Here is a 143,325-nt window from a genome sequence, read left to right as displayed (position 1 = left end):
TATCCCAGGCTTTACCTCTCACTCCCCCCACAGCTAAGGATCCTCTGTGCTTATCCCAGGCTTTACCTCTCACTCCCCCCACAGCTAAGGATCCTCTGTGCTTATCCCAGGCTTTACCTCTCACTCCCCCCCACAGCTAAGGATCCTCTGTGCTTATCCCAGGCTTTACCTCTCACTCCCCCCACAGCTAAGGATCCTCTGTGCTTATCCCAGGCTTTACCTCTCACTCCCTCCCACAGCTAAGGATCCTCTGTGCTTATCCCAGGCTTTACCTCTCACTCCCCCCACAGCTAAGGATCCTCTGTGCTTATCCCAGGCTTTACCTCTCACTCCCCCCACAGCTAAGGATCCTCTGTGCTTATCCCAGGCTTTCTTAAACACGATCGTCATTTGCCTCCCCTGTGAGATCATTTCATGTGCTCAGCATTCTTTCCAGGAAGAAATATTTACCAATGTTGCCCCCTTGGAATCTCATATCATGAGCTCTTGTTCTAGAACATTCTTTCTTCTGAAAGAAGCTTGTTTTCTGAGCCTTTTAGATACCTTTGAGGTATTTGAAGGCCAGTACTGTATCCCGCACTGTCCTATGGGGTAAACTTATTTAGTTCTTTGATCAGTGCATAGGTCCATTCTCTGGCCCAACTCAAGCTATTAATTTGGAGTATGGTCCCCAGAACTGGGCACGATATTCTGGGTGAACTTTTACCAGCACTCTGAGCAGAGGGTTTATTGTGTTTTTCTGCTCATTTCACTTCATGCCTCTGCACCCAGACACCCGCTGGCTCTGGCCATTGTTTTGCTACCATGAGTTCCTCAGACACTTTCTCCCAGTTGGTGCCCATCCGTATCTCCTCCTCCATCGTGGACCAGCCCCTCAGATTTCTGCACTGAAATTTGAGCATCCTTACATCAGCCTTTGTTCTGCACACCATCATCTTCAAAAAGGCCAACATTTCTTCCAATCTGCAGCAATAGCGTGCGCAACAGTGAAGAGCATGAGGCAGCACTCTCTCCTCACAGTGACTTCCATTGTCCTCCACCTCAGGACTGGCTCCCAGGCTGCTCAGTTTACGTATGAACCTCCTCGCAATTAACACAATCTCCCCCTGCTAAAACTAGATCACACATCCCGCTGGAACGCCTCTGTGCCAGACGCATCCCATCCAGTCACATAACTCTGCCCATTTTCAGCTGTAGTTGCTCCATGCAAATGCTTCGTTGTCAGGAGCTGCACATGATGGGGGGTGAGAGACTGATGTGCACGGAGAGAGACCTCGGGGTGATAGCGTCTGATAATCTGAAGGTGCTGAAGCAATGCAACAAGGCACTAACCAGGGCCAGAGCAATGCTGATTTGTATAGAGAGAGGCATCACCAGCAGGAAAAGGGAAGTGATGATCCCCTTGTACAGGTCCTTGTGAGGCCTCACCAGGAGGATTGTGTTCAGTCCTGGAGCCCGTATCTCCGAAGGGCCAGAGCCAGGATGGAAGCAGCCAGAAAAGGGCGACCAAAATGGTGTGGGGTCTACATGAAAAGCCTTATGAGATGAGGCTGAAGGATCTGACTCTGTGCACCCTGGAGGAAAGGAGGAGCAGGGGGGATAGGATACAGACCTTCAGATACCTTGAAAGTATTAATGACGCACAGAAATCAAACCTTTTCTAGTGGAAAAGAAGCTGTAGCACTAGAGGTCATGATACAAAGCTCCAAGCTGGCAGAGTCGGGACGTGGACTGCCCTCCTGGAAGAGGTGATAACAGGAACAGAATCGTACGAGGCATGGGATAAGCACAGAGGACGTTTAGTGAAACTTTTCTTTGTAGTAGTAACACATTCAAGGGATCTTACAGTAAACGTATGAGGCAGGGTAGGAGCAGACTGATTGCGGCCTCTGAACAATGCATGAAGGCAGAGAGAGAGAGAGGTCTGGCCTTCGTACCCTTAGGGTAACCTTCTCCAGTGACCACTGCACAAACAGATTTGTTTAGCACATTCCCACTTCCTCCTGAAAAAGCAGTCACCTCACTTTACCACTGCTGCTTCAGCTGTTTCAGACAATATTCTTTCTGCAATCCCTTCTACTGTTTAAATGTTAATCTTTTGGCCTTTACTATTTCAGCCACCTGCTCTGAAAACCTCTTACTTTTACTTACTTTCTTAACAAAGATTTGTATAATTTATTATAACTTTTGTTCTTTCTGCTACATACACTACGTGCGGAAGGCCACACAGTGAGAGATGGTGGCAGAGATGGGATTGGAAGCTGATTCTGCAGGTGTAAACCCTGACCTATCCCTCAGCATCTCCATATGAGGTCACAGCTGCACCCACAGTGAGAGATGGTGGCAGAGATGGGATTGAAAACTGATTCCGCAGGTGTAAACCCTGCCCTCTCCCTCAGCATATGTCATGACTGCACACACAGTGAGAGATGGTGGCAGTGATGGGATTGGAAGCTGATTCTGCAGGTGTAAACCCTGCCCTCTCCCTCAGCATCTCCATATTAAATCATGATTGCACTCAGTGGTCACCTCACCTCACTCTCAATCTGTTGGTTGATACTCAGCTGCTGCTCTTTCTGCTGATTAGCTCGACCGATCTGTTCCTCAATTCCAGAAAGCATTGCTTCACAACCCAAGCACCTGCCCGAAGGAGGGGGAGAGAGAGAGAAAATCAAAAACAAGACAGGGAGAGACTGACAACAAATAGACAGCCAGCAAGCATTGCTTCACAGCCCCTGGAAGGAGATGCAGAAGCTAAGGAGAAAAGAGAAAGAAAGAACAGAGTGAGACAGAGAGTGTACACCTTCACTAATACATTAAATACCCCTCATCCCTCTACCAATGAATGAGACAGATCAGGTAACGTTAGACTCGGTCTCATCCGACAGTCTGTGTACTAACAAGGCAGCCAATACTCTTAGAAACAGCAAGACTACCTGACGGAAAAATCATGCTGAACCCGTCTTACTGTGAAGATGGTGCTCTGTGGCAGCGGCGGCTGCAAGGGACGTTATTACTCTAAGTTTATCGAGTTTGCAATAAAGAACACCACGAAGTGGAAGCACATGGGAGGATTTCAGCACATCCAGCGTCCAATAAACGATATTCAGAAAAGACAAGAAACAAATAAACCCTGCGTCCTTCTGCAGATCATCCTTTCAAGTCCATGAAAGGCGAGTTTATTCTCTTGTAACATAACCAGTTCAGTGTATTTAAATCAGTCCTATAGGATCCTTCTGAGCCTTCTTCAGAAGAGATGACAGGGTAGGTGCATGTCAGCAGGTCCCCATCGCTACCATTTATATACATAACGTCCTCAAAAACACACAGCTTTACATTTAGAAAAAGCTTCTTTCTGAGCTCTCTAAGAGTGGCTATGGGGTGCCCTGGGAAAAGGATGTACAATGTACATGGGAAGAGCGTGAACTGCCAAGTCATCCCTCTCTGTGCAATTACCGGGACATTTCTTTAAAGTATATTCCTGATGCTACTACACCCCCTGTGGGGAATGCCAGGGAAGGAGGGTGGCATTGCTACAAAATTGTCCCGTTCTGGGATAAAGTGGCTTGATTCATTCTGGATATGAGAAATTTCCAATCGAGAAGGATCTGAAGGTCCCGTACAGGAGCCACTCAGCATGACGATAGGATTCGCATACAGAACTTATCAGCTGCGAAATGAGAAACAGCAGCACACGGGAAACATCAGAGCCAGAGACTGTGGGGAAGAGTTGGCTGCACTAAGACATCAAGTTATTCCTTCTTTATTTCAAACCTGCGAGAAGGATTCAAGCTCGAACTTCTTCAATTCTAAATTCATTAATTACTTTGGAGAGGGGATGGGGAGGGAACTCACTCCTGGGTGGGGATTAGATGATTGTATAGGATCGGTCTTTAAATTTGAAATACTTCAATAAAAAGTAAATTATTTTTTAAAAAAAAAGTAAAAGCCTTTCCGGTCAAACTCATGATGTCCTGCGTACGCTGCTTTCCGTCTCCGTCGTGTCCTGCGTACGCTGCTTTCCGTCTCTCGTCGTGTCCGGCCTACACTGCTTTCCGTCTCTCGTCGTGTCCTGCATACGCTGCTTTCCGTCTCTCGTCGTGTCCTGCATACGCTGCTTTCCGTCTCTCGTCTTGTCCTGCATACGCTGCTTTCCGTCTCTCATCTTGTCCTGCGTACGCTGCTTTCCGCTTCTCATGAGCACAGTGTAAGGGTCTCACTCACTTCTACTTAAGAACATAAGAAGCTGCCATACTGGGTCAGACCAAGGGTCCATTAAGCCCAGCATCCTGTTTCCAACAGTGGCCAATCCAGGCCACAAGAACCTGGCAAGTACCCAAAAACTAAGTCTATTCCACACAGTCCATATGTATTCCATGCATTAAGAAAAGTGGAAGGAAGGCAAAACGATTACCGTCATGGTTAAAAGGTGAGGTGAAAGAGGCTATTTTAGCCAAAAAAAACATCCTTCAAAAATTGGAAGAAGGATCCATCTGAAGAAAATAGGATAAAACATAAGCATTGTCAAGTTAAGTATAAAACATTGATAAGGCAGGCGAAGAGAGAATTTGAAATGAAGTTGGCCATAGAGGCAAAAACTCATAATAAAAACTTTTTAAAATATATCTGAAGCAAGAAACCTGTGAGGGAGTCGGTTGGACCATTAGATGACAGAGGGGTTAAAGGGGCTCTTAGGGAAGATAAGGCCATTGCAGAAAAACTAAATTAATTCGTTGCATCTGTGTTTGCTACTGAGGATGTTGTGGAGATACCATTTCCTGAGATGGGTTTCAGGGGTGATGAGTCAGAAGAATTGAACCAAATCTCTGTGAACCTGGAAGATGTAGTAGGCCAGATTGACAAACTAAAGAATAGCAAATCACCTGGACCAGATGGTATGCATCCTAGGGTACTGAAGGAACTCAAAAATGAAATTTCTGATCTATTACTTAAAATTTGTAACCTATCATTAAAATCATCCATTGTACCTGAAGACTGGAGGGTGGCTAATGTAACCCCAATATTTAAAAAAGGCTCGAGGGGTGATCGGGGTAACTATAGACCAGTGAGCCTGACTTCAGTGCCAGGAAAAATAGTGGAAACTATTCTCAAGATCAAAATCGTAGAGCGTATAGAAAGACATGATTTAATGGAACACAGTCAACATGGATTTACCCAGGGCAAGTCTTGCCTAACAAACCTTCTTCATTTTTTTGAAGGGGTTAATAAACATGTGGATAAAGTCAGAGAAAGATGGGGCTGGAAGGATCCTGTAGATGTAGTGTATTTGGATTTTCAGATGGCGTTTGACAAAGTCCCTCATTTATTTATTTAACATTTTTTGTATACCATTGCTCAGAGTCCATCGAAACTGTTCACAACAAATAAATAAATAAATACAATAAAAAAATTAAAAATATAATAAAAGCCTAGAGCTAACCTACATTACTAAAATACATTGTAAAATCTAAGGCTAGCATACATTACATCCATAACAAAATCATTAAACTAACATTATTCCCCTACTTTAAAACTCCTAATAACTAGATTCCTTCAGGCCTCATGAGAGGCTTCTAAGGAAATTAAAAGTCATGGGATAGGAGGTGATGTCCTTTCGTGGATTACAAACTGGCTAAAAAACAGGAAACAGAGAGTAGGATTAAATGGACAATTTTCTCAGTGGAAAAGGGTAAACAGTGGAGTGCCTCAGGGATCTGTACTTGGACCGGTGCTTTTCAATATATTTATAAATGATCTGGAAAGGAATACGACAAGTGAGGTTATCAAATTTGCGGTTGATACAAAGTTATTCAGAGTAGTTAAATCACAAGCAGATTGTGATATATTACAGGAGGACCTTGCAAGACTGGAAGATTGGGCATCCAAATGGCAGATGAAATTTAATGTGGACAAATGCAAGGTGATGCATATAAGGAAAAATAACCCTTGCTGTAGTTACACGATGTTAGGTTCCATATTAGGAGCTACCACCCAGGAAAGAGATCTAGGCGTCAAGGTGGATAATACTTTAAAATCGTCAGCTAAGTGTGCTGTGGCAGTCAAAAAAGCAAACAATGTTAGAAATTATTATGAAGGAAATAGTAATTAAAATGGAAAAGGTCATAATGCCTCTGTATCACTCCATGGTGAGACCGCACCTTGAATACTGTGTACAATTCTGGTCGTCGCATCTCAAAAAAGATATAATTGCGATGGAGAAGGTACAGAGAAGGGCAAGCAAAATGATAAGGGGAATGGAACAACTCCCCTATGAGGAAAGGCTGAAGAGGTTAGGGCTGTTCAGCTTGGAGAAGACACAGCTGAGGGGGGATATGATAGAGGTGTTTAAAATCATGAGAGGTCTTGAACGAGCAGGTGTGACTCGGTTATTTACACTTTCGAATAATAGAAGGACTAGGGGGCACTCCAAGAAGTTAAAAAGTAGCACATTTAAGACTAATCGGAGACAATTCTTTTTCACTCAATGCACAATAAAGTTCTGGAATTTGTTGCCAGAGGTGTGGTTAGTGCAGCTAGTGTAGCTGGGTTCAAAAAAGGTTTGGATAAGTTCTTGGAGGAGAAGTCCACTACCTGCTATTAATCAAGTTTACTTAGGGAATAGCCACTGCTATTAATTGCATCAGTAGCATGGGATTTTCTTGGTGTTTGGGTAATTGCCAGGTTCTGATGGCCTGGATTGGCCTCTGTTGGAAACAGGATGCTGGGCTTGATGGACCCTTGATCTGACCCAGCATGGCAATTTCTTATGTTCTTATGGTCTTAGCCACAGCTATTACTAGCAACAGTATTTTCTAAGTCAACTTAATAAATAGCAGGCAATGGACTTCTCCTCCAAGAACTTATCCAATCTTTTTTAAACGCAGCTACACTTGATTTCTCATTTGCTTCAGCGCCTGCCTTCAACGCTCTAACTGGATGAGAGTATCCTCTGTGCAATATCCTGTCTTGCATGTCCCCGATGGTCCTCTGATAGGTTGAGACCTACCTAGTAGATTTCCTTGGTAATATTTATCACTTCCTGAGCTTGCCATTTCAACATGTAATTTAAATATCCATCAATTGTTTGCATGCTATTGAAAAAGTGGAAAAAAACTGAAATGAAAAGCTCTCCTTCCAGAACGTCCCAGCCCCATCTTTCTCTGACTCTACATGACCTCCCCAGGTCTCTCCCAGCCCCATCTTTCTCTGACTCTAGATGACCTCCCCAGGTCCCTCCCAGCCCCATCTTTCTCTGACTCTAGATGACCTCCCCAGGTCCCTCCCAGCCCCATCTTTCTCTGACTCTAGATGGCCTCCCGAGGATCCTTCCAGCCCCATCTTTCTCTGACTCTAGATGACCTCCCAAGGTCCCTTCCAGCCCCATCTTTCTCTGACTCTAGATGACCTCCCAAGGTCCCTTCCAGCCCCATCTTTCTCTGACTCTAGATGACCTCCCGAGGTCCCTTCCAGCCCTATCTTTCTCTGACTCTAGATGATCTGCCCAGGGCCCCCTTCCAGCCCCATCTTTCCCCGACTCTACATGACCTCCAGAGGTCCCATCCAACCCCATCTTTCTCTGACTCTAGGTGACCTCATGAAGTCCCTCCCAGCCCCATCTTTCTTCAATTCTAGCTGATCTACTGAAAATCTTGTTCAGGCCCATCCTTTTCTGGTTCCACGTGATCTCCTTAAGACCCTTTCAGGCCTCTTCCTACGGTTCTACCCAACCCTATCTTTTCCTGATTCTGTAACACTCAATATCAGCACAGAGCCCAGCAATGCTCACCACTCCTGCAACGTGTGCACGATTGCACCCAGATCTGTACGGCGGATGTCCCGCCCAATGCTGTGATCCACCTCCAGTCTCTGGTTTCGCTGGTCCAAAGTGCCACGTACCACATCCGCATAGATGGCTTCAATGATGAGATCCTCCAGCTGGCGAACGTTTTTCAGCCGTAGTTCCTCCAAAAGGACAGCATACGGAATACACTATGAGCAGAGGGAATGAGAAGGGACGCAAGACAGGAACACGGAGAGCGAATACAGTTATGAACCCAGAGTGAGTAAGAGAAAAAAAAAAAAAAAAAAGAGAGACAGAGAGGTGAGACTGTTTACCTTGATCTTGGCTGCCAATGAGACTATGGAGAGATGCCTGAGCTTGTTCTTCTGTGCCTGGCTGAGGGAGGGAAGGCTGGAGGAGCCTGCTGCAGATCAGAGAAAATAGACAATATTTGTGAAAGCACAAGAGCTTAACCAGGTGGAGCAGGGAGAGGAGGAGATGTAGCAGATACCCAGGTAATCAGCCAGGAAGAGTGGGAGAGAGCGTACATGGACAACTGAAAGATCAAATGTTTGCCTATCTATCCACCCAACTAATTCCGCTTTACAGTCCCTTCCACTCCCTCAGAGATCCCAGGCTTTCTTGAATTCAGATACCATTTTTGTCTCTACCACCTTCATGGAAGACTGTTGCATCCATCCTCCACTCTCTCTGTAAAGAGCTATTTCCTAGGATTACTCCTGAGTCTGCCCCCTTTCACCCTCATCCCATGAGCCCTCGTTGTAGAGCCTCCTTTCCATTGATAGAGGCTCAGCTCCTGTGCCGGGAAACCTCTGAGATATCTGAATGTCTCTATCATCTCTCCCCTAAGTCTCTCCCCATGTGCTTTAGGATGAAGACCACTGACCATGTTAGTAGCCCCCTCTGGAGCGACTCCATCCTGTTTCTATCCTTTTGGAGGTGGGGTCTCCAGAACTGTACTCAGTATTCCCAGTGAGGTCTCACCAGGGTCCTTATACAGGGGCAATATCACCTCCCTATTCTGCTGACCAGTCCTCTCCCTATGCAGCCGAGCAGCTTTCTGGCTCTTACCATCGGTTCATCCACCTGTTTGGCCATCTTGAGATCATCAGATACGATTACTCCCCAGATCCCGCGCTTCTTTCATGCACATCAGAATTTCATCCCCTATACTGTACCACTCCCTTGGGTTTTCGCAGGCTAAATGCAGGGCAGGAGAACGAAGTGGAGCACATACCCAGGTAATCAGCGTAGGTTCCATAAGCAAAAACATTGAGCAGACGGTAGGTAGACGCGTGATCACCATTCGCCAACTGGGCAAAATCAAGAGAGAAATCGAGTTTAATTAAACACTAGATGGCAAGACAGAGAGAGAATACGCAACATCTTAAGAATCCTGGTATTCTCTCTCTTGTTCATCCATACTTCCTAATTTTATCATTACTACTACTGTTATGTACTTTACACCTTCATTTTTTTCACCACTTTATGTATTACACAGGCAACACGTGGACCAAACCGGCAAGTCAAGAAAGTTTCTTGAATCTGAGACAGAGAGCCAGTGAAACAGACACCCTGTAACTGTGCAAAACCAAGAGAGAGAACCTGTTCTTTATCGCCCTGCCAGATCAGTCCAGATGGACCGGCAGATGGAGACAGAAAAAGCTTTAAGCACTGACATAATCTGCACTATATAGCAAAACTCGTCAGTGTGGCTCTGGTGCAGCAGATGAAGAGGCAACTGCCTTGGACCAGGAAGAATCACGAGGAGGCCCAGAGCAGAGGGACAAATTTCAGGATGAGTGGATTCGGCTGTTCTTCACTTCCTTAGAAGAACTGGCACGTGAGCCAGTGGTGACAGCAACCTGAGCAGGCGGGACTGGTTCACGCCTCCCTTTCTTTCTGGCCTGAACACCTGCAGAACGTTCATATAAAATTAAAGGAGAATCCTCCCACGTTTAAGAGGCCTCAGACTGCAATGGGTTTTCCTCTGGCCCCACAGACACGAATCCGTTTTCTTCTATGGTAAATGGCGAAGGCAGGTTTCAGGGAGAGCAGAAGTCACAGCTGCTGTGGGAGCAGGCAGAAGGTGTTGAGCCCTTGGGACAAGCAGAGACTTTAGTGAGAATGGCAGCCAGGCCTTCTGTGCTATACATTGTGGCGCTTGCAGCCCCAGGCCATTCTTCCACGGAAGAGAATACTGAGGGGCTGAGGTCACTGCAGGGCTGTATCTAGGGTGAGATCAGATTTGAAACCTGACTCTGTCTCCATCTGCTGGCAGGGGAGCATAACTCATTGGTCCTGAGTCCATCTGTCTACACTAAGGAAAACAAAATTATCAGGTAAGTAATTTCTCTATTTCAGAAGACATTTGACAAAGTCCCTCATGAGACGCATCTAAGAAAACTAAAAAGTCATGGGATAGGAGGTGATGTCCTTTCGTGGGATTACAAATATATATAATATTGAAAAGCACCGGTCCAAGTATAGATCCCTGAGGCACTCCACTGTTTACCCTTTTCCACTGAGAAAATTGCCCATTTAATCTTACTCTCTGTTTCCTGTCTTTTAACCAGTTTGTAATCCACGAAAGGACATCGCCTCCTATCCCATGACTTTTTAGTTTTCTTAGAAGCCTCTCATGAGGAACTTTTTCAGAGTAGTTAAATCACAAGCAGATTGTGATAAATTGCAGGAAGACCTTGTGAGACTGGAAGATTGGGCATCCAAATGGCAGATGAAATTTAATGTGGATAAGTGCAAGGTGTTGCATATAGGGAAAAATATCCCTTGCTGTAGTTACACAATGTTAGGTTCCATATTAGGAGCTACCACCCAGGAAAAAGATCTAGGCATCATAGTGGATAATACATTGAAATCGTCAGCTCAGTGTGCTCCAGCAGTTTAAAATCACCCCAAACCACAAAATTCCTAGTATCTGTCTTAACAGAAAGAAATCAGAGTAGAAGGAGATATTCCAACACCCCGAGTATCTGTCCCAACAAGGGCTCAGCACAGGGCATAAGCTGTCCCGGTATCCATGAGAGATTCCTACACCCCGAGTATCTGTCCCAACAAGGGCTCAGCACATGGCGTAAGCTGTCCCGGTATCCATGAGAGATTCCTACACCCCGAGTATCTGTCCCAACAAGGGCTCAGCACATGGCGTAAGCTGTCCCGGTATCCATGAGAGATTCCTACACCCCGAGTATCTGTCCCAACAAGGGCTCAGCACATGGCGTAAGCTGTCCCGGTATCCATGAGAGATTCCTACACCCCGAGTATCTGTCCCAACAAGGGCTCAGCACAGGGCATAAGCTGTCCCGGTATCCATGAGAGATTCCTACACCCCGAGTATCTGTCCCAACAAGGGGTCAGCACAGGGCATAAGCTGTACCGGTATCCATGAGAGATTCCTACACCCCGAGTATCTGTCCCAACAAGGGGTCAGCACAGGGCATAAGCTGTACCGGTATCCATGAGAGATTCCTACACCCCGAGTATCTGTCCCAACAAGGGCTCAGCACACGGCGTAAGCTGTACCGGTATCCATGAGAGATTCCTACACCCCGAGTATCTGTCCCAACAAGGGCTCAGCACAGGGCATAAGCTGTACCGGTATCCATGAGAGATTCCTACACCCCGAGTATCTGTCCCAACAAGGGCTCAGCACATGGCGTAAGCTGTACCGGTATCCATGAGAGATTCCTACACCCCGAGTATCTGTCCCAACAAGGGCTCAGCACATGGCGTAAGCTGTACCGGTATCCATGAGAGATTCCTACACCCCGAGTATCTGTCCCAACAAGGGCTCAGCACAGGGCGTAAGCTGTACCGGTATCCATGAGAGATTCCTACACCCCGAGTATCTGTCCCAACAAGGGGTCAGCACATGGCGTAAGCTGTACCGGTATTCATGAGAGATTCCTACACCCCGAGTATCTGTCCCAACAAGGGCTCAGCACATGGCATAAGCTGTACCGGTATCCATGAGAGATTCCTACACCCCGAGTATCTGTCCCAACAAGGGCTCAGCACAGGGCATAAGCTGTACCGGTATCCATGAGAGATTCCTACACCCCGAGTATCTGTCCCAACAAGGGGTCAGCACACGGCGTAAGCTGTCCCGGTATCCATGAGAGATTCCTACACCCCGAGTATCTGTCCCAACAAGGGCTCAGCACACGGCGTAAGCTGTCCCGGTATCCATGAGAGATTCCTACACCCCGAGTATCTGTCCCAACAAGGGGTCAGCACACGGCGTAAGCTGTCCCGGTATCCATGAGAGATTCCTACACCCCGAGTATCTGTCCCAACAAGGGGTCAGCACATGGCGTAAGCTGTCCCGGTATCCATGAGAGATTCCTACACCCCAAGTATCTGTCCCAACAAGGGCTCAGCACAGGGCATAAGCTGTCCCGGTATCCATGAGAGATTCCTACACCCCGAGTATCTGTCCCAACAAGGGCTCAGCACAGGGCATAAGCTGTACCGGTATCCATGAGAGATTCCTACACCCCGAGTATCTGTCCCAACAAGGGCTCAGCACAGGGCATAAGCTGTACCGGTATCCATGAGAGATTCCTACACCCCGAGTATCTGTCCCAACAAGGGCTCAGCACATGGCATAAGCTGTACCGGTATCCATGAGAGATTCCTACACCCCGAGTATCTGTCCCAACAAGGGCTCAGCACACGGCATAAGCTGTCCCAGTATCCATGGGAGATTCAAAGAATTCTCAGTGACAATTACCCTCCCACCAACCCTTTGATTAGGTCTAAAATAAGAAAACAAACAAACAATAATAAGAAATCAATAGTTGGTTCAATAATACTGGGTAAATTTCTAAATGCCAAGACTCCCTTCTACATAAACCCATCAGGCTGCTCCTCTCTTAATCAATAATTGAAACAGTAATTTTTTTTTAATTGATTAGCTCTTAATAAGCAAAATATTGAGAAACAAATGATTCACACTTGCATCTGCATGTCCAGCTTGTAGGTAAACAAAGCAATGTGAAGAAAAACACTGAGAATCTCCCCCAGCCCAGAGATCACAAGAATAAAAAAAACCCAACTCAATGAAATCTCTAGCAAAAAAACAAAATGTAAAAACAAACTAAAGCCTTTGTCTTCAAATAAAGCTAAAGAAAATTACTGCGCACAAATCACACACAAAAATTAGACACCAGTCAGATATTCAGCGGTGCTGAATTCCACAATTCCGGACCCATCCCCAATGTTCTATACATCTCCATCCTCATAGGTATCTGTAACCAAGCCCCTCTGCTGCATGGAAGGGGCATCTTGGAAAATATCTAGTCCATAAACGCCCTGGTCCCTCGCCCTTGTAACGTCTGCCAGACTTGGCTAAGGATGTATTAAGAAGCTGGGCCTTTACTGGACTGAGGGTTCTCACACTGACACACATCACATGACTGTAACAACTTAAGTACAGAAGAAACAAACAACAGAGGTAGATTAGCTCAGGGACAGAGCTTTCTGTGTTGCTCTGTGATCAGTGCTTTCCCTCCCTCCAGTCACTCAGAGGCTTCAAAGAAAAGATAAGAAACACAGCAGTCTGTAATAGCAAGAGAGAGAGAGCCTGGTCTGAGTGTTGGGAAAATGCATATGTTCTCAAAACACGGTTTCAGAAGCACAGACAAAAAGGGTGCAAGTAACCGAGACAGGGAAGGGAGATGGCAGAGGGACACACAGCAAGAGAGAATCCTCACCGACAGAAACAACTCTGCTAGGCGCCTAATGATAAGAAATGTGTTTGCACTACATTACCATCATTGCAACTATTGCCTTTGCTATATCTGTGCTTTCTGCCTTGCCTTCTGGAACCCAACTTAGCATTAATGATAAACGCTGCTTATCCCGGTATTTACTATGCGCTGACTCAGAGTGTGAGACAAGTCCAGAACCTCCCCAGGAGCTAGTTAAGCTTTCAGGGACCTGCTGTTTGGTGTGCTGGGCAGAATGCTTGGAAGAAGTTTCAGTACTGTAACGCAGTTGTTTTTATTGTTGGTGCCCTGTGTTGTTCTTATTGGCCTATGAGGAATAGCAGACATCCCATGATCAGAGAAGAGGTTATGTTTTAAATTGTTAAGATTATTAGAATGTTTGAAAGCTCAGTTAGTTTTGACAGTAGCACACTAAAAGTTATTCTGCTGCACCAGACTATACAGTGAATATAATCAGCATGAAAGCTTTTTCTCTGTCTCCATCTGCTGGTAGGAGGACATAACCTTTTGACTGGTCTGGCAGAAGTCAAGGGAAAGAAACAAACAGGTAAGTTTAAAATTCATCCTTCACTAAAACACCGAATGAGAAGAGAGGCAGAAGCAGAGACAGATACATACACACACATGCTCACCTCTTTGACACTGGGCATATCCAGTAACTCTCCGAAGACATAGACCCCAGGGGCCTCTAGAACCTGGGATATGAGAGCTGCCAGTGCTGCTCCCTTTGCAGCCTTAGCCAGAAGTAGGAACTGCTCTTGATTCTGATTAGTCACCTTCAGCTCCATTGCCATGACATGGGGCCACGTATCCGAGGCCAGTCCTCAGCTAAGAAAAATAGCAATGGATGTTGTTATATATTTTTAATCACTTTGGCAAAACATGTACCAATTGTCAAGCCAATAAAGTTATTTGACTTTGTTACAAACACATTTTCAGCACGTATAGGGCAAATCTGTCACACCAAAAAGGCACTGCCAGGACCACACAGCGACAACCCTACCTATGAAAAGTCAGTCCCCTAGGGAACTCAAGCTTCCTGACACCATCTTAGCCCCCTGTCATTCCAATCCAGAGTAAAGATATTGCAGTCCCAATCCCTGAAGGCCTTAAACCCGCTCCGATGCCTTACTGGCAACCAATGGAGAGAAATTTTACCAGTAGGATATTTAAAAAATAACCCTGCACCTTATAAATCACCTTCTTTTGATGCACCAAAAACAAACCATTACAATACTCAAATCTGACTAATAGCCAAGGCATTAACAGCTTATTAAACAAAAGTAATGAGAGGTAAGGTCGCAAATGGCAGACTAGCCATAGCTTCCAGAAAGCTCTTTTCACCACCGCGACACTTGAAATTAAAAACAGAATTCATGATGACCCCCAAGTTTTTAAACTGATGCCTGGGGATGACTAGGACACCAGTCTGCGGCAGGAATCATTTTGGTGTGCCAAGCCATTAAACTTCAGTCTTGCTAGAGTTCAACTTTAGATTACTCTGCCACTTCCATCTGACTGTACCAGATAATTATCTAGTTTTAAAATTACTGAGACATGACCACATCCAAAAAGACAGAGATATTGTCCACATAAATGTAAAACACCACCAAATTTCTCATCACCACAAAGACAACACAAACATATTTTATATGATGGGAGAAAGAATAACCTTGGGGAACACACCAGTTTTCAAGGATTGGACAATTTTTCTCCATTCCTTATCCTTTACAACCCGATAGAAAAGACAATAATCACTTCTTGGGAATACCCTTAATCTCCAAGATTTCAGCTCATTCCAAAACAATCTTGGAATCTACCAAAGTCAATACAAATGAGATCCAACATAATCAAGAAAGCAATACACCTGCTACTGGGAAAAGAAAACACAGTAAAGATAACTACACGCTAGCAGAATACTGCACCTCAGTCATACACGAGGAACATGGCCAGATTCTCACTGATACAGAATATGGGACTACAAATTGGAGCTAGAAGCATGCAGACAAAAAATAAACTAGAAATCCAAAAAGGCCAGAACCAGCCATGCATTTCCCCTGCACTGTGCAAAATGCAAAGAGAGAAGAGGAAAATCACAGACTTCCCACAAAAGGAGCAGGAAAAACTGCCTCTAATCCTGGGGGGAAGAGGAGAAACAGCAGTGAGAGCAGCAAAGTCTGTGGGATCCTGCCCACCCCAGCCAGAACCGAGATCTGATCAGAGACAATCTGGATCAGCACTAGACCTAGGATCCGAGTAGAAATAATCTAAACCAGCACCAGAATCCCCGCAGAGACTGTGCAAGCTCCCACCATACCTGTATTTTTATAGCTGAATTAAAAAGACAGTCCTGACGCCACCGAGGTCAGGGGACGAACACAGCACAGCTACACATTTACTTTCTCCAGCCATGTACACAAACAACAGACAAGGCTCCTTTAACTGCCCCCAAGTGCACATGGACAAATGCCCATGGACAAATGCCCAGAAGTGCACATGGACAATCTGTCCATGTGCACTTCGGTGGCACATGGACAGATTGTCAGGCCCAGGCTTCAACAAAGCCCTGCAACTCCCGCCATAGGAGGGGCGACTGTCTTTACATAAGAGAGGGATAAACGATACAGCAAACAGGACATATAAGAGCGCTTGTATCGTGTGGCTGCGCGGATAGCACTCATCCCCTCGCCCGGCAGGACAATCTGTGCGCCTTCTGCCAAGTAATTCATGAAGTCGTTACATAATAACAAGGTACAGGCACAAAAGAAACAGCTACAATCGGAATAACAGTAACAAAGTCGCCTTTTCTCTTCCAGGGATGCTAACTCATGAAAACGATTTTACTGCCACTCTCTCACTACCAGGCCTATGGGTCCTGGACAGAGGGGCCACACTTTACCCCCACGTCCTCAGGCACAGGTGGCCCGTGCTCCACCCCCTCCACGAAGCCTGGCTACAGGGAGCTCCATGAATACAGAGGGAACCGAGACCTATCCTACAGGCCCACTCCTTTATGACATTTCGTTTCAATCCGAAATTCTTCGGGACCTGCCGCTTCTCGTTAAGTTTATTCACTGACAGAAGGCAAGGACACTGCCCCTGCCTCCACCCCCGACGGTGGATCCTGCAGGACACCTTGCAGGGGAGGAGTAATCACCTGCGCGCACCGCTTCCGCTCTGCTGTTCGTGCGCGGGACACTTCCGGGTCCTGACGTCACCACGGCGGCCACTTCCGTCTCGGCTGCGCAGCTACAGGCCACGCCTTTTGCTCGCTACCTCTGCTCGCTTTGTAGAGCACGGAGATGTTTCCGTTTCTTCAGTGTCACCAACGAGGCGACGATTAGCAGTTACTGCGACCTAAGCTTTGTAGGTGTAACTCAGGAAGTGGATTCGGATTCCTTAAGGCTAATGCTTGAATAAACCTGTTCGTCTGTGCCCTGATCCGGATAGGGCAAGGGCGCAGTCCCAGCAGCCGACGGCCATCTTTAAGAGGGGCAAGCCAGCGACCTCTAGCAGCCACGCCCGCTCCTGTCGGCCATTTTGTGAGGACTAGCGCAAATTTTTCTGTGACCTCACAGGTCACATGATAGGACCAAGCCTTCCGACCCTTCCCTTAGTTACCAGGAGCTGCCTTGGCAACCTCTGGGTGTCTGGACTTTAGAAGTGCAAGCCATTTGTCAAGATTTAGCATCCTAAGGGGCTTATTTACTAAGGATTTTCTCCCATTCTGTGTCTAAATTAGGCTCTAAGCTATATCTAGTGCTGAAAATCATAATTGCCTAACCTTTATCCCGCCCACCTATTCTTTAAGTGCTGGGAGAGGGAGACATTTTCATTTGAGCAAATCTTTATTTGGTTAGGCCCCAGTGCTTTTCAATCTCCACCCTTTAGTGTTTGAAATCTATTCTAAGCTCCTAACTTTTTCTCCCATCATAATTCAGACCCTGGAGCTGCCCCCTCTAAAATGTAGGCGTTCAGCCCCAGTGACGGGCCGATACAGTACAGTGCGCTCCAGCTCCGGCAGAACGCACTGTTAACCTGCATTTGGACGCGCGTTTTCGACGCGCTAGCTTTACACCTTATTTAGTAAGGGGTAATAGCGCGTCGAAAATGTGCGTTCAACACCCCCCCCCCCCCCCCCCGAGACTAATAGCGCCCAAAGGTAGGTGTTAATTTCTGCCGGCGCCAGGGAAGTGCACAGAAAAGCAGTAAAAATTGCTTTTCTGTGCACCCTACGACTTAATATCATGGCAATATTAAGTCGGAGGTCCCAAAAGTTAATAAAAGTAAAAAAAAATAATAATTTAAAATCAGCCTGCAGCTCGCGGGTTGGAAACCGGACGCTCAATTTTGCCGGCATCCGGTTTCCGAACCCGTGCTTGTCAGCGGGTTCCAGAACCGATGCCGGCAAAATTGAGCGTTGGCTGTCAAACCCGCTGACAACCGCCGCTCCTATCCAAAAAGAGGCGCTAGGGACACCTAATTTAAATAAATTAATTGACTGAATCGCTCGCACAGGAGAGCAGACACTCGCCCGCTCTCCCGCGATTTTTACTGTATCGGCCCGTGAGTTTTCAAAGTAGCTAATTTAGCTGCCTCGCCCCTTTCACAATCAGTTCCCATGGGGTTAATTCTTTCAGCAGAATTTAGGGATCCAAGGTTTGAGCTGATTATCCTCCCACATTTAAGTCTGAAATTCATTTGCCCTGAAATCCGGTGTTCCATGCCTACCTGTTTCCCTGCTCTAACTTTGCTCTCATAGCCACCTAGAGATCCACGTTCAACCCACCATGTCCAGACAATTTTGCTCATTTCACCTTAGGCAGATACTCAAATCCGTGGACCCAAGTTATCCAGGTAGCAAGCTTTGGGTCTGTTATTTGTTCGGACAATGCTGAATATCTGCGCAGTCTGGACAAAATAAAACCGTGCCCAGCACCGCCTCTTTCTCCAGGTAAATTGTGCAGGGAGAAGGGGGTAACTGAAAACAGGGGGATTTGTCTAGCGAATGCCAAAAGCCAGAAAAACCTTTTGAATATGGGCCTCCTATTTTTTTAGGCACTTACATTTTTGTGCTCAGCCTTATTCAGTTTTCAAAAGGATCAATTTAGGATCTTAAACTCTTTGAAAACTGACTCCTTTATTAATATGAGGATAATTTTAGGGACTATAAAGAGAATTATAGCGCGTGATATTTAAATGTTAAGTGAGGGCTCTGCTCTGTGCTCGCTGGGCAGTAATAGCAGTTTCAGGGTTAATGCGTGTACTGGGTGGAAAGATTAACATTCTGAGGCGTTGACGGGTTGGGGTGAGAGCAGACAATATCTGAGTGGAGGTACATTCATTATTCTCAGGTACCCTCTTCAAGGTTGGCAGCTCGTGTTTCTCTCATGCTTTTGTCCTTGCTTCCAGATCGTGACTGTTTTTAAATGTCGTCACCCCAGACTGCTCTCTGCTTTCCTCCCTCTCTCTCTCGCCCTCCATCGTTCTCATCTGCCAGCAGAGCCCAGCCAGCGTCATCTCTTTCTTTTGGGATCTCAAACACACGCAAGTTTTACTCGGGAATCCTACCCCCTTGGCCGCTGGGTTTGATGGACCCTTGGTCTGACCCATTCTCTCCAGGAAATCCTCACAGTCCCAAAAACCATCTTTAGCTTTCCCGATTCTTCTTTTTGCTGGTGTTGAATGTTTTCCATCCTCTTTTTGCCTGTTTTATATTCACACTTATTCCATAGACTTTACAGGTGATATGTCAGCAAAGAAGAAAGACACAAAGTGCAGAGACTGTGCTCACTATCAAGCAGAAGGTGACAAAAACACCAACAGCTTCATCTTTTGTATGTAAGGATCAGTAACACAGAAGCTGAGGGCACCCGATGACACTGTCAGAGAAAAGACCATTACTGAAAGCAGCCTTCCTACCAAGCAGTGTCCTACAGGCAATCACGTTCTACAGATAACTGGACAGACCACAGAGACCGATTGTCTTTTTCTGTGCTCACCTACCATGTTACTCCTTTAGAGTGTGGGGAATTACCATCACAGGTTAGGGAGTCAAATAGTATAAGTGAGTTCAAAAGGGACATAGAAAAATGTATGGGAAATCAGTCACAGGGTACTTAACACAATAGTCAGAGAAGTCCCCCCAGAGTCAATCCATGCAACACTGCCAGACAGAGGAATGGTTTGACAGACTGGGGAGCTCCGCTCATCCTGTTTCTTATGTAAACCTTTGCTGCCCAAAACAGGACTTGGAGTCAGATGTGAGACCTTGTTTCTGACCCAGTCAGTGATGTGCTTGCAAGGACTCTCAGAAGTCCCTTTAGTGAGTGGAGCAGGGGTGGGGAGGGAGAGAAAGGCTCCTGGGGCTGTGCAGGGAGAGATGCTCCTGAGGCGGAGGTTTTGTCTGGGGAGGGTAATACCCTTGACTGGCGCTGCTTCCATTGGTGTCTCTCCTCCTCCTCAGACTCTAAGGCTCATCAATAGTTGACGAATCAAAGAGGGCACAGGAGACAGACAGGTGACTCTCTGCGCTGACCTCATGAAGTTCTTGTAATCCTCCCTTCCTCTTCTTCTCACAAAGGCTACATCACCCCCAGGAAGTGCCATAATTACCCTCCCAAGGGGCTGAGAGTTGCAGGCAGAAGATCTTGCTCATGTCCCATCTGTCTGTTTCCTCACTGCCTTACAGACAGCGCGGGAGAGGCAAGCAGGGGTGAAGGTAATAAGATTATCCCAAATCATGTAGAGTGTCATTCCAAGGGATAGAAAAGAAAAGGAGACATCCTGAAGTTACCCTTTAAACAGGTGCCTGCACCACTGGTCCTCCCCACTCTAATTACCCCCCCCATGCCCCCATTTTTCCCTCCCCTAATAAGCACTGGGCCAGCTGTTCAAAATCCAAAATAACCTAACACATTATCTCTGATCTTGCAACAGAAACAAAACAGTGCAAGATAATAAATAAAAGAAGTCATTCCCAAACCCCCAGACCTCTGCTAATGCAGAGGTCTGGGGGTTTGGGAATGATATGTAACCGGGGTGATATGTATTTTATACAGGAACCTCCGGTATATAAACCCTATAAATAAATAAATAAATAATGCAGCAGGCGCCCCCCAGGAGGCTGCTCTGTTCTTATCAATACCACCTTTTCCACCATTCTCTAGTAATTATTTCCACCCCTTATTGCCTCTTCAAGCCCCCACAATCGCACCGGACCTCGGTGGGGGTTTCTGATTCCCGCCTTGCGTTGTGGGGGCTGTTCACAATGCACTGAATGCTAATACGCAGGCACCACCAGCCTAATGGCAGCTGAGCACCCCCACTGCTGTCTTCCTCTTAGGCTGGAACCCTGCTCCCATCCCCCGCACTACGGACGGGGTTTCTCGGGGTGGAGGGAGGGTAAACCCTCTGTGCCCTCCCTCTCTCCTGCTGCTGCTATTTGTCTGCCCACCCCTGTCTTCAACCTTTTATTGCTTTCCTAAGCTTAATTACCCCACCTCCCCCCTCTTTTTTTTTTTTATTTAATTTTTATTGATTTCAAAATAATAACAAAGCATTTAACATCTCTGTGCAAAAATAAAACATAGGAAATATATAATATACAGTGCAGAGGAGATCAAAGGATCCCAAGAAAGGAAACTTTGATCTTAGAAAGAGAGAAAAGGCAATAACAATGCCTAAGACATCGTAGTCTAGGGGAGAGGAGGTAGGTAGCAACCTTTTCCCAGAGTCAAGAAACAAAAACTATATAAACGTCTCATCATTTAGCTTAATGATCCATCTGCATGGGGATCTTCATTGAAAGGATGCTCCTCTCGCAAGGGCAGAAACCCCTTCCTCCTCTCTTGAGTGGCCTTTGCTAAATCAGGAAAAATTTGAAGAAACTGACCCATGAAATGAACTCCCATATTTAGAAAGTAATGACACATTACTAAAGCAAAGTCCTTCTCACAGATAAATGTAACCAGGATCTCCAGGAGCTGCGTTCGATTTTCAAAGTCCACTTGGTGTTGTCCTGATCTTCTCTTGATCTTGTAAACGGTGGAAAATATACCTTATTAAATAAAGGAGTATCCTCTGTGGACATTTATAGTATCTCAGTCACGTATTTACGAAGTGTAACATGAGGCTTTTTTCCTTGGAAAGTTTAATAATCTTAAGTTTAAACGCCTAAGACGATTCTCCACGAATTTAACTTTCCTATTTATAGCCCTGCGTTCCTGGATTATTGATGACGGAACCTTTTGGACATCTTCCACTTTTTCTTCCAAACTTTGGATCCCATTTAAATGATCTGTATATTGACAGTTATATTCCAACTTTAGAGATAACTGATTGCTTTGAGAAGAACAGCCCTGAAATGCTTTGCAGGTGTAGTCCCCAGCACTGTCACTCCCTCCCAGTCCCTGTGCCGGGGGTATAGAGAGGGGCTTCAGTCTCCAGCACTGTCACTCCCTCCCTGTCCCTGTGCTGGGGGTATAGAGAGGGGCTTCAGTCTCCAGCACTGTCACTCCCTCCCTGTCCCTGTGCTGGGGGTATAGAGAGGGGCTTCAGTCCCCAGCACTGTCACTCCCTCCCTGCCCCTGTGCTGGGGGTATAGAGAGGGGCTTCAGTCCTCAGCACTGTCACTCCCTCCCTGTCCCTGTGCTGGGGATATAGAGAGGGGCTTCAGTCCCCAGCACTGTCACTCCCTCTCTGTCTCTGTGCCGGAGGTATAGAGAGGGGCTTCAGTCTCCAGCACTGTCACTCCCTCCCTGTCCCTGTGCCGGGGGTATAGAGAGGGGCTTCAGTCCCCAGCACTGTCACTCCCTCCCTGTCCCTGTGCTGGGGGTATAGAGATGGGCTTCAGTCCCCAGCACTGTCACTCCCTCCCTGCCCCTGTGCTGGGGGTATAGAGAGGGGCTTCAGTCTCCAGCACTGTCACTCCCTCCCTGTCCCTGTGCTGGGGGTATAGAGAGGGGCTTCAGGGGGTATAGAGAGGGGCTTCAGTCCCCAGCACTGTCACTCCCTCCCTGTCCCTGTGCTGGGGGTATAGAGAGGGGCTTCAGTCTCCAGCACTGTCACTCCCTCCCTGTCCCTGTGCTGGGGGTATAGAGAGGGGCTTCAGTCCCCAGCACTGTCACTCCCTCCCTGTCTCTGTGCTGGGGGTATAGAGAGGGGCTTCAGTCTCCAGCACTGTCACTCCCTCCCTGTCTCTGTGCTGGGGGTATAGAGAGGGGCTTCAGTCTCCAGCACTGTCACTCCCTCCCTGTGCTGGGGGTATAGAGAGGGGCTTCAGTCTCCAGCACTGTCACTCCCTCCCTGTCTCTGTGCCGGGGGTATAGAGAGGGGCTTCAGTCCCCAGCACTGTCACTCCCTCCCTGTCTCTGTGCCGGGGGTATAGAGAGGGGCTTCAGTCCCCAGCACTGTCACTCCCTCTCTTTCTCTGTGCCGGGGGTATAGAGAGGGGCTTCAGTCTCCAGCACTGTCACTCCCTCCCTGTCTCTGTGCCGGGGGTATAGAGAGGGGCTTCAGTCTCCAGCACTGTCACTCCCTCCCTGTCCCTGTGCTGGGGGTATAGAGAGGGGCTTCAGTCTCCAGCACTGTCACTCCCTCCCTGTCCCTGTGCTGGGGGTATAGAGAGGGGCTTCAGTCTCCAGCACTGTCACTCCCTCCCTGTCCCTGTGCCGGGGGTATAGAGAGGGGCTTCAGTCTCCAGCACTGTCACTCCCTCCCTGTCCCTGTGCCGGGGGTATAGAGAGGGGCTTCAGTCTCCAGCACTGTCACTCCCTCCCTGTCCCTGTGCCGGGGGTATAGAGAGGGGCTTCAGTCCCCAGCACTGTCACTCCCTCCCTGTCCCTGTGCCGGGGGTATAGAGAGGGGCTTCAGTCTCCAGCACTGTCACTCCCTCCCTGTCCCTGTGCCGGGGGTATAGAGAGGGGCTTCAGTCTCCAGCACTGACACTCCCTCCCTGTCCCTGTGCTGGGGGTATACAGAGGGGCTTCAGTCCCCAGCACTGCCACTCCCTCCCTGTGCTGGGGGTATAGAGAGGGACTTCAGTCTCCTGCACTGTCACTCCCTCCCTGTCCCTGTGCTGGGGGTATAGAGAGGGGCTTCAGTCTCCAGCACTGTCACTCCCTCCCTGTCCCTGTGCTGGGGGTATAGAGAGGGGCTTCAGTCCCCAGCACTGTCACTCCCTCCCTGTCCCTGTGCCGGGGGTATAGAGAGGGGCTTCAGTCCCAGCACTGTCACTCCCTCCCTGTCCCTGTGCTGGGGGTATAGAGAGGGGCTTCAGTCTCCAGCACTGTCACTCCCTCCCTGTCCCTGTGCCGAGGGTATAGAGAGGGGCTTCAGTCTCCAGCACTGTCACTCCCTCCCTGTCCCTGTGCTGGGGGTATAGAGAGGGGCTTCAGTCCCCAGCACTGTCACTCCCTCCCTGTCCCTGTGCCGGGGGTATAGAGAGGGGCTTCAGTCTCCAGCACTGTCACTCCCTCCCTGTCCCTGTGCCGGGGGTATAGAGAGGGGCTTCAGTCTCCAGCACTGTCACTCCCTCCCTGTCCCTGTGCCGGGGGTATAGAGAGGGGCTTCAGTCTCCAGCACTGTCACTCCCTCCCTGTCCCTGTGCCGGGGGCATAGAGAGGGGCTTCAGTCTCCAGCACTGTCACTCCCTCCCTGTCCCTGTGCCGGGGGTATAGAGAGGGGCTTCAGTCTCCAGCACTGTCACTCCCTCCCTGTCCTGTGCTGGGGGTATAGAGAGGGGCTTCAGTCTCCAGCACTGTCACTCCCTCCCTGTCCCTGTGACGGGGGTATAGAAGGGGCTTTAGCACTGTCAGTCCACTTCGTGCTGCCCTCCTCCACCCCCCCTCCCGTCTCTATGGTGGGGGTACAGAGAGAGAAGAGAGGCATAGAGAGGATGAGAAGGAGTCATCTTGTCCTTGATAAGCATCTGCAGGCTCGCTGTCCCCTCCCTGGTAGAGGTGGGGAGATGCTTGTAAGTGGCTGCTGATCTGGACCAGCGAGGATCTGTTTTTACACATCCCTGAAGAATTAGACACATCGGGGGGGGGGCTGAACCTGGCTGAAGCTGGATCGTGATTCTGTACAGCGAGGCTCACCTTTGTCTCTGCTAATGGTACCTTCCTTTTGCACTTCAAATGTAAATATTTCTCTCTTCTATTCTGTACTGTTTTTCAATTTGGGTGGCTCAGAGGATGTGAACTGAGGGCTTTGAAGAGCTACAGGTGGGGCATCACTAAAGCATGGCTTGCATTACTGATAGAAGGGGGGGAGAGTATGTGGGGCAGAGGGGAGAGCTCTGGATGTAAGAGGGAGGGAGACATCCCTCACCCAGTGTGGGGCAAAAGCAAGGAGCTCTGGGATTGAGATGAAGGGAGACAGCCCCCTCCCAGTCTGGGAGAAAGGTAGGGAGCTCTGGGATAAGAGGGAATGACACAGCCTCCTTCCATTGTGGGACAGCGGGGGAGTTCTGGGGGTGAGAGGGAGGCAGGCAGCCTGCTTCCAGTGTGGGAAAGAGGGGAGAGCTCTGGGGATTGAGAGGGACAGTATGGGGATGAGAATAGCTCTGGAGGTTTAGAATGATTGGGGTGGGGGATTATGGAGGAAGGTCTGGGACACTCATGGTTCTCTTTCTTGTGCTTTTTGCTAGTTTCCTTGGCAACAGACATGTTTTTTCTTCCTCCTTGAAAAATCCAAGACTGCAAACATCAGAATAAGGGAGAGAAAACATTTACACGTGAGCATCTTTTCTCCCCCACCATCCCGATACCCCACCTCTCAGCCCCCTCCAGGGTGGAATCCCAACGCAGGGGCTATTCCCCTCCTACTCTAGAAAATACAGGGACATTTCTTTTCCTTTAACTGCAGAGAAAGCTTAATGGTGAAACAGACAGGAAAGCAGGCAGAGGGAGTGAGGGAAAGAGAGACAGGCAGAGGGAGAAGGAGAGATCTCTGTGTGAGACTGGCTTTAGCTGCCTCTCTCTGCCTGGCATGTCTCTTGTATCATCACCTTATTTTTTTAAAAGGCTATAGAAGTAGATACTATAAGTGTTGCCCTGCAGCGCTGACACCCCAGCAGGGGAGGACGTCTGTCAGGTGTAATATGTTTAAACCTCCCTTGGACTTTTAATCAAAGCTTGGTACGGCTTCTGGCTATATGCCAAATTATATATAAATCATTTTAATGACGAACTTAAAAAAATATATAAACAGAATGATGGGAAATGAATCCTGAAAGATTAATTGCTCTTTCTTTAGAGATAAGAGAAAGAGACACAGGGAGACTAACAGAGAAATACTATTAGAATTATTTGATAGCATCATTCAGTCAATCCCCTATATGAAATCAGATTCAATGGTTCAGTATTAAGGAGGGAATCTTGCCTGATCCCAGGAGTACTGAGATTTTTCATGTTAAGTAGGGAATCTTGCCTGATCCCATGAGAGTGCCTGAGATTTTTCATGTTAAGTAGGGAACCTTGCCTGATCCCATGAAAGTGCCTGAGATGATCCATGTTAAGAAGGGAATCTTGCCTGATCCCATGAGAGTGCCTGAGATGATCCATGTTAAGAAGGGAATCTTGCCTGATCCCATGAGAGTGCCTGAGATGATCCATGTTAAGAAGGGAATCTTGCTTGATCCCATGAGAGTGCCTGAAATGATCCATGTTAAGTAGGGCATCTTACCTGATCCCATGAGAGTGCCTGAGATGATCCATGTTAAGTAGGGAATCTTGCCTGATCCCATGAGAGCACCTGAGATGATCCATGTTAAGTAGGGAATCTTGCCTGATCCCATGAGAGTACCTGAAATGATCCATGTTAAGTAGGGAATCTTGCCTGATCCCATGAGAGTACCTGAAATGATCCATGTTAAGACGTTTGTGTCAGATGATCCATGTTATGGAGGGAATACTTCCTGAGTCCCATGAGCTTATGTCAGATGATCCATGTTATGGAGGGAATACTTCCTGAGTCCCATGAGTTTGTGTCAGATGATCCATGTTATGGAGGAAATACATCCTGAGTCCCATGAGCTTATGTCAGATGATCCATGTTATGGAGGAAATACTTCCTGAGTCCCATGAGTTTGTGTCAGATGATCCATGTTATGGAGGGAATACTTCCTGAGTCCCATGAGCTTATGTCAGATGATCCATGTTATGGAGGAAATACTTCCTGAGTCCCATGAGCTTATGTCAGATGATCCATGTTATGGAGGGAATACTTCCTGAATCCCATGAGTTTGTGTCAGATGATCCATGTTATGGAGGGAATACTTCCTGAGTCCCATGAGTTTGTGTCATGTGATCCATGTTATGGAGGGAATACTTCCTGAGTCTTATGAGTTTGTGTCAGATGATCCATGTTATGGAGGGAATACTTCCTGAATCCCATGAGTTTGTGTCAGATGATCCATGTTATGGAGGGAATACTTCCTGAGTCCCATGAGTTTGTGTCAGATGATCCATGTTATGGAGGGAATACTTCCTGAGTCCCATGAGTTTGTGTCAGATGATCCATGTTATGGAGGGAATACTTCCTGAATCCCATGAGTTTGTGTCAGATGATCCATGTTATGGAGGGAATACTTCCTGAGTCCCATGAGTTTGTGTCAGATGATCCATGTTATGGAGGGAATACTTCCTGAATCCTATGAGTTTGTGTCAGATGATCCATGTTATGGAGGGAATACTTCCTGAAGTCCCATGAGTTTGTGTCAGATGATCCATGTTATGGAGGGAATACTTCCTGAATCCCATGAGCTTTGTGTCAGATGATCCATGTTATGGAGGGAATACTTCCTGAATCCCATGAGTTTGTGTCAGATGATCCATGTTATGGAGGGAATACTTCCTGAGTCCCATGAGTTTGGGTCAGATGATCCATGTTATGGAGGGAATACTTCCTGAGTCCCATGAGTTTGTGTCAGATGATCCATGTTATGGAGGGAATACTTCCTGAGTCCCATGAGTTTGTGTCAGATGATCCATGTTATGGAGGGAATACTTCCTGAATCCCATGAGTTTGTGTCAGATGATCCATGTTATGGAGGGAATACTTCCTGAGTCCCATGAGTTGTGTCAGATGATCCATGTTATGGAGGGAAATACTTCCTGAGTCCCATGAGTTTGTGTCAGATGATCCATGTTATGGAGGGAAATACTTCCTGAATCCCATGAGTTGTGTCAGATGATCCATGTTATGGAGGGAATACATCCTGAGTCCCATGAGTTTGTGTCAGATGATCCATGTTATGGAGGGAATACTTCCTGAGTCCCATGAGTTTGTGTCAGATGATCCATGTTATGGAGGGAATACTTCCTGAATCCCATGAGTTTGTGTCAGATGATCCATGTTATGGAGGGAATACTTCCTGAGTCCCATGAGTTTGTGTCTTGTGATCCATGTTATGGAGGGAATACTTCCTGAGTCCCATGAGTTTGTGTCAGATGATCCATGTTATGGAGGGAATACTTCCTGAATCCCATGAGTTTGTGTCAGATGATCCATGTTATGGAGGGAATACTTCCTGAGTCCCATGAGTTTGTGTCAGATGATCCATGTTATGGAGGGAATACTTCCTGAATCCCATGAGCTTGTGTCAGATGATCCATGTTATGGAGGGAATACTTCCTGTATCCCATGAGTTTGTGTCAGATGATCCATGTTATGGAGGGAATACTTCCTGAATCCTATGAGTTTGTGTCAGATGATCCATGTTATGGAGGGAATACTTCCTGAGTCCCATGAGTTTGTGTCAGATGATCCATGTTATGGAGGGAATACTTCCTGAATCCCATGAGTTTGTGTCAGATGATCCATGTTATGGAGGAAATACTTCCTGAATCCCATGAGCTTGTGTCAGATGATCCATGTTATGGAGGGAATACTTCCTGAGTCCCATGAGCTTGGGTCAGATGATCCATGTTATGGAGGGAATACTTCCTGAGTCCCATGAGTTTGTGTCAGATGATCCATGTTATGGAGGGAATACTTCCTGAATCCCATGAGTTTGTGTCAGATGATCCATGTTATGGAGGGAATACTTCCTGAGTCCCATGAGTTTGTGTCAGATGATCCATGTTATGGAGGGAATACTTCCTGAGTCCCATGAGTTTGTGTCAGATGATCCATGTTATGGAGGGAATACTTCCTGAGTCCCATGAGTTTGTGTCAGATGATCCATGTTATGGCGGGAATACTTCCTGAGTCCCATGAGTTTGTGTCAGATGATCCATGTTATGGAGGGAATACTTCCTGAGTCCCATGAGTTTGTGTCAGATGATCCATGTTATGGAGGAAATACTTCCTGAATCCCATGAGTTTGTGTCAGATGATCCATGTTATGGAGGGAATACATCCTGAGTCCCATGAGTTTGTGTCAGATGATTCATGTTATGGAGGGAATACTTCCTGAGTCCCATGAGCTTGTGTCAGATGATCCATGTTATGGCGGGAATACTTCCTGAGTCCCATGAGTTTGTGTCAGATGATCCATGTTATGGAGGGAATACTTCCTGAGTCCCATGAGTTTGTGTCAGATGATCCATGTTATGGAGGGAATACATCCTGAGTCCCATGAGTTTGTGTCAGATGATCCATGTTATGGAGGGAATACTTCCTGAGTCCCATGAGCTTGTGTCAGATGATCCATGTTATGGAGGGAATACTTCCTGAATCCCATGAGTTTGTGTCAGATGATCCATGTTATGGAGGGAATACATCCTGAGTCCCATGAGTTTGTGTCAGATGATCCATGTTATGGAGGGAATACTTCCTGTATCCCATGAGTTTGTGTCAGATGATCCATGTTCTGGAGGGAATACTTCCTGAGTCCCATGAGCTTGTGTCAGATGATCCATGTTATGGAGGGAATACTTCCTGAATCCCATGAGCTTGTGTCAGATGATCCATGTTATGGAGGGAATACTTCCTGAATCCCATGAGTTTGTGTCAGATGATCCATGTTATGGAGGGAATACTTCCTGAATCCCATGAGCTTGTGTCAGATGATCCATGTTATGGAGGGAATACTTCCTGAATCCCATGAGTTTGTGTCAGATGATCCATGTTATGGAGGGAATACTTCCTGAGTCCCATGAGCTTGTGTCAGATGACCCGTGTCATGGGAGGTAGTCCTGCTTGGAGAAGAGCTTGTTGTAGGGTGTGTATGATGAAACCTTTTTCGGCAGACAAAAAAAAAAGTTTAATTGCAAAGCTGGCCTTCTTTTCTGAGCCAGTATGGCATAATCTCAAACCTCATCCCAAATTAGAGGTTCAGATCCTAGCCCAGAGATGAAAAGCAGGGTCATATCACAGTACTGCAGCCAGAGTTCAGAAGCCTCTGAAGATAAGTGCTGAAGAATGGAAGTCAGGACCTGATAGGATGCGAACACTAGAGCCAGGATTCACACTCCCAGCCCCTCAGCACAACAGAATCCACACACAGCAGGGCATTAGTGCCAAAATTCACACTTCTAGCTTCAGAATCCTCCCTACTTTTATCCCTTACTGAATCTCTCACTCCCTGGGGGTAGATTCTGGAGGCTTCTGAAATGAGCTGGTTCATGCAATTTAGACAGAGAGAAGAGCAGGAAAGTAAGGGACAGAGGCATAGATTGTATCAAATGGGAGCTGAGCTGAAAGAGACAGTTTTGGTTTTTTTTACGTAGTTTCACCCTCAGTGCATCAAGGGCCACAGCCCCAGTCTCTCTGCCTCCCTGCTTCCGCTATCTTTCCTGCCTTAGTGGGTGTGCTGCATCAGTTTGTCTTTCTATCTCTGCTTTTGTGTCTGTCTGTCAAAATATATGAGCAGCCTACTGTGACAGGGCAGAAGGATTTGATACTGATCAGTCTGGCTAACGAGAGGGATGTCTTATTAGCTCAGCTAAGAGAGCTGCCCCAGTGGTCCATTCCCTGTTTTGGAGCCAGGGGGGTTCTGTGGGCCTGCACAGAGGGGATTGTGCAGTCTTCACATTCTTGTTAGGGAGATGCTGATGTGTGTGTGTGTGTACAGGGTGTCGATAGGTGTGCACCTGTGCACCATGTATGTTCATCTCTCTGTGGAGAGGTGTGCCTCCCTCTGGCTGACAGACCAGTGCATCATGTGGTGTCTGACTTCTCCTTGGGCTCAATGTGTGGGACCCAGCAGCAGGATGAACTCAATTATTATTATTATTATTTATTTCTTTTATATACCGACATTCAATCGAGATATCACATCGGTTTCCAGATAACGAAGAGAATAGGGCGTAGTCCGCCCTATTTTACATTATAACATGGTAAAATCAAGCCTCTGATGTGGCAGATGCAGAAGGAAGCAGCACTCTCCTCCTGTCAGCCGTAGGGAGGGGAAGAGAGAGAAGAGATCCTCCCCCACCCCCTAGGTCTTCATGTTGGGGCCGGCCTTGCCTGTTTCCATAGATCGTGTGTGGGGGGTGCTGCAAGCTGCACTCAGGGACTGACGTAACAGAACAATTCTCAAAAGCCATTTACCTCAGTCAGTACCAATTTACTTGAGTAAAGGGACTGTCTAAAATTTACCCAGGTCATTACCGATTTAATAGATAGTTTGTTAGCTTCTTTAATTGATAAAACCACCTTTCTTCTATTTAAGAACCATAGCAATGTATAATAAAAATTGACAATTGTCTAAATAATTAAAATTCTGAAAAAGGAGAGTAAAGGGACTGTCTGAAATATACCCAGCTCAGTACCAATTTACTTGTGTAAAGGGACTGTCTGAAATTCACCTGGGTCAGTTCTTATTTATTTAGGGGGACTGTCTGACATTTACCCGGTTCAGTACCAATTTATTTGAGTAAGGGGAGTATCTGACATTTACCCGGGTCAGTACCAATTTATTTGAGTAAGGGGAGTATCTGAAATTCACCCGGCTCAGTACCAATTTATTTGAGTAAGGGGAGTATCTGAAATTTACCCGGCTCAGTACCAATTTATTTGAGTAAGGGGAGTATCTGAAATTCACCCAGCTCAGTACCAATTTATTTGAGTAAGGGGAGTATCTGAAATTTACCCGGTTCAGTACCAATTTACTTGAGTAAGGGGAGTAACTGAAATTCACCCAGGTCAATACCAATTTCTTTGAGTAAGGGGACTGTCTGACATTTACCCGGCTCAGTACCAATTTATTTGAGTAAAGGGAGTATCTGAAATTCACCCGGCTCAGTACCAATTTATTTGAGTAAGGGGAGTATCTGAAATTTACCCTGGTTCAGTACCAATTTATTTGAGTAAGGGGACTGTCTGACATTTACCTGGGTCAGTACCAATTTATTTGAGTAAGGGGAGTATCTGAAATATACCCAGCTCAGTAACAATTTATTTGAGTAAGGGGAGTATCTGAAATTTACCCGGTTCAGTACCAATTTATTTGAGTAAGGGGACTGTCTGACATTTACCCGGGTCAGTACCAATTTATTTGAGTAAGGGGAGTATCTGAAATTTACCCGGCTCAGTACCAATTTATTTGAGAAAGGGGAGTATCTGAAATATACCCAGCTCAGTACCAATTTATTTGAGTAAGGGGAGTATCTGAAATTTACCCGGTTCAGTACCAATTTATTTGAGTAAGGGGACTGTCTGAAATTTACCGGGTTAAGTACCAATTTACTTGAGTAAGGGGAGTATCTGAAATTCACCCGGCTCAGTACCAATTTATTTGAGTAAGGGGACTGTCTGACATTTACCCGGGTCAGTACCAATTTATTTAAGTAAGGGGAGTATCTGAAATATACCTAGCTCAGTACCAATTTACTTGAGTAAGGGGAGTATCTGAAATTTACCCGGCTCAGTACCAATTTATTTGAGTAAGGGGAGTATCTGAAATTTACCCGGCTCAGTACCAATTTAATTGAGTAAAGGGAGTATCTGAAATTCACCCAGCTCAGTACCAATTTATTTGAGTAAGGGGAGTATCTGAAATTCACCCGGCTCAGTACCAATTTATTTGAGTAAGGGGAGTATCTGAAATTCACCCGGCTCAGTACCAATTTATTTGAGTAAGGGGACTGTCTGACATTTACCCGGGTCAGTACCAATTTATTTGAGTAAGGGGAGTATCTGAAATATACCTAGCTCAGTACCAATTTATTTGAGTAAGGGGAGTATCTGAAATTTACCCAGCTCAGTACCAATTTATTTGAGTAAGGGGAGTATCTGAAATTCACCCGGCTCAGTACCAATTTATTTGAGTAAGGGGAGTATCTGAAATTTACCCGGCTCAGTACCAATTTATTTGAGTAAGGGGAGTATCTGAAATATACCTAGCTCAGTACCAATTTATGTGAGTAAGGGGAGTATCTGAAATTTACCCGGCTCAGTACCAATTTATTTGAGTAAGGGGAGTATCTGAAATATACCTAGCTCAGTACCAATTTATTTGAGTAAGGGGAGTATCTGAAATTTACCCGGCTCAGTACCAATTTAATTGAGTAAGGGGAGTATCTGAAATTTACCCGGCTCAGTACCAATTTATTTGAGTAAGGGGAGCATCTGAAATTCACCCGGCTCAGTACCAATTTATTTGAGTAAGGGGAGTATCTGAAATTCACCCGGCTCAGTACCAATTTATTTGAGTAAGGGGAGTATCTGAAATTCACCCGGCTCAGTACCAATTTATTTGAGTAAGGGGAGTATCTGAAATTCACCCGGCTCAGTACCAATTTATTTGAGTAAGGGGAGTATCTGAAATTCACCCGGGATGTGTTTAGCTCAGGGGCAGGAACCAATGCTCAGAGTTTGCCCTTTCCATAAAAAAGCAGGTGCAGAGGTGCGTAGATATTTTATACCTGCAGTAATTTTCAAAGTGAAAGTGCATCACATGCATGCAAACAACACAGGCAAAAACTACTGAGCTGTGCAGCAGTGAACAAGAACCCCAGGGCAGGCGGGGGGCTCAGGCCCCTTTCATGACCACTGCCCCTCCTCTCTTGGCTGAGCTCCCATTGCTTCCTCAGCATTCAGGGGTAGGTGGGAAGGGGGGCTCAGTCCCTGCTGCCCTCAGAGAGGTGTTTCTGGGGATGGCATTTTAAATCTGGCTGCTTCATGTTCCTTAAATAAAGCAGACAGCGCAGGGGCTGAAAACAGCATCAGTTTTATTCCGCTTTGAATTCACATTATTGGGATTCTAGCTGTCCATTTTGTATCATTCGCTAGTGTGTTTGACATGTCACTGTTTGCTACAGAGATTATAAATGTACTTAGGTATACAGATGGTTGTTAAACTAGAAAGTTAAACGAAGATTCAGAGTATGGGGGACCTCCAGAGGGTGAAGCATGGGGGAGAGAGAAGGTATACCAAGGCTGAATCCCTTCCTCAGATTCAGAAGAAAAAGGCTCCTACACGGTGTCTGTCTGTCTGTTTGTCTGTGTGCTGCATCAGATGTCACATGTCCCACCATGTATTCTCCTACTTTCCAGTGAGCTGCTAACATGAGACTGGGCTGGAAGTGAAGGACCCAACCGGATATGGGTTTTGCTATCCGGTAAGATCCTCATGTCTCCCCTCTAATCTAGTGATAGCTAGCCAGGATATGGGAAAGCAGGCCAGAGAGGAAGCCCAGAGCTAGTGAGGGAGAGGGGGAGCAGCAAGCGATTCAATCACTTTATAAATAATTATTTCTAAGTCTTGTCCTTATATAAGAAAACTCACAGGATTACAGAGTAACTTTCCAAAGGGCTAACTCTCTAGGCAGTCCCAGCCTCTCCCAGCAGGAAGCAGTGTAGGAAATGGTGCAGGAGCACTGGCTCTGGGGAGCTCACAGCTCCTGCAGTCCCAGCCTCTCCCAGCAGGAAGCAGTGTAGGAAATGGTGCAGGAGCACTGGCTCTGGGGGAGCTCACAGCTCCTGCAGTCCCAGCCTCTCCCAGCAGGAAGCAGTGTAGGAAATGGTGCAGGAGCACTGGCTCTGGGGGAGCTCACAGCTCCTGCAGTCCCAGCCTCTCCCAGCAGGAGGCAGTGTAGGAAATGGTGCAGGAGCACCGGCTCTGGGGAGCTCACAGCTCCTGCAGTCCCAGCCTCTCCCAGCAGGAAGCAGTGTAGGAAATGGTGCAGGAGCACTGGCTCTGGGGAGCTCACAGCTCCTACAGTCCCAGCCTCTCCCAGCAGGAAGCAGTGTAGGAAATGGTGCAGGAGCACCGGCTCTGGGGAGCTCACAGCTCCTGCAGTCCCAGCCTCTCCCAGCAGGAAGCAGTGTAGGGAATGGTGCAGGAGCACTGGCTCTGGGGGAGCTCACAGCTCCTGCAGTCCCAGCCTCTCCCAGCAGGAGGCAGTGTAGGGAATGGTGCAGGAGCACTGGCTCTGGGGAGCTCACAGCTCCTGCAGTCCCAGCCTCTCCCAGCAGGAAGCAGTGTAGGAAATGGTGCAGGAGCACTGGCTCTGGGGAGCTCACAGCTCCTGCAGTCCCAGCCTCTCCCAGCAGGAGGCAGTGTAGGGAATGGTGCAGGAGCACGGGCTCTGGGGAGCTCACAGCTCCTGCAGTCCCAGCCTCTCCCAGCAGGAGGCAGTGTAGGAAATGGTGCAGGAGCACCGGCTCTGGGGAGCTCACAGCTCCTGCAGTCCCAGCCTCTCCCAGCAGGATGTGCTCCACAGAATGGTGTAGGAGCGCTGGGTGTGGGGAAATAAGAGATAGTGATGCTGTAGGAATGGCACAGGAGAACTGGCTGTGCAGGTGGTGAGAGAGGAAGGGAATTTACACTTTCTGCAGTGCCAGCCTCATACAGTAGGAGACACTGTCACATACAACTGGTGATTTCTGTTTCATCTCTCAGGGTCACAGCTCGGTGCTGTCACAGCTGGATGTTGCTCAGTCCATTCCAAATCTGGACACTGCTCCTTTCTGTCTTTCTTGCTGTGGCTAGTACTTTGAGTGCACCTGTGGCAAGCTTCCAGGGATTTCTCCATACGTCCAGTGCTGCAGCCACTTCTGGGAGATCACGCACTGTACAGGGACGGCCACTGGAGCTGAGCACGGGACCCCTCTGGGAGCAGAAATGGCATATTGCACACTCCTCCAGCCTGCAGGCTCGCAGGAAGCGGCAGGGACTGCGGCCGGCACCAGGGCAGCATCCAGTCACCCCAGCGGGGTATGAAGAAGGCCTACCCTCATCCCAGTACCCCTGGGCTATCATGTGGGGACCCACAGTGGCAGACGAGGAGGATGTGGATCCAAGCTCTGCGGACACTGGCTCCTTCCACCCAGATTACAGATCTGTCCTCCGCCACGGCACAATCACGCCCCTCCCAGACTCCCACCCTCGACATCAAGGCGATGATGTGAACCTGAGAGAGACTCCAGCAACTCTCCAACCTTTCCTCTTTGGTCCCAGGACAGAGGGTAATTTTGAGATCCAGATGTGCCTCACCCACCATCAGAATTTCCCCCCATGTCACATACTTCAGAGATGCAGCCATTCCACCTCAAAACCCACCCCTTCTCCGTTCCCCTCACTGCCGACATCCCACAACTCCCCAGAATTTCCATCCACCCGCAGATACCCCCAGAGCGTCCATCTCCCTCCCTCGCACCCCAACAGCTTCCCCTATTCCCCTGGAAGGGAGCCATCTCCCTCCCATCGTACTCATTCAGTTTCAGATAACGTTCTTGGCATGAATTTATATGCATTGCAAAGTAATATACAGAATGATTAAAATTAAAAGGTCAGGAAAGATTAGAAAGCCATAAGTCAAGTGAAGGTGCAGGTTACGGGGCCTACAATATCAGGGTCAAGCCTCAGGTTTTGATGCTGGTCCATATTGTCCCTGATCAACTTTCATTTCTGGCCCGGGGCCAGGATCCCACAGACTCTGCTGCTCTCGCTGCTCTCGCTGCTGTTTCTCCTCTTTCCCCCAGGATTAGACGCAGTTTTTCCTGCTACTTCTTTTGTGGGAAGTCTGTGATTTTTTCTCTCAGCTTTTGGACATTTGCCTGTATTTCTCCAGTGTTGCATTGCATACAGAATCTGTCTTCTTTGAGTTTCCAGTTTAGGTTTTCCCTGCATCTTTCTCTTTGTAGTCTGTGGTTATTTAGTTTGTATTTGTGAGGGTCTGCCTGTATTTCTTTATTGCATTGTAAGGTATTTAGCTAGCATTTATTTTCTGCATAGGGATCAGTTGCAGTCCGGCTGGTTCTATTTTTCCAATAGGAGGTTTAGTGATGTTCTAGGGCACATTGCAATATTTGCATTGCTGACTTTTCATATGTTGGGTTGTAATTGTTTGAGTTCTGGGTGTTAGCTCTGTATTGGTGAGGCAGGTTTGCTACACAGGTGCCAAGTGGGTTTTTTTTTCCCAGGATGCTATGTTACTTCAGAGAGCCTGGTAGAGGGGGCAGTTTCTGGCATATTCTGAATATTCTGTTTTGCATGTTGATGTAGAGGGGGCAGTTTCTGGCATATTCTGAATATTCTGTTTTGCATGTTGATGTAGAGGGGGCAGTTTCTGGCATATTCTGAATATTCTGTTTTGCATGTTGATGTAGAGGGGGCAGTTTCTGGCATATTCTGAATATTCTGTTTTGCATGTTGATGTGCAAAGCTTCCTCATCCAGCTTGCCCCTTTTCCATTCCACACTGGGAGGACCTGTCTCCTTCCCTCATTCTGTCCCACCCACAAAACTCTCCTCCTTCTCACTCCCAGAGTGACCCCTGTGACTCACATTGGGTGGTGCTGTATGCCTCCCAAAATCTCTCCCAATCTCCTGCAACTGGAAGGGGCATTTTCACCCCTCTTCCCAGATCTCCCCATTCTATCCCATACTGGGTTGGGTCTGTTTCCAAGAACTCCCCAACTCCCATTCCTCTCACTAGAGAAGAAATGGACTTTTTTTGTAGTGAGAAAAAGAACAATATTTTATGTGAAAGGACTTGTTACCTGCAAAGCCTGCCAGCTGATCAGGGATCAATATCTATTACTGTCAGAGCAGCTGCTGCTGAGGATATTAAATTCAGAATTATTTCCTGTGGAAGCAGAGTTTAGTGTGGGCGCTCCATGCTATAGACATCTTTCATTCATTCACTATGTAATGCACAGCATATGGAGACCTGCACAACCCCTCCCTGTGCACTGCACACAGAGACCCGTACAACCTGCTTAGTTACAAGGCTGAGAAATTTCTTTACCAGTCATACAACCTGAGAGGAATTTCTTCACACAAATGAACTGTAACTGGCATTACCTATCCTAGAGGTAGGTTACCCAAATCTTTATACAAACCCCTCCCTGTGCACTACACACTGAGCCCTGCACAACCTCTCCCTATGCTCTGCACACTGAAACCTATTCAACCCTTCCCCATGCACTGCATACAGAGACCTGCACAACCCATCCCTGTGTACTTCATCCCATCCCCGTGCGCTGCACACTGAGATCTGCACAAGCCCCTGCCTGTGTACTGCAAACTCACTGCTGCATAACCCCTCCCTGTACACTGCCCAAGCCCTCCCATGCACTGCACACTGTGACATGCACAGGCCCTCCTCGTGCACTGCACACTGAGACCTACTCAACCCTTCCCCATGCACTGCATACTGAGACCTGCACAACTCATCCCCATGCACTGCACACTAGGACCTGCGTGGACCATCCCTCGGTGCTTGCACTGACCACTTTTCTTTCTCCCCAGGTGCAGATCCCCAGCTCTATGTCACAATCTCCATCTCTATTATTATTGTTCTTGTTGCCACTGGAATTATTCTCAAATTCTGGTAAGTTCCAGCTCCCTCAATTCTACTTATAGTGAAACTCCTGACAGAGGTCCACCGGAGTGTGAATTCTGACACTGGTCTGTGGGTTTGCATGGATGTGTGAGTCCTGTTCCTATTAGTGTCACTCTGCTTTACCCTATTTCTTGACTTCAGCTGGGACCGGAACCAGAAGCGGCGTCCCCATAGTGTCCAGCAGAACCCGCTGCATCAGGAGGAGAGCCAGCAGCCACTCACAGATCTGTCTCCTGGGAGCATTGCCGGCTTCAGCCCATACAGCGATTCCCCCCGGGATACGCCTGAGAATGAGGGAGCACCAGCACTCAGAGGCGGAATAAAATCAGAACCTATTGGCAGCAGTGGTGCATTCCACTGGATCCAGTGAGACTCTGGGAAACAGATCCCCAGGAAAGAAAGAGACAGGCAGAGATTTCTCCTGAAAAACCTTGCTCTCTCTGCCTCAGTCTGTCTCTCCCTCCCCCTCTCTCTGAATAAAGATACTGCTGGTTACCTGTGATAAGACTGCAAGACAGTGTGACATATGGGAGTGGGCAATGACTGCCTCCTTTCGGCTTGAAGGGCGCACAAGGGAGGCATGCATGCCAGAAGGAGATGCCCCAGCGCAAAGGGCATCTAATGCCCTCTGTGAAAACAGGATCCAATCGAATCTGCAGTCGCATGTGGTCAATTGCGAGATTCTGTGCTGTGTCCCCCTCATCACCGTCACGGTCTGTCTGTTTATGCTCCGTTCTCCCTCTCTGTCATCCTCTCTCTCTCTTTCAGATTCAGGAGACTTATTGCTCTGACAATTTGTACATTTCTTTCCAAAACATTACAGAAAGGGCTAGGATTTTAGTAGAACACCTAACTGCCACGCTATATGCAAGTCCAGCTGATATTCCATGGAAGATCTCTGCGCGCTTGTTATGCAGATGTGTACAGCAATTTTGGCCAACACCTGTGGGAGCAGAGACGTTGGGAGCCCAGCACCCTGCACCTCTTTTCCTGTTCTCTGGACTCAGTGTCCCTGAAGAGCCGGCCAATGTGAGGGCTCGAGGCTTTCAGAATTATGGGGATTTTGGCCGACATCCATGGGGGAGGGAGGGCAGCGCTGGTGGGGTCACCGCCCTTCTGGGAACTTCCCCCACCCCAGTACAGTGAGGGGAGAAATGAGTCTTTTTTTTGTTTTTGCAAAAGATTAACATTGGTTTACATTCTTCAAATCGTTATACACTTTCTTCTGGAGTCCCTCAAGGCTCTTCCCTTTCACCAATTCTTTTTAACATCTGTCACTTACTCTCTGCTCTTGATATTCAATTTAAAATAGATGCTGAAGACATCCAGTTTTTTGTTCCATACAAATCCTCCTGGTCAGACACACTTTCCACTGTCGCCTTGTATATAAACACCATCAATAGTTGGCTGTCTCATAACCGTCAAATTAAATCCCAATAAAACAGAAATCGTCTATCATCAATTGCAAACCCTTCTAATGGACCAGCATCTCATTTGCTATTAAATGTTACCCCCATACCCATCCTACCTCAAGCTAGAAATGTAGGTGTATTACTAAATTTGGATTTTTCTTTAACATTTAGGGAGATGTGTTGTGATAAAAATTCCTTTTTTAAATCACATATGTTCAAGCACTTATGTCCTCTTCTGTGACTTTCGGACTGTTCTTCAATTTCTAATTTTCTCCTATTGTAACGCGCTTTACTTAGGTCTTCCAGACAAACAAACAAATAAATAAATAAATCCGACCTTTACAGCTGATACAAAATGCAGCCGTTCGTATCTTACTTGGTTCACCATCATGTTTCACCAATTTTATTTTCTCTGCATTTGCTACCCATCAAATTCAGAATTCTTTACAAGATACTAACCATTATTCATTCTCTTACATAATCCATCCTCAATCTGGCTTCAAATATACAAGCCAACTAGACATCTAAGATCACTAAACAAAAGCTTACTAGATGTTCCATCTATTCGATTGGCCAGATTAGACATTACTGGGTAAAGATCACTAAACAAAAGCTTACTAGATGATCCATCTATTCGATTGGCCAGTTTAGACATTACTGGGTAAAGATCACTAAACAAAAGCTTACTAGATGATCCATCTATTCGATTGGCCAGTTTAGACATTACTGGGTAAAGATCACTCAACAAAAGCTTACTAGATGATCCGTCTATTCGATTGGCCAGATTAGACATTACTGGGTAAAGATCACTAAACAAAAGCTTACTAGATGATCCATCTATTCGATTGGCCAGTTTAGACATTACTGGGTAAAGATCACTAAACAAAAGCTTACTAGATGATCCGTCTATTCGATTGGCCAGTTTAGACATTACTGGGTAAAGATCACTAAACAAAAGCTTACTAGATGATCCGTCTATTCGATTGGCCAGATTAGACATTACTGGGTAAAGATCACTAAACAAAAGCTTACTAGATGATCCATCTATTCGATTGGCCAGTTTAGACATTACTGGGTAAAGATCACTCAACAAAAGCTTACTAGATGATCCGTCTATTCGATTGGCCAGTTTAGACATTACTGGGTAAAGATCACTAAACAAAAGCTTACTAGATGATCCGTCTATTCGATTGGCCAGTTTAGACATTACTGTGTAAAGATCACTAAACAAAAGCTTACTAGATGATCCGTCTATTCAATTGGCCAGTTTAGACATAACTGGGTAAAGATCACCAAACAAAAGCTTACTAGATGATCCATCTATTCGATTGGTCAGATTAGACATTACTGGGTAAAGATCACTCAACAAAAGCTTACTAGATGATCCGTCTATTCGATTGGCCAGTTTAGACATTACTGTGTAAAGATCACTAAACAAAAGCTTACTAGATGATCCGTCTATTCGATTGGCCAGATTAGAACTTACTGGGTAAAGATCAGGGTGAGGGGGGCAGTAAAGATCAGGGTGAGGGGGGCAGTGATACAATTCAGGTGGTAGTGGGTAGAGGGAGATATAATATGGGGTTTTAGGTGTTCAGATTAAATCTCAATATGGCAAATTTCTGCTACCCCCACCCTATAGGAGTGGCTGAGTTGCATGCTAAGCAAAAGGTTCCTGTGATTCTGCTGCTGGGATTAATACTATATTGGTAAATTTCTGCTACCCCCACCCTATAGGAGTGGCTGAGTTGCATGCTAAGCAAAAGGTTCCTGTGATTTTGCAGCTGGGATTAATGCTATATTGATAAATTTCTGCTACCCCCACCCTATAGGAGTGGCTGAGTTGCATGCTAAGCAAAAGGTTCCTGTGATTCTGCTGCTGGCATTAATGCTATATTGGTAAATTTCTGCTACCCCCACCCTATAGGAGTGGCTGAGTTGCATGCTAAGCAAAAGGTTCCTGTGATTTTGCGGCTGGGATTAATGCTATATTGGTAAATTTCTGCTACCACCACCCTATAGGAGTGGCTGAGTTGCATGCTAAGCAAAAGGTTCCTGTGATTCTGCTGCTGGCATTAATGCTATATTGGTAAGTGCCAGGTGTGTTACAGAGAAAAGCAACCATCACTGAAGACTTGATCCAAGGTAATGCTGTGGGTTTGGTTTGCATTATTGAGACAGAGCTGTCTGATTCAAAGAGGGTATTGCTTTTTCAACTCTTCTCTCTAGGTTTTTACATTTTATGTTTACCCATAATGGGAATTCATGGAAAAAATCTATTGCTGTTCAAGATAATCAAAAGTCAGCCTGGAGGTAGCAGACCTGTATAACCATGGCTGAGGCCAAACGTCATTCCTGCTCTGATGCAGCCCTGAATAGTCAGACATCTGATTAGAAGAGGAATCAGTGTGTGGCTCCATGAACCCTTCATCGACTGGTATCCAGAATCATTGTTAGCAGAAGGGAAAAGCCTGATGGGATCCAGGATAACGCACTGAGAAATATCTGCTAATAACCCCTGCAGGATGAATGAGGACCAGCCCTAAGAGGTCCTGGAGAATAGAAGAACGCAGAGCGCTTTCTGGGGGACCTGACAGATAGTACTGCACCCCTGATCTCTTTTTAGGGAAGAGGCAAAAACCTGTGGCTGGCTGAAGTCCCCCTGAGAGTTATCTGACCATCCAGAGCTGTGAGGGAGCACACAGAGTACACGGCAGCTAAACCCACTGTCCTGGAAGGGAGGGAGCTGCCGAGAGCCTCTGAAACTGCCCCCTCCACCAGGGCAGTACTCGGGGTGGAAAAGGGCTTCTGATATGCATCCTTAGCTAGCCTTTGGTCCCAAAACTTCCAGGACTACTTCAAAAGACAGTTCATCTCTTAGATACAGCGTAAAGCAGTACAAGCCTGAGATTTGCTCTGTGGGAGATCTGACCAGAGGCGTTTGTAGCATCACTTCCCTCACCAGCCATGGATCCATCCAGGAGCTGCAGGACCTCACACGGGGAGATTTAAGACCAGCCCCCTCGGTACACTGTAACCTGCAGGGAAGGTCACCACTGCCTCTTCTGAGGGTTGCTGGACCCAACACGGGAGGACCTGAGTCACAAAGCCATTGCATATAGCTGCCTGGGGAGAGAGGCTAGAGAAAAAAAACCCAAGATGCAGTTTCTTGGTCATGGGGCATTCTGAATGGTTCTTCCATCCATCAATTGTGGTCTTAAAAGATAATGACAACCCCCTAGGTGATCCAACATCATATCCTTTCTTTTCCTGGGAAGGGGCTATAGATATCTTATTGTCTTTCCCATCTTACGGTTGGAACCAGGAGTCTTATAGTGAGGAGATCTCATCTCCTACAGTCAGATGCAGCAGGAAGCTCTCGGGGAAGGGGGGAATATGGGATACCTCTTCAGGTTACTGCCTCTCATTGCTCATCCGACAGCTGCAGAAGGTCATGCCCCAGAATTAAGGGTCACCAGCTTCTCCCTACTGAACAGCCTCTCCACTAAGGCCTTATATCTCCTTCTGAGGAGGGGGATTGCCCCCCGTCTGCTGAACTAGCTACCTTCCCCCTGCTCTTATCCAGCCGGGGTAGTGCTCTAGCACCCACCCACATGTTGCCAGAGATCACCCACAGTTCTATGCGGGCACATGGATAAGGGCAAGAAGAGCTTAAGGAGAAATTCAAATATGCTGCCTAAGCAGGACCACCCTGGGACATTTTTTTTTTTATTATTATAGGCTGCAGCAATCTTCAGCCTCACAAGTCTAATTTGACCTTAAAAGACCTTCTGGGGAGCTTCATTTATGTATCAGGGAAGAGAGGCATTTCTGCAGGCTGTTCCCTCCATCACTCAGCAATCAGAAAGGGCGGGAGGAGATGCAGCACGCATGAGCGCTTACCTGCTGAACTAATAACTCGAGCTGCACAAGCTCTGCCCTGCCTGAGGGAAAATGTTGCTGCCATCTCACACTTCCCTGCTCAACTATAAGAGCTAAAGAACTTGGCAAGCTTAATTTATTATTCATTTTTGGCATGAAGCAGCAGTAAAATGATCACTGACCTTGCCAAAACGGGCACGCTGACCAGACCCTGTTCCTTGTGTGCTACAGCGCTGCCTTCTACCATAGAGGCCAGGGCTTGATGTAGGGAACCCACCCAGGGCAGGGTGCTGATCCCCCATGGATTACACCCACCTGCCTGGTGCCTGCCTACTCACACCCACTGACATGCTGTGCCTCCCTTCTTTTTCAGCCTTATCGGAAGCCAGCAGAGGGAAGGAGAGTGCTCACCTCAGACCCCCTAACCAAGTCCAAATCCAGCACAGCACCACAGGAGGCAGTCCAGGGAAAAGGCTGTGCTGCAAGCCTTTTTTTTTTTAATAAACTTTACTGCCTTCTCTGTTGCTCTCCCAGAACAGATAGTGTGTGTGCTTCAAGTAGCTCTGGCTGCCAGACCCTCCAAGGAATCAAAGTCACCTGGGACCACCCGTGTTTGACTCATCAGGTGGTAACTCGGGCCCCAAATTAATTTGCTCCCAAGGGGGAAGGGAGAATCAGTCCCACCAGGATCATTGCCTGGAACACCCCAAGACTTGGCCTATGCTCCACCAGGAACCTGGGTCTAACGCGCTCTAGGGAGCAGCTTATGCACAGCTGCAGCACCAGTCCACAACTCTGCACCATCTGCTGGAGACAGAGAAACACTGAAAAGCTGAAGGCAGCACCTGACTCCTATAGGGGGAGTGAAATCAGCTTTAAACTTTTTTTGGTCTCCATCTGCTGGAGACAGAGAAACACTGAAAAGCTGAAGGCAGCACCTGACTCCTATAGGTGGAGTGAAATCAGCTTTAAACTTTTTTTGGTCTCCATCTGCTGGAGACAGAGAAACACTGAAAAGCTGAAGGCAGCACCTGACTCCTATAGGGGGACTGAAATCAGCTTTAAACTTTTTTTGGTCTCCATCTGCTGGAGACAGAGAAACACTGAAAAGCTGAAGGCAGCACCTAACTCCTATAGGGGGAGTGAAATCAGCTTTAAACTTTTTTTGGTCTCCATCTGCTGGAGACAAAGAAACACTGAGCTGAAGGCAGCACCAGACCCAGTGAGCTTTGTGGTTTTTTTTCTATGTCTCCATCTGCTGGCACGGGGCACATAACTCATGTGTCTGGACTGGTCTGGCAGGAGGAAAGGAAAGAGCATATAGGTTCTTTTTCTTTTTTTAATATTTTTATTGGTGATTTACACAGTATTACAATTCAAACATAAGGCATAGAAAATATCACCATAGAGTACAAATTTAGTTACAAAACTGATCCCACCCCCACCCATACCAACTGAATAGAGTCATGTGGTATAAAGAGTGAAATATTCAGAAGTCTCGAATTCACACACTCTGACAAACTCCAGAATCACGCCATCTCAAGTAGGCATCCCAGGTGTGGTGGAATGACTGAAGGTTGTGCTGTTTATCTGCTGTAATTTTGTACATTGTATATACATTATCCAATTTTCACAAAACAGCTGAAAACTGTGGGTCGTGAGGAGTTTTCCATGTGCTGGCGATCTCCATTCGTAGAGCTATACAAGCTTGTAGGCAGAACGAATGCACTGTCATCATATCGTGTCCTTCCGTGTTGTGTAATAATGCAAAGTCCATAGACAGTTCAATTTGTGTAGCTAATATAACTGAAAGCATATCTTGCAATCGAGTCCATAAAGGTACAACACATGCCCCCAACCTCCTCACAACCCCTCCAGCATAGGCCAGTGTTACTAGATATCAAATTACATCGTCTCTCAGGAGTAAGGGACCAACGATAAAGTACCCATTCTCTACTATGTTTGATGAGACTGAAGCTTTGAAGAAAGATATGGGACCATGTGTCCGGCTCAATGGTGAAAGGTAGATCAAGTGTCCATTTTTTAATAAAGGAAGGCGGTGAAAAGAGAGGTCCATTAAGCAATTTGTATATTTTAGAAATTAACTTTTTAGCAACATAGGGGGCAGAACAGAATTCCTCAAACAGGGTTTTATCTGAAATCATCAAAGAAGAGAGATATATGCCCCTATAGAAATGGGACAGTTGATTATAAGCCATGAGTTCTTGCTAAGATAAGCCATAGTCTCTGCATAAAGATGTAAAGGGGATTCATTTATTACCTTCCCATTTTTGTTCTGAGTGAGTCCAATATCCTTCCAGGTCATGAATGGTACAAACGTTTTGTTATGAAAGAGATTAGTGAGATAGAAATAGCTCTTTCCGCCAACCAGTTTTACCTTCCATCTGTCCCACATTTGCAGTGATTCTAGTGGTGGGCAACATATCAGGGCAGTTCCCTCCACGTTTTCCTTGGTTGCCACTGGATAGCAGTACGTGGCATGCCTGACATGTAATATTGTTCCATTTGAGCCCAATGTTTAGGTTCCCGTAGATCATGCCACACACTATCAGGGGCCGTAGTTGGGAGGCTGCATAATACCAGTGGAGATTCGGGACCCCAAGCACACCATCCAATTTAGATAGATGTAATACTTGTCTGCTGCCCCTAGGTGGTCTGCGTTCCTATATAAAGCTAAAGATTTTCCGTTGCCATTGTTGAAGCAAATCATTGGGTAACGTGATAGGAATGGATTGAAACAAGTATAATAGTTTTGGAAGTACATTCATTTTGATCGTGGCTATGCGCCCAAGCCAGGACAGAGGCAATTATGTCCATATATCCAGATCTCGAAATTTTTTTTGTACCAAGGGAATATAATTGACTTTAAATAAATCGCTGGGGTGACTTGAGAATTGGATACCCAAATACTTAATTTTTTGAGTGGCCCATCTGAAAGGATGGGAGAGGCGCAGATTATCAATTGTGGTTTGGGAGCATGTAATGTTGAGAATCTCTGATTTTTCCCAATTCACTTTAAATCCTGAAGCTTCACTAAATTTCTTAATTTCTTGTTCGATGTATGTGGGGCCCTAACCGTGAACATGATGTCATCTGCAAATAAGCAAAGTTTATATGTAGTTTCCCCCACCAGGAAGCCCTTTTTTTGATTATTCTAATGTCTTCTAATAGCCAAGGGTTCCAAAAAAAGGGCCAAATAAAGCTGGGGGTAGTGGACACCCTTGTCTGGTCCCTCTCTCCACAATGAAGTGAGGCTTATCATAAAGTTTGTGAATCCAACTGCAAAAATAAGGTCCAAATCCCATTTTTTTTAATACCCCGAATAAAAATGGGCAGTGCACCATATCAAATGCTTTTTCAGCATTGATGGATAGAAAAAGATCTTCCAACTTACTAGAATGAGCCACCCACATCAAATTCAAAAGGTTACGGATATTATCCCCTGCTAATCTCCCTGGAATAAATCCAGCTTGATCTTGATGTATAAGTTGTGTGATATATTTATTTATTCTACCTGCAAGGATTTTCGCCAATATTTTGAGGTCTAGATTTATCAATGAAATTGGCCGGTACAAACCACAGACCGCGGAATTACGGCCTGGTTTGGGAGTACCATGATACCTGCAAGATTGGCATTATTAGCGAGAGCCCCCTTCCCTTAAGAAGTTATAGACTTTCTGTAATTGTGCTACCAAATAAGGGTCATATTGTTTATAAAATCTGGCAGTGAGACCATCCGGTCCCGGAGATTTCCCAGATTTAAGAGACTGAATAGTAGATAAGATTTCCGGCGTAGTGATCTCAGCATCTAACTCTATCCTCAACTCCTCAGGTAGCGTCGACAGAGTGAGGGAATCCAGATAGGCATCCATATCGCCTTGATGGATAGACGCGTTGGCATTATATAAATTAGCATAGAAATCAAGAAATCTATTCCTGATATCTGTATTATTGGTTAAAATTGTATCACCATTCCCTTTAATTTTAGCTTATTGGCTAATATTTTCCCTGCTTTATTGCCCCCCTCAAAATAAGATTGCCTTGTCATTTGTAACCAATGGGCCATAGTCGCAGACTCTAACCTCAATAGGTCTTCCCTAGCTTTAGACAACTGTGTCAATATCCGGGGTTCTCCAGTAGCTTGGTGTATTTGTCCCAAGTCAACAATAGCATCTCTCAAGATCTGGGCTTCCCTATTATTCCTTTTCTTAACAAATGTTCCCCGTGAAATGAGCATCCCTCTAAGATAAGCCTTAAAGGCTTCCCATACCATGGGAGGAGACACTGACCCCATATCATTCCTAAGGAAGAAATCTTTGATGTTGAGGATAAGGGTCTGATTAAACTCTTTATCCATCAAGAGGGATTCATTAAGTCACCAGAATCTTATGCCTTTATCATATGAATCAAATATATTTAGACTGATAAGCTCATGATCGGACCATGATAAAGGGATTATATCAGAGTTGGAAACCTGATTAAAAAGTCCTTTATCTGCTAGGAAATAGTCAATTCGGGAGTAAGATTTATGGGCGGAGGAATAAGTAGTATATGATCTAGTATGTAGATAGCATGCTCTGCACACATCAAGTAGTTGCCATGTATCCATTAACTCCTGCAGGCTTAGTCTATGCACTAAAGAAGTGGAAACGTATCTTTTTGCGGTGTCTGAACGCGATACCCGAACCAAATTAAAATCCCCCCCTACTAACAGCTTTCCCTTGCCATGTACCAGAAGCAGGCTAGAGAGCTTATCAGCCCAGACTGAAAAAAAGAGGTGGAGGAATACTTCTAGTAGCCAAAAAAAACCTCAATCTCAGGCCCTTCAAGACCTGTCCCCACCCTAAGCTCGAAGTTGGCCTATTCAAATCCACCAACCTGCAAGTATGCCTCGTATACGCCCCCCCAGGCCTACTTGAACACGATCCCTCCCCCCTCATTGAAATAGTATCCAACAACATCAACAATGAAAAACCAGCCATTCTACTGGGAGATTTCAATCTCCACGTAGACTCCTCTCCACTCTCACCTTCCTGTGATACCATACTAGATGCCTTACATGCCATAGGCTTCTCCCAAATTATAACTACACCCACTCACAAAGCAGGGCACACCCTAGACCTTGTTTTTATCAACTCAAACATTCAGATCCCCTCTCCACCTTCATGCACCCCCGTACCATGGTCTGACCACTCCCTTATTGAAACCCACCTCTCCATCAACACAACCCCCACCCACAACCAGCCCCATAAGAACTCTTTCTCTTTCCGCAAATCCTGCTCTTCCGAAGAGCTCACCACAGCCCTCACTGACTCCTTAAACAAACTTGACTGCACATCCCCTGACACTGCACTCAACTCTTGGAGCAAACTCTCCCTGGACATAGCTAACTCATTATGCCCACTCATCACTCACAAACACTCCCCATCTCCCAACAGCAAGCCCTGGTACACTAAAGAACTACACCAAATGAAACTCACTCTCAGACAAAAAGAGAGAGCATGGAGCAAAAACCCATCGCTGCAGCTCTCCGCATCCTACAAAACATTCCTACACTCCTACCGCCTTACCATTCAAAAAACTAAACGCGACTTTTACGCCACCAAGATACACCAATACACATTCAACCCCAAGGTCCTTTTTTCTTACGTTGCAGCCCTCACCAAACCCTTTACCCCCCCCCCATCACTGATGATGAAGCCAACTCCAAAAGTCAAGAACTAGCCCAGTACTTTCACAACAAAATAGCCAACATTCTCCTTAGGTTCCCCCACACCACCACTCACCTATCAAACACTCTCTCTCACAATCAACCCCCACAATCTTCTAAAAGTTCACTCCTCACCATCGACCTCACCTCCTCCAAGGAAATTGAGTCCATCCTCAAAAAAATTAAACCAGCATCCCACCCATCCGACACCATATCAACCAAATCCCTACTATCCACTCCTAACACCATAGCAAAACCCCTAGCAGATATCATCAATTGTTCCCTAGCGTCCGGCTCTGTCCCTGATCCACTAAAACATGCCATTGTCAAACCCCTTATCAAGAAACCCACCTTGGACCCCAAAGACCCATCAAACTACCGACCTATCTCAAATCTCCCCTTCATTGCAAAAATCTTAGAGAAGGTAGTAAACTCCCAGCTTATGGACTATCTCGAAGAAAATAACATCCTTCATTCCTCCCAATTTGGGTTCTGAAAAAACCTGAACACCGAAACCCTCTTACTTTCACTCACTGACTCACTCCTCACCGGCCTTGACCATGGACAAAACTACCTTATAGCCTTTCTCGATATATCTGCGGCTTTTGACACGATAAGCCACAACCTACTCATCTCCCGTCTTGCAGACATAGGTATCTCCGGCATTGCACTCCTCTGGTTCAAATCATACCTGTCAAACAGACGTTTCTCTGTAAAAATTGGAAATCACGAATCCTCACACTTCACCCTCTCTCAAGGTGTCCCCCAAGGTTCCTCCCTCTCCTCTACCCTTTTCAACATCTACCTCCTTCCCCTCTGCCATCACCTCACTGAACTCGGCCTCAAATTTTACATCTATGCAGACGATGTTCAGATCATCATTCCTCTACGCGAATCTCTAGCTGCCACTATAAGATACTGGGAGGACTGCCTCACATTCATCAACTCCCTCCTTACATCCCTGCAACTTGCCCTCAACTCATCCAAAACTGAACTTATACTTATCCACAACCATCAGACCCTCAAATCCATTCCCACCAATGACCCCATGGCCCTCTCTCTCACATCACAACCCGCAGTCCGGAACCTCGGTGTCCTAATTGGCTCATTACTTAACCTAAAAAAGCACATCAGCTCAGTACTCAAAGGTGGCTTTTATAAGCTCAACATCATAAAAAAGCTCAAGCCTCTGCTCCATACGCACGACCTTAAAACTGTCATCCAAGCCACTATGTCAGCCAAGTTAGACTACTGTAACTCGCTGTACCTTGGTCTCCCCTACTCCACCATTAAACCCTTACAGATCCTTCAAAATGCCACTGCAAGGATAATCAGGAACGCTAAAAAAACAGACCATATAACCCCTATCCTAAAAGACCTGCATTGGCTTCCCATCCCTTCACGCATACTCTTCAAATCACTCACTATCATACATAAAGCTATACACAATGATAATTTCACTTGGCTCAGTGAACCCTTCCGTCTCACACAATCCGCCCGCCCCACCAGAACAAACCATAAATTTACCCTACAAGTCCCACCCCTTAAAAGGGCCCGACTAACGTCAACCAGGGACCGCGCCCTATCTATTGCAGGCCCAACCCAATGGAATGCACTGCCATCAAATCTACGCCAGGAATCTTGCCCAAATAAATTCCGCAAAATGCTAAAAACCTGGCTTTTCCACCAAGCCTTCCCGGATTAGCAACCTCCCCCCCTGCCTGCCCCCCCTTAATTAGCCACCCTTCTATTCCTCCCCACCCCTCTCCATAAAATGCAATTCCCCTGATTTTCACCCAGTCTTTCCCGGAATAGCAACCTTTCCTCTCCTTGCCCCCCTTGTAAACAGTTGCCCCCATCCTTCACCCCCTGTAAATAGTCACCCATTTTATACCTCCCCGCACCCTAGCCCTTTGTAATTAACTCCTCTTCCCCCGCCCCTTTTTGTTAACTTGTTTAACTATTGCCTCGGGCTCCCTGTTAGAGCCCTCTCTACTCTTGTTTTTGCTGGTTTATCCACCCCCACTTCCCCGTTCTATGTATTTTCTACCTGCTGTTACAATGTAAACCGACATGATGTGTATTTTAATGTCGGTATAGCAAATCTGTTAAATAAATAAATAAATAAAAAGACCCTTGATCTTTATTTGGAGCATATAAATTTATAAATAAATAAATAAATATATTTAAAAACGTATAATGTCGCCCTATCTACCAGGATCTCCAGTAGCAAATACCTGCCGACGGGATCTTTAATACATAGTTTGTATTCAAAAACAACTTGAGAGGCAAATAATATTCCCACCCCAGTATATTTAGCCCCTTTAGAACATGGAGCATAATATTGATTAGGATAAGACTTAGAGACCATAAGGGATTCATAGCGTGCCTTTAAATGGGTTTCTTGTAAAAAAAAAGTGGTATCTAATTTTTGATGAGCTAATTCCTTAAAAAGCAAGTGACTTTTAAAGGGTGTATTGAGCCCTTTTCCATTAATAGATCCAATGCGTACAGGTGCCATAAGTAGTTGTTAATAAGGATACCCACATATATTTGAACTGAGAGAGGAGCCTCCTGTGTGTGTCCTAAATGTCAGGGATTGTCAAAGATGTGAGTGTGAAAAAGATTTCGAGAAAATTACCAGTGTGACCCATAAAGAACCCAGATACAATATCCCCATTCCATGGTTGGTGCCATATCCCCCTATATATGAATTCCCCCTCTCCCCCTCCCCTTGGGGATCTGCCCAATCCTCCCTGCAGATCCATTATCCTGACTATCTGGAGGAAGATTATTGCTAACAGGAAACTCCCGAAATACCCATTCTCAAATAGAATATACAACACCCAACACAGCTCATAATATAACTGATGAAACAAAACAATTTTTCAAAGATGCTATACCAGTCAAATGTTCATCATTGAAAACTTGGAGAAGAGAAGTGATAAAATGTTTTCCAGCAGGTTACAACATAGTGAAACACAGACCTCTTGGATAGGGTCTCAGTACTTGCGTAGTCACGATTCTACTGGAGCTCTTGATTTGGAATCCGAGCTTCTCTTCAGTCTGCTATTGCGAGTTCCGGCTCTTTGCCATCGTGGATGCTGCTCTTTAGCGTCAGTTTTCCGAGCTCCAGGGCCTGCGGTGAGCGTTGCCTTTAATCTTCTGTCTTGCAAAATGGCCGCCGCCTCATGCACGGATCGGATCTGAGAGGTTACACTGTCCCACGAGGAGAGCCCGAACGGGTGCATCCATCTACACTTCACATTTTCTTGTCGCAGAAACTGAGTGACTTTGCAAAGATCGAATCGATTTTGAAGCGTCCCCTGTGAGAGGTCAGCATATATTGAGACCTTTTGCTTTTCCCACTGCCAATGGATCTGGCAGCATTTGCTATTTTTTCTTTTTGGGCGTAATCATGGAAACTTATAATGATATCCCAAGGAGCATTTGCCCTTGCAGGTCTCAATGCCCAATGCGCTCGATCTATTTGTAAATGTTGAGCTTGTGATGATTCTGCATTCCCCTCTGGGTTTAGTAAGAAATTACAAAAGCAGGTCACCACTTTTTTGCAGTCAGCATTCTCTGCGCATTCTTTTAGCCCACGAAACTGGAGGTTTCCCCTCCTGGCCCGATTTTCTAAATCGGCTAATTTAGCCCGCATGGCAGCATTCTCATCCTGCACCTCATTGCATAAGTCTTGTAGATTTTTAGTCAGCTCAGTTTGGCCTTCCAATCTGTTGTGCATGTCATCCACCCTGTTACCCATCATGGCCAGTTCCTCGTGGAAATCATCGAGCATGCCATGGATTTCTTTTTTGTAAGTTTTAAGGTCCTGTCGGAGGGCACAGAACCAATTTTGAAATTCCCTACGGGTCGGAGCCTCCTCCGCCGAGATATTAAACTCGTTGGCCTCATTCTCACTTTGCGCAGGATCTGGGCTGGCCTCCATTGGTGTGTCATCTTTCTTCGGTCCCAGTTCAGACAGCTTGCGGTAGGAAAAGTGTTGAAAGTCTACCGATTTTCGTTTCCCCGCCATTGCTATAGACTAGAGTCTATTCAGTCTCAATCTCCAATTTATAGTATAGATTTTGATATGTTGAGTGTTTTAAAGTTATAAAAAGCTCTGGCTGTATGGGAGCTGCCATCAGCTAGGATGACGTCACTTCCTCCAGAGCACATAGGTTCTGTGCTTGCCCAAGTACCAGGCTAAGCTCCATGGATAGTATTTTAGAACTGATCATGATTTCACCCAGATTTATTCTGTTGGGAGATTTTACATGTTTACGACTCAGGATTTCACTTCTATTAATAATAATTTTTATTGATACAGAATGTACAAACCTGCTTTTTTTGTACTGGGTTCCAAACACGCGCCATGAAATAGCAAAGGAGAAAGGTCAGGGAAATTCCTTTTCAGTTTTTAGTTCATATTTCTAGACTGCTCCTCCCAATGAGGCTATAGAAATGGTGGAGCCAGGACTCTCTTGTCTCTCACTGATTTTCTCCTGTTTTTACCTGCTTGATACTGTAACCCACCCAGAATGCCCTGCGTCAGCTTAGGCAGGATCTATTATAAACATTTCATAAAGAAGTAATCAATAAATGCTAATAAATTCCCAGGACAAATAAAAACTGAAAACGAAGGTCCCTAGACGTGTCCTACGAATCTTGCCCGTTCTGCTTGGTGAATTACCTGGATGCACGCAGCAGACACCATCAAAACGTCCCTTCACCTGTCTGCCTTGAGGAGGAAGCCTGGCAGCTGCGAGAACTATACATCAGTAGCTCCAGGCTTTCCTGGATAGACCCCTTTCAAACTGGATTCAGGATGGTCCTCACTCCCAAAACTATCTTGGTAGCTTTATTTAATCATCTTAATTGTGACATAGACCAGGGGAGGAGAGAGAGGGCTCATCGCTGCTAATACTGCTTGATTCATTGGCTCTCTTTAATAGCTGCGCTGCCTTTACAAGTTACTCTTAGCCAATGGCTCCAGCCTCTCTTAAACAGGAAGGGTAGTGACGGGCAACTCTTCCCCTAACCCAAGACAACACAGGCACATGCCTAGGGGGTTCTCAGCAGCCCCCTGCGTGGCTCCTCACTTGCAGGGTACCCCTTTTCTCAAATTCTTTTTAACATGTCTCTACAGCCACTTGGGGATATTAGGAATTGTGCGTTCCGATTTCATCTGTATGCAGATTCTGTGCAAGAGCACGATTTCATATGTAGGGGATTTGGACAATCCAGAATGGTCTCCCACACTGTCCCTTCATCTCTCTCTCTGCCTTTTCTATCATGTGCTTTTCTCCTTCCTTCTCTCTCTCCTGTCACCTCCTCTCTTTCCATCTCTCTCCCTCGTTCCTTTTCATGTCTATTTTGGTACAGCTTGCTCCCGTGCAGTATGTGAACACCTTGTGAACTGTAAGTCTCAGAATTTATATAATTTAATAAAAATAAAAAGATGAAGATATATTGTGGTAAAAAAAAAAAAAAAAAAAAGTTTTTGAGATAAATCTTGCACTCCCCAAACCTGCCCTGGAGTCACATGCTAGGGTTACAGTCCATCACTCCTGCATTATCCTCCCCTTGGGTTGCACCAGCTTGTCCCTGCGGATATCCTTCAGCCTGCCTTGGAGTTACTCCCTTACTCTGCCCTGGGGGTTACTTCCCTAAACACAATCCTGGGATGTACTCCCAGAGCTGACTGAACCTAACCCTGCTCTGTGTGTTACTCCTATCCTAGGAGTTACTAGCCACTTAACCCTATCCTGGGGTTTACATATCCTAAACCCTTCCTTGCAGCCAGACCCCTGGAATTATGAATTTCTTTCAGTCTCTCTCTTCCTCACCTCTGATCTACAGTAAGTAGTGCTGTGATCTTCCCTCCTCACCCACAACCTGTCTCTATTACCAGGGCTGTAGGGTTTTCTGCAGCTTGCAAGGACTTTAAAATCTTGCCTGGAAGCCACCCAGAGCTATTAACAAAGAAGCTATAAATAAAGGCAGATCTGAAGCACAGCAGAGGGACCTTACCTGCAGCAGCCTCTTCCCCCTACAGGGGTCACAGGATGAGAGGGATCCCTACAGAGGGCTACAGCGTACAGGAGATCCTACCCCCATCAAAAATCACAGGGACCTGCAACACACTTATCCATAAACCCCACCAAGATCCATCCGATTCTCTGAGAATCCTTCACTGAACATGAAATAGCAGTCACAGATATAAGGGAGTCACACATTGCACATATCCACCGACTCCCCCACAGATGCTAACACTCAGGGACTCTGGATCCCTTCTTACTATGTGGAATCAATACTTCCCAGCATGCCCTCTGTATGTATGTTTGATGATGTCCAACTTGTACTTAATGATGCTTGTCTTTGTTACATTAGCCAGTTAATTATCTACACAAGCCCCAGGGAGGTGACAATGCAGCTTCAGTCAGCTACAACACCGCTCCCAACAGCAGAAACAGACACCACAACACCGCTCCCAACACCAGAAACAGACACCACAACACCGCTCCCAACACCAGAAACAGACACCACAACACCGCTCCCAACACCAGAAACAGACACAACAAGAAATCAGCCACAACACCGCTCCCAACACCAGAAACAGACACCACAACACCGCTCCCAACACCAGAAACAGACACAACAAGAAATCAGCTACTACACCGCTCCCAACAGCAGAAACAGACACCACACCACCGCTCCCAACACCAGAAACAGACACCACACCACCGCTCCCAACATCAGAAAAAGACACCACACCACCGCTCCCAACACCAGAAACAGACACTACAACACCGCTCCCAACACCAGAAACAGACACCACAACACCGCTCCCAACATCAGAAACAGACACCACACCACCGCTCCCAACACCAGAAACAGACACCACACCACCGCTCCCAACACCAGAAACAGACACCACAACACCGCTCCCAACACCAGAAACAGACACAATAAGAAATCAGCCACAACACCGCTCCCAACACCAGAAACAGACACACAACACCGCTCCCAACACCAGAAACAGACACAACAAGAAATCAGCTACTACACCGCTCCCAACAGCAGAAACAGACACCACACCACCGCTCCCAACAGCAGAAACAGACACCACACCACCGCTCCCAACACCAGAAACAGACACCACACCACCGCTCCCAACATCAGAAACAGACACCACACCACCGCTCCCAACACCAGAAACAGACACTACAACACCGCTCCCAACACCAGAAACAGACACCACAACACCGCTCCCAACATCAGAAACAGACACAAGAAATCAGCCACAACACTGCTCCCAACACCAGAAACAGACACCACACCACCGCTCCCAACACCAGAAACAGACACCACACCACCGCTCCCAACACCAGAAACAGACACCACAACACCGCTCCCAACACCAGAAACAGACACCACAACACCGCTCCCAACACCAGAAACAGACACCACAACACCGCTCCCAACACCAGAAACAGACACTACAACACCGCTCCCAACATTAGAAACAGACACAACAAGAAATCAGACACAACATCGCTCCCAACACCAGAAACAGACACCACAACACCGCTCCCAACACCAGAAACAGACACCACATCACCGCTCCCAACACCAGAAACAGACACAACAAGAAATCATCCACAACATCGCTCCCAACACCAGAAACAGACACCACACTGCTCCCAACACCAGAAACAGACACAACAACACCGCTCCCAACACCAGAAACAGACACCACAACACCGCTCCCAACACCAGAAACAGACACAACAAGAAATCAGCCACAACACCGCTCCCAACACCAGAAACAGACACCACAACACCGCTCCCAACACCAGAAACAGACACAACAAGAAATCAGCCACAACACCGCTCCCAACACCAGAAACAGACACCACAACACCGCTCCCAACACCAGAAACAGACACAACAAGAAATCAGCTACTACTCCGCTCCCAACAGCAGAAACAGACACCACACCACCGCTCCCAACAGCAGAAACAGACACCACACCACCGCTCCCAACATCAGAAACAGACACCACACCACCGCTCCCAACACCAGAAACAGACACTACAACACCGCTCCCAACACCAGAAACAGACACAACACCGCTCCCAACATCAGAAACAGACACCACAACACCGCTCCCAACACCAGAAACAGACACAACACCGCTCCCAACATCAGAAACAGACACCACAACACCGCTCCCAACATCAGAAACAGACACCACAACACCGCTCCCAACATCAGAAACAGACACAACAAGAAATCAGCCACAACACTGCTCCCAACACCAGAAACAGACACCACACCACCGCTCCCAACACCAGAAACAGACACCACACCACCGCTCCCAACACCAGAAACAGACACCACAACACCGCTCCCAACACCAGAAACAGACACTACAACACCGCTCCCAACATTAGAAACAGATACAACAAGAAATCAGACACAACATCGCTCCCAACACCAGAAACAGACACCACAACACCGCTCCCAACACCAGAAACAAACACTACAATAAGAAATCAGCCACAACACCGCTCCCAACACCAGAAACAGACACCGCAACACCGCTCCCAACACCAGAAACAGACACCACAACACCGCTCCCAACACCAGAAACAGACACAACAAGAAATCATCCACAACATCGCTCCCAACACCAGAAACAGACACCACAACACGAAATCAGCCACAACACCGCTCCCAACACCAGAAACAGACACCACACTGCTCCCAACACCAGAAACAGACACAACAAGAAATCAGCCACAACATTGCTCCCAACACCAGAAACAGACACCACAACAAGAAATCAGCCAAAACACCGCTCCCAACACCAGAAACAGACACCACAAGAAATCAGCCAAAACACCGCTCCCAACACCAGAAACAGACACCACAACACCGCTCCCAACACCAGAAACAAACACCACAATAAGAAATCAGCCACAACACCGCTCCCAACACCAGAAACAGACACCGCAACACTGCTCCCAACACCAGAAACAGACACAACAAGAAATCATCCACACCATCGCTCCCAACACCAGAAACAGACACCACAACATGAAATCAGCCACAACACCGCTCCCAACACCAGAAACAGACACCACAACACCGCTCCCAACACCAGAAACAAACACCACAACAAGAAATCAGCCACAACACCGCTCCCAACACCAGAAACAGACACCGCAACACCGCTCCCAACACCAGAAACAAACACCTCAACACCACTCCCAACACCAGAAACAGACACAACAAGAAATCATCCACAACATCGCTCCCAACACCAGAAACAGACACCACAACACGAAATCAGCCACAACACCGCTCCCAACACCAGAAACAGACACCACACTGCTCCCAACACCAGAAACAGACACCACAACACCGCTCCCAACACCAGAAACAGACACCACAACAAGAAATCAGCCACAACATCGCTCCCAACACCAGAAACAGACACCACAACACCGCTCCCAACACCAGAAACAGACACCACAACAAGAAATCAGCCACAACACCGCTCCCAACACCAGAAAGAGACACCACAACACCGCTCCCAACACCAGAAACAGACACAACAAGAAATCATCCACAACATCGCTCCCAACACCAGAAACAGTCACCACAACACCGCTCCCAACACCAGAAACAGACACCACAACACCGCTCCCAACACCAGAAACAGACACCACAACACCGCTCCCAACATCAGAAACAGACACCACAACACCGCTCCCAACACCAGAAACAGACACCACAACAAGAAATCAGCCACAACACCGCTCCCAACACCAGAAACAGACACCACAAACACCGCTCCCAACACCAGAAACAGACACAACAAGAAATCATCCACAACATCGCTCCCAACACCAGAAACAGTCACCACAACACCGCTCCCAACACCAGAAACAGACACCAGAACACCGCTCCCAACACCAGAAACAGACACCAGAACACCGCTCCCAACACCAGAAACAGACACCACAACAAGAAATCAGCCACAACACCGCTCCCAATTCCAGAAATAGCCCCAGGGACCCCACACGACACCACAACAAGAAATCAGCCGCAACACCACTCCCAACACCAGAAACAGACACCACAACACCGCTCCCAACACCAGAAACAGACACAACAAGAAATCAGCCACAACACCGCTCCCAACACCAGAAACAGACACCACCACAAGAAATCAGCCGCAACACCACTCCCAACATCAGTGATATGAGCAAAAAACGATGGTGGATTAGAACCAAGCCACAAGTAGAATAATATAAGCGAAGATATATTGTTCACTGTCCACAAAAGTTATGCTGTTCACAAGAGGCATTTATTCAATAGAATAATGAGGAGAAACAAACACAGCCAGAGTCAGTGGTCTCCCGACAAGCACCGCATTTCGAGAACTGCATCAGGAGGAGCCAAATCACATCACGAGTCGAAGGGGAACTTGTAAGGCTGTAATAGTCTCACCATAAATTAAATATACTTGAAGCATTTGTCAAGGTGTAGAAAAATAATAGATCAGACCATACTTTGAATACTGTGTGCAATTCTGGTCATGCCATCTCAAAAAAGAAAAGGAACACAGAAGGGAAAGAGAAATGGTTAAGGGGTCGGGAAAGCTGCCTTATGAAGAAAGACTAAACAAGTTAGGACTCTTTAGCTTGGAGAAGAGACAAATGAGGGGGTTAGGAATGAGGTCTACAAAATAATGAGTGGAGTAGAACAGGTACAATTATTTATCCTTTCAAATAACACTAGGACTGGTTTTTTTTTAGATGGGGCATCCAGAACTGTCAGAGGAAAATATTACATTGCACGAGAAATCACAGGAAGAGGTGCAGCCGATAAATGCAGGCCACGACTATTAGATATACACACTGCATCTATGAACTTTTTGTTCCTGCTTTTCTTGGAAACGTTGGATTTAAGCTCATACATGCAATGGGGTCGGGGATCTGCCTTTACCTGAACTGACCTGCTCACCTATTTATTTAATTTATTTATTTAAGGCTTTTATATACCGACTTTCTTGATACAAATCAAATCAACTCGGTTTACATCGAACAAGTGGTTAACCGTAACCGTAACAATTAACAAGAGACATAGACTGAAGAAGCAAAAAAGTTATTTTATAACAGGGGCGCAAAAACTGGGGGTCGGAAATAAAGAGGGGAGAGCAGAGATGAAATGATTAACTTTATACAGAGGATGGTGTGGGAGGGGCCCACCACAATATAACGTATATGAGAAGGGGATTATTAATGAGCACTAATTATACACATGAAAGCAAGTTGTGCGGGCTTAAATATTAACAGAATTCAAGAAAGACAAGGACAAGCAGAAAGGACACGACAATATGAGGGTAAAGCCTGACCCTTGGTGAACTCTGTGGTATCAGGAATTGGTAGACCAGAAGGGCTTTGTAAGCCTTACCTGCATTATATTCTACATTTCTGTGACAGGTGACAGCCTCCAAGGGGCGCAACAACATCCCCACAGATAGGGTCGCGGGGCGGAGTCACCAGTCCAGGTCGGATCTCATGCTGGGGGTAAGCCGAACCCGGCAAGACAATGGTTGGGTGAACCGCGTCCACTGAGATTTTAGGTCCCATTGCAGTCTCCGGATGGGCAAGCATGTGCGAGTCACAACGTAGATGGCTGCCGCCAAGAGCCCAAGCAGAGTCAGGAACTGCCGGGTTACCATGTTAACTGAATCCCTCATTCGTAGGGCTAGAGTGTGCAGTGCATGGGCCCTGTCCATTGGTAGGAATGCCTGATCTTGAGCAGTGCAGATACGGGTGCCAATGAACTGAAGGTTCTGTGGGGTTGAAAGCTGGATTTCTCGTGTTGATCACTAATCCTAGGTCTTGAGTAGGTTATTCCATAGGGTGCTGAGTTGGGGTGCTACCAGCAACCAGTCGTTGAGGTATGGAAACAGCTGTATTCCCTGTTTCCTGAGGTGGGCCACTGCTACCGCCAGGCACTTGGTAAATACTCTCGGAGCAGATGAGAGTCCAAAGGGAAGAACTCTGTACTGGTAGTGATGGCTCTTGACCTGAAAGCACAGGTAGAGCCATGAGGAAGGGTGCAGGGGATATACAAGTACACATCCTTGAGGTCCAGCGAGCACATCCAATCATTGAGTTGGAGAAATGGCAGGATGGATTTGAGAGATGTGATCTTGAATTTCTCTTTCACAAGAAATCTGTTGAGGGCTCTGAGGTCCAAAATGGGGCGCAATCCTCCCAACTTCTTGGTTATGAGGAAGTATTGGGAGTAGAATTCCTGACCCAGCTGCGAGGCGGGGAACCACTGGATGGAGTGTTGCTGGAGTAGTGTAGAAACCTCCTCCTGCAAACAGCTGTGGTGCCCCACAGTGGAATGATGTGGATGGATGGGAAAGACTGGGCGCAGTCTTGAAATGGAACGTGTAGATGTTCTTGACTAAGGAAAGAACCCAATGGTGGGAGGTGATGGCTTCCCATGAGGTGCAGAAATGGGAAATCCTCCCTCTCATTTGTAGCAGTGGAAGTGGCCCTTGTGCTTCTAAAAACCCTGCTGGGGCTTTGGGATGTTATTAGCCGGTGGTAGACGTTGCTGTCTCTGCTGACGACCCCGGGGCTGGGGCTGGGCAGACTGTGGAGGCCTCGCCGGGGGGTTTGTCGATGGGCAGTAAGCAGAATAGAGTCGAAAGGGGCACTGCTGGAAAAAGGCCTTCCTATATGCTGACTGGTCCGACAGTGACACTAAGGACATCACTGTGATAGTCTGCTCTTTCAGCTGTGCCACCATCTCCCGCAACTTGTCCCCAAAGAGATTATCAGGGAGACATTGGAGGTCTGCCAACTTCTCATGGATGTCCTCATGAATGGCACTGGCTCTGAGCCATGCTATCCTCCGGACAGTGATGCTCCCCGCCGTGGTGCAGGCTGTCTCAAAGGCTTCATATATCGTCCACAGAAGATGTCTGACCTTCCTCCAGGACACGGAACTGCTGTAGCATCACGTCTGGTTGTGAGGTGGTTGCAACAAATGGCTTAAGGGACTACAGGAACTGTACTGGGTGATATAAAATTGGTGCTGCTGAATCTTGGCCCGTCGTCCGAAATAGTCAAGGTATTTGGAGTCCCGTCCCAGAAGGGTATTTGAATGGAGATGGATTTTTTGGCCTTCTTCATCGCCGATTCCATTACTAGACACGTGGGGTAATTGTAGCGTGCTGTAGACACTTCAGGTCCGTCTTTCTGGAGGTTGCTAGTCCCGAGAAAGGGGACTCTCAGGATGCTCCTCTGAAGGGTCCGAGGGGTACCCCGTCAAAGAACTGGGGAGGAAGGCAGAGAAGGGGATGGGGCCCTGTCCAAATTGCTGGATCGGCGGTCTGGGCTGTCCTTTCCTCTTGGTGAGCAAGGAGATTCCCCCTGGGGGTAGGTGTCCTGTGAAGGCAGATGAGGCGCAGCCCTGTGTTGGTCTTCCACGGAGGAGAGGAACTTGGATAAGATGTCGGAGATCTGGGACCTGGTCATCTTTGCAGGGGAGGCCTTGGTGGTATAACAGAGTAAGGTCCCCAAGGTCGAGTGGGGACACATTCTACAGGTGAAGGCCTGTGGCGCTTCTGGAGAGGTTCCTGAAGGTGTGGCGATTCCTGTTTGCGCCTGGACACCGACAGGTCAGAGAAGACTGGACTGGAAGATCAGGAAGAGCCGGAACCCGTGATGGAAACATGCTCCTCATCAGAGAAGACCAGGTCCAATTTTGGAAAGATGCCCCCCTGAGCCTCTGGCGTCAGGGGCAACTTCCTGGAGGAGCTCTTCTTATGGTGGGATGGGGGGGTCCTGTGCCGACGGACCCGCCGGCGCATCCCGTTGCATCGAGGGGACCCTGTGCTTCGGCTTGCTGCTTCAGTGTGTGGGTGCATTGTGTGTTTCTTGTGCTTTGGCTCTGATGAATGAGTGGCGTGCTGTTTGTGTCCGATCCCAGGTGACGCATCTCTGCGGCGCCTCAGCCAAGTGCGTTGGTTGTCCCGTGAGGGTCGGTGCTGGGGGTTCCGGCGCATCTACCAATGCTTTCTGTGCCACAGGAGGGTGTGTGTGTGCGTGTGTATGTGTGTGTGTGTGTGGGGGGGGGGGGGGGGGGGTCAGGCTTCTTACTCCCAGAGCCCCGAGGCTGTGCCGGGGAGTCCCATGGAGGAGGCCCTCTTAGACTGTTTGGGTCGGTCTGATCTGGGCACCAGGGAGGAGTGGGCTGACAGGCGCTCAGACACTGGGGCGAGGATCCAGAGCTCTCATTGTTCCTTGTAATAATGTTCATTGGTTGATTGTTATTGTTCAATGTTCTATGTAAAAAACCCCGGTCTAACCTCCCAGGCCAGGGCAACCTTTTTGTTACATGTAAACCGGATTGATTTGTATTGCATACAGGAATTCCGGTATATAAAAATTAAAAATAAAATAAATAAATCTTCCTTGAGGTGTGCTATTTTGGCGGCGCGCTACCGCTGGGCCTGGGGAGACATGTGGCCGCAATCCCGACAGTTCACCAAGTCATGCTCCGGACCTAGGCACAAATAACAATAGCTGTGCCTGTCTGTAGCCGACATAATTTTGCCACATTGGCAAAACGTGAAGCCCGGTGGCCTGGAAGGCATGGTTGGGCAAATCCTGAAGATCGCCGACAAAAATGGTGAGCGATGTGAGGGGTCGAGGAGCTACACGCGAGGCTCACCGCGCGGAAGAAAAAGACTGACAGAAAGATGGCACCATGTGGGAAAGTACACGCAGCCTCAAACAGAGCAAAGCTCTGTCAGCTAGTGAAGCTCCACCTCAGCCATCCTGGAAGACATGCCAGACGGCATGACTAATTCAGCCTGCTTATCTGTGGGAAAAACATGAACCTCTGGGTCGTACTTCCTCTCCACTTTAGAGGGCTGAGTACGAGACTGCTGGGGATAAGGAGAAGTCCATAAACTGCTATTAATCAATAAGCAATAGTAGCTTGGGATCTGACTGTTTGGGTACTTGGCAGGTACTTGAGACTTGGATTGGCCACTGTTGGAAACAGGATGCTGGGCTTCATAGACCCTCAGTCTGACCCAGCATGGCATGTCTTATGTTGTTATAAGGAGAGGTTGAGAGAGGGGAACACTGGTGAAGACAAGAAGGGATTTGATAGGGGTGAGAGAACTCACAGCTGCTGGGAAACAGCGCTTTGGTACTGCGCATTCTGCTTCCTTGGCTTTTGGTGCATGAAAGGTTAGTCACCTCTGGCCTAGCCACATGGCTTCGTCAGAAGTTCTAAATTTCTGTTCAAAGACTCCATGAGGCAACACCAGAACAGGTTGAACTTGGTCAAGCGGCAACCCTGCTACTCTGGAGGCAAAATGGCAAAAGCAGAGACTACAAACCCATAGTAAACCTGGGCTAAGGCCAGGGCGGCGCCCACACCGACAGAACACTGCCCTCCGGCGCAGGGCCAGAACTACAGCTCCCAGAATGCTCCGTGGCGCTGGCGAGACAGCAGACAACGCAGGGCACCGGCTTCATTTCTAGGTTCCAAGATCAAGCACCTTTCTGACGTCACCGCGCTCGGCCCGTGACGTGCCCCGCGTCTCCAGCAGGGCAGGGCAGCCCAGTCGGAAACGCGACACTGACCTCTCCGACCGGAAACAACGCCGAAACGCCATGTTGAGGAGGTCATTTCTTCTCCATTTCCCGTGCTGCGCCCGAGTCTCTCGGCCGCATTGCACGCCACTACTCCCTGCCGCAATGTAAAAGTATAATCACTGTCAGCCCGGCTTGTCCCCAGCTGCTCGCTCTTTCTGCCGGCGAGGCGTCGCCAGCCGGCGGAAGTGACGTGTGCGGCGGTGGGGCCCGGCCCGTCTCTTGGAACATTTTCCCCCCCTCTCTGTCTGTCTCGGCCCTACTTGCCTCCTGCCTTCCTACCGCGGATACATACCGACAAGGGTAAGCTTCCGCCGTCCGCGCGTACTCTCTAATGAGCCCTTCTTTCGGAAGAGGACTGCGCCTATGTTCGGGGCACGCTGTTCCATAAAGTTTATTTAACTTAAAAAAAAAATAAAAAAAAAACTGCAAACACAAGCAACAAAAAAAGGAGGGGTGGAGCCTCCGGCCTGCGCGCGCGCAACACGCTCTTCCCTGCTTTTGTCTGCGCGGGAACGGGATGCAAGGAGTAAGCGCGCGCCGTCCCGCGGCCGTTAGACGCGAAGGCGCGCGCTGGGCGCGGATTGGCGGAGGATGGAGAAGCGCGCGAGCGCCGCTTTCCTGGCTTTGTGAGCGCGCGCGGCCCTCCCCCTCCCGGCAGTGTATGGGACCGGAAGCGGAAGCAGCGGTGTGTGAGGGATGCGGCGGGGGCGCGAGGCCCGGAGCCGCCTCTGTAGGGAGAGTGTCAGGGCGAGTGTGACGTGGAGGCACTAAGTGACCCGCTGAGAGCAGGCAGAGGGGAGTGCTTGCTCTGGGAGCCTCTCCGGTGCGGTGCCGGTTCAGGCTTCAGGCCCAGCCGAGTTCTAGGGGGACCCTTGGCTTTGCTGATTGCCCTTGGGAGCAGAGCAGTAATGGCATTATGCTAGTCTTGCTTTGGTGCTGAACCTCTTACCCTGGTTTTATTTCTTGATGTGTAAGCGGGCGGGGTGGGGCAGTGAAAGCAGAAATCTGCTCTCACTCTTACCTCCCTGGATCCCTTCCCTCCCACCACTGACTAGGATATAGCAGGAGGGGTGGGGGAGGGATATGTTGTCTCTCTTTTTCCTGGTGCTACCTCCTGTGTTTGGTCACTGCTCCTGGAAAGCAGAAAACAAAACCCAACTAAGAGAGGAAATGACCAGAGGGGTAAGTTATTGTTAAACATTGCCAGGCAGTGTGGTAGGTGCTGAGAGAAATGGAAGATTACAAACATAATCTGGGATGGCTGAGCCTCTTGCTGGCTGCTGTGTGTCATCACCTTAGGCTTACATGTTGTTGCCTATTGACCCAAGTGATGGGCCTACAGCATGAAACCATGAGAGGCAATCATGTGTTCCAGGATGTGAGATGGCTACAAGAGTGCTAGTTTGACAGAGGGCAGTTTGCATGAGGTAAGAGTTCCAGGCATTGGATGTGTGTGGTGGGGACAGCAGCTCCAGGGCAGGGGAGAGTTTTCAAAACAAACCAAGAATCGGTGGTGACAGGAGCACCATATGGCCAGCATACATCCTACAAGAAAGAGGGTAGAAGAAAGGTTATGAATTAGAGGATCTAAGGAGGTATTATAATTAAGGACTGAAGAAAGTGATAAGTAATGCACCTTAACTTAGAGTTAATTATGTATTTTTAGCCTCTTTTCCTGAAGGGAAATTGATCTAAGAATTGATTTAACTCTAGCCGCTGAAAACTTTTTACCTATTCACTTGATTTCATTCAAATTTTGCCACAAATAGGAGTGTCCAGTCACCCTAGGCTTGCACTTCTCATGGGCCCGCCTATGTCTCCCCGCCCCCTGGCATCCCTTCCTTTCTTTATTGCCATGTCAGTTCAGCTGAAATCTTAGGGAGGTCTGATCTTTTGTGAATTCATTGAACATTTTTAAAGCTGCCCTGCTATTAGTTAGTGCCTGTGCTCGTCGGCTGACTCCATTTCTCAGCTAGTTTCCTCGAGGGAAATGCTTTTCACTAGATGTGCAAACTTCTGTACTAAAAGAGGAAATGAGGTATCATAAAATGTTCACACACCTTGATTTCACTATAATGTGGTTTGGCTTTTGCTGTAATATATGGTGCTTGCCCAAATAATAGCAAATGGTTAATGATGTAATACTTCAGAGCATTGCACTGCCAAGTATGTTGGATTCTGTAGGATAGAAATCTTTTGAATCAATAAAGAAATAGGGTGACCATCCATGCCCTTCCCTCTATGGAGCAGCAACTAGTGCTCCTGACAAAAGGCATGGGGATTACTATCCTTAACCAATTAACTTAACCAATAAACAACTTGCTGCCATTGACATAACCCAACTATATCTATTACCTCTCCTGTTATACTTTTTTACCAGTTGTTTCTTGTAATATGATGTTCTACCTGTAAACCGGAGTGAAGGCCTCTAGCTAAACTTCAGTATATAAAAGCGCATACATAAATATAAATAAATAAACTTAAATGATTTTGATGCAACGCAAGCATCGCTCTCCGCTTAGACTGTGGGGGAGAGGAAGTGGAATTGGATTCAGGTGACAGCCAATGCTGGGCCCTGACTTATGGTCCAGGGTACTGATATATAGATGGGGGGGGTGCAGGACTGCTTCTACAGCTAAGTCCAAAAGCAAACCACATTCAAGCAGCAGAATTGTATGAATTATCAGGAAGGTTGCTTACCCTGTTAAAATATTGCTAGCAGTAATTTTTGTTATGGGTTTGACGGTTGTTTCGATTGTTAATATTACTGCTCTTAACATAAGGGGTAAACCTGCATGGAGCGGCAGTTACTACCATAAGAAACTTGCTGGGCAGACTGGATGGACTATTTGGTCTTTTTCTGCTATCATTACTATACCATAAGAACATAAGTTGTCAGACCGAGGGTCCATCAAGACAAGCATCCTATTTCCAAAGAATTTTCTCTGATTTGTTTTAAATGTGCCTCTTGATAACTTCATGGAGTACAGTGTGCTGCGGCAGTCAAAAAAGCAAACAATGTTGGGAATTATTAGAAAGGGAATGGTGAATAAAACGGAAAATGTCATAATGCCTTTGTATCGCTCCATGGTGAGACCACACCTTGAATACTGTGTACAATTCTGGTCACCGCATCTCAAAAAAGATATAGTTGCGATGAAGAAGGTACAGAGAAGGGCAACCAAAATAAGGGGAATGGAACAGCTCCCCTATGAGGAAAGACTAAAGAGGTTAGGACTTTTCAGCTTGGAGAAGAGACGACTGAGGGGGGATATGATAGAGGTGTTTAAAATCATGAGAGGTCTAGAACGGGTAGATGTGAATCGGTTATTTACTCTTTCGGATAGTAGAAAGACTAGGGGGCACTCCATGAAGTTAGCATGGGGCACATTTAAAACTAATCGGAGAAAGTTCTTTTTCACTCAACGCACAATTAAACTCTGGAATTTGTTGCCAGAGGATGTGGTTAGTGCAGTTAGTATAGCTGTGTTTAAAAAAGGATTGGATAGGTTCTTGGAGGAGAAGTCCATTACCTGCTATTAAGTTCACTTAAAGAATAGCCACTGCCATTAGCAATGGTTACATGGGATAGACTTAGTTTTTGGGTACTTGCCAGGTTCTTATGGCCTGGATTGGCCACTGTTGGAAACAGGATGCTGGGCTTGATGGACCCTTGGTCTGACCCAGTATGGCAATTTTTTATGTTCTTATGTTCTTATGTCCTTCTGTTATCTGAGAGAGTAAATAACAGATTCACATTTTCCCATTCTAGTCCTCGCATGATTTTATAGACCTCTATCATATCCCCCCTCAGCCGTGTCTTCTCCAAGCTGAACAGCCCTAACCTCTTCAGCCTTTCCTCATAGGGGAGCTGTTCCATCCCCTTTATCATTTTGGTTGCCCTTCTCTGTACCTTCTCCATCGCAATTATATCTTTTTTGAGATGCGGCGACCAGAATTGTACACAGTATTCAAGGTGCGGTCTCACCATGGAGCGATACAGAGGCATTATGACATTTTCCGTTTTATTAACCATTCCCTTCCTAATAATTCCTAACGTTCTGTTTGCTTTTTTGACTGCCGCAGCACACTGAGCCGACGATTTCCATGTCTTATCCACTTTGATGCCTAAATCTTTTTCCTGGGTGTTAACTTCTAATATGGAACCTAACATCGTGTAACTACAGCATGGGTTATTTTTCCCTATATGTATCAGGTACATTAGGTATTTTTCCTGTCCTCAGGGAAAATACCTAATGTACTTGACTATAACTCGCCTTGAGCTACAATGAAAAAGTGGAAGCTAAATACACTAAATCAATGTTACTATGAAAGAATCAGCCTTCGACCACTCACATTGGGCCAGTGTGATCTCAAGGAAGGCAGAATGCAAAGCTTTATCCATTCTGTCAAGCCCTAGGACTGACAGGCCGATACTTCCAGTGTGACTCTTTTGGAAACAAGGCTGTTATCCCAGTGTGGCATGCAGAGACTTGAAAGGCATTAATAGTGCACAAGAAGCAGACCTTTTTCAATGTACAGAAAGGATGGTAGATATTTGGAATGCCCTTTTGGGGGAGGTGGGGTTTGGGATAAGTACCGAGAACAGTGGCAAGAGGATGGTAGTGAAGCACTGGGGTAACCTGCACAGAGCAGCAATTAGAGCCATAATAGCAGTGAGACACATTTTAAGAGGTCAGGAGTCAGTGTTGAGTTTAAAAGGGAATTTGTATGCTCATCTACCCAAAGTGGACAAATTTTTACTTGGAAGACTGGAAAGGCCATTTTGGTCTTTATCTGCCATGCACTCAGGGTGATCATAGGAGACACCTGCCACTGACTGGCACATACTTGCTGTGTGAATTAGTGGTGAAACTGCATCACATTACTCTGGAATCCACACACAGGTACTGGAGAAAGTGTTGGGAGGCTGGCACGTTTGTGCAATTGTACACTGATCTAGAGGGTAGTGATAGAAACATGCTTGAGAGATCAGGTAAAAAAAAATGGGGGATGCTGATGTAGGTTCAGTTATTGGGAATATGTATGCTAATCTGTGTGAGCGTGAGAACTGGACAGACTGCATGGCCCATTTGCTGCACTTGCTTGGATGTTCTTTACATCTCTGGCTGGTCATCCTCTGGGCAGTAGGAAAATATTAATACAGAAGCTGTTGATGCAAGCCATAGCATAGCAGAAATATGGAGGTTCCATTAGTTACTTGAAAAGATTAAACAATTCCAGAAAATATGGGAAGTAGGTACAGGCGAGGTCGAGCATTATTATATTAAACAAAAAACAAACAAACCCCAAGAACTGAGCATATAGCAGCCCTTCCTGGGATATATGGATGGAATAGAGAAAGGAGACAGGCTATCGCTCTTTGCCATGCTCTTCTGGGGTAGAAAGATGCACATATGCCGCCTCATTTTATCAGCAGTATTCTAAGTAAAACAATCAACAAAACTACAGGATAGTGAACTGTTCTTATACCTGGAAATCAAGAATGATTGGTTTTGTTTTTGGTTCGGTCTCCTACTGTTGCGTGAGAATTTTGAAACTTTAGAATATTTAAGGAACTTTATATGCAAAAATTAGGCTGAGATATATGTTTGTGTATGAAATTATTTACTTTGCATCATTCAAAATAAAGATTAAAAAATGGGTGTTGTGAGTGATAATTTATATGTAAGAGATGTAATGCTTGCTCTTACAGATATCTGTGCTTTCCTGTGCTCTCTGGTCAGTTCACTCAGGCAGCGAGAATTATTGTCCTTTGCTTCAAAAGTGGTTACTTGTGGCATCTCTTGATTCACTGCATGGAAATGTGTGGAAGTGACAGGGGACCTTGGCTGTGATCTGAGGTTGTTCCTGTGGTCAGAAGCTTGCTGGGCAGAAAAGGACCAGATGGCCCAGCAAGCTTCGTATGGTAGTACCTGCCGCTTTGTGCAGGCTGCTCCCATGTTTCTCTCAAGGGTAGTAACCGCTGCTCCATGCAATACTCCCAAGCCTTAAGAGTAGTAATATTTACAGTCAATCAAAACCAAGCAACTATCAAACCCATAAAATACTGCTAGCAACATTTTTACTGGATGAGGAGCCTTCTTGATAATTCAGACCATGCTGCTTGACGTTCTTTGCTTTGCGACTTGCCGTAGAAGCTGTCCTGTGCTTTTACCTTTATGATGTCTTGATAATTCAGACAGTGCTGCTTGACGTTCTTTGCTTATGGACTTGGCAGTAGAAGCCTTCCTGTGCTTATAAGAACATAAGAAAATGCCATACTGGGTCAAACCAAGGGACCATCAAGCCCAGCATCCTGTTTCCAACAGTGGCCAATCCAGGCCATAAGAACCTGGCAAGTACCCAAAAACTAAGTCTCAAAACTAAGGCTTTTTCCCTTATGCCTTCTTGATAATTCAAACAGTGCAACTTGACGTTCTTTGCTTATCCGTAGAAGCCATCCTGTGCTTTTTCTCTTATGTCTTCTTCATAATTCAGACAGTGCTGCTTGACGTTCTTTGCTTATGGACTTGGCCGTAGAAGCCGTCCTGTGCTTTTACCTTTATGATGTCTTGATAATTCAGACAGTGCTGCTTGACGTTCTTTGCTTTGGTCAATGAATGGATGAACAACCTGGTTAACCAGAGTGCAGTGTTACACTATATATATATATATATATATATAGTACAGATGATGGCAGAAAAAGACTGATTTACTCATCCAGTTTGCTTGGTTCTTCTGTTCACATGGCTAAGAATACATCCCAGTTGCCAGGCACAGTGTGTAACCTGCAACATATATCCTTATTCAGGACAGTCTGTTTGATCTTCCTCTTTTGTATTCCTCCATCTTGGGCAGTTGAACATATTCAGGGTCTCCTCTTGGTTCTCTCCAGTGCCTACCTTTCCTAGGTCTAATCACAAAGTTCTGTAATAATCTAATCAGCCAGCAATATTAGCATGGAGGTTGCCTGCACCTCTGGCCTCTAAGGTCCCCTGTGTAGCCTACCACCATGTGTACATTTCTACTAGGTGTTTTAGTTATTTCTGTATTTGAAGTCTGCAACACACCCAGATGCTAATTTTATTCTATCATTACAGCCTGATCTAAATAGCTATCCTTACTGCTACATCCCCTGTTTGGCCTACCAGAAAGACCTGCTATATGAGGACCTGTGCTTCCCGTAGGGCTTCTAGTTATTGCAGTACTTACAGCCTTTTAGAAAGACACAACCGCTAATTGATTCTACCATCAAAACCTGCCGGCATACGCAGCTACATGTTTTCTGTTTCCTCTATCGCTTCTAATCTTCTATGTTAACCACTTTTCCATTCATTCTGAAAGCCCCAGCACTCATAGAATTAAAATATGGCGTTTAAACACTAATCTAAAAGCTGCTAGGTTATGCTTTCTCTTCTTGCTTCACTCTACTTATTGCATGACTTCTTAAACTCTTTTGTTTTAGCTTCCATCACCTGCTCTAGGAAGGCTTTCCACACATAGGTGCTTGAGCACCCCTAATGTTGAGGAAACTCCTTCACTGAGTCAAAGGAGGAGTAATTTATGTTGAATTTAGCACCCTCAGTTGTTTTGAAAAATTGACTCCTATGGCACCGCACATTTATTTATTTAAAATATTTCTAGAGTGCTCCATTCAAGTTCTGGGCAGCTTAGAAAGCTTACAGAGTAAGACAGACACAAAATTTAAAATAAAGTAACATACAATAATCAGAAACATACAGGCATAATCCCAAAAACAAAAGCTGTCAGTATTGCAAGGGCAAGCACCTTTCTGTCCAAAGCTTCTGACTCTGGTAGCTGCAGTGATGGTTTAGTCAAATGCTAACTAGAACAGATGATTTCCAGATCTTTTAAAAATGTTTTGTAAAAAACCTGCTTTCAGAAGGTCACTGAGAATAAGTTCCAGAGCGTTCCTCAGGCTAGAGAGCGCATTCAGTCTCTGGATTTGGCAAGATAGGTCACTTTGTGGATGGGGATATCTTAAATTTCTCATGGGTCTATGAATTTTAATACATTTGACATAAGGAAAATCAGTATTGAGGATGTTGTGTATAATAATTAGTGTTCTGTAATATATATGAAAATGTACAGGTAGCCAATGAAGAGCTTTGAGTGTAGGAGAAATATATTTGTATCTTGAGGTCCCAGTGATTATTCTAGCTGTAGAATTTTGAATGACCTGAATGGCCCTGATCATATTTAGTAGGCAGGAATCTAGCATACACAGCTTCCAATAAGATGTTTGAACTTGGGACTTACTATGGGACTTAAGAAATATTTGTTTAACGGTCACTCCTAAATTATGGGCTTGCTGATGATGGTTAGAGGATGGCCAGAAAATTCAAAGGTAGAGGGAAAGCAGTTTTCATGTTTCCTATAAGATAAATGACTTCAGCTTTCTTTAACTTTAAGAAAAGCCTCTATTCCCTGTATGTACCCAGATCAGTCCAGACTCCTGGGTTATGCATCCCTGCCAGCAGATGGAGACAGAGAAAGTTTAACTGATGCTGCCTCATAAACCCTAGTGCCATCTGCAGTTCCTCAGTATTTCTCTGTCTCCAGCAGATGGCAGAGGCTGTTGAACCTGCAGTTCTGTGCTTTTCTTTTAGGAATGTATGGATTTGAACCTTCCTCCCGGGGGTTTCTTTTGGGTTCCTTCAGGTTTTCTTGTGATCCCTACCCTGTCCGATTGAGGCAGACGGGCCAGGGGTTGTCACCCTTTTATGTGCCCGTGGGGTGTACATCTGGTTGTCCAGATCCCTCCCCTCATGAGGCTACTCAGGCTTCAGGCTTCAAGAGGGTTTTTAGATTTTGTTTCCTGAGACTCCCTGTTTCTTTTTGATACAGGCTTTGTCTCAGTGTCTGTTTTTGAGAAAGTTTAAAAAAAAACAAACAAAAAAAAACCCAGGCAGCAGCTCAGCAGTGCAGGCAACTTCCTTCTTAGCTTGCCAGTAAGATCGGCCCGTTTCGGGGGGGGGGGGGACTGTTCTTTTTTTTTCTTTAAATTTGTTTTCAGTCAGTTTACTCTTTTGGGCTCCTTCCCCCAGCATGGCTTGTGGTGCTGCGTGCAGAGCCTGCAGCTCGGCTCGATTGTGCCTGAACCGGGAACATCTCTGAGCGGCTTGTTCTGAAGGCGGGGAGGGCTCCCCCGGAGCTCCTCTGCCCGCAAAGCGGCGTCGTAGCTCGGCCAATTGTGCTCTGGTCCTTGGAAGGGGCTCTGTCCTCTGTGCTGCTGCTTCTTCCTCAGACGGCGTTGGAACAGTGGCCATCTTGGATTTTTCGGCGGCTGTTCCTGCGCCGTGGGGGAGGGTCCGCCATGTTTGTCCCCAGCCGATCAGACTTTGCTGGTGGTTGGGGGGGGGGGGGGAGGAAACTGTTTCTGCCCGTTCCTGCCTTTTGCCCTGAAGGTGCTGGAGCAGGGAAAGGTTCCCCCCCCCCCCCCCCCAGAATTTGTGCTGCTGTTCCTTGATGCTTTTTTGGCCAGTCAGCAGCCCTCAGGTGCTCAGATGTTGGTTAGGCCCGCTCAGTCACAGCCCGGGGGGGGGGGGGGGGCACCTGGGGCTTTCCTCTTCGGGTTGGTTCTGGTTCGGCCCAGCTGGGCAGGTCTGCTACGTCCCTGAGTCACAGGCTTCTTAATTCTCCCCCCCACCCCCCCCAGGATCTGGCTCGGATGGTTCTGATCAAGCGTCCAGGGATACTGGAGATGAGCCTGTCCATGGGGAGCTGGCAGGTCCAGTTGATCCGGCGACTGGTGATACCACTGTGGGGGATGACCTGGGGATCTCTCCTCCTGTGTCAGATAACCCGAAGGAGGTTTGCTTGTTCAAGAAGGAGGAATTGGACAGTTTGCTTCCTTTAGCTTTTCACATGTTGGGAGTTAAAATGCCCCAGGGTGATACCGATTCTGAAGGAATGGGACCCCGTCCTAGACTGGGTGAGGGGTCCCCCAGCTTCATTTCCTTTCTATAAGTTGGTTAGGAAATTGGTTGACACAGAATGAGGGACTCCAGATGCTGGTCTGAAAGCTGCTAGGACCATGGGAAAACTTTATTCACTTCTGTAGGAGGACTTGGAATGTTTTGCTCTCCCTAAGGTTGATGCAGCGGTGTCCACGGTGACTAAGAGAACCACTATTCCCGTGATTGGTTCTGTGGCTTTGAAGGATATGCAAGATCGCAAATTAAAGGTACACCTCAAGTGGATTTTTGAGGTTTCTGCTTTGGGGTTACAAGCAGTGAATTTGCTCAAGTTTCATATAGCAGGCGTGCCTCCACTGGGTGCAAGAGATGCAGGCGTACCTTCCCACGATGGGGGAGTACACGGACACAGCTGAGTGTGTTGAGGCGGCTGTGGCTTTTGGGGCGGATGCTCTCTAATACTTGGTGCAAACATCCTCTAGGGCCATGGCTTCGGTAGTGGCTAGGAGGTTGCTCTGGTTGCGTAACTGGTCGGTGGATGTCTCCTCAAAGATGCCTTTCAAAGGTTGCCTCTTGTTTGGGGAAGACCTTGAGCCAACTGATTCAGGCTCTCTGTGATGACAAGCCTCTACATTTACCCGAGGACAAGCCCAAAGCTAAAAGATTCTTTTAGGTTCGGTCTCTGTTTCGCTCTCATAGGAGATCAAGACCAGTGAGGTTTCCTCTTGCCTCTGAGATCATTCCCTACTTGAGGGCAGCTTTGGGGGCAGTCCCTTCGGGGGGGCCTCAGGAGGATCCGTGTCTGCAGGTAAGTTCTCACAATGAAGCGAGGCCAGCCCTATTATAGGAAGTTGCTTGACTCAATTTTATGGCAAGTGAGCCAAGATTATGCAGGACCAGTGGGTTCTCAGGGTGATAAGACGGCTATGTTTTAGGTTTTGCTCGACCCATTTGAGAGCTTTTTCTAATTTCCCCCTGTGGTCTAGTCAGCAAGCAGGTGGTGGTGTGGGAGACCTTAGCGTGTCTCCAAAGCCTGGGAGCAGTGATACCTGTTCCTCCCTCGGAACTTCGCACAGGCCGCTACTCCATCTATTTTGTGGTTCCAAAAAAGGAAGGCACTTTCTGGCCCATTCTGGATTTGAAGAAAGTGAATGCCACCCTCAAAGTTCCCCGCTTCCGCATGGAAACCTTGTGGTCAGTGATAAGCAGCGGTGTGCAAAGGGGAGTTTCTCGCATCCTTGATCTCACGGAGGTCTATCTGCATATCCCAATCCACCTAGACTCCCAGCGCTTTCTCCGCTTCCTGGTGCTGGGCCAGCATTTTTAGTTTCAGATCCTTTCTTTTGGACTTGCCACACACCCCCACGCACCTTCATCAAGGGTGATGGTTGTGGTGGTGGCGCTTTGGAAGGAGGGTGTCCTGGTGCATCCATAACTGGACAATTGGCTTATCAAGGTGAAATCGGAAGCTCTCTGTCTTCAGTCGGTCAGCAGAGTTCTCGAGGTTCTTTAGTCTCTCGGCTGGGTAGTGAACCTGGCAAAGAGTCATTTATCTCTGACTCAGTACTTGGGGGCTCGGTTTGACGCTCAGCAAGGTGTATCTTTCAGAAGAACAAGTGCTCAAATTGCAGAATTGAATCTGCAGGTTGTTGAGCTTACGGATTCCCAAAGTGTGGTATTATTTACAGGTTCTAGGCTCCATGACTTCAACGTTGGAATTGGTTCCGTGGGCATTTTTCCATATGAGGCCGTTGCAAACGGCACTTTTGATGCAGTGGAAGCCAATTTCAGAAGTTTCATGTGCCATTACCTCTAGAGGGCGAGGCCAGAGACAGTCTGTCGTGGTGGCTTCAGACTCCCAATCTTCTACGCAGAATACTTATTTATTTTTATTTGTATGTTTTTATATACAGAGGTTTGGCAGATGCCTTCACACCGGTTCACAGTTTAAACAACATATTACATTCATTAACGCTTAACGTGAAAAAAAGAACAAACATTTTTTACAGTATGTAACGTTACTAACAATGAGAACAGTAATTAAACATTTGAAATATGTACATTAAGATCTAGACATAGATCTTAATGTACATAAGTGCTGAACTGGGTGATAGTTACTACCGATGCCAGTCTCTCTGGCTAGGGGGTGGTTTGTCCACATCGTTCAGTTCAGGCTATTTGGTCTGCGAGAAAATCTACATGGTCTATCAACCGATTGGAGACCAGGGCGGTCAGGCTAGCTTTGAAGGAGTTCTTACCATTGATAAAAGGATGCTCTTTGCAGATTCTTTCTGACAATGCGACAACAATGGCATACATCAACCGGCAGGGTGATACCAAGAGTTAGCCGGTAGCTCGGGTGGCACAAGCTTTGATTCGTTGGGCGGAGTCTCACCTAGAGGGAATAGCTGCATCATGATAGCATGGTCGACAGTGTTCAGGCGGACTTCCTAAGTCGGACTCTGTTAGATCCAGGCGAGTGGGAGTTGTCGGAAGCTGTGATGCAGCTCATATGAGATCGTTGAGGCTCCTCTCACGTGAATCTGATAGAAACTCGTCAGAATGCCAAAGCATTTCGCTTCTTCAGTCGCAGGCGACAGCATGGGGCTGAATGTGTCAACACTCTAGTCCTGCCTTGGCCACGGGGGGTTCTGCTTTGTCTTCTCTCCTTGGCAATTGGTGGGCAAGGTGTTGCGTCGCATAGAGAAATATCGCGGGGAGGTGATTTTGGTAGCTCTGGAGTGGCCGAGGCGTCCTTGGTTTGCAGATCTCGTCAACATGGCAGTAGATGGCCTGCTTCGTTTCGCTCATCTGAAGGGCCTTCTTGTCAGGGTTCCATATTTTCAGATAAGGCCGATCACTTTTGTCTAGCGTCTTGGCCTTTGAGAGGAGGAGATTAAGATGGAAAGGTTATCCAGAGGCTGTCATCACCAACTTATTGCAAGCCAGGAGAAAGTCTACTAATTTGGCTTACGTTAGAGTATGGAAAGTGTTTGAATCCTGGTGTTCATGGAATTCGCACCCTACAGTCCTCCATTTCTGATATTTTGTCATTTCTGCAGTCTAGGTTTGAGAGAGGCTTAGCTCCTAGCTCCCTTAAAGTTCAAGTGGCAACCTTGGCCTGCCTTCAGGCAAGATCGAAGATGCTGTTATTTCAGCTCATCCGGATGTTGTCAGGTTCCTCAGAGGAACTAGGAATTTGCGGCCTCCTGTTAGGAGAATTTGCTCATCTTGGAACCTGAATCTAGTCCTCCACGGTTTGTGTGTGGCTCCTTTTGAGCCTCTCTGGAGAGTGACACTGAAAGACTTGACTCTCAAGGTAGTTTTTCTAGTAGTGATTTGCTGTGCTCGTCGTATTTCGGAATTGCAAGCTTTGTCCTGTCGGGATCCTTTCCTCCAGATTTCGGATTCGGGGGTTTCTTTGAGGACGGTGCCTTCTTTTCTGCCTAAAGTGATTTCCACTTTTCATGTCAACCAGACGGTGGAGCTTCCCAGCAGTGGATTCATCTGTTTCTCATGCGAAAGAGCTCAAGCGGTTGGATGTTCGATGTGCTCTATTGCGCTATCTCGAGGTGATTAATAATTTCAGAAGGTCTGACCACCTTTTTGTTTTGTGGAGTGGTGCAAAATGAGGTTTCAAGGCTTCTAAGACTACGATCGCAAGGTGGTTGAAAGAGGCCATTGGTTCCACCTACATTACTGCCGGTTGAGAGATTCCGGAGGGCTTGCATGCTCATTCTACGCAGTCACTGGTGTCTCCTCCTCAAGAGACTTGCAGGGCAGCGACTTGGAAGTCGCTACATACTTTTGCACAACACTATCGTTTGGATGTGGGAGATTCAGGTTCTCCTTCCTTTGGCGAGAGTGTTCTGCGAGCAGGACTCTCCAGTTCCTACCCTAAATAGGGGGCTTTGGTACATCCCAGGAGACTGGACTGATCCGGGTACGTACAGGGAAAAAAAAAATTGGTTCTTACCTGCTAAATTTTGTTCCTGTAGTACCATGGATCAGTCTAGAAGTCGCCCGCTCAGCTCTGTTGTCTTTTAAATACAGATGAAAACAAATTTTGAAGAGGTTTTCAAAGTTTTCTTCAATAATTTTTTGCCTTGTTGTTTAGGGCATTGAAATTTCTACTTTATGCTTTGGTACAGATCTATACTAAGGAACTGCAGGTGGCACTAGGGTTTATGAGGCAGTGTCAGTTAAACTTTCTCTGTCTCCATCTACTGGCAGGGATGCATAACTCAGGAGTCTGGACTAGTCCGTGGTACTACAGGAACAAAAATTAGCAGGTAAGAAACAATTTTCTTTTATGAGTTAACCACTCTTTCTGTAAAATAAAATAAATAATTCATAGTAACATAGTAATAATGGCAGAAAAACACCAAGTAGTCCATCCAGTCTGCACAAGTGTTATGTTAAGGGTAGTAATATTAACAATCAAAACAAAGCAACTGCTAAACCCATAACAAAATTACTGCTAGCAATATTTTACAGGGTGAACAGGCTTCCTGATAATCCATTCAGTGCTGCTGGTGGAATGTGCTTTGCTTTTGGGCTTAGCTGTAGAAGTAGTCCTGCGCGTTTTTCTTAAACGGTAACTTTCAAATAGCTGCACAGGCATATGTGCATGTGCATATGCCGGCTTGCGCGAATGGACGCGCCCGTTTTATAACATATACCTGTATATGGGTGCATGGTATAAAGTCGGCAGTATGCACGAACATATATGCACAATTTTATACGGGTACGCAAATGCTGGTTCTACTCTGAAAGAGGGGGGATTTTATTACATACATGCACCAGCGCAATTACCTTTTCTCCCAGTCCATTCCCAGTTCAAGGGTAGGACATCCTAACCTCACCTAAATAACCTGCCTTTGTTTACCCTTTTAGCCCCAACCCTTCACTCCTCACTAATTAGCCTCGTTTTTTTTATTATACTAGTTACACGCCATCCATAGCAGAAGTAAAGATATGCAGATAGGGACCCCGGCGCACGCTTGTGCATATAGTTTCACGCTGTTTTAATGCTAAAATCTGGGAATGCCCCTCCACTTTTCCCCCCAAAATTTGTATGCTTACCCGCTTGTTTTTAAAAATCGCGCAGTACGTGCTGGCCCAAGAGACATGCGTATCTACAAGCTTTGGCGCGCACTGAGCTCTTAAAATTTACCCTTTAGTGTCTGCGTATCAGTACCCTGGTCCATAAAAGTCAGGACCCAGCGTTGACTGTTAGCAGAATACAGTTTCTTTTTCTCCCTGCTGTCAAAGCAGAGAGCGATGCTATTGTTGCATCAAATATCATGTAAACTAATTGGTTTAGGGTAGAAATTCCAGTGCCTTCTGTTAGGGGTAGTACCGGGTGCTCCATGCAGGTTACCCTCCCACCACCATACACCCTTTTCGTAATTTCCAGCTCTAAACTTTAGGGATCCACAGTGTTTATCCTATACCGTTTTGAATTTGTTTACTGTTTTCATCTTCACCTCTTCCAGAAGGGTATTCCAAACATCCACCACCCTGTCTGTGAAGAAATATTTTCTGATGTTTGTTCTGAATCATTCCTTCTGGAGTTTCATATCGTGACCTCTAGTTCTATTGTTTGCTTTCCAACAGAAAAGGTTCGAGGAACATGCTTCATTAAAACCTTTCAGTTACCTGAAGGTCTGTATCATGTTTCCCCTACACCTCTTCTCTTCCAGGGTATACATATTCTGATCCATCAGCCTTAATAAGTCTTTCGATACAGGTCTCACATCATTTTGATCATTTTGGTCCACTCCATCCTGTCTTTATCTTTTTTGAGATATGGGCTCCGGTACTGAATGCAGTACTCTAGATGAAGCCTCACCAAGGACCTGTACAAGGGCATTATCACCTCCTTGTTCTTACTGTTTATTCCTCTCTTAATGCAGCCCAGCATTCTCCTGGCTTTAGCTATCGCCTTGTCACATTGCTCCACAGCCTTCAGATGGCCTGGAATTATTATCCCAATGTCTCTCACCCAGTGTGTGCACATGAATCTTTCACCCCTGACACTGCTTCTCATTCTACCCTTTTGGAGCCTCATATCATGATCCCTTCTTCTAGAACTTCCTTTCTACTGAAAAAAGTTTGCTACTTGTGTATTATTAATACTTTTTGGGTTTTATATCTCTTCATATCCCACTTATCTCTCCTCTGTTACACTGTTTAGCTCCTTAGTTTTATGTCATGTGGCTTTTGGTACAGACCCCTCACCAATTTGAATGCCCTTCTCTGGATCACCCCCATTCTATATCCTTCTAGAGGTTTGGCCTCCAGAGCTGGACACTATACTCCAAGTGAGGTCTCATTAACGACCTGTACAGAGCAAAATTGTCTTCATTTCCTAGTTGTAGCCAGTTGGACTCAGGACCAATGGGTTTATGCTCCCCTGCCAGCAGATGGAGATGGAGAAAGGTTTCTAAGCTGACGTCACCCTAGATTCACCCCTGCAGTGACCTCAGCCCTTCAGTATTTCTCCAGTAGATGTGGACGTGCTTTCCCTATGGGGATTGCTGTACCTTTTGGAAGTAGAAATTCTACTTTTAAATTGGAGAAAGATTGAGCCCCGCTCTCCTGCAGTGATACCTAAAGGTCCCTCCCCCAGTTGAGAATTCCTGAGGTGATTTCCCAGATCCCTCAGAGGTGAGCCTTGGTCCGGTAGCCGGTTCCTGGCGTGGACTTTGCTGCTGAAGCAGCTGAATGGCAGCGGGTGCAGGATCTACCTCCCCTTTCGGAGTCAGCAGCCCAGGAGAGGGTCAGACTCAGGTTCATCCCAAACTCTCCAATGAAATTTTGCCGACCCACCTTTGGAACGAGGTCGACTATATCTCTTCTACCAACGGTTGGTCGAGATCACTTTGGTCAAATGCGTATTGGAGGTCATAGGAGAAGGATATGCGCTGGAATTTCACAGCACTCCTTGGGACATTTTCTTGATATCTCCTTGCCACTCTCAGCACAAGAAGCAGGCAGTGGAGACTACCCTGTTAAGGCTCCTCAGGATGAGGGCTTTAATCCTAGTACCTGTGCCCCAGGAACATATGGGGTGGTGGCCATTTTTTCCTAGCATGTAGCCAGATGGACTCAATACCAATGGTTATACACTCCCCTGCTAGCAGATGGAGGAGGAGTCAGGTTTCAAAGCTGACGTCACCTTAGCTATACTTCTGCAGTGACCTCAACCATTTGGTATCTCTCTGTCTCCTAGCAGTTGTGGATGTGGTATAGGGGGATTGCAGTATTCTTTAGAAGGAAAATTTACCTTTAAGCCCTGTTCTCTGTGGTTATACCTAAAGGTCCCTCCCCCAGTTGAGAATTCCTGAGACGATTTCTGAGATTCCTCAGAGGTCCCATTTGTTTAGTTCCACATAAACTCCCTCTTCACTACTCCGCACCCATATGTACCCTTTCCAGCAATTGGTGATCCTTCTCCAAATACTTCAGTGAATACCAAGCAGCAAAATCTGCTCTTTCCTTGGCTCCCTCCACCCATTTCTCCTTGACTCTCACCTCTGGCCTTCCTCTCTTCACTGACATACCTGAAAAAAGTCACCTCTCACTGCCTGTTTTGCTCTCTCTTTTTTTCACTTGTGTCTTTCCCTACCTTTCTCAGCTTTGCCAGATATTCTTCCCGGTGCTTCTTTTTGAGATCCCTTGTACACTTGAAATGCTATTTATTTTGTGCTTACTTTCTCAGCTTCCTTAATTGAAAATCAAATTGGTCCCTTTATCTTTTATTTTTTTTCTTAACACAAAGATTTGCTACTTTTTAAAATAATTTTATTAACTAGTTCACTTCACTCACATCCCCCCACTCTAACAATGCCTTCTGTGTTTCATTCCCATTTTACCTGGTATTTTTTAAATCTGGAACTTAGACCAGAGGAAGGCAACTCCAGTCCTGGAGGTCACAAACAGGTCTGGTTTTAGGATATCCACAATAGTAATATGTATGAGGTATATTTGCATGCACTGCCTCCATTGTATGCAAATATTTTTCATGCATATTCAGTGTGGATATCCTGAAATGCAGACCTGTTTGTGGCTCTCGGGGACTGGAGTTGCCTATCTCTGACTTATGGCTCCTTGGCTGGTCTATTAAGCCACACTTTCTGATGTTCACTGGTATATAAGCAGGCATTTGCCTAAACATTAAAAACTGCTTTCTTTGTAAATATATCGCGCCCTTCCTTCCAGGTATCCAGGACCTGTCTACGTCTTATGAGTTCCCCTCTGACAATAAACAACACCTCCCCCCTTCATTCCCACCTTTCAGATGTCATCAACCAAATCTCTGTAACTTCAGGTCACAGAAGGATAAAGGAACTCACTCAGGATCAGCTGGGGCCCAGCCAGACTTGAATGGCATCTTTCATCAAAGCAGACTATCAAAACTACTTTTTTGACTTTATTACTTTAAAAATCCTACACACAGCCCCCAAATACCCAATGCTATACAATCACAGAGCAATGCAGCAATCTGTTACAAGGTGGTGTGTGTGTGTGTGTTTTGTTTTTTAAATAACATTCCACCTTTTATGGTAGGTCAGCTACAGAGGGTTTACAATATAAGGGGTCTCTTTACTAAAGGTTTTCTTCCATTTCGTGTCTATGGGAAGAATGCTTGGGAAATAGGTCCCTTAAGTAATGAAGGATGAAGTGACTTGCCCAAGGTCACTAGGAACATCAGTGTGATTTGAACCCTGGCTTCCCTGGTTCACAGCCCATTGCTTTAACCACTAGACTATTTCTTCACTTGGCATGTAGATCTGGTTCTTGAGGGCCACAGATGGACTTCGGGGGAACATTGGTCATGGTCTGAAGTACCATCAGAAAATATTTCTTCATGAAAAGGGTGATAAATGTGGAATGAACTTGTAGTGGAGACAAAAATGGTAATGGAATTGCTATTAATTAAGTTCACTTAGGGAATAGCCACCGCTATTAATTGCATCAGTAGCATGGGATCTTCTTAGTGTTTGGGTACTTGCCAGGTTCTTATGGCCTGGATTGGCCACTGTTGGAAACAGGATGCTGGGCTTGAATGGACCCTTAGTCTGACCCAGTATGGCATGTTCTTATGAAGACTGAGATAGGCACAGAGAATTTCTCATGGTGAAGTGTTGAGGGGGAAACCAGACCCCAACTGAAGTCTATGAAAGTCACCAGGAGCAAATCTGGACAGACTAAAAACAATTGAACGTGAACCAGAATCATGTATGTGGAAAACACTGCTACTTGTAAGCAGAGAGAATGCTACTCTGCTCCACCCCTTCTCCTTGCAGACCATCTGACCAGATGTAATTCCTGAAAAGGGAATTCTCATTTCCTGTTCTTACCCCAGATCAGTCCAGACAAGTGGATTTTGCATCCCTACCAGCAGATGGAGGCAGAGAACCAAAGGGTTTGAGACACTACTACATAACCTAGAGTGCCACCTGTAGTCCCTCAGTATTTCTCTTCTCCAGCAGATGGTAGAGGTACAAACCTGCAGTCTGCAGTTTAAAAAAAAAAAAAAGTTAGAGAAAAGGAGACGCTTCCTGAGGTGTTAGGTTCCTTCGTGGGCCGTCCCTCAGGTTGAGCTGGGCAAGCAGGGAGTTGGAAATAGATAAAAGGAGAAGCTGAGCGGCAGTGTTTCAGCCATTTCCTTGCAGGGCAGTGCAGGCCAGAACTGAGTAAGCAGTGTTGCGGGGACTGAGACTCGCAGCGATCGGCTCGTGGAGTTGGGGACTGAGCTGCACAGCCATTTTCCTGCAGCTGCAACCACGTGGTGATGTGCAGGCCCGACCACATGTGCCTAAAATTGGTGCTGCCAGCAGAATTGCATCATGGGAAAAGTATGCCGTGATTGTGCTTCGGGCGGGGACGGTTCCTCAGGGACCGAGCCCAAGCGCAGGACCACTTGAACCCAGGGCCTAGTGGCTGACTCAGCAAGGGATCTGGAGGGCCTTGCAGTTAAGGGGAAAACAAAGGCCAGGAGGAGAACTGAAGCAGGGCTCGGAGATTACCTTTGCCAGTGTTTGCATCAGCGTTGGGGGGGGGGGGGAGATCAGGCAGGTCCTGGGTCAGATGAAGAGGAGGACATGGGATTTTCCACAGAATTTGTTCTCCTTATGCACAAGGCATTCCTGGCCAGGAAGAGTGTGGGGGTTAAGCGATCTGCGAGCCCTCAGGTTCATACTTTTCCCATGATGCAATTCTGCTGGCAGCACCAATTTTCAATATATTTATAAATGATCTGGAAAGAAATACGACGAGTGAGATAATCAAATTTGCAGATGACACAAAATTGTTCAGAGTAGTTAAAGCACAAGCAGATTGTGATAAATTGCAGGAAGACCTTGTGAGGCTGGAAAATTGGGCATCCAAATGGCAGATGAAATTTAATGTGGATAAGTGCAAGGTAATGCATATAGGGAAAAATAACCCATGCTATAATTACACAATGTTAGGTTCCATATTAGGTGCTACAACCCAAGAAAGAGATCTAGGTGTCATAGTGGATAACACATTGAAATCGTTGGTTCAGTGTGCTGCGGCAGTCAAAAAAGCAAACAGAATGTTAGGAATTATTAGAAAGGGAATGGTGAATAAAATGGAAAATGTCATAATGCCTCTTTATCGCTCCATGGTGAGACCACACCTTGAATACTGTGTACAGTTCTGGTCGCCGCATCTCAAAAAAGATATAATTGCGATGGAGAAGGTACAGAGAAGGGCTACCAAAATGATAAGGGGAATGGAACAGCTTCCCTACGAGGAAAGACTAAAGAGGTTAGGACTTTTCAGCTTGGAGAAGAGACGACTGAGGGGGGGATATGATAGAGGTGTTTAAAATCATGAGAGGTCTAGAACGGGTAGATGTGAATCGGTTATTTACTCTTTCGGATAGTAGAAAGACTAGGGGGCACTCCATGAAGTTAGCATGGGGCACATTTAAAACTAATCGGAGAAAGTTCTTTTTTACTCAACGCACAATTAAACTCTGGAATTTGTTACCAGGGGATGTGGTCAGTGCAGTTAGTATAGCTGTGTTTAAAAAAGGATTGGATAAGTTCTTGGAGGAGAAGTCCATTACCTGCTATTAAGTTCACTTAGAGAATAGCCTTAGAGAATAGACTTAGTTTTTGGGTACTTGCCAGGTTCTTATGGCCTGGATTGGCCACTGTTGGAAACAGGATGCTGGGCTTGATGGACCCTTGGTCTGACCCAGTATGGCATTTTCTTATGTTCTTACCTCTCTGAAGGTTCCACGGACTTTCCAGACCTGGGCCTGGATCATCCGGAATATCATGGTGGTTTGGGGGACTTGGATCTGGATGATTATCCTGGTGACCCAGCGGACCCCCATCAGGGGGTAGATAGATATGGCAGATCCGGAGGAGGTTCCAGTAGCAGAAGGAGATGCACCCTGTGTGGTGCGACTGTTCCAGAAGGAGGAACTGAAGCCGCTTACTTCCCCATGTGCTGCAGGTACTGGGGATTAAACTGGTCAAAGAGGAGTCTGACAATGAGGGGGTGGACCCGATCTTGGATGGTCTCTGGGACCTTCCTATGGCTTTTATACTCCTGAAGAAGGTCAGGAAAGTTGTACGCCGGGCGTGGGATCTCCCGGAGGCGGGCTTGAAGGTGGCCAGGGCTATGGTAAAGTTCTATCCTCTGAGGAAGTGCTTCAGCTGTTGGAGTTGCCCAAGGTGGATGCTTTGGTGTTGGCGGTCACCAAGAAGACTATTATCCTGGTGGTGGGGTTGGCAGCCTTTAAAGGACGTGCAGGACCGTAAGCAGATGTTCGAGGTCTCGGCTTTGAGTCTATGAGCTGCGAACTATAGTAGCCTCATGCAAAGGACGTGTTTGCACTGCGTCCAGAAGGCTCAGGAAAAGTCTTCAGTTATGACTGTGGCTGATAGCCAGGCAGCCCAGGTGGAGACTAGAATGGCGTATGTGGCGGATGTGCTTTATGAACTGATCTGGACTTCGACCAGGAGTATGGTCACGGCGGTCTTAGCTCAACACTTGTTACAGCTGTGAAATTGGTTGGCTGACATGAGGCCTAAGTATCAACGCTGTAAATCTCCCCTTCAAAGGAAAATTTCTGTTTGGGGAGGGCTTGGAGCAGTTGATCATTGTGCTGGGAGAATCAAAGGGCTTTAAGCAGCAGGAGGACAGGAAATTGGCTTGTAAAACGTTTCCACGTAGTTCCCATTTTTGGGAAGGTTGCGTGAGGGGAAACTTGTAACAGAATTTAGGCGTTATTGCTTAGGGAGGAGAAACACTATATTTTGGAGTCTTTGCTTGGGGGGAAGAAAAGGGGAGAAAGAGGAGAGGCAGATAGGAGGGGGGGAAAGGGTGGGCTGCGGGGTTAGAGTGCAAGCTAAGTTTGGTCAACGTTTGGGTATGCTAATGTAAAGAGCCAGGTTTTGAGCCCTTTTTAAAATTTAGACAGGTTAGGTTCTAGACGGAGGGCAGTGGGCAGGGTGTTCCATAGGGAAGGGCCAGCAATAGAGAAAGCCCTTTCTCTGGTTGAGGTGTGGTGTGCAGTTTTTAGGGAGGGGGGTGTATAGGGTACCAGCAAGGTTGGATCTGGGGGAGGCGGGATGATGATTGGAAAAGAGGTGCATTCTCGAGCCAAACGTGATTTTGATTGTACAATAAATTGTGGAGGATGGTGAGTGTTTTGTATTTTATGCGTGAGGCTATGGGTAACCAGTGGAGGTCTTTTAGGATAGGGGTAATGTGATCCGATTTACGTGCGTTTGTTAGGATTCTGGCCATGGCATTCTGTAAAAGTTGGAGGGGTTCGATTAGTGGAGAGAGGGAGGCCCAGCAATAAGGAATTGCAATAGTCCAGTTTAGTTAAGATAGTTGCCTGTAGGACTGTGCGGTGGTCTTGGGTATATAGCAGGGGTTTAAGTTTCTTTAGGATGTGCAATTTGAAGAAGCCTGTTTTTATGGTATTGTGGATGTGAGATTTGAAATTTAAATGTTGATCAAGATAGACACCGAGATCTCTCACATTGCAGGTGAATGTATCAGGTGGAGGGTTGGTGTTGCTTAAGGCAGGGAGCGAGCGAGCTGGGGTATTGGAGATTGTGAGGAGCTCTGTTTTTGTTACATTTAAAGCAAGATGTAGGTTTGAGAGGAGGGTGTTAATTGAAATAAGGCAGGAATCCCAAAACTGTAATGTTTTGGGGAGGGATTCTTGAAGCGGGATGAGGATTTGAACGTCGTCAGCATACATATTTAAATGTTTAATGTATTTGACAAAGGTAATGCATGAATTCCTGCAAATTTTGTTTAAATGTGTTAAGCTTACTCTATGCTTGACTAATAAATATCCATTATACTTTTACTGAGTTTCAGTGTTCTTGTGTCCCTGGCCATAAGCATAGAGTAAGCGTAACAAATGTAAAATCAAATACCGGTATATAAAAATTAATAAATAAATAAATACATGAAGAACTTTAGGCCAAGATCAGAGAGGACATAGCAGAGGGGGAGGAGATAGATATTGAAGAGCGTGGAAGAGAGGGAGGAACCCTACGGGACGCCCTGAGAGAGGGGAATGTGGGATGATTCGCAATTGGCTATTTTTACGGTGTAATTTCTGTTGTCGAGCTAAGAAGAGAACCATTGCAGCGCAGAACCTGTGACACCGATTTCTGCTAGGCGGGTGAGGAGAATGGTATGATTGACGGTGTCAAAGGCAGCAGATATATCAAGTAGGGCCAGTATGTATGATTGACCATGGTCCAATCCCTTGAGTATAGTGTCAGAAAGGGTAAGAAGGAGGCTTTCAGTGTTATGGGCTTTACGAAAGCCAAATTGAGCTGGGTGAAGGGTTTTGTGCTCTTCAAGGAATTCGGTAAGCTGGGTATTGACTATTTTCTCCATTATTTTTGCTATGAAAGGCAAGTTGGAAATAGAGCGATTAGTTAGCTGGGATACTGGGGTCGAGGTTAGGTTTTTTTTTAGGAGGGGTTTGACTACTGCATGTTTAAGGGGGTCGGCTACTTTGCCATGTGAGAGGGAGCAGTTTATTATGTCAGCTAGTAGTTTTGAAATGGTGGCGGGGGTGGAAAGAAGAGTCTTAGTGGGGATTATATCGGATGAATGTGTGGCGGGTTTAGCCTTTTGGAGGATTTGTTCAATCTATTTAGGAGAGGTGAATTCAAGGGAATCAAGGTTAGTGCTTGAGTTTTTGGGGAGGGGGTTGACTGGGAAGGGCTTACCAGGGAAACATTGGAGGACATTAGTGATTTTGTTTCTAAAAAACATGGCAAGTTCCTCGCATTTAGGAGGTTGGAGATGATTGCGATGTGCAGAGCATTGGTGGAGGTTATCTCAATGATCCACAGTCAGATGGTCAGAGTGTTTTCAGACAATGCCGCTACAGGTGGTGAAGGGAGGGGGGGGGGGGACGAAGAGTTGTGCAGTGGCCCAGGAGGCTCAGGAACTGTTTGTTTAGGCGGAGCTACATTTGAAAAGAAGAGCCACTTCTCATGTGTTGGGAGGGGACAATGCGCAGGTGGACTATCTCGGCTGAAAACAGTTGGACCCAGGAGAATGGGAGCTGGCGGTAGAAGCCTTGGATGTTATCTTATCCTGTTGGAGCAGTACAGGTTTGGACCTAATGGCGTCCAGAAGCAATGTCAAGGTGTCAAGTTTCTTCAGTCGCAGGCAAGAGATTGGAGTCAAGGGCATAGACGTTACGGTTCTTCCATAGCCCGCAGGGATTCTTCTGTATGTGTTCCCTCTTATGGCCTCTAATAGGCTGGGTATTATGACACATCTGGGTTGAGTGCTGCTGGTCTCGCTGGAGTGGCCACATCATCCGTGGTTCGCGGACCTGGTTCAGTTCGCCGTGGACAGGCCCCTGAGGTTCTCATCTACAGGGCCTATTAAGACAAGGTCCTATTTTTTTGGATCGAGCGGATCACTTCTGTCTCGCGGCTTGGCTTTTGAGAGGCGACATTTGTGATTGAAAGGACCAGTGATTTCCAAGTTGCTTCAGGCTGGGAGGCTGCCCACGTCTATGGCCACCCCAATGGGTGGATATTCTACAGGTGTTGGCCTTTCTGCAGCACAGCCTTTCCAAGGGTTTGGCTTACAATTCACTGAGTAGCCTTGGATTGTCTCAGAGGCAAGCTTCAAGGAAGGTTATTGGTCTCGCATCCAGATGTGGTGAGGTTCCTCTAGGGGGTTAAACATCTGCGTCCACCGGTGCATAGGTTGTGTCCAGCATGGAGTTTGAAATCTGAAAGTAGTTTTTCTGGTGGCAATTTGTTCAGCTCGAAGAATTTCGGAGCTGCAGGCTTTACCTCGTAGGGAGCCTTTTCTGAGAATCTCAAATGAGGGAGTGTCGTTACGTATGATTCCCTCATTCCTACCTAAGATGGTTTTTGCCTTCCATCTGAATCAGACAGTAGAGCTGTCTGCTTTCCTGAATTGGTCGGATGAATCGTTGAGGTCCAGGGAGCTCCTGGTAACATGCCTAACTGGTGCAAAGATGGCGGACCTCACACATCCCTAGATAGGATTTTAGACCGTGCTGGTGAGGAGCCGGCTGTCGTGGTACATGTGGGCACCAACGACATAGGAAAATGTGGGAGGGAGGTTCTGGAAGCTAAATTTAGGCTCTTAGGTAGAAAGCTAAATACAAAACCTCCAGGGTAGCATTCTCTGAAATGCTCCCTGTTCCATGCATAGGTCCCCAGCAGCAGACAGAGCTCCGGAGTCTCAATGCGTGGATGAGACAATGGTGCAGGGAAGAGGGATTCAGTTTTGTAAGGAACTAGGGAACCTTTTGGGGAAGGGGGAGTCTTTTCTGAAGGGATGGGCTCCACCTTAACCAGGGTGGAACCAGACTGCTGGTGCTAACTTTTAAAAAGGAGATAGAGCAGCTTTTAAACTAGAACAAAGGGGAAAGCTGACAGTTGCTCAGTTCGGTGGGAGGTATCTTCAAAGGATACTAATGATGCATTAGAATTAGGGCATCCCGACAGTGAGGTTCCAATAATAAGAAAAGTAGTCCAAGTGCCTATAATTAAAAACTCACCTGAGCTAAAAGATTCCAAATTATCCCTATCAATTAAAAAGCAGAATGAAAATACAAACAAAAAACTCACTTTAAAATGTTTGTATGCTAATGCCAGAAGTCTAAGAAGTGAGATGGGAGAATTAGAATGTATAGCAGTGAATGATGACATAGAATTAATTGCCATCTCAGAGGCATGGTGAAAAGAGGATAACCAATGGGATATTGCTATGCCGGGGTACAAATTATATCGCAATGATAGAGAGGAGCATCTTGGTGGTGGGGTGGCACTTTATGTCTGGGTTGGCATAGAGTCCAACAGGATAAAGATCCTACATAAGACTAAATGTACAATTGAATCTTTTTGAGTAGAAATCCCTTGTGTGTTGAGGATGAAAATAGTGATAGGAGTATACTACCGTCCAGCTGGCCAAAATGGTGAGACAGACAGTGAAATGCTAAGAGAAATTAGGGAAGCTAACCAAACTGGTAGTGCAGTAATAATGGAAGATTTTAACTACCCCAATATTGACTGGGTAAGTGAAGATAATCAAATTTGCAGATGACACAAAATTGTTCAGAGTAGTTAAATCACAAACAGATTGTGATAAATTGCAGGAAGACCTTGTGAGACTGGAAAATTGGGCATCCAAATGGCAGATGAAATTTAATGTGGATAAGTGCAAGGTGATGCATATAGGGAAAAATAACCCATGCTATAATTACACAATGTTGGGTTCCATATTAGGTGCTACAACCCATGAAAGAGATCTAGGCGTCATAGTGGATAACACATTGAAATCGGTTCAGTGTGCTGCGGCAGTCAAAAAAGCAAACAGAATGTTGGGAATTATTAGAAAGAGAATGGTGAATAAAACGGAAAATGTCATAATGCCTCTGTATCGCTCCATGGTGAAACCGCACCTTGAATACTGTGTACAATTCTGGTCGCCGCATCTCAAAAAAGATATAATTGCGATGGAGAAGGTACAGAGATGGGCAACCAAAATAAGGGGAATGGAACAGCTCCCCTATGAAGAAAGACTAAAGAGGTTAGGACTTTTCAGCTTGGAGAAGAGACGGCTGAGGGGGGATATGATAGAGATGTTTAAAATCATGAGAGGTCTAGAACGGGTAGATGTGAATCGGTTATTTACTCTTTCGGATAATAGACTAGGGGGCACTCCATGAAGTTAGCATGGGGCACATTTAAAACTAATCAAAGAAAGTTCTTTTTTACTCAACGCACAATTAAACTCTGGAATTTGTTGCCAGAGGATGTGGTTAGTGCAGTTAGTATAGCTGTGTTTAAAAAAGGATTGGATAAGTTCTTGGAGGAGAAGTCCATTACCTGCTATTAAGTTCACTTAGAGAATAGCCACTGCCATTAGCAATGGTAACGTGGAATAGACTTAGTTTTTGGGTACTTGCCAGGTTCTTATGGCCTGGATTGGCCACTGTTGGAAACAGGATGCTGGGCTTGATGGGACCCTTGGTCTGACCCAGTATGGCATTTTCTTATGTTCTTATGCTAGAGAGATAAAGTTCCTGGATGGAATAAATGACAGTTTTATGGAGCAATTGGTTCAGGAGCTGATGAGAGAGGGAGCAATTTTAGATCTAATTCTCAGTGGAGCGTAGGATTTGGTGAGAGAGGTAACGGTGGTGGGGCAGCTTGGCGATAGTGATGATAAGATGATCAAATTTGAATTAATGACTGGAAGGGGGACAGTAAGCAAATCCATGGCTCTAATGATAAACTTTCAAAAGGGAAACTTTGACAAAATGAGAAAAATAGTTGGGGGAAAAAAACTGAAAAGTGCAGCTACAAAGGTAAAAAGTGTGCAACAGGTGTGGACATTGTTAAAAATACCATCCTAGAAACACAGACCAGATGTATTCCATGCATTAAGAAAGGTGGAAGGAAGGCAAAACTATTACCAGCGTGGTTAAAAGGTGAGGTGAAAGAGGCTATTTTAGCCAAAACATCTTCATTCACAAATTGGAAGAAGGATCCATCAGAAGAAAATAAGATGAAGCATAAGCATTGGCAAGTTAAATGTAAGACATTGATAAGACAGACTAAAAGAACATTTGAAAAGAAGTTGGCCATAGGGGCAAAAACTCACAAAAACTTTTAAAAATATGTCCGAAGCAGAAAGCCTGCAAGGGAGTCAGTTGGGACCGATGGATGATCACAGGGTTTAAAGGGGTGCTTAGAGAAGATAAGGCCATCGCGGAAAGATTAAAGGATAGAGGATATTGGAGAGATGCCCGCTGTGGAGAAAGTTTTCATGGGTGGTGATTCAGATCAACTGAACCAAATCATGGTGAACCTGGAAGATGTGGTAGGTCTGACAAACTGAAGAGTAGTAAGTCACCTGGCCTGGATGGTATACACCCCAGGGTTCTGACAGAACTAAAAAATGAAATTTCAGATCTAATCGTAAAAATGTGTAACCTATCATTAAAATCATCTGATGTACCTGAAGATTGGAAGATGGCCAATGTAACCCCAATATTTAAAAAGGGATCCAGTGTTGATCTGGGAAACTTAGACCGTTGAGCCTAACTTCAGTGCCAGGAAAAATTGTGGAAACTGTTACAAAGAATAAAATCACAATACATTTCGGATAGACATGGATTGATGGGACACAGCCAGCATGGATTTACCCAAGGGAAGTCTTGCCTCACAAATCTCCTACATTTTTTGAAGGGGTGATGAATAAATGTGGACAAAGTTGAACCAGTAGATATGGTATATTTGGATTTTCAGAAGGCGTTTGACAAAGTCCCGCATGAGAGACTTCTAAGAAAACTAAAACATCATGGGATAGGAGGTGATGTCCTTTTGTGGATTGCAAGTTGGTTAAAAGACAGGATTAAATGGTCAGTTTTCACAATGGAAAAAGGTAAACAGTGGAGTGCCTCAGGGATCTGTACTTGGACCAGTGCTTTTTAATATATTTATAAATGATCTGGAAAGGGGTATAACGAGCGAGGTGATCAAATTTGTGGATGACACAAAATTATGCAGAGTAGTTAAATCTCAAGTGGATTGTGATTAATTGCAGGAGGACCTTGCGAGATTGGAAGATTGGGCTTCCAAATGGCAGATGAAATTTAAAGAGGACAAGTGCAAGGTGTTGCACATAGGGAAAAATAACCCTTGCTGTAGTTACACAAAGTTTGGTTCTGTCTTAGGAGCTACCACCCAGGAAAGAGATCTAGGCATCATAGTGGATAATACATTGAAATCATCAGCCCAGTGTGCTGTGGAGATCAAAAAAGCAAACAATGTTAGGAATTATTAAGAAGGGAATGGAAAATAAAATGGAGGATGTCATAATGCCTCTGTATCGCTCCATGGTGAGACCGCACCTTGAATACTGTGTACAATTCTGGTCATTTCATCTCAAAAAGGATATAGCTTCATTGGAGAACGTGCAAAGAAGGGCGACCAGAATAAGGGGCATGGTACGGCTGCCCTATGAGCTAAGGCTAAAAAAGTTAGGGCTGTTCAGTTTGGAGAAGAGACAACTGAGGGGGGGATATGATAGAAGTCTACAAAATCATGAAAGGACTTGAACAAGTTAATGTAAATCAGTTATTTAATCTCTCAGATAATAGAATGACTAGGGGGCACTCCATGAAGTTAGCAAGTAGCTCATTTAAAACCGAAGAAAATTATTTTTCACTCAGCGCATGGTTAAGCTCTGGAATTCATTGGCAGAGGATGTGGTTACAGCAATTAGTTTAACTGAGTTTAAAAAAGATTTGGATAAGTTCCTTTAGGATAAATCCATAAACTGCCATGATGGTAATTAATAAGCAATAGTAGCTTGAGATTTATTAATGTTTGAGTACTTGCCAGGGGCTTGTGACTTGGATTGGCCACTGTTGAAAACAGGATACTGGGCTTGGTCTGATCCAATATGGCATATCTTATGTTCTTATGTTCTTTTTTTTTTTTAATTATATTTTTATTAATTTTCAATTTGCATTAACATAATAGTTCAGAAAAAGAATAAAAGAGGAAATATACATTCCAATGCAATACATTCATATAATCATAATCATAGGTAATTCATATTCTTTGGAAACCATATTACATGGGAGAAATAAGATGATTCATGATTATACATCTATGTTATAAGGAAATGGGAGATCCAAAATTCATAATTGGGCAAGCAAGAAATATATTATTAGAAAGAAAAAAAGAAGGCTTGATCAATATATATCCTTATAACCAGTGGGAAGATCAGTTAGCGTTATTTTAAGCAATACGAGAATCAAGAAAATTACGTAAATCTTGAGGATCAAAATACACATATCTTTGAGATTCAATTTTTACTACGCATTTACTAGGATATCGAATAACCATATAAGCGCCTAGGTTTTTAACTTCCTGGGCCATCTGTAGAAATTGTCGTCTGCAGATTTGTGTATCCCTTGATATATCAGGGTAAATCCAAACTTTTTCATTTAGGTAAAGTTTATCTCTGTTTCTCAGAAATATTCTCAAGATAGTATCTCTGTCAGTGGAAAAAAACGAATCTTATACAAAGGGTCCCCCGAAATTCAATTTGTTCATCCATGGATTGTTCCAGGAAGCCAGTTAGATTTCCTAAATCCTGTGCTTGTATCTCCAAATTCTGTTGAACTTTTCCTGCTTTCTTCCCAGTGTTTATGTAAAAAAATCTTCTCTATAGGTGGTATTCCTTCAGTAGATATTTGCAGATTTTCCTGCAAATACCTCTTAAATTGTTTCAGGGGCGAGATCAGCTTAACACAGGGGGAATTCAATATTCTTAAATTTCTATATCTAGCTTGGTTCTCCATATTTTCGATTTTCCTTATATTATTTTTCTCAGATTTTATTAATCCAGTCTGGACTTCCTTTATTTGAGCAATTTGTTCTTGTACACTTTCTATTTTTTCTGTATGTTGATTTACAACGGGGTCTAACCCTTGTATTTGAGTCTGTGTTGAAGCAATCATACTTGATAAATTAACTATCGAGGTTTTCAATTCCAGTAACACGGTCCAAACGTTCTCTAATGTTATATTGTGCGTTTGATCCAAAAGAGAAGGTATAATAACGCTTACCGGAGCTTCTCGGCGGCGTTCATGCCTAACTTCCAAGGCCGCCGCCATTTTCTCCTGCCTCTCCAGCGTTGATGTTTTCGGTACAGCGCTCAGATCTTTTCCTCCAGATTCACTCGGCTTCAACTGCCGAGGGTCTGCTGGTATCGCTGTATCCAAGCCTTTCTCCACATTTTTATCCCCCTTTTCCACTCCGTTTAAGCCTTCTGCCATCGTCTCTTCGGGCTGAGCATACTGACCCGGAAGCGGGGGTTGAATGTGGGTCGGAGGCAGGGGCGCCACAGGTGCTCCGGGGCTTAAGGTTGCATTTAGGTCCAAAACCGCTGGAACCCGCTCCAGTCCAGCGGCTATCGCAGACAGCTCTCCCGGAGATTGATTGACCGGCGAGAAGAAGCCCTCAATCACAGGTTGAGACAGGGCTGAGCTCGGGGCCAACGGAGTCTCCACCCGAACTCTCCCTTTTCTTTTAGTGTGAGGCATTTTCTTTGAAGAAAATTTCCAACTCTGGGAGCGCTTCCTCACGCTGCCTTCTTAGCAGACGCCATTTTGGATCCCCCATACCCCTTATGTTATGTTCTTATGTTTTTTTGGGTGTTCAGGTGCTGTTGCGTTACTTAAGTCACCAACAGTTTTCGGCAATCTGATCATTTGTTCGTGATATTTGGAGGTGCAAGAAAGGGTTGCAAGGCCTTCCAAGGGCACAATAACGTGTTGGCTGAAGGAGGGGATTGTCTCCCCCTACGTTTGCAGAGGAAGGAGGATTCTGGATGGATTGCGTGCAAGCGGCTTCTTCGGCTGAGTGTTGGTTTCACTGCAGGCGATTTGTAGAGTGGTGACATGGTTGCCTTTACACACTTTTTTTTTTTCTCGCCATTACCAGTTGGATGTTCAGGCTCCAGGTGAAGCATCCTTTGGCGAGAGTGTTGTGTGGGAGTCTTTTGCGAATCCGCCTAGTGTAGGGTTGCTTTGGTACATCTCACTTGTCTGGACTGATCTAGGGTATGAACAGGAAAGGAACATTTGGTTCTTACCTGCTAATTTTTGTTCCTGAAATACCACAGATCAGCCCAGAGACCCATCCTGGTATATTTTCTGCTCAAAACCATTGCGGTGAGTCCGTCTTATGTCACACTTTCTGGGAAGAACTGTTAGGTTGTACACATTCAGAGCCTTCAGAAGAGGGCCTGATTGTTTTGTTCTCCCTTGGGCTGCTAGTGGTTATGCTATGTTCAGGGGTTTCGCGTTTGGATTAAGTGTTTTCTCCTTATGAAGACAATAGTCGGGGTGGTTGATCTCTAATCTGGCTTGGGAACAGGTCAATTCTGAGGGGACTGCAGGTGACACTCTAGGTTATGTAGCAGTGCCTTAAAGTCTTTGGTTCTCTGCCTCCATCTGCTGGTAGGGATGCAAAATCCACTTGTCTGGGCTGATCTGTGATACCTCAGGAATGAAAATTAGCAGGTAAGAACCAATTTTCCTTTACTGCTCTTCTAGTTATGTTTAACTAGTCTTCGATAGCACATATGGGTCTTCTGCTTTTAGGAAAGTTAAATAGACATTTAATGAAAGTGTTGCTAGGAAAAAATTCCAAGTTTAACATTTTAACTTTGGGATCTCTATGCTGTGTCCTTATCATTCCTTGCAACTTGTGATCTTTTTTTATTCCTGCAGGAGTTCTTTTATAATAATAATTTCATGCCTCATGTCTGGTTTAGTAGCATGGTAGGCCCTCTGGCTAGTGGCACAGCCTATGTGCATGTGTTCTGCTGATGGCACATCCTCTTCCCTCATTTCTCTCTCTAGTAAAATGAAGTCACTTTGTTGGAGTTTGCCCATGGTGTTGGCAGTGAGTTGTACTGATTCTGAAGTATCACTTTTCCTCTGTCTTTTATCTGTTTGTTTGTTTGTCTCTTACAGGAAAGATGGAAGATTCACATTTCAACTCTTCCTCCTACTTCTGGCCAGCAGTGCCCACAGTTTCTGGGCAGGTAAGTGTCTCATCAGCCATGCAACTGGCATAGCTCTCCCCACCCTTCATAGTCTCTTTTTTTTTTTTTTAACAAGGCTTTATATAGGCTTAGAGGAGGTGACAGGCCCTCAACAGCTAGGGCTTGTGCATCATTGCCTTCAGCACTTCTGCTGGGAGGAGCTGGGTCTGCAGGCTTTGGACCTTTTCTTCCTGTGAGATTTGCTGTTTTTTTCTTTGACTTTCTAGATTGAGAACTCAATGTTTCTGAACAAGATGAAGGAACAATTGATTCCAGAAAAGGGCTGTGGGCTGGGTCCTCCACATTACCCCACACTTCTCACAGTGCCCACTTCAGTCTCAATACCCACCAGTATCATGGATACAGGCAACAAATCGGAGCAGCTGGCACCACACAGCCAGGCTTCTGTGACCCAGAACATCACTGTTGTGCCAGTCCCTTCCACAGGGCTCATGACAGCAGGTGAGAGATATCGGTATCCCAGTATTTTATGACATGAATAGACACCCGTTTCCCATCCAGCAGAGCTTCAGTCCTGAGTACATTATTATGTTCTGTCTTGCATTATAAACTCTCAGGGACCCACTAACCATATGATTTATTTTCTGCATTCCCTTCCACAGCGATGTCTCCTGTGTAAATAATAATGTTAGGTCATTGAATAATGCATGGCCTTCGGTATTTGATAAGTTGTTCCACGCTCTGCTTTTGTGAAGGGTACCTAGTGCAGTGCTGTGTAACTGATAATTTGCTTGGCATTTTAGGGGCAGTTGGATTAGGATAGCCTGTTTTCAGAGATGGGATATCACCCAGTTCCTGGAAAGAGACTTCAAGCTGATCCTGTTCTATTGTGCTACCTGTAGTGCTGATTTTAAATAGAAGGAACAGGACCACAGATCCCAGAATGCATTGAGTGGCAGTTTAAAAAAAAATAAATGTATATATATATATATAGATAGCCATATGTAAAAATGCATAGCTGCACAGGCCTGTGGTTTTCCTGTGGAGACTGGTGTAGTTCTGCAAGTGATTTGCATCTCACTCTTCCAACAGCGGGCTTGGTAATCACCTCGCCATCTGGCTCCCTCCTCACCACCTCATCCTCATCTGGCCAGACATTCCCCATCTCTGCACCTCCAACCATGATTGTCTCAGCGCTGCCCCCAGGTTCCCAGACTCTGCAGGTACTTCCCAATCTCTCCAAGCCCAAGGACAGTGGCGGGGGGGCCCCCAAAACAGGGAGGAGCCGGAAGAAGAAAAGGCTACCAGACCCTGCCCTGCCCGACCTTAACGACCCTTATGACCTATCTGACGAGGATCACCAGAAGGACGGGAAGACGTATAGGTGGGTATGCAGAAGGGCCGTGGCTTCCCTCGCTGTTTCCAGTGCCACCTGACTCTGGGCGGCAGGCTGGGATCTGATCTCTGACCCTGATTCTCTTTCCTGCCAGGTGCCGGATGTGCGCTGCAACCTTCTTCTCCAAGTCCGACATGCAGATCCACTCCAAGTCTCACACAGAGGCCAAGCCCCACAAGTGTCCTCACTGCTCCAAGACCTTCGCCAACAGCTCCTACCTGGCCCAGCACATCCGAATCCACTCGGGGGCCAAGCCGTACACCTGCAGCTACTGCCAGAAATCCTTCCGTCAGCTCTCCCACCTGCAGCAGCACACACGGTAAGCAGGGCGCACTCCACTGTCACCAGCTCCAGCATGTTTACCCATAGTAGCCTGCCTGCCTGCTACAAGAGCGCTGTTGTGTTTTTGTGACAGCATGCCTGCTAGAAAAGAATGCGCTGTCTGCATGGAAACCACACGAGTATTGTGAATATTGTCGTTGCGCAGGAGAGCCCGAGTATCTATGTTTCGCTGGCATGCATATTAGGAGCGTTGTTGCGCTGTGGAGCGGGTTAAGAGAGAGTGCTCTTATCTCTGCCACCCCGTGCTGCCGCTACCATTCTGGGTTGGGTCACTGCCTGCTTTCACTGGTTTCTGCAGAATTAAAAGATTTCCCACTCAAGCAGCATCCTCCCAGCTTCAGTCACATTGCATTTGCGCCTTGTGAAAGTGAAACCAGCGCAGAGCGAGGATGTGAAAGCAGCAGCCGTGTCCTCCCCTAAAACAGTAGTGTCCAGCCCCCAGCAGCAGCATTTTCCTTACTCCCCATCCCAGCTCATTTTATTTTGGGTATAATTATTAATTTAAAGCTTATCTGCATCAGGAAGTGACAGTGCCAGCTAATGCAGCCAAGAGACATCCCCTTCCACTGCAGCTGTATCGATGCACTTCATACAGGCAGGAGGCATCCCTTACTACTCTTCCCACCATCACATAGCTCTACCAGTGCATTCCCCGACACACCAGTACTGAATCACCCCTCCCCACAGCTGTACCAATAGACCTCACGTAGCCAGGAGGCACCGCCTGCTACTCCAGTCATTGCACCCATGCACACTGTTCTACCAATGCATCCCACTCCTTCCCAGCAGCATCCCCTGCTGTTACACTATGGAGCCCCTCCTGCCCCTCCGAGATAGCTGTACCAATGCAGCTCACACAGCCATGGGGCACCCCCAGCCATTCTGGTGCTGAGACCCCTCTTCTCCCCATTCACATAGTTCTGCCAATGCACCTTCCTTTTGCCCTGCAGCAGTCTCTGCTATTCCTGTACTGAGACCCCTCCCCCCTTACACACACACACACACACACAGCTCTGACAATGCACCTTAGTCCTGCCCTGCAACAGTCTCTGCTATTCCTGTACTGAGACCCCCCCCTGCACACACACACACAGCTCTGACAATGCACCTTAGTCCTGCCCTGCAGCAGTCTCTGCTATTCCTGTACTGAGACCCCCCCCTACACACACACACACACACACACACACACACAGCTCTGACAATGCACCTTAGTCCTGCCCTGCAGCAGTCTCTGCTATTCCTGTACTGAGACCCCCCCCCTACACACACACACACACACACACAGCTCTGACAATGCACCTTAGTCCTGCCCTGCAACAGTCTCTGCTATTCCTGTACTGAGACCCCCCCTGCACACACACACACAGCTCTGACAATGCACCTTAGTCCTGCCCTGCAACAGTCTCTGCTATTCCTGTACTGAGACCCCCCCTACACACACACACAGCTCTGACAATGCACCTTAGTCCTGCCCTGCAGCAGTCTCTGCCATTTCTGTACTGAGACCCCTCCCCCCTTACACACACACACACACACACACACACACACACACACACACAGCTCTGACAATGCACCTTAGTCCTGCCCTGCAGCAGTCTCTGCTATTCCTGTACTGAGACCCCCCCTACACACACACACAGCTCTGACAATGCACCTTAGTCCTGCCCTGCAGCAGTCTCTGCTATTCCTGTACTGAGACCCCCCCTACACACACACACACACACACACACACACACACACACACACCTCTGACAATGCACCTTAGTCCTGCCCTGCATTAGTCTCTGCCATTCCTGTACTGAGACCCCCCCTACACACACACACAGCTCTGACAATGCACCTTCCTGTCCTGCCCTGCAGCAGTCTCTGCCATTCCTGTACTGAGACCCCCCCTACACACACACACACACACACACACACACACACACACACACCTCTGACAATGCACCTTAGTCCTGCCCTGCATTAGTCTCTGCCATTCCTGTACTGAGACCCCCCCTACACACACACACAGCTCTGACAATGCACCTTCCTGTCCTGCCCTGCAGCAGTCTCTGCCATTCCTGTACTGAGACCCCTCCCCCCTTACACACACACACACACACACACAGCTCTGACAATGCACCTTAGTCCTGCCCTGCAGCAGTCTCTGCCATTCCTGTACTGAGACCCCTCCCCCCTTACACACACACACACACACACACACAGCTCTGACAATGCACCTTAGTCCTGCCCTGCAGCAGTCTCTGCTATTCCTGTACTGAGACCCCCCCCCCTGCACACACACACACACACACACACACAGCTCTGACAATGCACCTTAGTCCTGCCCTGCAGCAGTCTCTGCCATTTCTGTACTGAGACCCCCCCTACACACACACACACACACACACACACAGCTCTGACAATGCACCTTAGTCCTGTCCTGCAGCAGTCTCTGCTATTCCTGTACTGAGACCCCCCCTACACACACACACACACACACACACACACACACAGCTCTGACAATGCACCTTAGTCCTGTCCTGCAGCAGTCTCTGCTATTCCTGTACTGAGACCCCCCCCTACACACACACACAGCTCTGACAATGCACCTTAGTCCTGTCCTGCAGCAGTCTCTGCCATTCCTGTACTGAGACCCCCCCTACACACACACACAGCTCTGACAATGCACCTTCCTGTCCTGCCCTGCAGCAGTCTCTGCCATTCCTGTACTGAGACCCCTCCCCCCTTACACACACACACACACACACACAGCTCTGACAATGCACCTTAGTCCTGCCCTGCAGCAGTCTCTGCCATTCCTGTACTGAGACCCCTCCCCCCTTACACACACACACACACACACACACAGCTCTGACAATGCACCTTAGTCCTGCCCTGCAGCAGTCTCTGCTATTCCTGTACTGAGACCCCCCCCCTGCACACACACACACAGCTCTGACAATGCACCTTAGTCCTGCCCTGCAGCAGTCTCTGCCATTTCTGTACTGAGACCCCCCCTACACACACACACACACACACACACACAGCTCTGACAATGCACCTTAGTCCTGTCCTGCAGCAGTCTCTGCTATTCCTGTACTGAGACCCCCCCCTACACACACACACAGCTCTGACAATGCACCTTAGTCCTGTCCTGCAGCAGTCTCTGCTATTCCTGTACTGAGACCCCCCCTACACACACACACAGCTCTGACAATGCACCTTAGTCCTGTCCTGCAGCAGTCTCTGCTATTCCTGTACTGAGACCCCCCCTACACACACACACAGCTCTGACAATGCACCTTAGTCCTGCCCTGCAGCAGTCTCTGCTATTCCTGTACCGAGACCCCCCCTACACACACACACACACACACACACACAGCTCTGACAATGCACCTTAGTCCTGTAGCATGTGTGGATGTGTAACTTTTCCCCCACACATGAGCATGCGTGTAGTGTGATGGTTAGACCCCTTTATCACCATCCCTTTTTCCATGCCTGTGACACGATGGGAGCACACTGTCTAGAATTCATTTTCGAACGGTGTGCAGGGCGCGAGAATGCTGTGGCCCTGTCCGTGCGTGCGCAATGAGACAGAACCCAGTCGCAAACCGTGTCCTTCCACCGGCAGGATTCACTCCAAGGTGCACACAGAGGCCAAGCCCCACAAGTGTCCTCACTGCTCCAAGACCTTCGCCAACAGCTCCTACCTGGCCCAGCACATCCGAATCCACTCGGGGGCCAAGCCGTACACCTGCAGCTACTGCCAGAAATCCTTCCGTCAGCTCTCCCACCTGCAGCAGCACACACGGTAAGGGGGCGCTGCATCCACCGCTGCCAGGGGAGGACACTGCTGCTCTGCATGCATCCGCAGGTGCCAACTTCCTCCCACAGCAACTTGCAACTCTCTCCAGTCTTTGGCTAGCGCTTGCTGTAAGGAAAATGCCCCTTTTCTGACACCTGCTAAGAGAACATAGGCCGTGTATATCCCTACACCAGGGGCAGCAGTGCTGGGGGCATATCCCTACAGCAGGAGCATCACTCCTGGGGGCATGGATAGGCAGTGCATATCCCTTAGTCAGGGGCACAGTCTTGCTGTATATACCCCTCTACCAGGGGCTGTCGTGCTGGGAACACGGTTAGATTGTGGATATTCCTTCACTGGGGGGTCAGGGAGCACAGTCAGACTGTGCGCATCCCATTAGCAGAGGGAGCAGTGCCAAGGGTATGATTGGGCTGTGCATCCAGGAGGAGCAGTGCTTGTGGTATGGGTGGGCAGTGTGTATCCCTTTTCCATAGGCAGTGGTACCAGGGTTATGGTTGGGCTGTGCGTATCTCTCTGCCAGGAGGAGCGGTGCTTGTGGTATGGATGGGCTGTGCGTATCTCTCTGCCAGGAGGAGCGGTGCTTGTGTTATGGATGGGCTGTGCGTATCTCACTGCCAGGAGGAGCGGTGCTTGTGGTGTGGTTGGGCTGTGCGTATCTCTCTGTCAGGAGGGGAGCGGTGCTTGTGGTATGGATGGGATTTGCGTATCTCTCTGTCAGGAGCGGTGCGGTGCATGTGGTATGGATGGGCTGTGCGTATCTCTCTGTCAGGAGCGGTGCATGTGGTATGGATGGGCTGTGCGTCTCTCTCTGTCAGGAGGAGCGGTGCATGTGGTATGGATGGGCTGTGCGTATCTCACTGCCAGGAGGGGAGCGGTGCATGTGGTATGGATGGGCTGTGCGTCTCTCTCTGTCAGGAGGAGCGGTGCATGTGGTATGGATGGGCTGTGCGTATCTCACTGCCAGGAGGGGAGCGGTGCATGTGGTATGGATGGGCTGTGCGTCTCTCTCTGCCAGGAGGGGAGCGGTGCATGTGGTATGGATGGGCTGTGCATCTCTCTGTGCCAGGAGGAGCGGTGCATGTGGTATGGATGGGCTGTGCGTCTCTCTGTGCCAGGAGGAGCGGTGCATGTGGTATGGATGGGCTGTGCGTCTCTCTGTGCCAGGAGGAGCGGTGCATGTGGTATGGGTGGACTGTGCGTCTCTCTGTGCCAGGAGGAGCGGTGCATGTGGTATGGGTGGGCTGTGCGTCTCTCTGTGCCAGGAGGAGCGGTGCATGTGGTATGGATGGGCTGTGCGTCTCTCTGTGCCAGGAGGAGCGGTGCATGTGGTATGAATGGGCTGTGCGTCTCTCTCTGTCAGGAGGGGAGCCGGTGCTTGTGGTATGGATGGGCTGTGCGTCTCTCTGTGCCAGGAGGAGCGGTGCATGTGGTATGAATGGGCTGTGCGTCTCTCTCTGTCAGGAGGGGAGCCGGTGCTTGTGGTATGGTTAGGAGGAGTGTATCCCTCTCCCAGAGATAGTGCTGGCTGAGGTTGTTGCAGCCTTTGGGGTCTGTTCATACTGTCTCCCTGTGACATTCCTCAAGGTTTGCAGACGTGTCCGTGTGTGAGCACTGTAGCTGGGTGCTGGCTGCCTCTGTGTGCTAGTGATCACTCTATCTTCACTTCTGCTTTCTCCCTCTTTGTACAGAACATTTTCTTTTATTAGCTTTATCAAAGTCATGAAAGAGAAATAAAAATACATCCGGTAATGTCCACAAATAGGCCCCTGGTCAGAGCTCAGCTACAGATTAGCACCGGTCGGAGCTCGGCCGCAGATTAGCACCGGTCGGAGCTCGGCCGCAGATTAGCACCGGTCGGAGCTCGGCCGCAGATTAGCACCGGTCGGAGCTCGGCCGCAGATTAGCACCGGTCGGAGCTCGGCCGCAGATTAGCACCGGTCGGAGCTCGGCCGCAGATTAGCACCGGTCGGAGCACGGCCGCAGATTAGCACCGGTCGGAGCACGGCCGCAGATTAGCACCGGTCGGAGCACGGCCGCAGATTAGCACCGGTCGGAGCACGGCCGCAGATTAGCACCGGTCGGAGCACGGCCGCAGATTAGCACCGGTCGGAGCACGGCCGCAGATTAGCACCGGTCGGAGCTCGGCCGCAGATTAGCACCGGTCGGAGCTCGGCTGCAGATTAGCACCGGTCGGAGCTCGGCTGCAGATTAGCACATTGCACCTCAGTCATTCTGGCATTCTCTGCGTCACAATCTACAATGCACAGTTCCCCTGCACTTTCCTACAAATAACTGTAAGAACGTTCTTCTTTTTCAAACTCTTGTCCTTACTGACATCTTAAGCGGAAGGTTAGTCACTTGTACTTATATATTAGTTAGAGCTCCCTCATGACTGCAGATTATTTAGAGTTAGGCCTTAACGCACACTTTTTTACTTTATTGTCCGGTTGTATTGAGATCCTGCTACTATTCAAACCTGTTTACTCCTTTAAAATATGAGGCCACAAAGGATCCATTTCTAAGCAGATTTTTCTAATATGCTGAGTGAATTTATATATTCAAAAAAGTGGGATCTTAATCCAAGTAATAAATAAAATAGCATATTTCATATTTAGTAAATATCAGAATACAGGCAATGTAAATATAAGTAAAGTGCTCACTAACTACAGCAAAGAAAAGCACTGATGTGTAGAATAAATATGCAGTATTACAAAATTAAAATGTAATCTTTACTAATGACTTACATAATTATATATAAAATAAATGAGCTGCTATTGGAATGCATTACCAAGTATACATCGAATGAATATGCAAAAGTTCCCTAACTAAAATAACTTGAACCTTTACTCAGTTTAATATGCAACACAAAAGTGTGAAAGTCTCAGATCCAAGTTACTGCAAGAAACAGATTGGTTTAGTTCCCACTGCAGCTGCTTATTTATTTATTTATTAAAGGCTTTTATTTACCGACTTTCTTGATACAAATCAAATCAACTCTGTTTACATCGAACAAGCAGTAACTATAACCAACCAATAACAAGAGACAGTTTGAAGGAGTATAAAGTTACATTATAACAAGGATGTGTTAACTTGGAGTAGGAAGTAAGAAGGGGAACGAAGATAAGAGTATAAGATACACGGGAGAATATGAGGGAGGCAAGGAGCAGTCCTCATGATAACTTGTAAGCGTCCTTATAATAATTTATATGCATGATTTTAGTGCTTGTTTATTTACATGATTGCTGGAACAATACTAAGTCAGGCTGTTGGACTAGTGGCGGGGAAGGCTCGGCAGAACAGCCATGTCTTTAGTTTCTTTTTAAAAGTTAGTAGACAAGCTGCTTGAGGTAATTGCCAGGTTCTTGTGGCCTGGATTGGCCTCTGTTGGAAACAGGATGCTGGGCTTGAAGGACCCTTGGTCTGACCCAGCATGGCATGTTCTTAAGGTCTTGTCAGAGTCATCAGTATAAGCCTGTTGGCTTGTATTTACAAGGCAACATTTATTTGAATGCTTATTGAAGCAACCACAATGACAGCACTAGGAATAAGGTTGACTTCTTTCAGGACAGCACGACCCGCTTAACATTGGGTGGCTGAATCAGTTTAATTACTTTCTCGCTGTTCTGCAAATCTGAGCTTTGAGGAGGAGCTTAAGAAACTCCAGTGTGGTGCCAATCTCGTATCCTGTATGATTGATCAGAAAGTCAATATGAATTTTAGGTGAAGCTACTTATTTTTTTGTGTTGTCAACTCAGCACCTTGCATGGTCTCTGTATTTGTTTGACTTTAAATCAGTTATATGCACATAATATGATCGAAACAACTCCAGTGGTTCCCCCTGAGGAATTGGATAAAGGTGAACCGGTACATGTAGAGTATTTGGATTTTCCTAGCTTGTAGCCAGATGGACTCAGATTGGCATGTCTACAATTCAGCCACATACTTCAGGGTCAAGCGATCATCGTAATGTCGGACAACGCCACAATGGTAGCCTACATCAACCGCAAGGGAGGAACTAAGAGCCAGCAAGTGTCACAGGAGATAGATCTCCTTATGGAATGGGCGGAAACACATCTATAGATTATCTTGGCCTCCCACATCACAGGAAAAGACAATGTCAGACAGACTTTCTAAGCAGGGAGAGTCTGGATCCAGGTGAAAGGGCGTTGTTGACCAAAGCCTTTCAGCTGGTGGTAGATCATTGGGGCCACCCATCCATCGAACTGCTGGCCCCATCTCACAATGCAAAGGTTTCCTGATTCTTCAGTTGCAGAAGAGATCAGTGGTCCCTGGGGATTGATGCACTCGTTCAGACCTGGCCGGAAGAGGACTTGGTATACACTTTCCCTCCCTGGCCCCTGCTGGGCAGGGTCAGTCAGAGAATCTAGCGCCACAGGGGATTAGTCCTATTAGTAGCTCCAGGTGTCTGTGGTATTCACACATGCGGAGACTCCTGATGGAGACCCTCCTGTGCCTCCCATCCCACAGGGACCTGCTACAGCAGGGGACCGGTCCTTCACGAGGATCCAACTTGATTCTGTCTTACGGGTTGGCCCTTGATGAAGCGTGGATATTCAGCGGTAGTAATTGCCACCTTACACTAAGGACATAGAGAACTTCTGTGTGTGGAGTATGTGCAGGTCTGGAGAGTATTTGAGGCCTGGTGCGAGGAACCCGGTGTTTCCCCTCAGGCGATCAAAATCCCACTAATTCTGGAATTTTTACAGGACGGCTTGAATACAAGTTTGACTCTTAACTCCTTGAAGGTTCAGGTAGTGGCTCTCTCTTGTTTCAGGGATGAGGTGAATGGAACCTGCCTGTTGGCTCATTCGGACATGGCACGTTTTCTGTAAGGGGTGAAGCACCCCTAGGGTGGCCGGTTCCCTCGTGGAATCTTAATCTAGTATTGGAGTTTTTAGCAGGGCCCTTCTTACAGCCGCTTCACAGTCTTTTCTTGCGTTTAACCCTGAAAACTGTGTTCCTGGTGGCTATATGCTCGGCTCATCGCATCTCTGAATTTCAGGCATTGTCCTGTCTGGAACTGTTCCTCCAGATGACTCCAGGAGTGTTACAATTTCGTACCGTTCCATCCTTCTTGCCCAGGTTAGTCTCGGAGTTTCATTTGAATCGGTCCATTTCGTTGCTATCCCTAGATAAGCACAAGGCCACAGAAGAATACCCCTTCCGCCAACATTTAAACATCAGTAGGCTTTTGGTGCGGTACCTGGAAGTTTTAGAACCGGTCCTCAAGACGAACCACCTGTTTGTCCTTCACGGTGGAAGGAAGCAGGGCGAACCAGCTTCGCGGGCTGCCATAGCTCGCTGGATTAAGGAGGTGGACACAGGAGCCTATGTGGGCTCAGGCAGTCTCATGGGCGGAAGTTAGACTGCTGTCTCCCATCAATATCTGCCGAGCGGCGACGTGGTCCTCTTTGCACACCTTCTCCAGGTTCTATCGCCTGGACATACAGGCCCGAGAGGACGCAGCATTTCCACGGGTGGTGTTAACTGGACTGTGGGCAGCCTCCTGCCCTCATCGGGAGTAGCTTTTATATATCCCATTGGTACTTACCTGATAATTTTGTTTTCCTTAGAGTAGTCAGATGGACGCAGCATCCCGCCCTCGGCTGCCCAAGAACGGTGCCAAGAGTTTACCCATGGAGTGGATATTGAATCCAAGAGATTACGGATAAGTCTTCATCCAGTCCCTAGATCAGGGCATCTATAATCTTACTGGGGTTCAGTGTTTGCTTGGTTGAGTACAGTTATGGTTATTAGTTTCTAATCATATACAAGTTTTTTCAATAGTAGGTCCACAGAGGCTTTTGAAGAGAATACTGAGGGGCTGAGGTCACTGCAGGGCTGTATCTAGGGTGAGATCAGATTTGAAACATGACTCCATCTCCATCTGCTGGCAGGGGAGCATAAACCCATTAGTCCTGAGTCCATCTGTCTACACTAAGGAAAACAAAATTATCAGGTAAGCAATTTCTCCAGTAATGCTCCATGGTGAGACCGCACCTTGAATACTGTGTACAATTCTGGTCACCGCATCTCAAAAAAGATATAGTTGCGATGGAAAAGGTACAGAGAAAGGGCAACCAAAATGATAAAGGGGAATGGAACAGCTCCCCTATGAGGAAAGACTAAAGAGGTTAGGGCTGTTCATCTTGTAGAAGAGACGACTGAGGAGGGATATGATAGAGGTCTTTAAGATCATGAGAGGTCTAGAACGGGTAGATGTGAATCAGTTATTTATTCTTTCGGATAATTGAAGGATTAGGGGGCAGTCCATGAAGTTAGCATGTGGCACATTTAAAACTAATCAGAGAAAATTATTTCACTCAACACACAATAAAGCTCTGGAATTTGTTGCCAGAGGATGTGGTTACTGCAGTTAGTGTAGCTGTGTTTAAAAAAAAGTTTGGATAAGTTCATGGAGGAGAAGTCCATTAACAGCTATTAATCGTTTACTTAGGGAAGAGGATGTTGGGGAGGTACCCGTAATGGAGAAGGTTTTCATGGGCAATGATTCAGATGGACTGAATCAAATCACGGTGAACCTAGAAGATGTGGTAGGCCTGATTGACAAACTGAAGAGTAGTAAATCACCCGGACCGGATGGTATACACCCCAGAGTTCTGAAGGAACTAAAAAATGAAATTTCAGACCTATTAGTAAAAATTTGTAACTTATCATTAAAATCATCCATTGTACCTGAAGACTGGAGGATAGCAAATGTAACCCCAATATTTAAAAAGGGCTCCAGGGGCGATCCGGGAAACTACAGACCGGTTAGCCTGACTTCAGTGCCAGGAAAAATAGTGGAAAGTGTTCTAAACATCAAAATCACAGAACATATAGAAAGATATGGTTTAATGGAACAAAGTCAGCATGGATTTACCCAGGGCAAGTCTTGCCTCACAAATCTGCTTCACTTTTTTGAAGGAGTTAATAAACATGTGGATAAAGGTGAACCGGTAGATATAGTATACTTGGATTTTCAGAAGGCGTTTGACAAAGTTCCTCATGAGAGGCTTCTAGGAAAAGTAAAAAGTCATGGGATAGGTGGCGATGTCCTTTCATGGATTGCAAACTGGCTAAAAGACAGGAAACAGAGAGTAGGATTAAATGGGCAATTTTCTCAGTGGAAGGGAGTGGACAGTGGAGTGCCTCAGGGATCTGTATTGGGACCCTTACTGTTCAATATATTTATAAATGATCTGGAAAGAAATACGACGAGTGAGGTAATCAAATTTGCAGATGACACAAAATTGTTCAGGGTAGTTAAATCAAAAGCAGATTGTGATAAATTGCAGGAAGACCTTGTGAGACTGGAAAATTGGGCATCCAAATGGCAGATGAAATTTAATGTGGATAAGTGCAAGGTGATGCATATAGGGAAAAATAACCCTTGCTATAATTACACAATGTTGGGTTCCATATTAGGTGCTACAACCCAAGAAAGAGATCTAGGTGTCATAGTGGATAACACATTGAAATCGTCGGCTCAGTGTGCTGCGGCAGTCAAAAAAGCAAACAGAATGTTGGGAATTATTAGAAAGGGAATGGTGAATAAAACTGAAAATGTCATAATGCCTCTGTATCGCTACATGGTGAGACCGCACCTTGAATACTGTGTACAATTCTGGTCACCGCATCTCAAAAAAGATATAATTGCGATGGAGAAGGTACAGAGAAGGGCAACCAAAATGATAAGGGGAATGGAACAGCTCCCCTACAAGGAAAGACTAAAGAGGTTAGGACTTTTCAGCTTGGAGAAGAGACGGCTGAGGGGGGATATGATAGAGGTGTTTAAAATCATGAGAGGTCTAGAACGGGTAGATGTGACTCGGTTATTTACTCTTTCGGATAGTAGAAAGACTAGGGGGCTCTCCATGAAGTTAGCATGGGGCACATTTAAAACTAATCGGAGAAAGTTCTTTTTCACTCAATGCACAATTAAACTCTGGAATTTGTTGCCAGAGGATGTGGTTAGTGCAGTTAGTATAGCTGTGTTTAAAAAAGGATTGGATAAGTTCTTGGAGGAGAAGTCCATTACCTGCTATTAAGTTCACTTAGAGAATAGCCACTGCCATTAGCAATGGTAACATGGAATAGACTTAGTTTTTGGGTACTTGCCAGGTTCTTATGGCCTGGATTGGCCACTGTTGGAAACAGGATGCTGGGCTTGATGGACCCTTGGTCTGACCCAGTATGGCAGCTTCTTATGTTCTTAAGCCAGTTGCCAGCGAAACAGGGCCTTGTTGGGGATTATATACCTTCACAGCCTAGAAGCTTGATCAGAATAAATGGGAGAATAGTGTTTGTTTTAATTTGTATCAAACCTTTGCACCTTCAGCATTGTGCTTGATTAATCTGTGTAACAAGTGCGGTATCAAACTAATTGTGTGGTAAATGTATCTGTTTCTTGTAGTAACTTGAATCTGGGACTTCGTATCTAGTTTGTCACACTTGTAATGCATATTAATGTGAGTTAGGGAATGTTTACATATTCATTCGATGTATAGCAGCTCATTTATTATATATAATTATTTAAGTCATTAATAAAGATTAGGTTTTAATGTTGTAATACTGCATATTGTACACATCTCTGCTTTTCTTCGTGTAATTTTCTTTGCTACATTTCGTATTTAGATTTGTTAAACTTTCGTTAAAAAAAAAAAAAAAGAGGTGCCAGCTCTCCACTTTTAGATCTGCTTCCCCTAGCATGGCTATATATATTCCATCTGTTTTCTTATATAGAGCTCTAAGATTATATGCAGTCTTTTCTCTATTATTTAAAATATCCTTTCCTCCCCCAAAAAAAGGGTGTTCTGAGAGGGTCTGCAGAGAGTCAGTGTACTGTTCTGCATTTTAGACACTACAGTATTAACGCTAGTTGCTTCGTCTGAGATGTCTTTGATCATTAACAATTCTAAATGTGTCGTCAACTGCTGCATGCCTGAATACGTTTTGGAATTTTGCTCTTCACAGAATCCACACTGGGGACAGACCCTATAAGTGTGTACATCCTGGCTGTGACAAAGCCTTCACTCAGCTCTCAAACCTGCAGGTAAAGTAACTGGAAAGCGAGGGAGAGATGGGGGCCACTAGTGTTTGTACCATGCCTGATAATTCTGTCCTTCTCCTGCTCACAGTCCCATCGGCGGCAGCACAACAAAGACAAACCCTTTAAGTGCCATAACTGTCACCGAGCGTACACAGATGCAGCATCGCTGGAGGTGCACCTGTCCACACACACCGTGAAGCATGCTAAGGTGTACACCTGTTCCATATGCAGTCGGGCCTACACATCGGTACGTGCCCCTGCTGGGAATGGGGACGGGCAGCAGATCAGAGTTTTGGGATTCTTCATGGTGTCCCTCTGTCTGACCTCTAGGGTGAGGTAGCTGGGATTTCTCTGACTCTTGCTGGGGTTAAGAACATAAACGCCATGCTGGTTCCGACAGGTCCATGAAGCCCAGCATGCCATCTTGACAGTCTGGATTTCAAGTACTCAGCAGATCCCATGCAATAGACCAATTTCCTTTTATTTGTCCCCAGGAATAGTTTATTTTATTTATTTATTTAAGTTCTTTTAATATACCGATGCTCAAGACAAGGTCTTATCGTACCGGTTTACAATAAACAAGGGGGGGAAACCAGTTAACACAGGAAGCGAAAGTTACATTAAAACAGGGAAGTAGAACATGGCTGTTTGAAGAAAAGGGATAGATTAACAATTTCTATTCTAAATGTATAGAAGAGCAGGTAAGCAAGGAGCGGTTGCTTATCTGGTAAACTTAAATACAAATTTACATAGTGGAGCTCAATTGAAAAGTTAATATACGTGAGCGGTTCTAGAATAGCAGATCCTTAGTGAAGCTGAAAGAGGACGCAACCGAGGGCTGGAGGTCCTTGCGGATACCATGGGTTTCTTCAGCGATAAGCTTGGGCGAAGAGCCAAGTTTTCAATTTTTTTCTGAATGTGAGATGACTAGTAATAGCTTTCTTTAATCTGCCTGGCTAAGAATGTGTTATGGACTTTTCCTTGCCCAAATCTCTTTTAAGCCCTCTATGCTTGTTGCTTTCACCATGTCCTCTGGCAACAGATTCCATATTACTGAGGTGAAAGGTCCATCTCTCTCTTTTTTTTCTCTCTCTCTCTCTCTGCAGGAGACGTATTTGATGAAACACATGAGGAAACACAATATACCAGAGCAACAGCAGCAGCCACCACCACAGCAACCAGTGGCTTCCCAGGGACCCTCTCAGGTCCTCACCTCTGCTGGGAGTCACTACTCCCCTGCCCCTCAAGTTGCCCCTGGTGACATCCCCCAGTGCTCTTTTGACCTAAACCCCTACAAGTCAGAGCACCACAAGGATATCTGTCTGACTGTGACTACCAGCACCATCCAAGTGGAACATCTCACCAGCTCATAAACAGTTCAGTTCCTTCCCTTCATGAATGCTGGGGACACGTGGTGGTGGTGGTGGTGGAATAATCCCCACTTCTCCTATTTCCACCAAATACAAGCTTGTACCAGCCAGGACATCCTGTATGTGACAGTGAGGCCATGAAAACAGCATTCTGACCTGAGAGAGGCAGAGAGAAAGCGCAGCTCTTTTACCTTGTCCTGGAGACCTACCTAATCTGTCTGATTTTCAGGATGTTCATAATGAATGTGCATGAGATAGATTTGTATATATTAGAGATTTAGTGTGTGCAAATTTCTTGTGAATATTCATTGTTGCTACCCTGAAAACCATGCAAGTCAGATGCTCCTGTAGGGCAGATTAAGAACTGCTGCACTAACATGAGAGGGAACATAGGATGCAGTATTTTCCAATGTGATTCATTGTCCCTGCCTGAGAGAGAGAGCACGCGCTGGGCTACAGCACTCTCTTCTGTGAGCGAGGGGTCCCTTCCCAGGGGAGGCAGCGAGCACACCCTGGGATACAGCACGCCCCCATGGGATTGAGGGTTCCAGCCTGCACTTTGTGGGATGCGACATATCGAAGATTCTGGGCTCCATGAGTTTGTCTTCTCCATTGCATAGTGCTCACTATGGAGGAGAAAAGGGGCCTGAAGGTTCCTCACTGCTAAGAAATGAGTGCACCCCCCCCACACACACACACAACCCCTTGGTAGGAGCTGTGAGATGCAAGCTGTCTGCAATTCAGAGACAATGCAAAAACATGAAAACTGGGGATTCAACTTGCTTTGTGGGGTATTTTTTATAATTAGAAATTTATGAAAATATTTTAATCATAAGAGCAGAGTGGAAATCAAAAATACTGTGGCGAGGGGAGGCAGAGGACACGCAAAAGAAGTTCCCAGGAAGCTTTTGGTTTCCTGACTCTTGTGGCCATTTCACTGCAATGGTATCAGCTTCCTCGCTGTAGTCTGTACAGATCCTGCACACCCTGGGATGTTGGTAGGCACTTACCAACCCACCTGTCTCTGCTACGAGGGGGAGGGGTCTGCTGCATCCTAAAGCCAGAGATCCATAAGTAGCCACATCTGAAATGAGGCACAGGGAGAAAGTTATTCCTCAAGATTTCATGCAGAGTCTGTGACAGAGCTGGGATTGGAACCCAGCTTGGAATTACTATAGTCCTCTAAGCCCTCAGTAAGAAAGCATGTCCCAGGCAGGAGCAATGCACCCTGGGGTGCAAGGTCTTCCCCAGAGCATAAGAGGAGAAGAAGCCGCGGCTCTGCATGTTGCATATGTCACTTATGTTTGCAGTAGCCTTTTACTGTATTATTAAAGCATCTGCTTGGGGGGGAGGCTTTTTCAGTTTTTGATTTTCTACATTTCTTTTCTTGGAGAAAGCTGCCTGCCTTCTGTCACACTTAAGAGTTTTTGAATCGTGGAGATATTTGGGTGGAAAGAAAGTTTAACAAAAAGACATTGTTATATAAATATATATATTATATATATATATAAAAAAAATAAAAGCTACCAAACTTATGTACAAATGCCCTGTTTTTAGCACATTGTATAGAAATAAAAGTCCATGTATGAGGAGGATCAGTGGAGCAGGAGCTGTCTTTTTGAATTTTGCAGATTGATTTTATTAAGTTGGATTACCTGTCATGTGTACAATAAAGTGGCTTACCTATAACTGGTGGTGTTCGTGGATGGCAGCATTAAAAGTCCCACATGTGGGTAACCTCATGGCGTGACACACACATGGAGAGTAGAATAGCCTAGAATGTCAAAGCTAACAGGTGCACTTAACAGCATACAAAGGTGATTACATTTTATGAGAAGTTGGGATTGTTTAGCCTGCTGACCACAGAGAGCACCAGCTATAAGTAAGCAATTTTGCTTTTTTCCATGGACAATCAGGATAAATAGTCATAAATGGGTCTGCCAAGCAAAGCATTATCTTGACATCCCCTTACATTTTATTCTGCAAGACAACCTGCCCCTAGGGCATTTGCAGGAGTAGTCTTAATTTTAATAATTTCCTAGTGTGTAGCCAGATGGACTCAGGACCAATGGGTTATGCTCCCCTGCTACAGTCAGTTCCCTGTACGTACCCGGATCAGTCAAGACCATGGGTTATGTCCCTATTCCAGCAGATGGAGACAGAAGAAAAACTTGTGAGGCGCTCGGAATTACCCACGAGCACGTTCCATCAGTATTCTTCTGTCTCCAGCAGATGAAGGCTGTTTGAACCTGCGGTTCCCACTTAAATTTTCAAATCTTTAAGGAAAGTTTGCAGAATAATTTTTATTTCTTCCCTTTCCTCTCACAGTGCTTTTTTTCTTTGACTGGATCAAGTTTGACCAAAAAAACCAAACTTTTTTTTTAGTCAGGAAACTGATAGGAGGCTCTTAAGCTTGCCTGCCTTACAGCTTGCATGTGTTGCTGCCTTGAGAATAACCTTGTATTATTTCTAAGGTAGGCTTTGTTTTTTCTTTTAAGGTTTTTTCCTTCGTTCCTGGCCCTAGGGGTGTAAGCTGGTGGTCCAGCTGCCCCCCCTACCCCAAGGCTGACTGACCTGAGAGGTGCCATTCCTTGGGGTTCTGGGAGCTGAGAGGCGCCATTCCTCAGCTCTATTTTAAAAAAAAAGAAAGAAAGTGAGCCAGGCCGTTGCGGTTGTCCGCAGAGAAGTTTTTGTCTCCGTTTCATTTGGCGGCTGCCAGAAGCGCTTTCGGGGGTAGTTTTTTTTTTTTTTTTGTCAGTGCCTCAGCTGTTTCCCTTCCCTCATGCCGTGAGGGACGCGATGTGCCACCTGCGGGGAGCCTGGGACTCCCTGGCGGGGAGGGTTCCTCAAGGGCTGACAGCAGACCGAGCAGTCATTTTTCAGCCCATCCTCCGGGGGAGGGGAGGGGCTTTCAGCCCAGTTCCCGTCGAGCGCAGGAACGGCGGCCATTTTGAATGCAGATGCGTCTGTGTCGGCACATCCACAGGGCAGCCCTGATGCCGATTTTGTTCGGCCTCCGCCTGTTTTGACTCCGGTGGACCCCCTGGGGGACCCCTCCACTTCGGGGACAATTCCAGGACTCTGCTCTTTTGTTCCTTCAGATGGGACCCATCCCCCACCTGCTTTTTCAGCTGATTTTATTTTATTAATGCATAATGCTTACCTGGCCCACATGTTTCAACAGGATAGTGTTCCTTCTGGGCCCTCTCCCCCTAAGGTGGAGGATGCCTGGGAAGTTTTGGGGGCTCCCTCAGGTTCTACTCGGGCTCGAGCAGTTCCCATTCCCAACTTATCGGACCCGGCTAAGGTTGACATGGATCAGGATGGTGCTTTGTCCAGAATGCACATGGAGGGGGATGATCCCAGAGTCTTGCGGCTTTTTAAAAGGGATGAGCTTGAACCGCTTATTTCCCATGTACTTTCTGAGTTAGATATAAATGTGCCTCAGGCTCGAATACGGGGGCGTCAAAAGGTGTTTCAGCGAGACTGCGTCCTCCTGCAAAAACTTTTCCTTTTCATCCCATGCTGCTGCAGCTGCTCTCCAGGGAATGGGATTCTCCTGACTCGAGTCTCCGAATAGGCCGAGCTATGGATAAGCTATTTCCTCTCCCGGAGGAATTCTTAGAACTTCTTAAAGTCCTAAAAGTAGACGCTTCGGTGTCGGCGGTCACTAAGAAGACCACCATCCCGGTGATGGGGGACAGCTTTGCGCAACCTGCAGGATCGAAAACTGGAAGTATACCTCAAGAGGATCTTTGAGGTGTCAGCATTGGGTGTCAGAGCAATGCTCTGCAGCTTTCTAATGCAAAGAGCAGGTCTGAGATGGGTACAGCAGTTGCTCGGTACCCAGGAGTTGCCCCCTGGAGAAGCGCAGCAAGCAGAACGCCTGGAAGAGTTGGGGGACGACTCTCCCTGTTTTATGAGGAGTGGGTCAAAATCACGTCAGATCAGTGGGTCCTGGATATTCTAAATCACGGTTACGTTTTAGAGTTTGCTCGACCCTTAAGGGACGGGTTCCTGTTCTCCCCCTGTGGACCATTGCGGAAACAGCTAATAGTGCATCAGATGCTCAACAGGCTACTCGACCTTGGAGCCATTCTCCCAGTGCCACCAAAGGAGCAAGGCGAAGGCCACTATTCCATCTACTTTGTGGTTCCCAAAAAGGACAATGCCTTCAGACCCATATTGGATCTCAAGACAGTAAATCTGGCCCTAAAGGTTCCGCATTTTCGGATGGAAACTCTACATTCAGTGATAGCGGAGGTCCGCAGCGGGGAATTCCTGGCTTCCTTAGACCTCACGTAGGCCTATCTCCATATTCCCATCCACAAGGCTCATCAGAGGTTTCTCCAGTTCAAGATTCTTGGTCAGCATTACCAGTTTCAGGCCCTGCCCTTCAGTCTGGCAACTACTCCCCGCACCTTCACCAAGGTAATGGTAGTGGTGGCAGTGGCTTTACGGAAGGAGGGTGTTCTAGTTCATCCCTACCTGGACGACTGGCTCATTCGGGCGAAGTCCCAGGATCTTTGCAAGCAGTCGGTCGACAAAGTGTTGCATCTCCTGAACTCTCTCGGATGGGTGGTCAATTTTGCCAAGAGCAGTCTTACGCCATCACAAACACTGAATTTCTTGGGAGCTCTTTTCAACACCAGTGTGGGCAAAGTTTTCTTGCATCAAGACTGGGCGTTCAATCTCATTTCACAGATTCAACATTTCCAGAGTCTGACACTTCCCACGGCGTGTGATTATCTTCAAGTAGTGGGTTCCATGGCCTCCACCATAGATTTGGTACCCTGGGCTTTTGCGCATATGCGACCTTTGCAGAGGGCATTGCTCTCGCTGGAAGCCAATGTCTCAGCAGTTCCAAGCTCCCGGATCCGGTCAGGAACAGCCTGGGCTGGTGGCTCAGTCTGGATCATTTGCTCAGCGGTTTGAACTTGGAAGTCCCCAATGGGTGGTCGTCACCAAGGATGCCAGTCTCTCTGGCTGGGGGGCAGTGTGTCAAAATCAGGCGGCACAGGGCCACTGATCATTGGTGCAGGCGAAATGGCCAATCAATCGCCTAGAGACCCAAGCAGTCCGTCTCGCCCTGAAATGATTTCTCCCTTTGGTGCGTGGCACGTCGGTGCGGATCCTCACAGACAATGCTACCACGGTGGCATACATCAATCGCCAAGGGAGAAAGAAGAGTCAACATGTTTCTCGGGAGACGGACAAGCTCATGATATGGGCGGAGCATCACCTCATGCGTCTGGCGGCTTCTCACATAGCGGGAGTAGACAATGTTCAAGCGGATTTCTTAAGCCGGCAGATGTTGGATCCCGGAGAGTGGGAGCTATCCGAAGAAGCAATGTCACTTCTGGTCGGGAGGTGGGGGTCCCCCCACCTCAACGGCCACACTAAGGAATACAAAGGCACCCCACTTTTTCAGTCGCAGACAGGAACAAGGGGTAGATGCTCTGGTACTGCCCTGGCCTCACCACGTTCTACTTTACGTGTTTCCCCCATGGCCTCTGGTGGGGAAGGTTCTACAGAGAATGGAAGATCACCGCAAAGCAGTGATTCTGGTGGCACCAGAGTGGCCAAGAAGGCCGTGGTTTGCAGATCTGGTGAATTTAGCAGTGGATGGTCCAATTAGTCTGGGACATCTTCGACTTCTTGGTCAGGGTCCCGTATTTTTCGACCAGGCCGATCGCTTCTGTCTTGCGGCCTGGCTTTTGAGAGGAGAAGGCTGAGAAAAAGAGGCTATCCAGAGGAAGTCATTTCCATGCTTTTGCAGGCCAGGAAGACTTCACCTCCATTTCTTATGTACGAATGTGGAAGGTTTTTGATTCCTGGTGTGTCTCCGGGGGAATTGCTCCTCGTCGTGCGTCTGTGGCTCAGATTCTCTTTTTCCTGCAGAGCGGGCTCGGCAAGGGTTTGGCTTACAGTTCTCTTCGGGTTCAGGTAATGGCCCTTGGTTTGCTCATTGGAAGTTTGGATGGAACACCTGTAGCATCACATCCGGACATTTTCCGCTTTTTGAAAGGTGTCAAACACCTGAGACCTCCGGTCCTTGCCCTGTGTCCTTCATGGAATTTGAATTTGGTATTACGGGCTCTGGGTGGTCCACCTTTTGAGCCGCTAAAGCATTCTACGCTCAAGGATTTAACTCTGAAGACTGTTTCTCGTGTCCATTTCTTCAGCTCGCAGAATATCAGAACTGCAAGCTTTGTCTCGTAGGGAACCCTATCTGCACTTCACGGATTCGGGTGTCACTCTGACCACAGTACCATCTTTCCTCCCGAAGGTGGTTTCCTCGTTTCACCTCAATCAGTCGGTGGAGCTTCCAGCCTTTCAAGAGAAGGACTCCAGGGAACTGCGGCGGCTCGATGTTAAGCGAGCGCTTCTTCGTTACCTAATGTCACTAACTATTTCTGTCTTTCAAACCATCTGTTCTCTGGAGTGGCCCCAAGAAAGGTCAACAGGCCTCTAAGACTACTATTCTCTACTATACTAACTGCACTAACCACATCCTCTGGCAACAAATTCCGATTAGTTTTAAATGTGCCCCATGCTAACTTCATGGAGTGCCCCCTAGTCTTTCTATTATCCGAAAGAGTAAATAACCTATTCACATCTACCCGTTCTAGACCTCTCATGATTTTAAACACCTCTATCATGTCCCCCCTCAGCCGTCTCTTCTCCAAGCTGAAAAGTCCTAACCTCTTTAGTCTTTCCTCATAGGGGAGCTTTCCTCATTTTGGTAGCCCTTCTCTGTACCTTCTCCATCGCAATTATATCTTTTTTGAGATGCGGCGACCAGAATTGTACACAGTATTCAAGTTGCGGTCTCACCATGGAGCGATACAGAGGCATTATGACATTTTCCGTTTTGTTCACTATTCCCTTCCTAATAATTCCCAACATTCTGTTTGCTTTTTTGACTGCCGCAGCACACTGAACAGACTATTTCAATGTGTTATCCACTATGACGCCTAGATCTTTCTTGGGTTGTAGCACCTAATATGGAACCCAACATTGTGTAATTATAGCATGGGTTATTTTTCCCTATATGCATCACCTTGCACTTATCCACATTAAAGACACATATGTTAAGTCATTCCAATGTTTATATGTAAACCGAAGTGATTAGTAACTTTGTTACCAGAACCTCGGTATATAAAAAATGTTAAATAATAATAATTAAATTTCATCTGCCATGAGGATGCCCAATTTTCCAGTCTCACAAGGTCTTCCTGCAATTTATCACAATCTGCTTGTGATTTAACTACTCTGAACAATTTTGTGTCATCTGCAAATTTGATTATCTCACTTGTCGTATTTCTTTCCAGATCATTTATAAATATATTGAAAAGTAAGGGTCCCAATATAGATCCCTGAGGCACTCCACTGACCACTCCCTTCCACTGAGAAAATTGTCCATTTAATCCTACTCTCTGTTTCCTGTCTTTTAGCCAGTTTGCAATCCACGAAAGGACATCGCCACCTATCCCATGACTTTTTACTTTTCCTAGAAGCCTCTCATGAGGAACTTTGTCAAACGCCTTCTGACAATCCAAGTATACACATTTACCGGTTCACCTTTATTCACATGTTTATTAACTCCTTCAAAAAAGTGAAGCAGATTTGTGAGGCAAGACTTGCCTTGGGTAAAGCCATGCTGACTTTGTTCCATTAAACCATGTCTTTCTATATGTTCTGTGATTTTGATGTTTAGAACACTTTCCATTATTTTTCCTGGCACTGAAGTCAGACTAACTGGTCTGTAGTTTCTCGGATCGCCCCTGGAGCCCTTTTTAAATATTGGGGTTACATTTGCTATCCTCCAGTCTTCAGGTACAATGGATGATTTTAATGATAGGTTACAAATTTTTACTAGTAGGTCTGAAATTTCATTTTTTAGTTCCTTCAGAACGCTGGGGTGTATACCATCCGGTCCAGGTGATTTGTCAATCAGGTCTACCACATCTTCTAGGTTCACCATGATTTGATTCAGTCCATCTGAATCATTACCCATGAAAACCTTCTCCATCACGGGTACCTCCCCAACATTCTGTTCAGTAAACACCGAAGCAAAGAAATCATTTAATCTTTCCGCGATGGCCTTATCTTCTCTAAGTGCCCCTTTAACCCCTCGATCAATCTGTTGAGCATCAATTAGATCCGGTTCACTCTTCTGTATTGGATATTTTATCTTTTTTACAAGATGGTTTAGCCAAAGGTTTGTCCTGCAGTTCCTTACGTGTCCAAGTTGCAGCGCTTGGATGTTTTAGGGGTAAGGTTCGGGGATTATCCTTGGCTGCGCATCCATTTGTAGCGTGTTTTCTCAAAGGCGCACAACATCTACGTCCTCCGTTTCGAAACTCTTGTCCTGCTTGGAGTTTGAATTTGGTTCTTAGGGCTTTGTGTGCGGCCCCCTTTTGAACCCCTTAAACATGCGACTTTGAAAGATCTTACGTTGAAGGCAGTCTTTCTTGTGGCCATTTCTTCAGCTCGTAGAATTTCGGAGTTGCAGGCCTTGTCTTGCAGAGAGCCCTTTCTTAGAATTTCTAATATGGGTATTTCATTAAGGATTGTACAATCTTTTTTACCTAAGGTAGTATCTTCTTTTCATTTAAATCAATCGATAGAGCTTCCTGCTTTTCCATGTTTAGATCGTTTGGATCCTTTTTCTAAGGATCTTAAGAAATTGGATGTGCGACAGGTACTGTTGCGTTATCTTGAAGTTACCAACAGTTTTCGATTGTCTGATTATTTGTTTGTTTTGTGGAGTGGCCCTCGTAAGGGTCATAATTTTCCAAGGCTACGATTGCTCGTTTGTTAAGAGACAATTCGATCAGCTTATTTTCTGGCTCGTCGAGATCTTCCTGAAGGTTTGAGAGCTCATTCCACTAGGTCGTAAGCTATGTCCTGGGCAGAATCTCAACTAGTTTCTCCTCAGGAGATTTGTAAGGCGGCAACTTGGAAGTCGTTGAACACTTTTGCTCGTCATTACCGCTTAGATGTCCAGGCTCCAAGTTCGGCAGCCTTCAGAGAGAGTGTTCTCCGAGTGGGACTGTCTGGGTCCCACCCCAATTAAATCAGCTCTGGTACATCGCAGGGTCTGCACTGATCCGGGAGCGTACAGGGAAAGGAAAATTGGTTCTTACCTGCTAATTTTCGTTCCTGTAGTACCATGGATCAGTCCAGACGCCCGCCCTTTTATGTCTGCGTATCACAATTATCTTTTCGGAGAGTCTGCTCGTTCACTGTTTTGGTTTTTTAAACCGCTTTTCATGCTGTCTACTTTTCTTAATGTTTCTTGTTTATTGCCAAGATTTTTTTTTTTTTAAATTCTGTGAGTTGGAAGTATGCTATAGCATTTAGATAGCTGGTTAGTTTTTTAGTAGTTACATTTCTGCTTTGATATTGTTCAATACTGATGGACTGCAGGTGGCACCCTAGGGTATACCTCAAAGTCAGTAGAATGTTTCTCTTCCTCCTCTGCTGGATTGGTGACATAACCCCAGGGTATGGACTGATCCATGGTACTATAGGAACAAAAATTAGCAGGTAAGAACCAATTTTCCTTTGTGGATGCATTAGTCTGTGCTGTCTCTGAATGAACAACTATCCCAGTGGAGGGAGGAGCGGCCTTAAAGGATGCAGGTGATTGAGTCTATCCTTAAACAAGCCTTTGATGTAGTAGCAATGACCTTATAGATTGTTTCCTGTTGTGCTCTGATGGCTTGTTCGTGCCTACTTCTTTCTCAGTAGGTGGATGACCTGGGGTGGGGGGGGGGGGGGGTGAATTCCAGAGCAGTTATGGAACCTGCTGCCGCCGCCTTTTTAGCAAACGCAGGCTCTGATTTGGTCTGTACTAGAGATGTGAACCGGAATCTCTTTTGATTCTGGTTCCGATTCACATCGTGAATTATTTTTTGTGTGGCCCGATCAGGTTTTTTTTTTTTTATCGACTGTGCCCGAGCCGATAAACAAAAAACGCACCCCGACACTTCAAAACAGTTCCCTTAGCTCTTCCCCCCCCCCCCCCCCCCCCAAAAAAAAAAACAACATTTTAAATTACCTGGTGGTCCAGTGATGATCCCAGGAGCGATCTCCCGCTCTCGGGCCGTCGGCTGCCACTAATAAAAATGGCATCGATGGCCCTTTGCCCTTACCATGTCACAGGGTATCCGTGCCATTGGCCAGCCCCTGTCACATGGTAGGAGCACTAGATGGCCCGTGCTATTTTTAAAGATGGCGCCGGCCATCCATTACTCCTACCATGTGAGCAGGAGATCGCTCCTGGGACCACCGCTGGACCACCAGGTAATTTAAAACATTTTTGGGAGGGTGGGAGAAGCTAAGGGAGATGTTTTAAAGGGTTGGGGTGGGTTTAGGGATTGTTTTTGTGTGCCGTTTTTCCCGCCCTCCCCCCCAAAACGATAAGAGAACCCCATGAACAATTTAGTACCTGGCACCTTGGGGAGCTCCCGCCTTCCCGAATTGGTTTGCTGAGTCGGCAGAGACAGAGGTCACAAACAGGTTCTGGTGGTCGGATCATTTGGAGGTGTCAGAAATGGAGGCAAGGCTTCCAAGGGCATGATAGTGCTTTGACTGAAGGTAGTTATTGTTTTGGCCTAATTTTTTAAGGGGAGAAAAATTGCAGAGGAGTCGCATGTGCACTGCACTAGAGTGCAGGCAGTGTCGTGGGCCAAGTGTCAGTGTTGGTGCAGGGGCTTTGTAGAGTGGTGTCATGGTTTTGTCATCACATTTTATCTTGTCATTAGTGTTAGATGTTCACACTCCAGGAGAGCTGACTGGCGAAAGTGTTTTGAGAGGGGGGGTCTTGGTACATCCCACTTGTCTGGAGTTATTTGGGATATGAACAGGAATGGAAAATTTGGTTCTTACCTGTTAATTTTCATTCCTGAAGTACCACAGATCAAGCCAGCGTCCTCTTCTCAAGATTGTTACGGCAAGTGCATGTTCTGGCATGCTTACTGGCAAAAACTGTCAATGTGTATATATCTACACAGACCCTAAAGGAGTTTGCCAGGTTATGGATAGGCCCTTGTGGTGTTTTGTGTTTTTTCTGTTTGGGGGCTCCAACCTTTGGATTTGGTATTTGCCCTCATTTGTTACTCTATAGCTGATTTGGGTCCAGGTCAATACTGAGGCACTGCCTGTGGCACTCTTAGCTATGCAGCAGTGCCTCAAAGGTTTTAGTTCTTTGTTGCCATCTGATGGTAAAACCAGTTTGTCAGACTGAGCTGTGGTACTTCAGTAATGAAAATCAACAGTTATGAACCAACTTTCCTATAGATTTGTATGCACCGCTATAGTGTGCATATTTAGTATGGATATCTTAAAACTGGCCTGTTGGTGGCTCTTGAGGACCAGAGTTGGCCACATCTGGTCTAGAACGTACAGAATCTCTGCAGGGCATTGGCCAATACCTTCACTTACACATCATCTATCAACCATTTTCTATTGTAAAAGTCCATAGAGCTGTGAGCACCAGTAAACAAATAAGGAAGTGTCATCATCGTGGGGGAGTATAAGGAACGAGGCAAAGTCGCTAACAGGCCGATACCGTACAGTGCGCTCCGACCCGCGGACTTTACTGCATCGGTCTGTAAGTAAGACATGACAAAGGGGCCTGGTTTTGCCACCTATGCTGAGGTGGATTAGTCATACGACGGCACAGCCTAAGAAGAGAAGATGAGCCTGAACGCATGCTGACAAGCTTCAACCAAACGAATAAAAAAACCCAGTCTGCCTCTGTACTAAGAAATTCAGAATTCCAAGCGTTGGCGCAAAGAAAATGATACTTTTAATGGTATAGAACGATTGGATGTATACAGTAATGTACAAAAAGGGCAAGTATTTAGATTTCACGGCCATCTTCCTCGCTCAGCTCAAAACAGACTAGGACGCGTAATTCCTCCCCTCCTGATCCCTGGCTGTAGCTGCACACTCTGCATTCCTGCGCTGCTGCGCTGGGGCCTTCCTGTTCCGCCCACGTGCGATGCGGTGCTGGCTGGGTCTGCCCACAAAATGTGTCGTGTGCATCAACAAGGCTGGCAGCTCCTGCTCTGATTGGCTTACTGCTGCAATATAGGGATAGGGTGCGCCTGCTATGGACAGGCTTCATCGCAGCAGCAGCAGCAGCCAATCACTGTAACATGAGTCAGAGCACAAGTCCCGCCCAACAAGCCCCCAAAAAACGCGACTGGCAGAAAAAATAGCCCAATTAAAAGCAACCCGCGAATCGGAAAAAAAAACCGCGAATAACTACAAAAAGAAGCCCAATCTCGCGGTAAATAAGCGAGGTTGGCAACACTGCGCGCGAGCCACCTTCCTGTGACGCTAGTTGCGGGGCGGAAGTAAGAGCTATCGTCCTGTGACTGGAGGGCGGACGTGCATAACGTCGTCCGGTCACGGATCCTCTTCAAACCGGAAGGGGCTTTGTTTTTGTCCAAGATGGCGGCTGGCATGTACCTGGAGCATTACCTGGACAGTAAGAAATAAGCGGAATAGAAGGGAAAGGGGAACCCGGTAATACCGCGCAGAGCCGGAGAGAAATAAAAATATCCAGAAAAAAACTTAAATTGTAAATAATATAAAATAAACAGGGAAATTTTTAAAATAGAAAAAGAATCTCCTGTATGGCAAGAAAACTCTCAGGATGGGAAACGTAGACTAGAGATATGATCCAGGGAGTGAACTAGAACCAGAATGCATTCCCCCTGCACTGTGCAAAATCCAAAGAGAGAGGAGACGCACATTTCCCAAAGCTGAGAGAGAAAATCACAGACTTCCCACAAAAGAAGGAGCAGGAAAACCTGCCTCTAATCCTGGGGGAAAGAGGAGAAACAGCAGCGAGAGCAGCAGAGTCTGTGGGATCCTGCCCCCGGGCCAGAACCAGGATCTGAGCAGAGAGAATCCAGACCAGCACCAGAGCCTAGGAACTGTTTCTGGGATTTCTCTGTTGCACTTTTTAGTTCTTTCTTTTTGCCATTTTAAGTCACTTTGATGAAACGTGGACAAATTTGTTAGATCAAAAAAAAAGAATCTTGATTCTGACAGATGAAGAGACGTCCAGAGAGAGTTCCTGTTATTTATACACATGCACACTCGCAATTTCATAGCAAGCAAGGAGTACGCCCTGGGGGAAAGGTTAATTTGAGGCTGTGTGTTTGGCAACACGTATACAAAAAGGGGGTCAACTGGAGCAGTAATACTAATCATCAACTCTGGCTACTGTTCATTTGCTCATCTTTTATATTCTTAGATTGTTTTATGGCTTATTATGTATGTTTTAATTCTGTAAACCGTTTTGACTACGAGTATGTATAAAAACGGTATATAAATAATTTTAAATAAATACATCTACAAATTGTACCAATAAAATTATCTAATCTGAATTAGAGGTTGGAGGAAAGTATATTTCATCCACAGAAAGAAGTCTATGAGGAGTGCCCTCCTTTTTATAATGGTGAAAATAGAAATGAGCATGTGCCCCTTTCCTCCCAGTCATGTGTGCCACTGCTTCCCCCGTCAGTTCTGTGCTTTTTTCATCGCAGGTATAGAGAATCTTCCTTTTGAGCTACAGCGGAACTTCCAGCTGATGAGGGACCTGGACCAGAGAACAGAAGGTGAGCCGCTGACTCTCTCCCCGCTCCCAGTTGTCATTTTGACTGTATCATGATTTGTAGCTCACTCTGGATCTGTGTCTGTATGAGGGTCAGGATCTACTCGTGAGTTTTTATGAATTAATGAATGTCTCTGGATCAGTTTCTTTGTATCTCTCTAACTTTTTCTGAATTAGATGAGTCTCTGGATCTCCATCTGGATAGTGTCTGTCTATCTTTCTGGATAAATGTCTCAGGATCAGTTTGTGTCTATTTCTCTGGGTTATTTATTTGGATTTTTTACCTACAATGTCTGTGCTTCTCTCTGGAATGCCTGTGAGGTGTGTTTTCTACCTTCTGCATGGTTATCCTTACAGCTATGGGATGTGCTCTTTTCCTTGCAGACCTTAAGGCGGAAATTGATAGGATGGCCACTCAGTACATCACAAGCGCCCGGTCATTGTCCTCAGAGGAGAAGCTGGAGCTTCTCAAGCAGATCCAAGATGCCTATGGGAAATGCAAGGAGTTTGGAGATGATAAAGTGCAGCTGGCAATGCAGACCTATGAAATGGTACCTACCAGAGAGCAGGAAGTGTACAGAACCTCCTGCAGGGAGAGGCTGGGACTGCAGGATGTCAGGAAAGATCCAGCATTTCCTGCAGGGAGAGGCTGAGAGTTCAGGGAATCAAGGAGTGTTAAATCACAAGAGTGAATGTATTTTAGATGCACTATCTTTTACAGGTGGATAAACATATCAGGCGTTTGGACACAGACCTTGCCCGCTTTGAGGCAGATCTGAAGGAGAAACAGATTGAGTCCAGTGATTATGACAGCTCATCCAGCAAAGGGAAAAAGAGTGAGTGAGATGGGAACCCTTTTCAGCTGTGCTCACCCTCCTCCTCCAAGGTGCTTACATCCCTCTCCCCCTGATGTTGACAGCTCTCCAGCTGTGCCTAGTTCTGATTCCTGCTGGTACCAGGATACACTTAACTGGGTTATTGATTTTCTTTCCTTATAAATATTTTCTATTTTTCTTTCAGAGGGCAGGAGTCAGAAAGAAAAAAAGTCAGCAAAAGCTAGGTCAAAGGTCAAGAACTCAGATGAGGAGACAATGAAAAGCAGCCAGAAAAAAATGAAACTTGTTCATACGTGAGTGACAAGGAAGATTCGAGGGGGGGAAGGGGTGCAGAACATCATGAAGGTGACAAGTGGAAGACACTGGGAAGTAGGTGTCGGGCATGGTAAGAGTGACAGGGGCAGAGGTGTGCATCCAGGACATGGTGAGAGCAGTGGGGGAGGATATCAGATGGGGAAGGTGCAGAATATGGTGAGAGGGGAGTGGGTTCAGGACATGGGGAGAATGATGGGAGAAGGGCACTGAGTGGGGTGGAGGAGAGGTGCAGGACGTGGTGAGAGATGAAAATACTGGGAAGCAATGGAACCAAGACGTGGTGAGAGTGATGGAGAAGATACTGGAGAGAGGTTGCAGGACATGGTAAGAGTGATGGGGAGAGGACACTGGGGGCGGGGAAAGGGAAGCAGGGTTGGGTGAGAGTGATGGAGAGGGAAAACACAAAATGGATGAGGACGGATGTGTTATGGGTGTGAGGGGATAAAAAGACATGGGGGGTACAGGACAGTGTGAGTGACAGAGGAAGAGGAGAGCACAGGACAGTGTGAGTGACAGGAAGAGGAGAGCACAGGACAGTGTGAGTGACAGGAAGAGGAGAGCACAGGACAGTGTGAGTGACAGAGGAAGAGGAGAGCACAGGACAGTGTGAGTGACAGAGGAAGAGAAGAGCACAGGACAGTGTGAGTGACAGAGGAAGAGGAGAGCACAGGACAGTGTGAGTGACAGAGGAAGAGGAGAGCACAGGACAGTGTGTGTGTGTGTGGGGGGGGGGGGGGGGGGAGATAAGGAAGAACATAGTAAGAGTGATGTGGGAGAGATTTCAGGACATAAGGATAGTGATGGGGAGGGAGTGCAGCACATGTAAGACAGGGTGGTAGAGGCTGCAGAACTTGATGAGAGTGGCCTGAAGATTGGGAGAGGATAAGAAATAGAGTGACCAAGGGAAGAGGAGGGGAGTACAAGATACAGCAGTAGCAATGGTGCAGGAAAAGAGAAAGGGATGGCTGTGAGGGTTGAATGATTAGGGCTAGAGGTCAGGGAACAAGGTATGGGAATGGGAGGTTAAGGATGGGAATGAGGATTTAAAAATAGGGGTGGTTAGTGATGGCAGTAGGGAAGGAGGGTTTGGGTGTGAGGTGGGAATTAGAAATGGAGTAAACAGAAGTTCCTGTACGTACCCGGATCAGTCCAGACAGTGGTTGAGCCTCCTTTCCAGCAGGTGGAGACAGACTAAAACTGGAAGGATGCCCTCTATCAGGACACAGCCTATCCTCTACCCCTCCAGTATTCGTCTGTCTCCCAGCAGGTGCAGCATCTCCCTTCGGTTCTCTGCTGTAGGCTGGTCAGCCTTTTCTTCTTTTAGGCTCAAGCAAGTACTTCTGTTAGTTCCCTCTTGTAAAAATGTTAGTGACTGTTTTTACTTTTTTTGCAGATTTTTCCTGTTTCTGTGTGGGAGACGGCTCCGTCTCCCAGCTCTTGCCAGGCTCAGGGGGACTTTGCCCCTTTTGCGCTGCATAGCCTGAGTCCGTGTACGCTTCCAGGTGTGGGGACTGAGCCTCTCCGGGGCTCGCTCCCCCCTGTGGCTGCTGAGAGGGTTTTTGAACCCGCTGCTGCGCTCAGTAAAAAAAAATAAAATTTAAACTTCATAAGTTGCAGGTACTCACCTACCTCTGACTTATTTGCAGCAGTTGACCAGCATTTTTTAATTTTTCTGGTCAGAGCAGGCCTTGAACAGGCAGCCAGAAAGGCAGGAGGCAGCAGGTTTCCCTCCTGCTCTCTCCGGCCCTGCAGGCTGTCAATCAAAGCTTTTTTTTCTTCAGCAGCAGCTCTGCTATGCCCCGACAGACAGCCTGCCTCTCTTGTGGGCTGCCTTCTCCGCGTTTTTCGCAGCAGGGTCTTTGTTCTGCTTGCCTGCCGGGTGGGGAAGGTCCCTCCTCAGCAGGACAAGCAAATTTAGCCCGGGGATCCTGTTCTCCCGGCATGGCTAGGCCTTGCCCGGGAACGGCCGCCATCTTGGATTTTTCATCGGGGCCAATTTCGGATCTCCCCCCCCCCCCCCGTGACTCCCAGGCCCTCGGACCCCGCTGTCTCTCCAGACTCAGAGGATGCCCCCCCTCTAGAGGGGGATGACCCCAGAGCCCTCCACTTATTCCATAAAGAGGAATTACAGCCCCTCATTCCTTTTGTTCTACAGGAGCTGGGTCTGGAGAGTCCCTCTGTGGATAATCTCATGGACTCCCTTCCCAAGGATATGAGTTCAGTCCTGGGGGGGCTCCGGCCTCGGCTTTTCCCTTCCACCCCATGCTTAAGCTCCTGATCCTGCGGGAATGGGAGGCCCCTGAGGGTGCGCTCCAGGTGGGGCGTGTGATGGATAAGCTCTATCCCCTCCTAGAGGAGGGTTTGGAGCTGCTAAAATACCCCTCTGTGGATTCTTATGTCTCTGCGGTGACCAAACACACCACGAGTCCGGTGGAGGGTTCCACGGCTCTGAAGGATCCTCAGGATCGCAAATTAGAGGCTCACCTGAAGCGCATCTATGAAGTCCTGGCCCTTGGGGTCCGGGCGTCTTGCTGTAGCAGCCTCATGATGCGGGCAAGCCTCAGGTGGGTCCAACAGTTACTCTGTGCCCAGGAACTTCCGCCAGCAGAGGCAGAGCAGGCTGAACGTCTGGAGACCGTAATCGCCTACGTGTCGGACGCCCTCTACGATCTGGTCCGTGTGCAGTCGAAGGCGATGGACTCGGCGGTGTCTGCCTGGAGGCTCCTTTGGCTGCGCAATTGGTCGGCTGATCAATCGTCAAAGACTCGGTTGGGCTCGCTGCCCTTCAAAGGTAAGATGCTTTTTGGAGAGGACCTCGAGAAGCTTATGGATTCCTTGGCTGACAACAAGGTCCATAAGCTTCCTGAGGACCGTCCTAAACTTGCCCGGTCTTACGCGGTCTCTCGTTCTCGCTTCCAGGGTCAGCGTCGTTTCACTCCATGGGGGCGGGGCGGTTCCTTGAGGGGTTCTTCTCGTGCTCAATCCTGGTCGCGGCCCTTTCGTGAGGGCCAGCCCACGCGTGCCACCCCTAAACCTGCCACGCAATGAAGTTCAGCTGACTCATTCCTCGGTTCCTTACCTTGGTGGCCGTCTTTCCTTGTTCTTCAAGGAATGGGTCAAAATCACGTCGGATCAGTGGGTCCTCGACATTATCAAAGAGGGGTACGCTTTCGAGATCGTCAGGGACCTGCTGGACCTCTTTCTTTTTTCACCTTGCGGACGGGCCAAGAGGGACGCGGTGGTGCAGACTCTCTCCAAGCTTCTGGATCTGGGTGCGGTGGTCCCAGTCCCGGAGAGGGAGATTGGCGCCGGCCAGTATTCTATTTACTTCACCGTGCCCAAAAAGGACGGGTCCTTCCGTCCAATCCTGGACCTCAAGATGGTCAACTGGGCCCTCAAGATTCCTCACTTCCGCATGGAAACCCTGCATGCAGTTATTGCGGTGGTCCGTCCCAGAGAGTTCCTCGCTTCCCTCGATCTTGCAGAAGCGTACTTCCATATTCCCATCCACCGCGACTACCAGACATATCTTCGAGTTCCTGCCCCTGATCCGCGGCAGGGCGGTAAGAGTCCTGTCCGACAACTCCACCACAGGGGCCTACATCAATCGCCAAGGGGGCACTCGCAGTCCCATGGTAGCCTTAGAAGCCAGCCGTCTCCTCTCTTGGGCGGAGCAGCATCTACAGTGCATTGCAGTCTCCCACATCGCGGGCAAGGAAAATGTTCAAGCCGACTTCCTCAGCCATCAGTCGCTTGATCCGGGGGAGTTGGAACTCTCGGACGCGGCTATGGCTCTGATAGTGGACAGGTGGGGTCCTCCTCACCTCGACCTCATGGCAACTATGCGCAATGCCAAGGCCAATCGGTTCTTCAGCCGCTGGAGGGAGCACGGCTCGGAGGGCGTGGACACTCTGGCCCTGCCTTGGCCGGCGGGCGTCCTCCTGTACGTGTTCCCCCCCCCGTGGCCCCTGGTGGGCAAAGTTCTCAGGAGAATCGAACTCCACCGGGGATCAGTGATTCTCGTCGTAGCCGAGTGGCCGCGAAGACCGTGGTTTGCGGACCTCATCAACCTAGCGGTGGACGGGCCCCTGCGTCTCGGGCATCTTCCTCGTCTTCTCCGGCAGGGGCTTGTATTTTTCGACCAGGCCGATCGCTTCTGTCTAGCGGCCTGGCTTTTGAAAGGCGTCGTCTGAGGTGTAAGGGTTATCAGGAGGAGGTCATCTTTACCCTGCTGCGAGCCCGAAAGCAGTCGACTTCTCTGGCTTATGTGCGCGTCTGGAAAGTCTTTGAGTCCGTGTGTGCGGAGGCGGGTGTTCCGGCGCACTCCGCCTCGATCTCTTTGGTTCTTTCTTTTCTTCAGAAGGGTCTCTCTAAGGGCCTCTCCTTAAGGTCTCTGCGCTCGGCTTTCTCCTGGGTCGAGTGGACGGTCATGCCTTAGCGGCCCACCCGGACGTGATTCGCTTCCTGAGGGGCGTTAGACATCTCTGCCCCCCCTTTTGTGTCACGTGTCCGTCATGGAGTCTCAACTTAGTTCTTTGTCTTTCTGGTCTCTCTCTCTTCCGCTTGCCGGATTTCCGAGCTCCAGGCGCTGTCCTGTCGGGAGCCCTTCTTGCATTTTTCTGATTCTGGGGTTTCTATCAAGACAGTCCTTCTTTCTTGCCTAAGGTTGTTTCTGCCTTCCATGTCAACCAGTCGGTGGAACTCCCTGCGTTTTCTCCGGAGATCGCGGGGACGGCGGGAGGCGACCTTCGAGGGCTAGATGTTAAACGGGCCTTGCTTCGCTCTTGTGTCGGACCATCTCTTCGTCCTCTGGAGTGGTCCCAAACGCAGTAAGCCGGCTTCTAAGACCACGATTGCACGGTGGTTAAAAGAAGCCATTTCCTCGGCATATCTTTGTCAAGGTCGTGCACGGTGGTTAAAAGAAGCCATTTCCTCGGCATATCTTTGTCAAGGTCGTCCGCTTCCTGAGGGTCTGAAGGCCCATTCTCTCCGCTCTCAGGCTACCTCGTGGGCGGAGAGCCAATCTGTCTCTCCGCAGGAGATCTGCAGAGCCGCCAGTTGGACGTCTCTGCACACTTTTGCTCAGCACTACCGTCTGGATGTCCACGCTCCAGTTTTCGGTTCTTTTGGGCGGCAAGTGCTTCGAGCCGGACTGTCTCAGTTCCACCCAGTTTAGGGAAGCTTTGGTACATCCCACTGTCTGGACTGATCTGGGTACGTACAAGAAAGGAAAATTAGTTCTTACCTGTTAATTTTCGTTCCTGTAGTACCACGGATCAGTCCAGACGCCCTTCCCTGTCTGTCTTTCTGTCCTCTCGAAGCTTGTTTTCTTGCAGGTTCGCAGATTTTTCATACTTCAGTTTTTCTTCTGCAAGTTTACTGAGCACTTACACCGGACGCCTTGGTCGTTTTTTATACCAAGTTTATGCAAGAGCGAATAGGTATACCATGTTTCTGCTTTATTCTATGGTTGCTCCTTTGAGCTTTATGGTTACTTGCTTGATCCTGTTCTTGGGTTTCTTGTTTTCTGCTTTGACATACGTTATACTGAAGGGTGAGAGGATAGGCTCTGTACTGATAGAGGGCATCCTTCAAGTTTTAGTCTGTCTCCACCTGCTGGAAAGGAAGCTCAACCCCACTGTCTGGACTGATCCGTGGTACTACAGGAACAAAAATTAACAGGTAAGAACTAATCTTCCTGTAGTCCTTCTTACCCTTTCTGACACTATACTCAAGGGACTGGACCATGGTCAATCATACATACTGGCCCTACTTGATATATCTGCTGCCTTTGACACCGTCAATCATACCATTCTCCTCACCCGCCTAGCAGAAATCGGTGTCACAGGTTCTGCGCTGCAATGGTTCTCTTCTTAGCTCGACAACAGAAATTACACCGTAAAAATAGCCAATTGCGAATCATCCCACATTCCTCTCTCTCAGGGCGTCCCGTAGGGTTCCTCCCTCTCTTCCACGCTCTTCAATATCTATCTCCTCCCCCTCTGCTATGTCCTCTCTGATCTTGGCCTAAAGTTCTTCATGTATTTATTTATTTTTATATACCGGTGTTCGATTTTACATATCACATCGGTTTACATTTAAACAAAATTTGCAGGAATTCATGCGTTACCTTTGTCAAATACATTAAACATTTAAATATGTATGCTGACGACGTTCAAATCCTCATCCCGCTTCAAGAATCCCTCCCCAAAACATTACAGTTTTGGGATTCCTGCCTTATTTCAATTAACACCCTTCTCTCAAACCTACATCTCGCTTTAAATGTAACAAAAACAGAGCTCCTCACAATCTCCAATCCCCCAGCTCGCTCGCTCCCTGCCTTAAGCAACACCAACCCTCCACCTGATACATTCACCTGCAATGTGAGAGATCTCGGTGTCTATCTTGACCAACATTTAAATTTCAAATCTCACATCCACAATACCATAAAAACAGGCTTCTTCAAATTGCACATCCTAAAGAAACTTAAACCCCTGCTATATACCCAAGACCACCGCACAGTCCTACAGGCAACTATCTTAACTAAACTGGACTATTGCAATTCCTTATTGCTGGGCCTCCCTCTCTCCACTAATCGAACCCCTCCAACTTTTACAGAATGCCATGGCCAGAATCCTAACAAACGCACGTAAATCGGATCACATTACCCCTATCCTAAAAGGCCTCCACTGGTTACCCATAGCCTCACGCATAAAATACAAAACACTCACCATCCTCCACAATTTATTGTACAATCAAAATCACGCTTGGCTCGAGAATGCACCTCTTTTCCAATCATCATCCCGCCTCCCCCAGATCCAACCTTGCTGGTACCCTATACACCCCCTCCCTAAAAACTGCTCACCACACCTCAACCAGAGAAAGGGCTTTCTCTATTGCTGGCCCTTCCCTATGGAGCACCCTGCCCACGGCCCTCCATCTAGAACCTAACCTGTCTAAATTTTAAAAAGGGCTCAAAACCTGGCTCTTTACATTAGCGCATCCAGACGTTGACCAAACTTAGCTTGCACTCTAACCCCGCAGCCCCCCCAAGCAAAGTCTCCAAAATACAGTGTTATTAGTTCCCCTCCTCCACCCTTACCTTATCCTTCCCTGTCCCTCCTCTCCCCCCCCCCCCCATCCCTTTCACTGCCATCAATGCTCTGGTACCTAGCAGCCCACCTGTACATATATTGTTTATTGCTAATTTATATTCTTCCAATGTTCCTATAAAATCTCTCTCTTTCCCTATCCTCTCTCCTCCTCCATTGCTGCTCCCCCTTCCCTGTTTATTGTATTTCTCTCTCTTGTTAATTTGTTACAAGGTAAACCGGCGAATGTCGGTATAAATAATAAATAAATGGTCTGTTGTATCTCTTATTATAACCTCCTCCCTGCTTTTGTCCAGCAGTGCAGAGTACGGAACGCCAGCTGTGAATTTCGGAAATGTGCACCCCTCTGATGTGTTGGACATGCCTGTGGACCCCAATGAGCCAACCTACTGCCTCTGTCACCAGGTGTCCTACGGAGAAATGATCGGCTGTGACAATCCTGATGTAAGAATGTGCTCACGACCCCTCTGTCTGTCTCACTCGGCTCCTGCCTACATCATATTCCTTGCCATTATGGGTCACTGACCATTTTTCTCTCTGACCTTGATGGGTCATTGACCCCTGCTCTTGTCTTTTATCACAGTGCTCCATTGAGTGGTTTCACTTTGCCTGTGTGGGTCTGACAACAAAACCGAGGGGGAAATGGTGAGTACATCAGAGAGAGAACTGACATATAACTGGTGCACACCTGGATGCCAAATTTCATTTCAGATGCTGCTAATTGAACAGCCTTGTTGTGTTTAGTCTTCCTTGAATACAACTGATACAGAGCAGAGAGAGTGGAAACTCAGTGCTCAAATAGCAGAGGGTGCTGCAGGGCAGGAGTGAGGTGCATTGACAGAGCTGCCTGTGAGCGTCTCTGTATTGGAATAACAGGAGCTGCTGCAGGGCAGGAGTGAGGTGCATTGACAGAGCTGCCTGTGAGCGTCTCTGTATTGGAATAACAGGAGCTGCTGCAGGGCAGGAGTGAGGTGCATTGACAGAGCTGCCTGTGAGTGTCTCTGTATTGGAATAACAGGAGCTGCTGCAGGGCAGGAGTGAGGTGCATTGACAGAGCCTCCTGTGAGTATCTCTGTATTGGAATAACAGGAGGTGCTGTGGGGCTAGGAGTGAGGTGCATTGGCAGTGCTACGTGTGGGGGTCTCAGTACTGGAATAGCAGGGGGTGCTGCAGGGCAGGAGTGAGGTGCATTGGCAGAGCTGCATGTGAGGGTCTCAGTACTGGAATAGCAGGAGGTGCTGCAGGGCAGGAGTGAGGGGCATTGGCAGAGCTGTGTGTGAGGGTCTCAGTACTGGAATAGCAGGGGGTGCTGCAGGGCAGGAGTGAGGTGCATTGGCAGAGATGTGTGTGAGGGTCTCAGTACTGGAATTGAAGGGGGTGCTGCAGGGCAGGAGTGAGGTGCATTGGCAGAGCTGGTTAAGGGTGGTGTCTTTTAATCTCTCTCTTCCTATGAGCAGGTTTTGTCCTCGCTGCTCGCAGGAGCGGAAGAAGAAGTGAAACGTGTGCCATTCAGGTGCTGCTACTGGAACAGACCTTCTCTTCCTCATTATCCTGCTCCTCATGTTGCTGCGTCTCCCCTTCTGCCCTCGCCTGAACCGAAGCACAGGGGCTGCAGGTTTTCACTGGAGCCCCATTTCATCCTTTGGTTGCTGCAGTCTGGAGCATTGGACTGGCCCGAGACACAGGAAGGGGAAGGGGAGGCATTGATTTACAGACGAGGGGTGAGAGACAGTGACTTTGTCCTTGGTAAAACTGGAAAAGCCTTCTCCTGACCCTGGGGTTTGTCTGCTCTTCAAAGATGGAGACTACACTGTGCCCCAGGATTGTCTTTGCTGTTTTGGGAAGGAGAGAGGACTTGACTGTGACCCTGGAAGAAGGGAGATGCAATTACCAGAGGTGGAAAGCTTGGGCAGGTTTTGAGCCGGGCTGCAGGGGCTTTTCAGGCTCGCATGCACTTGCAGTCCTCACCCTGTGCAGTGATCTTTCCTTCACCTCACGCTCAGACAGAAAGAGTTTAATTCATCCCTGGAATGTGCTAGCTCAGTGCTAGCACTCCCTGCTCGGTTCCCTCCCCTCTCCCCTGCTCAGATCTCTCTCAGTGCTTTCTGTGCCCCCCTGCTAGAACGGTGCAGGATCACATGGGGATGGTGAGAGAAATTGGACAAGCTTGAGTCTCTCCTCCAAGGAAAGGAGGACAGGAACTGGACACAGTTCTGATGGGTTGTTCCTTTTCATGGTGCTATAAGTTTTTATTGAACATTGTTTGTGTGTTTTTCTTCTCACTGTACTTCGGGGGGATTTTCTTCTAGTTCCAGTTGCAGTTCCCTGGCTGAGTCGGTGGGATTGTGCCCCATTCACCCCTCGCTTTCTCCTGTGACATGTTTGCTCAGGACACAATTATCCAGTAATAAAATAGGGAAGAGGAGATTGTCTTGGGGGTGTGATTTCAGTTGCTGGAAGTCCTCGTGCCAGCACAAACAGCATCACATATACGATAAAGAACAGGTGAAAGTGTGAGACGAGCTTCATGAGAAGCTGCTTTCCAGAAATAAATGTATTGAGAGAGCTATCTCGAAAGGTGTGTGTATGAATTCTGGATACTAGTGCACAATATGTGCAGTGTGATAACGATCTATGCTGGGAGGTTCAGCTGTCTTCTGCGTGTATTATAGCATAAGAAGTTGGTCCATGCTGATAGCATTGCATGGTATAAAATAGTTTGCTTGGATTCTTGGTGCCTGTCCCGGAGAGCTTACAGAGCGTGCCTGATGGAAAGTGCGCTCCAGATTAGACAGCTTCTGACCTCGCCATTGTGAGCAGCAACCGATTCTTGTGTATTCTGGTTTAAACATATCAGAGGGGAAGAAGGCAGATGGGGAAAATGTGGTCAGGGACGATGAGTGTTGTAAAGCTTACTCTATGCTTATGGCCAGGGACACAAGAACACTTATACTCAGTAAAAGTATAATGTATTTTTATTAGTCAATATAAGTGTTCTCGGGAGATACTGGATGCCCTTCGTCTTACAATCTGACCAGCATCTCCTTGGATACAGGAAGTGATCCTTCTTTTATAGGTAACATTCAAATACAGGGTAGAAGGTTCTAGAGACTTGCATGACTGCCCAAAGGATCATTTACATTAAGTTGTGATGTCAACTGCATGATTAAATCATCACTAACTACCCTGATTGGCTTCCCAGGATGTGTAGCCCATTTCCCATGACTTTTTGTTCTGTTAAACTCTTACTGGTCAAGGCAATCAACAGGTCTGTAACTGTGTGGATTACAAACTCCTGAGAATGGTGCCTGAAGTTCCCCTGTGGTGACTCTATGAATAGACATCACCTGTCTGGTGCCAGCTTGCCTGCCTCCACAGATATCGAGGGACATTCTGTAAGTCATGCTCAGAAAGTCACTCCCGAGTCCATTCAGCCCAAAGACACGGAGAGGCTTCTGGGGATTTCCTTCTCCATGTTGGTTTTCTGTTCAGGCAAACTTCTCAGTGCAGAGAGCCAGGGTCTCCCAAGGCTGAGGGCTTCTCAGCTCGTGGAAACCTTTTACAACTTGCTTCCTTCCTTTTTCCCACTGAAACTGGACTGCAAGTTGGAAGCTGGGGCAGGCCCCTTCCTGATACTTTTTTTTGTTTTAAAGAACATTACCGCTGCTGTCAGGCCTGGGTTGAGGGAGAGTGCTTGGGTGGGGGGAGTGATAGTTTGGAGAGAAGAGTCTATTAAGGCTTGAAATAGGGAGATAATGACAGGGTTGGGGGTCGCTTTAGCCTAGGTTGGGGGGGTAGGGCCAAGCATGGAGTTTCTGAGGGCTGAATCAGGGAGGAGATTGCTTGATGGGATGATAGTTTGGTGGAGTCTCTGAGGCCTGGGTTGGTGATGGGGCTTCAGGGAGTGATAGTGGGGGCTCTGAGGCCTAGCTTGGGGAATGAGTGCTTGGTGGAGTGATAGTGGGGGGCTTTGAGGTCTAGGTTGGGGAGCGAGGGCTTGAGGGAGTGGTAGTGGGGGCTCTGAGGCCTAGCTTGGGGAAAGAGTGTTTGGGGAAGTGGTAGTGGGGGGCTCTGAGGCCTAGGTTGGGGAGCATGGGCTTGAGGGAGTGATAGTGGGGGGGGGGGGGGGGGCTCTGAGGCCTAGGTTGGGGAGCGAGGGCTTGAGTGAGTGATAGTGGGGGGGGTCTGAGTTGGGGAGAGAGTGATAGTGGGGGGCTCTGAGGCCTAGGTTGGGGAGCGAGGGCTTGAGTGAGTGATAGTGGGGGGGTCTGAGTTGGGTAGGGAGTGATAGTGGGGGGCTCTGAGGCCTAGGTTGGGGAGCGAGGGCTTGAGGGAGTGATAGTGGGGGGGCTCTGAGGCTTAGGTTGGGGAGCATGGGCTTGAGGGAGTAATAGTGGGGGGGCTCTGAGGCCTACGTTGGGGAGCGAGGGCTTGAGTGAGTGATAGTTGGGCTCTGAGGCCAAGGTTGGGGAGCGAGGGCTTGAGGGAGTGATAGGGGGGGCTCTGAGGCTTAGGTTGGGGAGAGAGTGCTTGAGGGAGTGATAGGGGGGGCTCTGAGGCTTAGGTTGGGGAGAGAGTGGTTGAGGGAGTGATAGCAGGGGGCTCTGAGGCCTAGGTTGGGGAGAGAGTGGTTGAGGGAGTGATAGCGGGGGGCTCTGAGGCCTAGGTTGGGGAGAGTGCTTGAGGGAGTGATAGCGGGGGGCTCTGAGGCCTAGGTTGGGGAGCGAGGGCTTGAGGGAGTGATAGTGGGGGGCTCTGAGGCCTAGGTTGGGGAGCGAGGGCTTGAGGGAGTGATAGGGGGGGCTCTGAGGCTTAGGTTGGGGAGAGAGTGGTTGAGGGAGTGATAGCAGGGGGCTCTGAGGCCTAGGTTGGGGAGAGAGTGCTTGAGGGAGTGATAGTGGGGGGGCTCTGAGGCCTACGTTGGGGAGCGAGGGCTTGAGTGATAGTTGGGCTCTGAGGCCAAGGTTGGGGAGAGTGCTTGAGGGAGTGATAGTGGGGGGCTCTGAGGCCTAGGTTGGGGAGAGAGTGCTTGAGGGAGTGATAGTGGGGGGCTCTGAGGCCTAGGTTGGGGAGAGAGTGCTTGAGGGAGTGATAGCAGGGGGCTCTGAGGCCTAGGTTGGGGAGAGAGTGCTTGAGGGAGTGATAGCAGGGGGCTCTGAGGCCTAGGTTGGGGAGCGAGGGCTTGAGGGAGTGATAGGGGGGGCTCTGAGGCCTAGGTTGGGGAGAGAGTGCTTGAGGGAGTGATAGTGGGGGGCTCTGAGGCCTAGGTTGGGGAGCGAGGGCTTGAGGGAGTGATAGGGGGGGGCTCTGAGGCCTAGGTTGGGGAGAGAGTGCTTGAGGGAGTGATAGTGGGGGGCTTTGAGGCCTAGGTTGGGGAGAGAGTGCTTGAGGGAGTGATAGTAGGGGGCTCTGAAGCTTGGGTTGGGGAGAGAGCTCGAGGCGGTGATAGTGGGGACGGGGCTGTCAGAAGCTTGGTTCGGGGGGGGGGGGGGGGAAGAGAGCTCGAGGCGGTGATAGTGGGGACGGGGATGTCAGAAGCTTGGTTCAGGGGGGGGGGGGAAGAGAGCTCGAGGCGGTGATAGTGGGGACGGGGATGTCAGAAGCTTGGTTCGGGGGGGAGGGGGGGAAGAGAGCTCGGGGCGGTGATAGTGGGGATGGGGGTAGATGAAGCTTGGGTTGGGGAGAGAGCTCGAGGCGGTGATAGTGGGGACGGGGATGTCAGAAGCTTGGTTCGGGGGGGGGGGGGGGAGAGAGAGCTCGAGGCGGTGATAGTGGGGATGGGGGTAGATGAAGCTTGGGTTGGGGAGAGAGCTCGAGGCGGTGATAGGGCGGACGGGGATGTCAGAAGCTTGGGGGGGGGGGGGGAGAGAGCTCGAGGCGGTGATAGTTGGGAATGGGGGTAGATGAAGCTTGGGTTGGGGACAGAGCTCGAGGCGGTGATAGTGGGGATGGGGATGTCAGAAGCTTGGTTCGGGGGGGGGGGGGGAAGAGAGCTCGAGGCGGTGATAGTGGGGATGGGGGTAGCTGAAGCTTGGATTGGGGAGAGCTCGAGGCGGTGATAGTGGGGACGGGGATGTCAGAAGCTTGGTGCGGGGGGGGGGGGGGGGGGGGAGAGAGCTCGAGGCGGTGATAGTGGGGACTGGGGTAGATGAAGCTTGGGTTGGGGAGAGAGCTCGAGGCGGTGATAGTGGGGATGGGGGTAGATGAAGCTTGGGTTGGGGAGAGAGCTCGAGGCGGTGATAGTGGGGATGGGGGTAGATGAAGCTTGGATTGGGGAGAGCTCGAGGCGGGTGATAGTGGGGACGGGGATGTCAGAAGCTTGGGGGGGGGGGGGGGGGGGGGGGGGGGGAGAGAGCTCGAGGCGGTGATAGTGGGGATGGGGGTAGATGAAGCTTGGGTTGGGGAGAGAGCTCGAGGCGGGTGATAGGATGGGGATGTCAGAAGCTTGGTTCGGGGGGGGAGAGAGAGCTCGAGGCGGTGATAGTGGGGACGGGGGTAGATGAAGCTTGGATTGGGGAGAGAGAGCTCGAGGCGGTGATAGTGGGGACTGGGGTAGATGAAGCTTGGTTCGGGGGAGTATCATGGATGGGGTTTCTCTGAGGACAAGCGAGCAGTTGAGCCAAGCATTTCGATGACGTCATCTGCCTGGCGCCGAGTCGGGGAAACGCTTGTTTGGCAGGGGCGGGCGTCACCGCGCAATCTCAGTTTGCGAACCCTTACTGAAGCCAAGGTCGGTTGGCTGTGCAGGATTTTGGTCTGGAAAGTTTTATTGAAACTGCAGAGAGAACAACAGAGGCACATGGAGTCCTTAGCGCTACTCTGGCCTGCAGGCCCTGCACAGTGGTGCCAGCTTTTCATGAAAGAAGAAGCACTTTTTTCCAAAAAACAAGCCCAAAACACGCGAGATTGAAACTTTTTATTTTTTATAGCATTTAACGCCCTCGCATACTCATTCCCCCCCTCCCTAACCCCTCCGAGCACATCTCTGGCCCCCGCACATCTCTGGCCCCCGCACACTCTCTTATTCCCCCCCTCCTGAGCACATCTCTGGCCCCCGCACACTCTCTCATTCCCCCCCCCCTGAGCACATCTCTGGCCCCCGCACACTCTCTCATTCCCCCCTGCCCACCCATCTCTGGCCCCCGCACACTCATTCCCCCTTCCCCACCCATCTCTGGCCCCCGCACACTCATTCCCCCTTCCCCACCCATCTCTGGCCCCCGCACACTCATTCCCCCCTCCCAACATACTAATTCCTCCCCTCCTGATCCCTGGCTGTAGCTGCACACTCTGCATTCCTGCGCTGCTGCGCTGGGGCCTTCCTGTTCCGCCCAC

General features: G+C 47.2%; 4 protein-coding genes across 13 annotated transcripts in view; 3 read left to right on the top strand and 1 right to left on the bottom strand.

Moving 5' to 3' along the window:
- Positions 1–17,066, bottom strand: part of COPS7A (COP9 signalosome subunit 7A) — a 19,325-nt gene extending 2,259 nt beyond the window's left edge. The window contains exons 1-6 of one of the 5 annotated variants that reach the window (XM_029580755.1): positions 16,709–17,066; positions 14,184–14,379; positions 9,039–9,114; positions 8,116–8,204; positions 7,787–7,989; positions 2,535–2,640 (exon numbers count right to left, since the gene is read on the bottom strand). In XM_029580755.1, coding sequence (XP_029436615.1) covers positions 2,535–2,640; positions 7,787–7,989; positions 8,116–8,204; positions 9,039–9,114; positions 14,184–14,345 — 636 coding nt within the window. In that variant the 5' untranslated portion in view covers positions 14,346–14,379; positions 16,709–17,066. Of the gene's footprint in view, positions 1–2,534; positions 2,641–7,786; positions 7,990–8,115; positions 8,205–9,038; positions 9,115–14,183; positions 14,380–16,450; positions 16,653–16,708 lie in introns of those variants that run through there. The other 4 variants (XM_029580750.1, XM_029580753.1, XM_029580752.1 and 1 more) reach the window with 4 other exon arrangements.
- A 17,553-nt stretch (positions 17,067–34,619) lies between these two features.
- PIANP (PILR alpha associated neural protein) lies at positions 34,620–38,660 on the top strand. Its single transcript, XM_029581287.1, has 4 exons — positions 34,620–34,690; positions 35,435–35,910; positions 38,197–38,278; positions 38,432–38,660. The coding sequence occupies exons 1-4, from the start codon at positions 34,620–34,622 to the stop codon at positions 38,658–38,660; spliced, it is 858 nt and encodes a 285-aa protein (XP_029437147.1).
- A 26,401-nt stretch (positions 38,661–65,061) lies between these two features.
- On the top strand, positions 65,062–115,774 carry ZNF384 (zinc finger protein 384). 4 transcript variants are annotated; one of them, XM_029580607.1, is made up of 9 exons: positions 65,062–65,334; positions 98,062–98,132; positions 98,360–98,594; positions 99,186–99,477; positions 99,584–99,808; positions 103,448–103,627; positions 112,640–112,718; positions 112,804–112,962; positions 113,822–115,774. In XM_029580607.1, exons 2-9 carry the CDS (start codon positions 98,067–98,069, stop codon positions 114,086–114,088), a joined length of 1,503 nt encoding a protein of 500 aa, XP_029436467.1. In that variant the 5' UTR covers positions 65,062–65,334; positions 98,062–98,066; the 3' UTR covers positions 114,089–115,774. The 4 variants fall into 4 exon arrangements, with proteins under 4 accessions (XP_029436467.1, XP_029436468.1, XP_029436466.1 ...); XM_029580608.1 differs by lacking the exon at positions 65,062–65,334 and adding an exon at positions 65,519–65,719; XM_029580606.1 differs by lacking the exon at positions 65,062–65,334 and adding an exon at positions 65,520–66,216.
- Positions 115,775–126,402: 10,628 nt separating this feature from the next.
- On the top strand, positions 126,403–138,559 carry ING4 (inhibitor of growth family member 4). 3 transcript variants are annotated; one of them, XM_029580945.1, is made up of 8 exons: positions 126,403–126,593; positions 127,660–127,731; positions 128,112–128,278; positions 128,449–128,563; positions 128,748–128,856; positions 136,290–136,434; positions 136,574–136,635; positions 137,448–138,559. In XM_029580945.1, the coding sequence occupies exons 1-8, from the start codon at positions 126,557–126,559 to the stop codon at positions 137,485–137,487; spliced, it is 747 nt and encodes a 248-aa protein (XP_029436805.1). In that variant the 5' UTR covers positions 126,403–126,556; the 3' UTR covers positions 137,488–138,559. The 3 variants fall into 3 exon arrangements, with proteins under 3 accessions (XP_029436805.1, XP_029436806.1, XP_029436807.1); XM_029580946.1 differs by having other exon boundaries at positions 126,541–126,631; XM_029580947.1 differs by having other exon boundaries at positions 126,587–126,686.
- The last annotated feature ends 4,766 nt before the right edge of the window (positions 138,560–143,325 follow it).

The sequence above is a fragment of the Rhinatrema bivittatum genome, chromosome 16 (assembly GCF_901001135.1).
Source record: "Rhinatrema bivittatum chromosome 16, aRhiBiv1.1, whole genome shotgun sequence".
Lineage (NCBI taxonomy): Eukaryota > Metazoa > Chordata > Amphibia > Gymnophiona > Rhinatrematidae > Rhinatrema > Rhinatrema bivittatum.
The sequence above is the reverse complement of the archived record's forward strand: the minus strand, read 5'-3'. Positions and strand labels throughout refer to the sequence as shown.

Bases quoted from the DNA above. Each gene is read 5' to 3' on its own strand.
- PIANP (XM_029581287.1), top strand. From the start codon at position 34,620: ATGGTGCAGGAGCACTGGCTCTGGGGAGCTCACAGCTCCTACAGTCCC. The intron at 34,691-35,434 runs GTAGGAAATGGT...TGCTGTGGCTAG, and splicing joins CTCTCCCAGCAGGAAGCAGT to TACTTTGAGTGCACCTGTGG. The intron at 35,911-38,196 runs GTAATTTTGAGA...CTTTCTCCCCAG, and splicing joins CTTTGGTCCCAGGACAGAGG to GTGCAGATCCCCAGCTCTAT.
- ZNF384 (XM_029580607.1), top strand. From the start codon at position 98,067: ATGGAAGATTCACATTTCAACTCTTCCTCCTACTTCTGGCCAGCAGTG. The intron at 103,628-112,639 runs GTAAGGGGGCGC...TGCTCTTCACAG, and splicing joins CACCTGCAGCAGCACACACG to AATCCACACTGGGGACAGAC. The intron at 112,963-113,821 runs GTACGTGCCCCT...CTCTCTCTGCAG, and splicing joins GCAGTCGGGCCTACACATCG to GAGACGTATTTGATGAAACA.
- ING4 (XM_029580945.1), top strand. From the start codon at position 126,557: ATGGCGGCTGGCATGTACCTGGAGCATTACCTGGACA. The intron at 126,594-127,659 runs GTAAGAAATAAG...TTTTCATCGCAG, and splicing joins CCTGGAGCATTACCTGGACA to GTATAGAGAATCTTCCTTTT. The intron at 136,636-137,447 runs GTGAGTACATCA...TCCTATGAGCAG, and splicing joins ACAAAACCGAGGGGGAAATG to GTTTTGTCCTCGCTGCTCGC.